Source organism: Macaca thibetana, chromosome X, assembly GCF_024542745.1.
Source record: "Macaca thibetana thibetana isolate TM-01 chromosome X, ASM2454274v1, whole genome shotgun sequence".
In the NCBI taxonomy this organism is placed as follows: Eukaryota; Metazoa; Chordata; class Mammalia; order Primates; family Cercopithecidae; genus Macaca; species Macaca thibetana.
In genome coordinates this window covers 70,786,313-70,930,491 of record NC_065598.1, presented here as the reverse complement: position 1 = coordinate 70,930,491, position 144,179 = coordinate 70,786,313, and the positions used below count along the sequence as shown (strand labels likewise).

General features: G+C 44.1%; 2 protein-coding genes across 2 annotated transcripts; both read right to left on the bottom strand.

Moving 5' to 3' along the window:
• Window positions 1-26,020: 26,020 nt before the first annotated feature.
• On the bottom strand, window positions 26,021-126,263 carry SLC16A2 (solute carrier family 16 member 2). The gene is made up of 6 exons (XM_050776360.1): window positions 125,578-126,263; window positions 39,088-39,232; window positions 35,091-35,541; window positions 34,008-34,151; window positions 30,477-30,705; window positions 26,021-28,591 (listed from the first exon to the last, which is right to left on the bottom strand). The coding sequence occupies exons 1-6, from the start codon at window positions 125,999-126,001 to the stop codon at window positions 28,371-28,373; spliced, it is 1,614 nt and encodes a 537-aa protein (XP_050632317.1). The 5' UTR covers window positions 126,002-126,263; the 3' UTR covers window positions 26,021-28,370.
• A 10,157-nt stretch (window positions 126,264-136,420) lies between these two features.
• On the bottom strand, window positions 136,421-137,057 carry LOC126946298 (40S ribosomal protein S7-like). The gene has a single exon (XM_050776437.1). The coding sequence runs from the start codon at window positions 137,026-137,028 to the stop codon at window positions 136,444-136,446; it is 585 nt and encodes a 194-aa protein (XP_050632394.1). The 5' UTR covers window positions 137,029-137,057; the 3' UTR covers window positions 136,421-136,443.
• Between the last annotated feature and the right edge of the window lie 7,122 nt (window positions 137,058-144,179).

The window sequence follows — 144,179 nt, the reverse complement described above, 5'->3', positions numbered from 1 at the left end:
AATGAAATGAAGGCAGAAATAAAGATGTTCTTTGAAACCAATGAGAACAAACATACAACATACCAGAATCTCTGGGACACATTTAAAGCAGTGGGTAGAGGGAAATTTATAGCACTAAATGCCCACAAGAGAAAGCAGGAAAGATCTAAAATTGACACTCTAACATCACAATTAAAAGAACTAGAGAAGCAAGAGCAAACACATTCAAAAGCTAGCAGAAGGCAAGAAATAACTAAGATCAGAGCAGAACTGAAGGAGATAGAGACACAAAAAACCCTCCAAAAAATCCATGAATCCAGGAGTTGGTTTTTTGAAAAGATCAACAAAATTGACAGACCACTAGCCAGACTAATAAAGAAGAAAAGAGAGAAGAATCAAATAGACGCAATAAAAAATGATAAAGGGGATATCACCACCGACCCCACAGAAATACAAACTACCATCAGAGAATACTATAAACACCTCTACGCAAATAAACTAGAAAATCTAGAAGAAATGGATAATTTCCTGGACACTTACACTCTTCCAAGACTAAACCAGGAAGAACTTGAATCCCTGAATAGACAATAGCAGGCTCTGAAATTGAGGCAATAATTAATACCCTACCAACCAAAAAAAGTCCAGGACCAGATGGATTCACAGCTGAATTCTACCAGAGGTACAAGGAGGAGCTGGTACCATTCCTTCTGAAACTATTCCAATCAATAGAAAAAGAGGGAATCCTCCCTAACTCATTTTTTGAGGCCAACATCATCCTGATACCAAAGCCTGGCAGAGACACAACAAAACAAGAGAATTTTAGACCAATATCCCTGATGAACATCGATGCAAAAATCCTCAATAAAATACTGGCAAACCGGATTCAGCAGCACATCAAAAAGCTTATCCACCATGATCAAGTGGGCTTCATCCCTGGGATGCAAGGCTGGTTCAACATTCGCAAATCAATAAACATAATCCAGCATATAAACAGAACCAAAGACAAGAACCACATGATTATCTCAATAGATGCAGAAAAGGCTTTTGACAAAATTCAACAGCCCTTCATGCTAAAAACGCTCAATAAATTCGGTATTGATGGAACGTACCTCAAAATAATAAGAGCTATTTATGACAAACCCACAGCTAATATCATACTGAATGGGCAAAAACTGGAAAAATTCCCTTTGAAAACTGGCACAAGACAGGGATGCCCTCTCTCACCACTCCTATTCAACATAGTGTTGGAAGTTCTGGCTAGGGCAATCAGGCAAGAGAAAGAAATCAAGGGTATTCAGTTAGGAAAAGAAGAAGTCAAATTGTCCCTGTTTGCAGATGACATGATTGTATATTTAGAAAACCCCATTGTCTCAGCCCAAAATCTCCTTAAGCTGATAAGCAACTTCAGCAAAGTCTCAGGATACAAAATTCATGTGCAAAAATCACAAGCATTCTTATACACCAGTAACAGACAAACAGCGAGCCAAATCATGAATGAACTTCCATTCACAATTGCTTCAAAGAGAATAAAATACCTAGGAATCCAACTTACAAGGGATGTAAAGGACCTCTTCAAGAAGAACTACAAACCACTGCTCAGTGAAATAAAAGAGGACACAAACAAATGGAAGAACATACCATGCTCATGGATAGGAAGAATCAATATCGTGAAAATGGCCATACTGCCCAAGGTAATTTATAGATTCAATGCCATCCCCATCAAGCTACCAATGAGTTTCTTCACAGAATTGGAAAAAACTGCTTTAAAGTTCATATGGAACCAAAAAAGAGCCCGCATCTCCAAGACAATCCTAAGTCAAAAGAACAAAGCTGGAGGCATCATGCTACCTGACTTCAAACTATACTACAAGGCTACAGTAACCAAAACAGCATGGTACTGGTACCAAAACAGAGATATAGACCAATGGAACAGAACAGAGTCCTCAGAAATAATACCACACATCTACAGCCATCTGATCTTTGACAATCCTGAGAAAAACAAGAAATGGGGAAAGGATTCCCTATTTAATAAATGGTGCTGGGAAAATTGGTTAGCCATAAGTAGAAAGCTGAAACTGGATCCTTTCCTTACTCCTTATACAAAAATTAATTCAAGATGGATTAGAGACTTAAATGTTAGACCTAATACCGTAAAAACCCTAGAGGAAAACCTAGGTAGTACCATTCAGGACATAGGCATGGGCAAAGACTTCATGTCTAAAACACCAAAAGCAATGGCAGCAAAAGCCAAAATTGACAAATGGGATCTCATTAAACTAAAGAGCTTCTGCACAGCAAAAGAAACTACCATCAGAGTGAACAGGCAACCTACAGAATGGGAGAAATTTTTGCAATCTACTCATCTGACAAAGGGCTAATATCCAGAACCTACAAAGAACTCAAACAAATTTACAAGAAAAAAACAAACAACCCCATCAAAAAGTGGGCAAAGGATATGAACAGACATTTCTCAAAAGAAGACATTCATACAGCCAACAGACACATGAAAAAATGCTCATCATCACTGGCCATCAGAGAAATGCAAATCAAAACCACAAGGAGATACCATCTCACACCAGTTAGAATGGCGATCATTAAAAAGTCAGGAAACAACAGGTGCTGGAGAGGATGTGGAGAAATAGGAACACTTTTACACTGTTGGTGGGATTGTAAACTAGTTCAACCATTATGGAAAACAGTATGGCGATTCCTCAAGGATCTAGAACTAGATGTACCATATGACCCAGCCATCCCATTCCTGGGTATATACCCAAAGGATTATAAATCATGCTGCTATAAAGACACATGCACACGTATGTTTATTGCGGCACTATTCACAATAGCAAAGACTTGGAATCAACCCAAATGTCCATCAGTGACAGACTGGATTAAGAAAATGTGGCACATATACACCATGGAATACTATGCAGCCATCAAAAAGGATGAGTTTGTGTCCTTTGTAGGGACATGGATGCAGCTGGAAACCATCATTCTTAGCAAACTATCACAAGAACAGAAAACCAAACACCGCATGTTCTCACTCATAGGTGGGAACTGAACAATGAGATCACTTGGACTTGGGAAGGGGAACATCACACACCGGGGCCTATCATGGGGAGGGGGGGAGGAGAAGGGGGGAGGGATTGCATTGGGAGTTATACCTGATGCAAATGACGAGTTGATGGGTGCTTACGAGTTGATGGGTGCAGCACACCAACATGGCACAAGTATACATATGTAACAAACCTGCACGTTATGCACATGTACCCTAGAACTTAAAGTATAATAATAATAAAAAAAATAAAATAAAATAAAATAAAAAATAATAATAATAAAAAATAAAATGTACAATTAAGTTATTATTGACTGTAGTCACTCTATTGTGCTATGAAATAGTAGATCTTATTCATTATTTCTAACTATTTTTTTAGAGTTTGCATAATACCAGTTGAAAAAGGCCTCCCAGGCCAGGTGCAGTGGCTCACACCTGTAATCCCAGCACTTTGGGATGTTGAAGTGGGTGGATCACCTGAGGTCGGGAGTTCGAGACCAGCCTGACCAACATGGAGAAACTCCATCTCCACTAAAAATACAAAATTAGCTGAGCATGGTGGTGCTTGCCTGCAATCCAAGCTACTCGGGAGGCTGAGGCAGGAGATTCGCTTGAACCTGGGAGGCAGAGGTTGCAGTGAGCCAAGATTGCACCATTGCACTCCAGCCTGGGCAACAACAGCCAAACTCCGTCAAAAAAAAAAAAAAAAAAAAGTAAGAAAGAGAAGAGAAGAGAAAAGAAATAAAAGAAGAGAGGCCTCCCATTGCTTTTGAGAGGTCCAGAATCCTCTCTGCTCTAATTGTGCATGTAGATAGACTAACTTAGGCATATCAAAAGTTCCCAATTGTTCCCAACAAAGCTTTGAGTAATCCCGGGTTATTTGCATCCAGGATCCTAAATATTCACAAGAGTTTTTCCCATAGTTTTAAACATATAGGCTGCTGGAGTTCCCAATGGTGACTGGCCAGTGACCATTACTGTAGTGGGTGAACTACTCATAGCACTCACCTAAAGAAGTCAACTTTAGAGTGTGACCTAACGTCAACTTTAGAGCAGGTGTTCCTGCTTAGTACACAAGCATTAAGGTCTACCTGCAAACAAGATGGATCGCCTTATTTAAAGAAAGTAAAACCTCCTAGATCTCAACCTAAAAGGAGAACATCTTGGATTACAAGAATGTTTACCCAACTCTTTCCTACCATGGCCAGAATACAACCGGACCTTACGGCATCCTTGCTGGCACCTAGGCATTGATTGAGGCAGTAGAGGAAAAGAAATTGGGGGCCACTTTGGATCCTATTCTCATCACCAGAAATGTTAACAAAATGATCATGAGATCTACAGAGGAAGAAAAAATGAGAAAACTTTGATTTTCAGAGCAACAGTCTGCAGAATGGAGAACGTAGCCTCCGGGGAAACTGTGAGTATGCATTCTACAGAAGGGAAGGAAACAGCAGCATTTAAGCCTTCCAGGACTTGTCTTACATGTGTATTCATCAGGTTTGGGTAATATCTATAAATTTAGTTTACAGGGAAAGTCAAGCACATGTGCAGTGAGTTAACATATATGTAATATACATATTATGTTCACTTTGGGATGGGGCTTTAACATTAAAATGAGGTTGTTACAGGTAGTTAGGCATAAGCAGGGCAGGAGAGGGCTCTCCCCTCAACCCACCAGGAATGTCAGGCAACCTCCAGATGATGGCTTAGCAGTACCACACTGCCTCTCTAAAAATGACAATTTGGCAGCTGGTGCCAGGGAGAGACAATCTCCTGATGATCCACAGCTGTCACACTAAAGTATTAATTGAACACAAGTGCCAGGGAGAGGCAACTTCCCAAACAGATAAAAACACTTGAGATTGGTAATTGGCTTCCAGTAAAATCTCAGGAGTTGGGTGAGTGAGCCTGGGCATTAAGAGACAAAATGGTGGATTCCACCAGAAAAGGGAAGAAAGCCTCAGATGGGCATGCATACAACTTCCTAAACACACTGTGCATGCTCACTTCCCAAGCATAAGGAGGGCATTGCGCATGCGGGTAGCCCACCCTTAGGGAAGAATCATGGGAAAGGGGTATAAGATGCCAAAGGGGGCCAGCATATAAAGTCCTAGCATCAAGGTCAAACGCTGCATTTGTCCTTCAAGTTGCTTGCTTGGGTCTCTTCCAAGTGTACTTTCTTTCCTGCTCTAAAGCTTTTTTAATAAACTTCCACTTCTGCTCTGAAACTTGCCTCAGTCTCTTTTTCTGCCTTATGCCCCTCAGTTGAATTCTTTCATCTGAAGAGGCAAGAACTGAAGTTGCTGCAGACCTGTACAGATTTGCCACTGATAACTCAGATACCTTCTATCCCAACAAGGTGGAATTTGCCTTTTTAAGTCAACAGGTGAACTATAGGACACAAAGACATTTTGTGCACAGTCTCTGTAAACTGACTGGAACTGGTTTAGGGTCTTTAGCTGTTTATCAGGAAAGAATTTTTGTAAGGTTGATCTGTCCAGTTGGTGCCACTGGCAGGATCCTCAAGGCAGACGTGTCCCAGTTGGCTGGTGTCAGGCAGTCCACAGGGGTCAGTTGGGCAGTGTTTTGTTAGAACTTGTTCCTGCCTACTTGTAGGAAGGAAAACATTATGGCGTTTAACAAACCTTATAGTAATTAACAGTGTAGGAGTACATGACTAAACCCTTTTCCTTGCTATGGTGGCTTACTTTTTTTCTTTTTTAGAGACAGAGTCTTGCTCTGTCATCCAGGCCGGAGTGCTGTGGCATGATCATAACTTACTGCAGCCTTAACTCCTGGGTTCAAGCAATCCTCCTGCAACAGCCTCCTGAGTACATAGCTAGGACTACAGGTGTGTGCCACCATGTCTGGGTAATTTTTTATTTTTGTAGAAACAGGGTGTCACTGTTTTGCCCAGGTTGGTCTTGAACTCGTGGGCTCAAGTCATCCTCCCACCTCAGCCTCCTGTGCTGTTGGGATTATGGGTGTGAGCCACCGTGGCTCACTGTGGCCACTTAATTTTCTCTCAATTCTCTCATCTCAGCCACAGAGTCCATCTCATCTGTAAGCTGGCAGTATAATGATACTTTTATTTTCATTTATTTATTTATTTTTGAGATGGAGTCTCACTCTGTTGCCCAAGCTGGAGTGCAGTGGCGCCATCTCGGCTCACTGCAACCTCTGCCTCCTGGGTTCAGGTGATTCTCATGCCTCAGCATCCCAAGTAGCTGGGATTACAGGCGCGTGCCACCACACCTAGCTAATTGTTGTATTTTTAGTAGAGAGAGGGTTTCACCAGGTTGGCCGGGATGGTCTCAATCTCCTGACCTCATGATTTGCCTGCCTTGGCCTCCCAAAGTGCGGGAATTACAGGCATGAGCCACTGCACCCAGCATGTTGATACCTTTAACCCCTGATTTCCTCTTAGTAATTTTCCATCCTCTGACTTCCATCCTGGTCCTTGGCTATAAAGTTCCACTGGCGCATGCTGTATTTGGAGTTGAGCCCAATCTCTCTCCCCCACTGCAAGACCCCATTGCAGTGGTTCTTGTACCTATCACAATGGTCCTGAATAAAGTCTTCTTTACCATACTTGAATAAGTATAATTGAATACTTTTTTTAAAATACACACATGAAAGCCAGGTGCGGCGGCTCACACCTGTAATCCCAGCACTTTTGGAGGCCGAGGCAGGTGGATCACTTTAGGTCAGGAGTTTGAGACCAGCCTGGTCAACATGGTGAAACCCCAACTCTACTAAAACTACAAAAATGGCTGAGTGTGGCGGCTCATGCCTGTAATCCCAGCACTTTGGGAGGCCGAGGTGGGTGGATCACCTGAGGTCGGGAGTTTGAGACCAACCTGACCAACATGGAGAAACCCCATCTCTACTAAAAAAAAAATATATATATATATATACACACACACACACACACGTATATGTATATGTTTATGTGTATATATATGTATATACACAAAATTAGACGGTCATGGTGGCACATGCCTGTAATCCCAGCTACTCGGGAGACTGAGGAAGGAGAATCACTTGAACCCAGGAGGCAGAGGTTGCGGCGAGCTGAGATGACGCCATTGTACTCCAGCCTGGGCAACAGAGCGAGACTCTGTCTCAAAAAAAAAGAAAAGAAAAGAAAAAGAAAAAGAAAAACCGCATGGGAGACACCCAAGGAAAAATGAGTACAATGAGTAAAAATGAATTTGTTCAACTGAAACAAAGAGAGGTGGGGGTGGGGGGTGGTGCGGTAATGGGGAGGTAACCAGGAAAAGGACAATAAACAAGGGTAATGTTTGTTATGCAGATATAAGTTAATGTCTTCCCTATGGATAAGAATCTCTCATGATTTAGTCATCATTCTTTTTTCTTGGTACTGAGGGAGAGACACCCTTGCAAATGAAGATTTTCTTTATAGATGTAAATTTCCCTTATAAAAGGGTAACTTCTATTCTGTATTCAGAGCTTCTCTTGCATCTGCAGTTTCTCAAAACAGTCGGCTCAAAATAATCCTTATGCCAAAAAAGGCATATTTTTGAGTGGCATATTCTAGTGTTCTACAATCATATTTTGTGGTGGCATATTCTAGTCTCACACTGTCTTCCCAAGTGGCTGTATCGTTATGCATTCCACAAGCAATGAATGAAAATTTATGGTTTGTCATTGTTTTAGTTCAGCAGGTCTAGTAAATAGCAGTTTCAACAGGTGTGCAGTGCTGTCTCATTGTTCGCTTGTTTTTTTGTTTTTCTAGACCGAGTCACACTCTGTTTCCCAGGCTGGAGTGCAGTAGTGTGATCTCGGCTCACTGCAACCTCCACTTCCCGGGTTCAAGCAATTCTCCTGCCTCAGCCTCCCGAGTAGCTGGGATTACATGCAAGTGCCACCGCGCCCGAACAATTTTTGTATTTTTAGTAGAGACGAGGTTTCACCATGTTGGCCAGGCTGGTCTCGAACCCCTGACCTCAAGTTATCTACCCACCTTGGCCTCCCAAAGTGTTAGGATTACAGGCGTGAGCCACTTGCGCCTGGCAGTGCTATCTCATTGTTGTAATTTGCAATTCCCTAATGATATGTGATATTGAGCATCTTTCTGTATGCTTCTTTGCCATCTGCATATCTTCTTTGGCGAGGTATCTATATCTTACCCATTTTTAATTGGGTTGTTTGTCTTATTTTTGAGTTTTGAGAGTTCTGTGAGTATTTTGAATACCAATCCTTTCTCAGATATGTATTTTACAAATATTTTGTCCTGTCTGTGACTTGTGTTTTCATTCTTTGAACATGGTCTATCACAGACATGTATAACATTTTTAATACTATAATATCCATATTATTAACTTTTGTGTGTGGATCAGCTCTTGGCATTGTATGTTAAATCTCATCACCAAACCCAAGGTCACATAGATTTTCTTCTATGTTTTCTTCTAGATTTTTGATACTTTTGCATTTCTAATTTGTCTACGGACTATTCTGAGTAAATTCTTGCATAAATTTTAAAGTTTGTATCTATGTTTATTTCATTCCATATGGTTTCAAATGACTTGTTCCTGCAGCATTTTTGTTAAAAACCAGGATAGTGGGCTCCATTTTAGTTTGCATTTCCAAAATTACGGCACTGAATAATCTGCACATTTACTTTTTTTTTTAATTTGAGATGGAGTCTCACTTTGTTGCCCGGGATGGAGTGCAGTGGCACCATCTCGGCTCACTGCAACCTCCACCTCTCGGGTTCAAGCGATTCTTTTGCCTCAGCCTCCGGGGTAGCTGGGATTACAGGCGCGCACCACCACGGCCAGCTAATTTTGTATTTTTAGTAGAGACGGGATTGCACCATTTTGGCCAGGCTGGTCTCGAACTCCGTACTTCTGGTGATCCACCTGCCTCTGTCTCCCAAAGGGCTGGGATTTAATTGAATTTAATTGATTCAGCAGGACAGCCAGGAGGGGGCGCACGGCTACCGCTACACAGTGAGTGCTGAGACTCACGCACTGTCTCTGGTGGCCAGCAGGGGACGCGCGAACCCGCCTTTTCTGACCCCATGATGCGCCCTGTGTTCCACTTGCGGAGTTCAGCACCAAGCCAACTTCAAACACAAGAGTTTCGTTTTCCTCAGCACAGACCTAATGGGGCACCGTCTCGCTTTGGGACAACTGGAGACAACGTCAATGGTGCGTAAAAACCTTCCTGCTCGCAGCCGTGACTACTGAGGGGCAGTAAGTCTTCAGAGTACCCAGGAGAGGAAGGGCTTCATGTGGAAAATTGGAAATCAAAAATCCTGCTGTTTCCACCACACCTCAAGGTTCTTCTCCACAACCAAGGTATAGTGTCCACTAACATTATGTCCACACAGTGGCCTCTTAATACTAATATAACATTCAGACTCTTACAAGAGCAATTGGTTTCACAGCTTTGGCTGATGTGGATTTGGGTCAGGCTTAGCCTCTATAACAAAGTTTGATATTGTCTCTGCTTTACTGACATGATATTGACGTGGTTGTTTTAAAAAGTAGTTTACTTCCCAATAATTTCATACTTGTAGAAAACCTGCAACAGCAGTACAAAGTACTGTTTATCCTTTCTCTTAGATTCCCCAGTGGTTATTGCTGTATCAGATTCCCAATTTCACACAAAATACTCCAGTATATTTTACCCAAAGCAGGGATACTCTCCTAGGTAACCATCACATAATCCCCAAATCAGGAAGTACCAGATTTCTACCTGACATTCCAATCTGCAGACCCATTTCACCTCACCACCTGCCCCAACTGGGAGAAAAAATGTCTTTTTCCATTCAGCTCCAGTTTTCTTTTTCTGGAACTGTTCCTGAAACTGTCCCTCAGTTTCACAACCTTGGTAGATCTAAAGAGCAGAGATGACTCCAAACTAGATTTGCCCAGTGTTTCCTCCTGAGCAGACACACACCCTGCATTCTTGGCAGAAACACCCTGGCCTGATGCTACGGTCTCCTCAGTGTAGTCCACCGGGAGGAGCACAGATTCACCTGCCCACTATTGGTGAACTCAACTTGATAATGGCAAAATACTGATCCACAAACATAAATCTCATGTCACTTTTTTTTTTTTAACGGAGTTTCGCTCTTGTTGCCCAGGCTGGAGTGCAATGGCGTGATCTTGGCTTACCACAACCTCTGCCTCCCGGGTTCAAGCGAATCTCCTGCCTCAGCCTCCCGAGTAGCTGGGATCACAGGCATGTGCCACCATGCCTGGCTAATTTTTGTATTTTTAGTAGAGACGAGGTTTCTCTATATTGGTCAGGCAGGTCTAGAACTCTCGACCTCAGGTGATCCACCTGCCTTGGCCTCCCAAAGTGCTGGAATTATAGGTGTGAACCACAGTGCCCAGCCCATGTCACTCTTCTGATTTAACTTCGGCAATGGTTTCCCACTGGCCACAGGGCTTGAAAAATACATTCAGCTCTCCATATTAGCAGATTCCACATCCATAACCAAACAAGGATCAAAAACATAGTATTCGTGGGATGTGAAACCCACATATATGGAGGGTCAACTTTTTGTATCCACAGATTTCACAGGGCTCACTATAGGACTTGAGCGCATGTGGATTTTGGTATTGGTAGGGGTCCGGGAACCAATCCCCCATGGATACTGAGGGATGACTGTAGTTTCATATTACTATTATTTTGTTAAGGTTTACTACATCTATGATTAGAAGGGATATTGTTCTGTAGTTTTCTGTTCTTGTGATGTCATCCCTTTGTTTGATATGTTTGGTTTGATCTGGGATTGGGGTTGGATATAGTATTTAGGCTGTTTAGGATTAGAAGGTTAGGATTTAGATTTTAGGGGTTAAGGGATAAACAGGTTTGAGGTTTAGAATTAGGGTTAGGCTTAGGGTTGAGGCTGGGGCTAGGGCTAGGGTCAGGATTTAGGGGTTAAGGGGATAAGGCTAAAGGCCAGGTGCAGTGGCTCAGGTCTGTAATCCTGGCACTTTGGGAAGCTGAGGTGGGTGGATTGCTTGAGTCCAGGAGTTCAAGACCAACCTGGGCAACATGGTAAAACACTATCTGTACCAAAAAAATATTACTTTTAATGGCAAAATCCGCAATTACTTTTGTACCAACCTAAATACAAAAAATTAGCTGGGGCCATGTGAGATAGCTCACACCTGTAATCCCAGCACTTTGGGAGACCAAGGAATTTGAGACTCTTGAGGCCAGGAGTTTGAGACTAGTCTTGCCAACATGGTGAAACCCCGTCTCTACTAAAAATTCAAAAATTAGCCAAGAGTGGTGGTGCACACCTGTAACCCCAGCAACTTGGGAGGCTGAGGCATGAGAATTGCTTGAACCCAGGAGGCGGAGGTTACAGTGAGCCAGGATCGTGCCACTGCACTCCAGCCTGGGTGACAGAGTGAGACTCTGTCTCAAAATAAATAAAATAAAATAAAATAAAAATTAGCCATGCATGGTGGTGTAGACCTGTAGTCTCAGCTACCTGGGGGGCTGAGGCAGGAGGAGGATCACTTGAACCTGGGAGGTCGAGGCTGCAGTGAGCCAAGATCACGACACTGCACTCCAGCCTTGGTGACAAAGTGAGACCTTGTCTCAGAAAAAAACCAAACCAAAACAAAACAAAAAGCTAGGGTTAGGGTTTTGGCTACAGCTACAGTGAGGGTTGGGATTGTTTCACTATTTCCTTCCCTTCTCTCATCATTACCTTGTGGTTAACTAGCATCCCTCCAGGCTAACACCTTGCCTCTCTACTACATTTCCACCTAGTCTTCTCCTTCTTTGGTCCTTCCACTCTTGTCTGGATTGTGGATCACCAAGTATTTACATGTATTTCAGAGGCTGCTCTGTGGAGCTGAAAGTCTCAGGGAGGAGAAAAGTGCACAAATTTGCACTCACTCCAGCTTACTCCTGTCATGCAGGTATCTTTGCCTCTCTCCACTGCCACCTGCTCTGATAGTTGAGTCCACACCCACAGGGCCTATTTCTCCATCTGCAAGAGGAAGTGATCTCTAAGGCCCTTCTGGTATAACCCCACCAGTGAGCTCTCCCGGGTGCACCCTCACCATTCTGCTCTCCTCCATCTACCCCCACAGTGTTGTGCAGCCCCTGAGTCCCAGGAGCTTGGTTGGGCAGGAAGCAGCAGGATCGTGACCAGATACTGCCAGTCAAGGCCAGTCATGCTGGGTCAAATCTGGTAAAAAAAAAAAAAAAAAAAAAAAAGTGAAGACCCATCAAGGTCAGTCTAAGCCAGCCAAAGCCTGTAAAGACTGGTCAACGTCAGTCAAAGGTGTTCAAGACCACTCAAAACTAGTCAAAGCTGGTCATGGCTGGTCTACTCTGGGAAAAGCCAGTCAACTCCAGTCAAGGTTAGTCATGACCATTTAAGACCAGTTGAAGTTTGTGAAAGCTAGTCACAACTGGTTATTGTCAGTCACAGCTGGTGAAGTCTAATTATGGCTGGTCAAGGCCAGTCAAAGCCAGTCATGGCTGGTCAAGACAGGCCAAATCCAGCATGTTTAGTCAAAGCCAGTCATAGCTGGCCAAAGCTGGTCATGGCTAGTCAAGATAGGCCAAAGCCAGTCACAGTTGGTCCAGGCCAGTCATAGCCAATCAAAGCTGGTCACAGGTAGCAAAAGCCAATCACAGTTGGTTAAGACCAGTCATGGCTGGTTAAAACTGGTCCAGGCCAGTCAAAGCCAGTCACAGCCAGTAAATACAGGTCAAAGCTGGACACAGCTGGTCTAAGCCAATCAAAATCAGCCAATTCTGGCCAAAGCCAGTCATGACCAGTCAAACCCAGTCACGTGTGGTCAAGACCAGTCATGGCTGGTAAAAACTGGTCAATTCTAGTCAAAGCCAGTTATGGCTCATGAAGGCCAGTCACGACCAGTCAAAGCTGGTCATGGCCAGTGTAAGCCAGTCAAAACTGGGTAAGCTCTGTCATGACTGGTCAAAGCTGGTCATAGCTGGTCTAAGCTGATCAAAACCAGTCAGTTGTAATCAAAGCTGGTCATAGCCAGTCATGGCTGACCAAGACAAGCCATGGCTGGTTACAACATGTTCAGACTGGTAAAAGCCAGTCACAGTAGTCACAACTGGCAAAGACCAGCCAAAGCTGGTCATGGCTGGTCTAAGCCAGTCAAAACTGGTTAAGGCTGGTCACAGCTGGTTAAAACTGGTCCAGGGCATCAAAGCCAGTCACAGCCAGTGAAGACTGATCAAATCTAGCCACAGCTGGTCAAGACAAGCCAAAGCTAGTCATGGCTGGTCAAGGATGGTCACAGTAGGTCCAAGCCAGTCACAGCTGGTCAGGGCCAGTCAAGACCAGTTAAGGCCAGTCAGAGCTGGTGACAGCCAGTCTACCAGTCATGGATGATCAAGACCAGTCAAAGTCAGTCATGAATGGTCAAGATCAGTAATGGCTGGACATAGCCTGTCATGGCTTGTTACTGGTGGAGTTGGAGTCAGGGTTGTGATCAGAGTCTGGTTTAGGGTTTAGCATTAGGATTAGAGCTGGGGTTGGTGTTGGGGTTAGGCTTAGGGTTAGAACTAGGGTTAGATTTAGGGCTAAGGTTAAGATTAGGGAATTATTTTTTGAAACTTTCTGTCTCATAGTATGATCTGGAATAGATTATATGGTATTAAAATAGACTGCTTCTTGGAAACGTGCAAAAAAAAGTCACCAATAAATAGTTTGATCCCAAATAAATAAAGGAAAAATGTATAAAGATAACTTTCTCTTTTCTTTCAGTTTTTCTACAAAATTGATGGATATATCATGGATTGCCTTAATTGTCCAATAATATAGAGAAAATAAAAGCCTAACAAACTAAGCACAATGCCCATTGCATTATTTATTCATTGATCATTGATTGAATACCTGCAGCAGGTGAATTGATTTGCTGAGTGTTGGGGTTTGTATAACAGATAAAAACAAAAGGTTTTCTTTTCCGCTTATACTACACACACTAAACACATAACACTTCTGGCCACCAATTATGAGGGTTTTCCCACATTGACAAATGTTCTTATTCTCTGCAGACACCAGCTGGATCCATTCCATTCCATCTTATTCCATCTCATTCCATCCCGTCCCATCCCATCCCATCCCATCCCATCCCATCCCATCGCCTCCCATCCCCTCCCATCCCCTCCCATCCCATCCTATCCCATCCCACCCCACCCCTTAACCCCACAGGTTAAGGGCACAGTCCCACAAGAATCCTCCCTGCTTCAGATGCCAATTACAAGTCCCAGGTTGTCACTTGCACTTCTGACTGACTAGCTTTAAATTGGGTATCCTATGACCCCTGACTTGGGTTGGATAATTTGCTAGGAGAGCTCACAGAACTCACAGAAACACTTGCTTACATTTACTGATTTATTATTTAACAAAGGATATAAAACAAGATACAGATGAACAGCCAATGAAAAAATATATAGGGTGGGGTCCGGAAGGGTCCTGAGTGTAGAGCTTCTGTCCTTGTAAATTTGTGATGTGCGGCCGGGCGCGGTGGCTCAAGGCTGTAATCCCAGCACTTTGGGAGGCCGAGATGGGCGGATCACGAGGTCAGGAGATCGAGACCATCCTGGCTGACACGGTGAAACCCCGTCTCTACTAAAAAATACAAAAAACTAGCCGGGCGAGGTGGCAGGCGCCTGTAGTCCCAGCTACTCGGGAGGCTGAGGCAGGAGAATGGCGTGAACCCGGGAGGCAGAGCTTGCAGTGAGCTGAGATCCGGCCACTGAACTCCAGCCTGGGCGACAGAGCGAGACTCCGTCTCAAAAAAAAAAAAAAAAAAAAAAAAAAATTTGTGATGTGCTACCTCCTGGCATGTAGATGCCTCAGAGCTTTCTGAACACTTCAGAAGCTTTGTGAACCTAAGAGCTTTCTGAATACTATAGTTTAAGGACTTTTATAAAAGCTTCATCACAGAGGCATGAAGTTTTCTGAATGCCAACCTAGAAAGCTTTCCGAACACCATAGTTTAGGGACTTGTATGGAAGCTTCGACACATAGCCATGATCTATTATTACCTCATTTTCCAGCCCCTCTCCCCTTCCCAGAGGATAGGAGATAGAGTTGAAAGTTCCAAGCTTTTTATCACAGCTTGGTCTTTCTGGTGACTAGTCCCCATGCAGAAGCCCACCAAAACTTGCCTCATCAAAACAAAAGACATTCTTATTACTCAGAAAATTCCAAGAATTAGGAGCTCTGTGTCAGAAGTCAGGATCAAAAACAAAAACAAAATGTTCTTTTTTTTTCTTTTTTTTGAGATGGAGTCTCTCTCTCTGCCACCAGGCTGGAGTGCAATGGCGCAATCCTGGCTCACTGCCACCTCTGCCTCCCGGGTTCAAGTGATTCCCCTGCCTGGGCCTCCTGAGTAGCTGGGACTACAGGCGCACATCAACACGCCCAGCTAATTTTTGTATTTTTACTAGAGATGGGGTTTCACCATGTTGGCCGGGATGGTCTCGATCTCTTGACTTCATGATTTGCCCGCCTTCGTCTCCCAAAGAGCTGGGATTACAGGCATGAGCCACCACACCTGGCCACAAAATGTTATTTGAACAAAAATGTTCCTAACACTCCTATTACTCAGGGAATTAGAAGAATTTTAGGAACTCTGTGCCAGCAACAGGGACAGGAGACAAAACATATATTCCTTGTTATATCACCATATCACAGAGATATAAGGGTTTCACCAAAAACAAAGGTAGAAAATTATGAACCTGAAATTACTAATAATTGGTTAAAGGGGACAAAGGTGATAGTGTAGGAAGAAGCTGGTTCACAAAAACCCAATGTACAAGTTAATTATACATAAATTTAGTATGTATTTGTGTTAGTGTGTATATGCATGGAAGAAGAGATGTATTAAAGGATTGTCACTTTATTTCTGTCACTATATTGCTGCCATAACATATAAGCATAAATGTAGCATCTTAATACTCATTATCTCACAGTTTTAATGGGTCAGAAGTCCAGGAATATCATGGCTTAACTGGGTTCTCTGCTTAGGGTCTCACAAAGATGCGATCAAATTATAATCTGGGATGCAATTCCTTTCTGCAGGCTCTGGAAAAGAATCTGCTTCCAAGCTCACTCAGGTTGTTGGCAGAATTTAATTTCTTGGCCAGGTGTGGTGATTCACTCCTATAATTCCAGCACTTTGGGAGGCCGAGGCGGTTGGATCACCTGAGGTGGGGAGTTCAAGACCAGCCTAACCAACATGGAGAAACCCCATCTCTACTAAAAATACAAAATTAGCTGGGCATGGTGGTACATGCCTGTAATCCCAGCTACTCGGGAGGCTGAGGTAGGAGAATCGCTTGAACCAAAGAGGCGGAGGTTGCGGTGAGCCGAGATCACACCATTGCACTCCAGCCTGGGCAACAAGAGCGAAACTCCGTCTCAAAAAAAAAAAAAAAAAAAAAAAAAGATTTTAATTTCTTGTAGGACTGAGGTTTCCATTTCTCACCAGCTGTCAGCTAGGGCATTTCTCCTAAGAACTTCAGACTGCATGTATTTCTTTTCCACATGGCACTCACATCTTCAAACCAGCAATGGCATGTCAAGTCCTCACACTTCAAATCTTACTTTTTTTTTTCTTTATTGATAGGGGTCTTGCTATATTGCCCACGCTGGTCTCCTGGGCTCAAGTGATGCTCCTGCCCCGGCCTCCCAAAGTGCTGAAATTACTAGGCCTGAGCTACCACACTCGGCCTAAATCTGACTTTCTTTTCTGTTCCTATTCTCTGCTTTTAAGGGCTCATGTGATCACATGAGGTCCACCTGTATAATCCAGAATAATTGCCGGATCTTAAGGTCAACAGGTTAGTTGCTTTAATCACATCTGCAAGGTCCTTTTTGCCATGTGATGGAACATATTCACGTGAGTAACCCCAGCGAGTGAAGATCATGGGGATCAAAATTCTGCCTACCACAGTCAGCAGAAAATTAATTGCAGTCACCTCAAGGTAGAAAAATTTTAAATGTTCTCTATTTTTATCCACATACATTCCTAAGTTGTTTGAATTTTTAAAATGATTTACATGTACTAGTTATAATCAGGAAAATAACTATTTATTCTACAGTGAAATAAAGCTCACTGGTGTAACAGCCCTGGCTCTTCATTATTGATTAGTGTTGGTGGTGGGGGTGGGAGTTCTGCAGCCCCCCAGTGCCTTCGCATCGAAAGGATATATTATCCCATCCTGTCACTTTTTTCCTTAAGACTATCCAACTGCTCCCCTTGCTTTCACAATCTGGGAACGATAAGATTCATTTTTGGGAACTGAATCCTAGGTGGGGATCTGTGTGTCACTCCATGCCAGTTGCCCAAGATGGTATGCTGAGCCTTTGCAGCAGGTTGCAGGACTTGAATTTTTCAAGCCTCTTCCAGGAGAAGATCGCTTCCAGTAGAGTCCTTTGGATACAAGCAGCCCCAGAAAAGCTCTGATTTTCCACAGTCCTTTGGGAGACAGCAGGAGGACCAGCTCCCAGGTATCATGTGCCAGGTTAACAGGCTAGTAAACTTCATCTCTTGGCCACTCTCAGGCCCAACTAGAGAAGGAGAAGAGCAAACCCACCAGTCTGCTGGCCTTTTCTGGGCTAAGGGTTAATGTTTCTGGGAATCCAGTCTTCTAGGTCAAAATGATTCCTGCTTTCCTTATAAGAGATCAGCACAAATCAGGTTTGTGAGGGATGAAGTGAGTCCTCTATGTCCTTTTCAATGACCGGTAAGGTGACTGACTTGAATATTCTCTGTGGAGGAAGTGGTGAGTCTATGTGCTATCAGGAGCTTCCTAGGGTTGATAGAGTAGATGGTCCCTTCAAGTTCAGAATGTGCATGGATGAGCAGAGCTGCCTGGGCTATGCCTGGCCAAAGCTGAGCAGAGGTCCCACAGAGCAGAGGCCTATGTTTGGGGCAGGAAGAGTCTGTTTGGGGCAGACTTTGCAGAGATACTATGAATGTTCCTAATATGGGAGGAACCTACTACGGGTCTTTCCTTAGGTGCAAGGTAGAATATAACTTCAAATAAGGAAGATGAAAAGAAAAATATGTTTCTATGCATCTATACTTACACATCTAAATATCTATCTCTGCAGGGAGCATGGGCTGGAGTGTTCTTGGCAGTCACCTCTTGCAGGAGTATTAAGGGTCAGGAGCGTATGAAGGAAATACTCTTTATTTTTACCATCTGAAATTTTTAACAAGTGTTTATATTATGGGAGAGAGTGACCATGACATTAATGTCAGGAACTAGCAGCCTGTCCCTCAGTTTTGTCTCTTCCCTGGTCTGTGGCCATGACCAAAGGCTTGGCAGTCTCCCAGCCTGTGGCAGTCCTCTCAGTCCTAGGCTCAGCAGCTTCTGTTGTTCTAAACATATAGTTTGCTCCATCCTATGGGAAAGAGAAAAGGGCCTGAGGGGGTCATGAGGCTCTTTTCTGCCTGACATTGGTCCTTAGCTGGATTCCACAGGTGTTTAGGGCCACTGGTCATTTAAGTTTACATAGCAGTCTTCTCCAAAATCCCTGGCTTTTTTTCGTCATATAATCTGGGAATTATGAGAAAGAAGTGTGATACAGCCAAGAAGGGAAAAGGTATTTAATACCGTGATTGTGAAATATGAGACCTGAGGTGAATGGGAAGGTCAGTAGGATAGAGCATATGAAATTGAGGCTCTTGGTGGAAATGAGGAGGTTGCAATTAAGTGTATGTTTCCTGGAACCTCGGTCCCTCCCTCTCCACACTTTCCAGCTGCTAAAACACTGAGTATGTTCCTTCTCTGTTCCTAAATTAACCCCATGGTTATAGCAGTCTCTTTCTTAGATCATTTTACATTCATTCCAGCCTTGTCAAGACAATGATCCAGACATAAGTACAGTTCTATTGCACAAATGATGCAGATTCATATGGAAAATTAGATTCACCTCTCCTTTCACCCCTACATCCATAGTCCCTGCTCATTTCTGTATTAAACCACTCTAGTCAGAGCAACCCACGATGTAAATTCATTCTGTATTCAACTCAGCATCTCCCAGAAAGCTAATCAGAAGGAAAAAGTACAGCCCTAAGGCATAGGATCACAGAATAAGAGAAACAAGTATGTTCTTAAGCTCTTCCACCCACAACCTGTATACTGCCAGATCACTCATGCCACACCCACCCAATCTCAAGCACACATCCTTCTTTAAAGGTGCAATAAAATGTCGAGCCAAAATAACCAATTATTCAAGCATTTACTTCCAACATATAAAAAAGGAAACTGCAGAGCTGTTGATCAGCTAGGCATAGATGGCTTTATTCCCCTTCAAGTTTCTCTGTTTTACCACTGCCCCCATCTCAAAATTTGAAGTTTTCGAGAGGGCTATATCCCAAAGCAAACGGTGAGCTGGGCCCTAGGGAATCTTGGGTGTGCTCCCAGCTTTAGCAAGAAGGAGAGGTAGGTTGACAGTGAGGCTGAGGATAATGCTCTCACCTCAAGTGCATGGTGAAATGTCAGTAATCTCTGGAACAGTGGTCACTCAAGACACAAGGATGAAACACAGGTAAAGGCTCACCTAACAAAACTCCCTGAAATGGTAAATTCTCCATGGAGCTCACTATACCAACCAAGAACTTAGGGTGATTAGGTGAGATAGCTTCATCCCACAAACAACAGAGCATAAACTCCTTCTATTGATCCTTCATTGGGCGTGTCTAGGAAATTAGACTTACTATATGGGAAGCAGCAATGATATCACCAAGGTCATGTAGGTCATGTTTCCAGGAAAATGTAATGAGCAGGTAGTTCCAGAAAGGAATCCCTGGCAACCATCAGTTGAGCTTCTTACTATGCAGGTTATAGAGTAGTGAACAGACCAGGCTTTTCTTTTTTCTTTTTCTTTTTTGGGACGGAGTCTAGCTCTGTTGCCCAGGCTGGGGTGCAGTGGTGCAGTCTTGGCTCACCTCCTGGGTTCAAGCGATTCTTCTGCCTTAGCCTAGTGAGTAGCTGGGATTACAGGCACGAGCCATCATGCCCATCTAATTTGTGTATTTTTAGTAGAGACAGGGTTTCACCATGTTGGCCAGACTGGTCTCAAACTCCTGACATCAACTGATCCACCTGCCTCGGCCTCCCAAAGTGCTGCAATTACAGGCGTGAGCCACCACGCCCAACCAAGGCTTTTCTATAATGTGTCTTTGCCACCCTTAGACTGCATAAAGGACCTTGATCAAAAGTTGATGCATTGCTGGTTTGTGGTCATGCCTGTGTTCCTGTTTCTGTGAGCTCATCTCCATCTTTCTTTCTCTGGTTTTTCTTTTTTTTGGGCCTCCCAGCTTTGTCTGGAAGTTTCAGACTCAACATCGTGTTTCCATTTGCTGAACAGAATAGAAGCAACAACAAAACCCCAAACTAAAGCAATGATATTGGAAATTCTTCCAATTCATTTTATTGGGGTAAAGCCTATATTGTTTTCCAAACATTTAGCAGCCTCTGATGGTTTGTAGAAGAAAATACATAAGAAACAAACATATTATATGGATATTAACCAAAATCTGTGAAGAAATCAGTTGGATAGACAAAGGTGAATAAGGTATGTTGGTTTGAAGCTCCTGTGCTTTGTCAACATATTAAAAGTGTTTCTGGATTTCATCAGTTACAACTATTTACTGAACTACTGAAAGGAACTAGCTTTGCATGGAACTCGACTTTCCCTGAAACGACTCCTCCTGTTTTCTAGGCCCAACCATTTGTGGATGACAAGTGAGTTGTCATCTTGGAGGGACCAGGCTTGGATGCTTGAAGCTATTCACCCTGAAGGAAAGGCTTAGGCTAGAACTTACTGGGATCTGGAAAGTTAGAGACCACCAAAAATGTGGTACTGAGGGGTAGGGGCTGCTAGAAAACACCAAACTCCCTTGTGGATATGAAGAGTCTCTCAACTGGGACCAGACAAGTTGAGGTGGAGGGTAAAGGCCACATTTGGGAGGCATATACAGAACAAGTCCACCTCACTGAGGTGTGTGGGCAGGTGTTTATTTATTTATTTATTTATTTTGAGATGGAGTTTTGCTCTTGTTGCCCAGGCTGGAGTGCAATGGTGTGATCTCGGCTCACCACAACCTTCGCCTCCCAGGTTCAAGTGATTCTCCTGCCTCAGCCTCCTGAGTAGCTTGGATTACAGGCATGCGCCACCACGCCTGGCTAATTTATTTTTTGTATTTTTAGTAGAGACAGGGTTTCTCCATGTTGGTCAGGCTGGTCTCGAACTCCTGACCTTGGGTGATCTGCCCGCCTCGGCCTCCCAAAGTGCTGGGATTACAGGCGTGAGCCACCATGCCCAGTTGTGGGCAGGGGTTTAGACATGTTCTTCCCCTTTCTTTTCCCAGGGGCTATCTTGGGAGCTCCCTTACCTTTTTGCATAATAGTTGCTGCTCTTTGCCATTTCCTCTCTGTAGCTTGATGCAGGGCTGGAAGTCTGGAAGACAGGAAGCCCTGGACTAACTGTGTTGACCTCTTAGACATGCAAATCCTTTCTCATGAAAACAGAGCCTCCCAGGAGCTGCTCCTCATCCTCCCGTCCCCAAATAACCAGTCCAAAGAATTCTTCCTTTGGTGGCCTGTGGGCATCAAGCAAAGCCCTGGAAATTAGCCCTCAGTGATGATAATTTTATTGAATCATGAGAGAAGGACTGAGGGAGTGGAGCACAAGCAAGCTCATTTTGGAGTTTTTCCTCCATGTTAAGGGGGAGAGGAACCTAGAAGACAATGACCCATACTCCCAGAGAAAGGCAGACTTCCTCTTCCACATGCACTCCTTGGGGAAGTCCAGGGGGTGCACAAGGACTGTGGCTCGGCTTCTGCTGCGCTCCATGCCTCCATCTTGGGGCTGTAGTGCCCCAAATAGCGCCCAAATAGCGCCTTCATTGGGGGATAGAGTGGACAAGGGAGGAGCAGGTGCTGACTCCAGGAGCAGCAAGCAGGTTTTCTGGAGTCACGGAAAATGAGAGATTTGCTTACTTCCTTACTTTCTGTGAAGGAGGGTGGAAAGGGCCTTGCAGAGGCCTTCAAAACCCATATTCAGTTCCTCCCAGGGCCTCAATCCCCCAACTATAACTTGGCATAAGAGCAGTTGCCTCCCATGGTTGCGGGGAGGGTCAATTGTGATGAGGGATATAGGGATGAGGGATATATAACTGTGGACTGTAATTTGTCCACACACAGGTGTTTGGAGGAGATTTCTCAATGTTTTTTGTTTGTTTGTTTGTTTTTTGCGGGGTCGAGGGGTGGTCTATGTCCAGATATGCTGCGGGGAAGGATGAAAGGAGTGTGGGAGGAGGTGGCAAATGCGGCAGGGAGCTGGAAGATCCCAGACTGACTGGAGAAAACTCTGCCTTTGCAAGGCCTTAAGGCAGAAGGATCTGCGAGGCTGCCCACCTCCCAGGAGACTCCACCTTAGGGTACAGAGGGTGTATGTAAAAGTTGGGGGGAGGAGTGAAGGTGGTTGTCCATCCTCTCCTTCACCCCACACTAAGCAAGCGTAGAAGGAAGCAGGTCGGTGGAAACTAGGGTAGAGGAGTGTAGGAGAGGAGCAAACTGAGGAGGGCGGCTTTTCGAGTCAATCTGGTCCTTCTCACCACTCTTGAGGCTCCGTCCAGGATTGGAGGACGGTTCTGAAGCCTAGGAAATCCCGCTTACTCCCCTGTGTGATCAGGAACTGTGAGACTGGGGAGTAGGCCTGAGCTGGGAGCTCCCACCAGCATGGTTGATTCCCCGGAGTTCTGAAAGAGTTTTTATGGAGACTGGGGTAAGGGGCGCTTGAAGGGTGGGCCAAGTCTTTGGCAGAAAGCAGCCCCACTGGGCTGACCCACTGTGTGGAGCGGGAGGCCCCGCAGGGCCTTCCGGGGTTGGAGGTTGCAGAGGAGGGCGGAGGAGGATGGCTGCCCCGGGGGGAGCGCTTCCTGGAGGCCGAACCCGCCCTCAGTCTCTGCATCCTGATGGGCCTCGAGTCTGGGCTCCTGTAGGTCTTTCGCTAGCAGCGGCCTGATCCCGCCCTTGGGACGCTAGGGACGAGGCTGGTCGGGAGAGAATAGGGGGCCGCCGCTTGTAAGGGATACTCGACAGGCCCAGCCTGGATCACCTCGAGGGCTCCGGACCGAGCGCTGGGGGTGGGGCGCCGTCGCCGCTACGGCCCCTGGTGTCGGTGGCGCGAGCAGGGAGGTAGAGGGCGGAGAATCGAGGAGGAGCTGAGCTCGGACACGCGGCAGCTGCTGTCTGTCCGTCTGACTTGCTGGCAGTTGGCAGGGCCCGAAGCTAGGTCTTCCCGCCCCCTTCCCCTAGGCGGGAAGGGCGGTTGTACTGGGCGGGCGGATTCCCGTCTGAGTAGCAGGGGCAGATGCATTTCCGTGGAGGGGCTCCCGCGTTATTACTCCTCCCAAATGGGGAAATGGTTGGAGACCCGCAGAGGGGGAGGAGCCAACCCCATTCTCCGCGTCCCCGCCCAAGGAGGCCGGAGGCCAACGGCAGGACCAGGAGCGACCGCCAGGGCCATCTCCATCCCCAGGCAGTCCCGGAGTGTGGAGTGGGCATGGGTACCTGGCGGGAAATAGTGTCGATTAGCACCCCCAGGCCCTGATGCCAGGGCCCAGTCGTGGCGAGGTCAGTGGAGGGTGGGTGTGTGGTGGGAAAGGAGAGTAGAAGTGCAACCTTCTTTTCCCCTCCCCTGGCATTCAGTGTATTCATATTTTGCATGTGGGCTCCGCGCGGTCTCTGCGGGGACGAGAGTTGGGGAAAGATGCTCCCAAGTGTAGTCCCGCCGGTCTGTAGTCCCCGGCCTCTCCGGCGGGGCCACAGGCTCTGGCAGGAGTGAGGGAACGAGGAGGCCCACGACAGGTGCTGTCTGTCCGCTGGTCTGACAGGCCGGGGCGGGAGTGCGGCCCGGCCCAGTGCTGCTGTCCCCCCCCCTTCAGCTGGACGCGAACTCTGACACTTGTTAGTGTGAGCAATCGACTAATTTTATCCGGCTGGGGCTCAGCAGGAAACCAACACCGAGGCGCGGGTAGTTCTTCCGGGCGACTCTCGCCCCCGGGAGGACAGTCGTGGGGAGAGGAAGGGGGGTTGGGGGTGGGATTCCTGCCGCCTCCATTTCACTGGGGGCGTGGTGGCTCCTGCTCTGCCTCAGAGAGGACCGAATTTTGGCGCTAAGGTCGGTACTCTCTGGGCACTGGCGCCCAGAGAAGAAAAGCGTTTCTTGGAAGTTAGGTAGTACAAACTCTTTGTGTTCTTCTGTTTTTTCTACTTATGTTCCTTTCATTCTGAAGTTCCCGGATTCTAGCAGAGTGTCTGACACGCAGCAGGTCTCTAGAAAAGACTGCTTCAATGGCTTGAAAGCCAGGCATGTAACTTTGCGCTTGGTGACCGCTAGAGAGAGCTGAAAGGCAGGAATCAAAGGGACTTTGAAGCACAGCCTCCTGAACCCCTGCAGGAGTTGGGTATCTAATCCCTTTCCTTGTGCCTCTGCAGTCTCTGCTGCATTTCGGCTTATTAGAATTTCTGAACTTGCTTCAAGGGCTCTTATTCTACCTGTCACCCACCCTATCTAGGCGCCAGCTATGAGACACTAGGGATTTGTAATCCTTGTCAGCTGGCCTGCACTGCTACTGTGGAGAAGTAGCAGGGAGCTGCTGGCTGCCTTTTCAGACATGAAAAGGCCCTGGAGGAGAGCATATGCTCATAAAAATTATGGGATTCCACAGCTTTGAAATCTAATAATCCTGAGTGATCAAACACAGACTGGGCCCTTGGAGTTGCTGGGGAAGGGGCTGGGGGGTGGGGGCGGGGCAGACCTTAGATGGGAGAGCCTGGGGCCCTGCAATGGGACAGAGTAATTAGCCTCAGTGGGAGGAGATCTGGAAACCAGCCTGAGGGTGTCTACACTGAGTCCGAGGAGAAACAATAGCCAAGAGCTGGGTGGTAAACCACCTTCTTCCAACAGGAAACCAGTCACTTCTCTTTGCCCCTGCCCTGCCCAGTGTGTGGCCATTTGGAGATGGACTTTTTTGTACCTCTTGGGTTGCTGGAGGTGGAGGGACAGTAGGTGAAACCAGGTCTCCAAGCCAAGATTGCATGAAGGTCTGGAGTGACTGGGAGACAGAATACCAAAAGCATGTGTCAGTTGCGGGTGAGAGTAATCATGAAGACATGGGGTATGCTAAAAGTTAAACTTTGCTAAACTTTCATTTTTGCTCAGAGCTGGTCCTGCTGACACACTTACGGAAATGGGTTTGGTACACAGTTGTTGAATGAAGTGGGCAAGTAATTTATCCCTCCTAGAGCCAGTTTCTTCATCTGTAAAACCAGGGGTGTAAACTGTATTGGAAGAGTCAATGACATGAGTTCAAGTCTCATCTTGTTGTGTCACTGATGAACTGTGTGAACCTATTGCAGTCTCTTCTACCTCTAGGCCTCAGTCTCTCCACTTAAATTCAATGCAGAGTATGGACAAGGGAGACTTTAAGGTTACTCTCAGCTTTGTCATTCTTACAGGCCTGTCTCCTGCATCATCCTTAATTCCAGGCTCTGTCACTGCCAGGCTGTGTCAGCCAGCCATGTAAGTCCCTTTAGGTTCCCCATAAATAACATAAGGGAGAGGGAAGGAGAACCGAATAGGATTATTGTTAATGCCAGTTTTCAGTATGGCACATTTGTAGCAAGGCTGTGGCCTTGGTGGGGCCTCCAGTCCATCTCAGCAAGTAAGCACATTTTCATTTTGTGAAGTAACCGCTTTTCCACTTCAGAGCTTAAAAATCCAATCTCAAATTGTTGACCAACTCCAAACCCCTATATAGCTCTTTTTCTAATTTCTGCTCTCACAGAGAGCATAGAATCTGGCAGAAATTTGATTTGAAATGAGACTTCAGCTCTGAAGTCAAACTTCCTGCTATTAATCAGGTTAAGACTATTTCTCCCTTGTAGGCAACATACATACCCAAACCGAATTTTTAGATCTGTTTATTTTGTTCCAAACTCCTTGAGGATTTAAATGTCCCATGTCTTGAGCTCTGAAATTTTATTCCTTCTAGATTTAACTGTGGTGCATAAGATGCTGCATCCTACTCTAAATATTAATACTATGCTGCTTTTGCCAATCAACAGTTTCTCCAAAAGCACACAAGCTCACATGTGCACATCCACATGTGTGGAAGAAGTAAATTGATACCCCACCATGTTATGTGACATCTGAATGGGCAGATTTGGGACCTATGAATGTCTTTCCTTCATCTGGAGAGAAGAGGACGACTGCCTGATTCTTAAGAGCTATCTGCACCTTGAGCAACAAAAGAGGTCCTGCAGAATCACCCTCTGGTGACTCAGTGAGAGTGAGGCGGGGAGGAATGGAAGCAGGGGCATTGTTGCTCCAGAATTTTCAGTGGTCTCTCCTGGGAGTTACAGGGCTCCTAGGGCCCAGATTATCCTGTTCCACTACTGTTAGAACTGACAGGATAGGAACTAGGCCCTTTCTAGGGCCCCTTCCTACCCACAGAGCTAAGAACCAGTGAGTTTTCCTTTGGGGAGTTGATAAGAGCTGGACTGGGACCAGCGGAGGGGGCTCAGGACTTTGGCCTTGAATGAAATCATCGGTGGCCAACCATGCCCCAGCTGCCTGTTTGTAACGGAAAATCATGAGTGGGAACTATTGTCTTCTTTGGAGCCCCTCAGGACAACCTCATCCTCCTGGCCCTGGGATGACCCTGGCTTAGGGTGGCAAGTTACTGTTGGCTCCAAGTGACAGCCAGGAATGCTTGGCAAAAATGGTGACAGGGTGGGTGACAGGAACACAATAGACAAAGGCTCAGAGAGGGGAAAAAGAGACACAGAGGCAGAGTGAGGAGAGAGGCTGAGCTCCTAATGAGGTGAGCTGTGCTAACTGAACACAGCCTGGCAGTGCCCTCTGCCCCTAGCCAGGGGCACTGGGAATGTTCTTCAGTAAGATTGTTGCCAGAGCCTGGGCATAAGGAAGCATCAGTCACCTACTTCAGAGGGATCAAAGTGGTTCAGAGTCTACCTTTCATGGCACCTTTAATGCCCTCTAAGCAAAGTGGCGTAGGATGCCTGCCCAGCATGGGAGACACATTGGGTGGTAAAGGCTAGGATGGCTTCACCTTCCCAAAAGAAATTGTCCAACCCTATGTGCAACTGCTGCCTGTACCTTTTTGGGATCCAGGCTGGGAGTTGGGTTTTTTTCTTAAATAGTCCCTTTTCTGGCCTGGCCCAGGTGGAAATATAGACCTGTCATGAAAACTGAGAGATGGGGCTGGTCCACTGCCCCTCCTCCCACCATGGCAGCTCGTGTCATCAGTCCCCCTCCGCCTGCTGAGATGAAAGGAGTTTCTTCACATTTTGCCATGTGTATACAAGAATGGGGAGCTGGGAGGGCATCAAGGTTAATGCCTTGGTCTGTAAAATTTGTAAAAATCAGTGACTGGAACATGGAACACTGTGGTGTTTAAGGTTTCTTCCCTATATATTATTCTACTCTTCCAGTGTGGGATTATATAGCTTGAGCCAAAAAGTGAGATGTGGCTCAGCCTGAGATGAGTGGGACTGATGCTAGTGTTAGGAGTGGACTGGGCCAAGGTAAGGTTGATTGGCCCAAGTTCCAGGTCTCTCCTTTCTCCAAGCACCCATGTGTCTATGACAGTCATACAAAGAAATAGAGGGGAAAGAGTATGGAGAGAAGTCAGTAGAGGAAAAAAAAAGAAGGAAGGGAAGAGGGGAGCAGACTGTTAACCAACCAAACGATAAGGGCGCTGCCTGTACCCAGTTCTTGGAAGCCACAGCCATCAGCAACTCTAAGGCTAACCAAGGCTACTTGTCTCATTTTACCTCCCTGCCCCTCCACCCAGTGGCTCCCAAATATGGATGGCAATGACCTCCTCAGCAAACAGAGACTTGGGCCTACCCTATTAAGCTCCTGGGGACATGGTAGCACCTTTGGCAGTTGATTATAGTGGGTGACTAACAAGCTGGGGCCAGGAGGTCCCATCCTCCTCCTCCTCCAGGGCTTAGAAAGTATATGGAGAGATTCCAAAGGCCAGGGGGTGACCCCAAGCTTTCCCAGATCCTGGGAGGAGAAAAGACCTGTCAAATTTAAAGGCATTCTGGGGAGAATTTAGTTAATGAGTTTGGAACATCTGGAGCTTTGGCTCCAAGGAGATTGTCAGGTGGCTGAAATGCTGTGTGCGCAGGTCTGGGAACAAGTGTGCTGGTGGCAAAAATGTAAATGCTGAGCAGGGTGGGATGAAGGGGAAGAGCTGGGAAAGAGCACACAACGGCAAGAAAGGCATTAGATTGGTTCCTCAGGATTGGGGGAGCCTGGCAGTAGCTCCCCATTGGGGTCTGGATCAGGGGCCAACATCTTATCCTTGCTGGAATCTCTCTGCTCTTTCTTGAACATCCTTTGATGCATCAGAGGGACGAAGAAGAGGATTACAGCCCCGATGATGGGGGGCACACCGGCAAAGTAGAAGGCCACATGGTAGTCCCCAAAACAGTTTCGGAGCAGGCCTGAAACAGTCAAGAGAGACAAGTCAAGCTCAGCTTTGCCCTACTGTCCAAAGGTGCTCTCAGCCCCTTCTAGGGGCCCTCACAGTGCCTATCCAGATAATCTTGGCCTGTATTGCCTTGACTCAGGAGCTCCCTCAACTTCAAGGGCAGGTGACTCCTCCCGAAGGCACTGGGGCTGCAGGCCCTTGAGTGAATGCTCATTATGAAAGGAGCTAATGAAGCTTCTCTTAAAGTTTCTCCATTTATGACTTTCATCAATCTAAGTTCTAGTCACACCTAGTTACAGAGTTAGGAGGAAACCTAGTTTAAAAGAACTCCACAGAAGATGGCCAAGTATTGTCTTGGTCCACAGTGATATTTCCCAGCCCCGTACCCCCGCCCACCCAACAAATGGTTCCTGTGGTACATTTCAGATGAGTTCTTATTTTCCTTTTCTCTGAAGTGACCCTTCTCTGAAGTTCCATTTGTCCTAGCAAGAGGCTATATGTGTTCCTTTCAGTTACATATATGGTTATCCCCTCTGGTTTTCTCCAAGCTGCCAAACCAAGGATATGTTTGACATGAGATGCAAGGCCTTCCCTACTCATTTCCAGAAGCTAATGTGTGGTACCTCATAGTACCTCAGAGCCCAGAAACAGTATTCAGGAAAGGCAAAAAGGCCCTTGGCCTTTTGCTTACTCAGGAGTTAAGCAAATTGGAAAGAAATGTGGATTCTGGGGCACTGTTTGGATCAGGAGGTGAGTAGAGGCCCCCTTCCCCCAACGGGTAGTGTGGCTGTTGCCCGGGAGCCTGAGTGAAAGCTTTTGCCACTGTCACACAGTGCCCTCATATCACCTTGTACATAATTTGTGTTCGAAGAATATTTGTTGAATTAACCCACCTCACCAGCCTAGGAGAAGCTAATGCATGAATCAATGTTTGCAATAAATCCTATAGAAAAGAAACAGAGTTGCCAGGCACAGTGGCTCACACCTGTAATCCCAGCACTTTGGGAGGCCAAGGTGGGTGGATCACGAGGTCAGGAGATCGAGACCATCCTGGCTAACACAGTGAAACCCCGTCTCTACTAAAAATACAAAAAATTAGCTGGGCGTGGTGGCACGCACCTGTACTCCCAGCTACTCGGGAGACTGAGGCAGGAGAATCGCTTGAACCTGGGAGGCGGAGGTTGCAATGAGCCGAGATAGCTGAGATCGCACCACTGCACTCCAGCCTGGTGACAGAGCAAGACTCTGTCTCAAAAAAAAAAAAAAAAAAAAGGAAAAGAAATGGAGTTCCCTTGTCATTGGTTTTCTGTTCCCTGTTCCCTGGGATACCAACAGTGCCCTTCTGGAAAAATGAAGGGAGAAACCAGGAGTGCTGAAAGATGGCAAGTCAACACTTCCTGCTGAAGGTGAGCCTCACTGGCTTAATTCTGGTGTGTTACTTTAATCAAATATCTTCTATAGGCTCAGTTCAGAAGCCAGCAGAGGAGGAGGAGGATGTCCCTAGGTTTTAATAAAACCAGAGATTGCTTTCTCTTCTTTTCCTACCCAACCTTGCAAATAATCACATGCCTGTGGAGAGAGTGAGAGGATACTAGATCAGTGGAATCGTCGGAAGGCCAAACTCATTTTTCTCTCCACCCCCCTGGAAGGATCCATGCTGTCTGAGATAAAACCCTATTGAAACAGATATACCGCCATGGAAAATTCATCCCTCAGAATGGATCCGTGCATGTGTTTAATCTCTTCCACCAGTAGTGATAAGGGGTTTCATGCACTCTGACAAAGATGTTTAAATAGAGGATAAGAGGAAAAGGGGCCTGAAGAGGTGCTCAGGAGAGCCAGTATCCAGGGAAAACAGGACTCCCTAATTCATGCCCTCCCTGGAATATCAGTCTCACCTGCAATGGGGGGCCCAGCAATCATTGGCAGGGCCATCATGCCCAGGAGGTAGCCAATGGCCTGTGAGGCCTGCATTGGGCCCACCAGCTCAAATGCAATGGGGGCCATTATGGTGATGAAGAAGCCATCGCAAAGGCCCAGGAAAAGACAGACGACGATAAGGCCCCCGAAGTCCCGGCACAGGGGAATCATCATGGACATCAGGCCCAGGAGCAGGAAGGAAAGGACCTGGAGAAACAAGGGCCTGAGGTCACGTGCTGGCCAGCCAAGACCACATAGCATCACATCTCCTTTCTCAAGTCTTCATTTCCTCCATCTATACAATGGGGTGATGGGAAGGAGAGGGTGTCAACAGAGAGAGCAGTTGGACTGAATAGTTAGGCCCTTTCTAAGTCTTGCACTGAGGGATTCAAAGTCCAAGAAAGGCCCTACTTAACTGTGATTCTGTCGGGATTAAAAAAAAAAAAAGTTGGGGGATACTTGGCCCCTGGCCTCAAGAAGTTTGTCTTTGCACTAGACCCTAAGATAAAAGGAATTGTTGTTTCTGCTTTCTGAGCCTGTATTTGGCTTACCCAGGGATCAGGGTCTGGGATCAGGCCATACTGGTGTTCTCAGATCCAAGTAAAGTATGGAAAGAGGGAAGGGAGGGCATGAGGATGGCTTGCATGATGATCAGATGGGGTTGTAAGTGGAAGGCACAGCTTCTTGAAATGGGGAAGGAGCCAGTGCCCATTTTTGTGGGGGCTGATTTTATAAAATAGCTTGGCATAAAGGAAACTATTGGGACGTTCACCCAGGTTCCTATGCTTTAGGACATGGACTGCACTGCCTAGCTCAGACATCTCAGACACATGGCTCTGGGGGCCTCTGGGCAACTGGACACCCTGAGAAGGCAAAAAAGGAACCTTTTACGAGAACCAAGCCACTGGGAAGGTGTGTGTCTAGGGAGAATGAAGCCAGCCCAGGAACACTGACTAGCCACTGGGCTTTCTTTGGGCTAAGCAAAATGACTCCAAAATGAAAAAACTGCCTTTCCAGAGGTTTTTTTTTTTTTCCTTCTCCACAGAGAAAAGGGCCACTGCAAACACAGCTGGTCTTCATTTGCAACCTGTGTTGGCCAGCTAGACTGAAGACCTGGGCTGCAGGCAGAGAAAAGAACCCCGCCCCCATCCCGCTGCTGCCAACCCCCTGCAGCCAGTAGAGCTAGGTCAGAGCCAGGTCATCCCAGGGTCAGGGCTAAGATCTGATCTCTTTATCAAGGCCTTAATAGGCCCAAGGATTTTCCAATAGTTCACACCAGCAAGCCAACTTAGCCAAGAACATACGGAAGGAGTGGGGGACATGGCTATTTGGTGCCCTAAAGATTTTCTATGTTGTTGCTGGCAGTGGGTTTGTTAGGTTGATCAGTTGGTTTTTGGAGAGGATAATGCCATCTGAGGACATCTTTTTGTTGGGAGACTTTGAACTTTGCCCAGGCAGTTTTGAGGTAGCTAGGCAGAAGCTAGGAATAAGAACCCCAGTACCTGAGCTTCTCCTTTAAGAGATTCACACACAACAATAAGATAAAACCAGACACACCTATCAATAAAGCCCATTATGGAAATTGAAAGTTAATACCATTATATAACACAAAGAACCCTATTAACTGATTTTAATCAGGTCTAAGTATTACCTATTGTATCTAGCTGTCTGTTAAACATCCTCCACGAGGCTTTGCCAAGGTTCAGAAATTTGAAATCCCTCTTGGACGTGAGAAACAGGCCTCAAGATTCAGAAATTTAAAATCCCTCTTGGACGTGAGAAACAGGCCTCAAGAATTGGCACAAAGTGAGGCTGTCCTGCAGCCTGTCACTATTTCCTTTCCAGCAGACTGTCCAGGGGCTTGATGCCAGAGACATGTGCCTGTCTTTACCAAAAGTAGGAGCCACAGAGTCTAGTAGATAGCTCTTCAGAACCTGAAGGTGTGTACACTCCTTTCCTCCCCCAGGCCTGTACTCCTGCATTACATGCAGGGAGAGAGGGAGGCAAATTCCTGTGATGGAGTATCTTAACAAACTCAAGAGAAAGAAGTTCATCCATTGTCTTGTGCTTTTGGCCCAAGACACTGAATTTGTAAAATGAGGAAGTTGAACTACTAGTTGATGAAGATACGTTTCAGCTATAATGTTCTAAGATTATTTTATATTATTGTAAGTGGTAAAATTCAGTGAAGTAAGAGTAAGGAAAAGGGGCAGGAGCAGTGGGTGGGTGGTCAGCAGAGGCACTGGGTCCTAAGCCTATCTTGGCCTCTAACTGGCTAATGCCTCCCTGTCCCTTGGAACTCCAACTGTGTAACAGAAAGCAAAAGCTGCTGAGGCTCTACCTTTCTCCTAGGGACTGTGATAAGAATCACATGAGTTATATGACTAGGCAAGGGCTGCTGTCTCTTCTCAAGATAAAGCCCTGGACCAATGCCAGATTACCCTGATTTCCAGAACTCTTTGGCATCTTGGAGCTGCTAATACTGGCAGGGAAGACTCACAGGGGTGTCATGTGGGTGAGGCTGGGAAAGCCACACATACTACTATGCAAATAGCTACCCAGATAAAGCACTTGCTGATATTTGCACAGGAATTCAAAATTTCAATTGGTTTATCTCAATCACAAGATTATCTCTTGGTTTGACTTAGTCAAGTCACTTATCTCTGAGACTTGGCTCTGCCATCACTTAGGGCAAGGTAGAATATAAGAAGTGTGTTGCATAGGAGTTCAGCTCTCCTACTACTGTCTGCATGAGCCTTTCCCTCTGTTTCTCCACCATTGTAATGAGGTTGGATTGGATGGACCTTAAAAGCAACCCTGCCTCTGACAAAGCAGATTTACCAACTCTTGCAATCTAACAGCAAAAAAGTTAAGGAAAAGTTAATCATATTTTCATCCAAGATATTTGAGGGTACTTAGGAGAGCACTTGGGGCTATCATAGACAGAGAAATCACCACTGTGAGTGTAGCCAGGACCCCTTGCAAGTGCTTTTAGGGCTTTCCCAGGAGATAAATGAGTCAGAACTCAATCACCTTCCTGATAGATTATTTGTGACTACTTGATTTTGGGGGCTATCTTTGCCCCTTCACAGGGTTCTGCACTTGGGTACGTCTTCATAAACCCACCTGCAGGATCATAAGTCAGGTAAGAAAGGCAATACTGCTGCCAGGTAGACAAAGACTGACAGCCTGAACAGTGGCCTGTATTCAGACCGGACCAGAGCCTAGTTCACACAGAAAATAGCCTTGGAGCATGGAGAGCCATTATTAATAAAATCTTCCTTTACATGTGTTCTAATAGGTTCCATATACACTGCTCTCACAGAATCCTCACTCAATCTTGGTAAAAGAGGCAGAACGAGGATGATTTTCTTTGTTTAAAAGCAGGTGAAATTTGATTGACTTTCCCATGCTACACAACAAGCTACCATTCTATACCAAAGGCTGTGGATAACCTTGCATTTGTGGCAGGCTGTTTCTCCTCACAGTGGACAGGTGGTCACACTCACCTGCAAGTAGATCTTCTTAAGTCCAGGGATGGAGTCACTGATGTGGCCTGACACAAGACGCCCAAGGCCTGAGGTAGCCCCAATACACACCAAGAGCACCCAGGTCTCCTTGATTTCTGAGAACTCCTCTTCCACGTACTTCATCTGAAAAGCATAGCACAAGGACCCCCAGAAACAGGAGGAGAAAGAGGAGCTGACTGGTTAACTGTAAGCGTATCCAGAATCCTCTACTGGTTACTTTCCTGAAGCAGGACAGAAACCCCCTCTCCTGTAGCCCTACCTCCATGACAAGCTCTCTGGCTGCTTATCCCTTGGTTCTCTGGATTCTGGACTTCGGAGCAACAGCTGAAGAGGGTGGGTACATCCACGCCCCTTCTAAGCCCCAGCAGGACAGAAAATAGCCTAAATGATTGAGAAAATCCAAGGGTTTCTCTACTATCTCCCCATTCCCTTACCCCAAACTGACAGCCTAAGGCAACATCAAATCACCAAGGGAGAAGAATCCACCAACTTCCAGGCAACTCTTCCAAAGTGTGTTTTAAGAAACATGAAGCCTGTGGAGGATAACAGCTGGACTACAACCAACAGTTCTGTAGCTGCATAAGTTTGGTGGATGGTTAGTTAAACAAAGCTGAATGGGTTTCTTTCCTACAATTTTTTTTTAGTCCCTTTAAGGGATTACTACACATTATGAAGTTAGAGAGATCCAGTATATGTTACTTCCTAAACAAAATCATTTGACCACAAAGACCAGCATTCCACAGAATCCTGTCTTGGGTCACCCAGGCCGGTCTCCTGCATCCTGGCAATGCGTATCTCCTCAAAATCTATCTAAATTTTTACTGTGGGAGAAGCCATGGTCCATGGGCTTCCCCCTGTGGAATTGCCCCCATTTTCCACTAAGGTCTTCCCTCAGCCTCTCTTTTTCCCTCTCTAGATCTCTCCAACCAATATTTTGTTTCTTTTCCCAAAGGTCCCAGCTCTGCCCTTTCAATGTCTCCCACCCCCACCCTCTGGAATCTAGGCAGGTTGAGGGTAGCTTCTTGGGGCCAGGTGGGGTGGGCCCACCCTGGTATTCCTCACCAGGTGTACATAGGGAACAAAGTAGCCAAGGGCAGCAGCAGCAATCCCGAAGGCCCAGATGCGGTAAGTGCGTTGGCGGAACACTCGCATGTTGAAGTACTTCCTGAGCTGAGCCAGAAAGCGCTGGTGCAGGGTGCGGACACCTCTCTTGCTTGGGGTGTCCTGGGAGCTGGGCAGGAGGGGCCGGTAGGTGAGTGAAAGCAGCATAAGAACAAACATGAAGGTACTCAGCACCTGGAAGGTTTGGGCCAGCTTGATCTTATCCCCCAGCATTCTGATGAGGAAGGGGAAGGACATGGAGAAAATGCTACTCCCAGCAGACACCACACCATTGGCCAGACCCAGCCGGCGTTGAAAGTAGTGGCCCAGGATGACGAGGGATGGCTGAAAGGCGAAGGAACAGCCACAACCAAAGAGAATCCCGTAGGTGAAGTAGCGCAGGCTTAGGGAGCTGTGGGAGAAACACCAAGAGCTGTCCTCAGCAGCCTGACCAGCAATCTACCTGCCCTCCCCTGTCAGCTTCCTGAGACTTCCATTCCTCCACCTTTTTTTTTTTTTTTTTGAGACGGAGTCTCGCTCTGTCGCCCAGGCTGGAGTGCAGTAGCCGGATCTCAGCTCACTGCAAGCTCCGCCTCCCGGGTTTACGCCATTCTCCTGCCTCAGCCTCCCAAGTAGCTGGGACTACAGGCGCCCGCCACATCGCCCAGCTAGTTTTTTTTTTTGTATTTTTTTAGTAGAGACGGGGTTTCACTGTGTTAGCCAGGATGGTCTCGATCTCCTGACCTCGTGATCCGCCCGTCTCGGCCTCCCAAAGTGCTGGGATTACAGGCTTGAGCCACCGCGCCCGGCCTCATTCCTCCACCCTTAACCCACAGCCCCACTTGCCACTGACCCTCAGAGCAGACAAAGAAGAGGGCCTTCTGATCCCTGTGTTGCAGATGGGGAAGCAGAGGCTCAGAGAGGTAAAATAATTGGCCCAAGGTAACGTAACTGGGAATCAGCAAAACTTGGACTTGAATCCAGGTCTGTGTGACTCTAGCATGACTCACAGCACCCCATCAAAGAGGACTGTTCAAAGGAAAGCCAGAACTAGCCCATATAAAAGCTGGATGAGGGGCTACAGGGAGTCATTGTCTTAGAGAGAATAGTCTCACTTTACTATTGGTGGTGGCCAAAGCTTTATCCCAGGTAGCAACAAAGGTCTGCAAGAAGTCAAAATCCCGGAAGATTGAAACCTTCCATGGGACTCTTCAGTGTCTTTCTCCATGCTAAGGCCATTAATATTTCAGAGAATGGCTGATGATCTTCTGAGACATACACTCTCCTCAACCCTGCCGAAGGTCTGCTTATCCCAAGACCCTTTACACTAGGCCCTGGATGATCTCCGTGGGGATCATTCGGTAGGAGTCTCTTTAACTTTTAGAGTCCTGCCTTTGTTTCTGGATATGGTTTAGATTTGTTCCCTAGAGTAGCCTGGCTCCTTGACAGGAAGTGGAGCCTCAAAGAATTTGTGGGCCTGGCCAAGTAAGACAGGTCCTGGCTTAAAACTCATAGGCCCTGCTGTGGCCATACGCCTCTGAAACATAAAGTAAAGGGTCAGAAAGGGAAAGGCAATAGGAAGGTCAGCTTGGCCAGCCATATGCCCCCAGATAATATTGGCACAACTTAGTAAAGAATTTTGTTTTCTTTTTGATGCCTCAATATATTTTGCAATAGTTCTTATCTGGCCACTAAATTACCTAATACTCTTCTTGGTCAGGCGGTTCTCTGGAGATAGACCCAGTCCTCATACTAAAGGACTGGGCCTAAGCTACAGAGAAGATGTGGTGCTAGCACCTATGATTCTAAGATAGCTATCATTATTGCTTTCCATCTGCTGGTATTCACTGGACATGAGCAAGGATTTGGTTTTGAAAGGGTTGTCTCTGCTTGGAACACATAGCTAAGCCAACTGCTCCTCTTCTGTTGGGTTCCTTTGGGCCTGTACCCATTAGATTGTAAGTACCCTATGAGATTGGCCTGGCTTGGGGGCCTTATCCAAGGGGCCTTGTGTTAGACCTTCAGGGAAGGGGCCAGTGGGGGCAAAACATAGGATTTGGTTTAGGGTGCTGTGTGGTGGATCTACTTCTAGCTGGGCCCCAGGACTGGAGACCCATTGTTTGGGTTTTCCAAAGCCCCACCAGCCCTGTCTGCATCCTGCCCCATTCCATGTCATTCGGAGGAACTCAGAGCCCTGAGTGAGACAACAGGAAGGATGATTTGGAGCTCTAACCATGAGCAGAACCATTTTTCCACTGGATGTGAAGCCATCCAGAAAGTTTCTTGGCTCTGAAGATCCTCTTACAGAAAGAACAAAGCGGGTAGAGAAGAAGGTTAGGGGCTGGAGAACAGAACGCCTACTCCAATGTGCCTACAGAAGCATGCCAGAAGAAAACACCACATCTGAGCTCCTTCCCCTCCTGTAATTGAGCCCATGTGGATTGGAAGGGAAATGGGATCCATATGTTGCTAATTCGTTTACACTTTGCTCTGCTTGGTCTTAAAAAACAGACCTTTGCTGTGTAGTGCTGAGACTGGAGCTGCTTCTGAAGCCTAGCTCCTCCCCACAAGGAGCCAGGCACCAGCTTGCTGGGGGTGAATGAGGCTGACCACCAGAGGGGTTCTGAAAAGGTTTGGAGCTGCTGCCCTGGGAGTGCTGAGTAGTTTCCAGGCAGGACATGGATTTTCCCTTTTCTGTCCCAGTTGGATGGGACGAAGCCAAGAAATGACTGCAGACCAAATCCAAGCTCTGCTGGAGGGTAGGCTGGGCAGCTGGAAATGCTCAAGTCATAAAGAAAGTTGGCTTACCTCACAGGGCCCAGTTAAGGCAAAACACAATTATCATTCTCTACTGTGAGTGGAACCTTAGGCCTAGAGAGCCATGGTGCTTTTCTGGGTAACTCAGCTCAGAAAGCACGTCTCTGACAAGTTAGCTCTGACCTCATCCTAGACATGTCACCATGGCCATTTCTCATTTCCATGTTTCCAGGCTGGCATTCCCCTACAATGGCCCAAGCAGATTGGAAGTAGGAGGTGCCATAACTTCCAAAGTGTCTTTAGCAGAAAGTCAACAGAGTTCTTTAGGAATTCCGTATTCCTCAGGCTGTGGTATAGGGTATTTATTTTCCCTTACCCTACACACATTCTTCTTCAGGCTGGCAGAAAAGAAAGCAGAAAATGAACCTAGAGCCTGCTTCTCACCTGACACTGCCAAGTTCTGCCAGTGGAACCAGTGGGACTAGGGTTTCCATTTAGCCCAGGCCTAGCTGGGTAGCTGGGTTCTGGGTTTGTATCTCAGTGAGGGATATTGCTAATCATCCTTCTGATGCCCATGATGTAAATCATTTTCTGTCCCAAATCATCCATATGTCAGCAGCCTGAGCTATCTGGAAAAGAGTCAGAAATGCTAAACATCCTTGGGCCCAGTTGACCTCTTTTTCAGCATAAGATTCCTTTGGGAATCCTGTGCTAGGTGTTCACATGGGCTCACTTGAGAAGCTCAGCCTTGGGATGGAAAGTGAGGTCGTGAGATGTGTGGCACACTGAAGGGGAATCGAATAGCAGAGTTGAAAGAGACGTAAAAAGACCATATGGTCAAATCCCCTCCTGTTACAGATGTAGAAATTGAGGCACAGAGAGAGCAATGGTACTCATCAGTTGTTCTATTGCCATTCAGTGGCCAAAACTGGACTTGGGCCCAGCTCTATGAACTATCAGGCTTAGAGTACTCTTACCACTTTGGAACTCTTGGGTCCTCTCTGGGGATACTTCCTACCAATGTGTCCTGGGGAACCTACCTAAATGAGTTCACTGGATTCTGAATCCAGGGTGCAGGATCTTTTAGGGCCCTACATGGCCACGGCCACGGGATTCTGCAGTGAGAAAAGTAACCCTAGCTAAAGCCCAGAAAAAACCAACCCTCAGCCTTGGGGAAATAACCACCAACTCCTAGCCTTACCTGGTGAAGGAGCTGGTATGGAGGCCAATGAAAGCAACGGCAGCCCCCGCGGTTGCTGTGATTCGGCAGCCCAAACGGTCAGTGAATATACTCACAATGGGAGAACAGAAGAAGATCATACCCATCGCGAGGGCTCCTACCCATGCTGCAGAGAAAACAAGCACAAAGACACTTTAGCTTAGTGTAGTGCCTAGTGGTACTGCTGGTATCTCAGCTCTTCTTCTCTGGCCTTTCACAGGGGGCATTGCATTGGTCTGCATTGCCAGCTTGCTAGTCCCCAATGATCAGAGAGTTTTGCAAGAAGAGACTAGATACGAAACAGGGGATTCTATCACTGGGGTAAGATTTGGACTAGTCGATATTTCAGGCCTTTCCGGGGATGCTAAGCCAGATCTATAGCCTTAGGTTCTAAGCCACTTGGCTTCACGGGCAAAAAACATTGGGGTTAAGCTTTCAGGAGCTAAGGTCAGGCTTGTCTCCCACATTAGAACAACCCTGTGAAGATGATAAGACTAAGGAGCAGAGAAGGCCACAGACAAAAGCCTCCTGGAATTGTACTAGGATACAAGGCAGGTTCATGGGCCACCTAAAGATTTCTAAGGCCAGTGTGCAAGAGAGTCATGTAACCCTCAAGCTGAAATCCGTCATCAGAGCCCATGTTTGGCAAATTCCTGACTTCAAACTCAAGAAGATGTTATCCTGTTTCTAAAGGCTCTTAAGTGTCTATAACAATCCTCACTAAGGAGAAAGGAACTTGCCCTTTTACTTAGATTCTTCCAGTCCGTTTCCCTTTGCTCAGCCCTCAGAAGGAAAGTTCAAGCTTTTTTTTTTTTTTTTTTTTTTTTTTTTTTGTCTGAAGGCTGTTATCAAGTGTCATCTTGAGCCTCTCTTTTCTCCGCCAAATAATCTTAGTTCCCTTAACTTTTCCTCTTAGCTTTAATTTCTAACTCTGAAATTAATTTCAGAACTCTCCTTTGAACACTTCCAACTCTTCATCATCATCCTCAAAGAGCATTCATTGAGTGACACATGAGCTAGGCACTGGGCCAACTTCTGGCTGTCTCCAATTGTGGAGCCCCAGTGGGCCAAAGGAAGTCAGTCTGGGGCTAGTCAACTGGCTGTGTCTCTTACCTCAGTGCCAAATAGGTTGCTCAGCTTCCCATTGGGAATCTTTACTTTGTTGGAGCCCTACCCTGAGCCCTCTCTGCCTGGCTTCAAAAGTACTAGCCTGGGACAGCAGGAGACCTTAACTTTTTATCACAATTTTACCTCTTACCTTGCCATTTCATCTCCTATCAGCTGTGAGATCTTGAGAAGTCACACAGCATTTCTCTAATCCTCAGTTTTCTCATCTGAAATGGAGATTAAAATTTCTGCTTGCACCTGCCTCAAACATTTCTTTTTCTTTTTTTCTTTTTTTGAGACGTTGTCTCGCTTTGTTGCCCAGGCTGGAGTGCAGTGGCCCAATCTCTGCTCACTGCAAGGTCCGCCTCCTGGGTTCTTGCCATTCTCCTGCCTCAGCTTCCTGAGTAGCTGGGGCTACAGGCGCCCGCCACCACCCCCGGCTAATTTTTTTTTTTTTTGTATTTTTAGTAGAGACAGGGTTTCACCGTGTTGGCCAGGATGGTCTCAATATTCTGACCTCGTGATCTGCTGAAGATCAGGGCCGGGTGCAGTGGCTCACGCCTGTAATCCCAGAACTTTGGGAGGCCAGGGCAGGCGGATCACGAGGTCAGGAGATCAAGACCATCCTGGCTAACACAGTGAAACCCCATCTCTACTCAAAATATAAAAAATTAGCTGGGTGTGGTGGCGGGTGCCTGTAGTTCCAGCTACTCAGGAGGCTGAGGCAGGAGAATCGCCTGAACCCAGGAAGCGGAGCTTGCAGTGAGCCGAGATCACGCCACTGCACTCCAGCCTGGGTGATAGAGTGAGACTCTGTCTCAAGAAAAAAAAAAATCAAATATAATTATATGTATAAGAGAACTTTATAAATATCAATAATCACATCATGTTTAAAAATCAATGCAAAATGGATCATAGACTTAATGTAAAACTTAAAACTATAAAACTTCTAGAAGAACATATAGGAAAAAAATCTTCCTGGCCTTTGGTTAGGCAAAGATTTTGTAGATATTCACAAAAAGTATGATCCATAAAAGAAAATATTTGATATATTAGACTTGATCAAAATTGAAAACTTCTGCTTTTCAAAAATAGTTATGAAAATGAAAAGGCAAGCCACAGATGGAAAAATTTTGCAGCACACAAAATCTGACAATAGGCTGGTATCCACCATACAAGAGTGAGTTGAGTCTCACAACTCAATAATAAAGCAAACAATCTAACTTAAAATATGGGCAAAAGAACAGAGATTACACAATTACACATGTGCACATACATTTATGATATGAATAGTAATTAAGCATATAAAAAGATGCTCAACATCACTAATCAGTTGAGAAACACATATTAAAACCACAATGAGACAGCCCTTACCAAGAAAGGGTTTTTTCTTTCTTTTTCTTTTTTTTTTTTTTTTTTTTGAGACAGAGTAAAACTCTGTCTCCAGGCTGAAGTGCAGAGGCACAATCTTGGTTCACTGCCACCTCTGCCTCCCAGGTTCAAGCAATTCTCGTGCCTCAGCCTCCTGGGTAGCTGGAATTACAGACTCACGCCACCATGCCTAACTAATTTTTTGTATTTTTAGTAGAGACGGGGTTTCACCATGATGGCCAAGCTGGTCTCAAACTCCTGGCCTCAAGTGATCCACCTGCCTCAGTCTCTAAAAATGCTGGGATTATAGGCATAAGCCATGGTGCCCAGCAAAGAAAGGCTTTTAAAAAATGATAATACCTAGTACTGGGGAGGATATGGAGGTACTGGAAATGTAATACGCTGCTGGTGGCAATGCAAAACAGTACTCACTTTGGAAAACAGGTTGGCAGCTTCCTGTGAAGTTAGGCATACATTTACCATGATCCTGAAAACCCACTGCCAGATATTAGCTCAAGATGAATGAAAACTTATGTTCACACGAAAACCTGTACCTAGATGGTTACACTAGCTTGTTTTCATAATTGCCCAAATCTGGAAACAACCCAAATGTACTTCAACTGGTGAATGGATAAACAAATGAATACACATTAATACAATGGAATACAACACAGCAATAGACAGGAATGAACTACTGAAACTTGAACAATCTCAAAGGCGTTATGCTAAGTAAACGACTCAAATTATTCCTTCCACTTACAGGAAATTCTGGAAAAGACAAAATTATGGGGACAGAAAAACAAATCAGTAGGTGCCAGGAAGAGGGATGAGGGAGACAATTAACTACAGAAGGGCCAGAAGAAACTTTTTGGGGGTAATGAAAATGTTATCAAGTTTCATCTTGAGTCTCTCTTTCCTAAGCTTTATATGTTATATATCTTGATTATGGTGGTGGTATTCTTTTGTCAAAATTCACAGAACTGAGCATATACAAAGGGTGAATATTACCATATGTAATTATATCTCTATGTTTTGTTTATCTTTTTTTTTTTTTTTTTTTTTTGGAGCGCAGGGGACAGTCTTACTCTGTGTGCAATGGCGTGATCTTGGCTCACTGCAACCTCCGTCTCTTGGTTTCAAGCGGTTCTGCTGCCTCAGCCTCCCAAGTAGTTGGGATTATAAGCACATGCCATCATGCCCAGCTAATTTTTGTATTTTTAGTAGAGACAGAGTTTTGCTGTGTTGACCAGGCTGGTCTTGAACTCCTGACCTCAGGTGATCTGCCTGCCTCGGCCTTCCAAAGTGCTGGGATTACAGGCGTAATTATATCTCAATAAATCTGATGTTATTTTTAAAGGCAGGGAGAAGGCAGGAAAGCAGAAAGTGCCAGTGCAAGATCTCATTTATGATATATGTATCTTTATTCCGGCCAGAGTAAAAAAGTAGCTCAGTTGTATTGTCAAAGAGAAAAAAATAATTAAATTTAGCAAATCATTTTACTGACATTTTATAACTAGAACTCACTATTACTTGGCCCTTCTGAATGTCTATGATATAATGAAAACTGATGATTATTCTTATAAGGAATTTTTTGTACAGTCAAAGAAAGTTTATATTATGTTTGATATAGCTTTTAAAAATTAATCTGTTTGATTTAAAAAAAAAAACATTTTAAGTTGTGAAATAATTATAGATTCACAGGAAATAGCCAAGATAGTCCAGAGCAGTACCTTGAACTCTTCACCGACTTTCCCTTTATGTAACTATAGTATGATATCAAAACCAGAAAATTGGGAGTGGCACAATATGTGCATATAGTTCTATATCATTTAATCATGGGTAGATTCCTGAAACCACCATTGTAATAAAGATACAGAACTATTTCATCACCACAAAGATCTCCTTTGTGTTACAGTCACACTCAGCCCACTTCCCCACCACCCATAACTCCTAGCAATCATGAATTTGAAGAAAGTTATATAAATGGAATCATACAATGTGTAGCCTTTTGAAATTGACTTTCTTTTTTTTACCCAGCATAATTCCCGGGAAATACATATTTGAAGTGAGTTTCTTGTAGACAACATATAGCTGTGTCACGATTTTTTTTTTCTATCCACTCTGCCAATCTCTGTCTTTGAACTGATACATATAGATCATTTACATTTGATGTACTCATTGATACATTAGGGCAATTTTATCTTTGTTTACTGTTTGTTTTCTGTTTTTACTTTCTCTGTTTTCTTTTATCCTGCCTGCCTGTGGGTTACTTTAAAAGTTTTTAGAATTCCACTTTCTTTATTGTGCTTTTAAGTGTATACCTTTTTTAGTGGCCACTGAAAAATGTACTCAAATAAATCACATTATATGTATATAATGGTATCACATCATATGTATCCGTTATTGGTGTCGACATTTTACTAGTTTGAGAGGAGTGTAGAAACCTAACCTCCCTTATGTCTCCTCACCCTCCCCCATTTATAATAAAATTGTCTTAAATATTTCCTCTACATCTATTAGTAATCACATTAGGCATTATTATAATTTTTCTTCAACTGTTAAACCTAATTTAGAAAACACAAAAGGGGCCAGGCACAATGGCTCATGCCTGTAATCTCAGCACTTTGGGAGGCCAAGGTGGGCAGATCACTTGAGTCTAGGAGTTTGAGACCAGCGTGGGTAACATGGCAAAACTCCATCTCTACAAAAAATTAGCTGGGCATGTGGTGCACACCTGTAGTCCCAGCTACTCAGGAGGCTGAGGTGGGAGGATCACCTGAGCCCAGGAAGTTGAGGCTGCTGCAGTGAGCCATGATTGTGCCACTGCACTCCAGCCTGGGTGACAGAAAGAAAAAGAAAACAATGCAAAAGGAGAAGAAATCTATTTTATTATAATAAATCAATTATAATATCTGTTGTATTTACTTATAATTTTACTTTTTCCACTGTTCTTTCTTTCTGATGTTCCAAGATTCCTTCTTCTATTGTTTCTTTTCTGGTTAAATAATTTCCTTTACTATTCTTTTAGGGTAGGTCTGTTGTGACAAATTCTCTTAGTTTTCCTTCATTTGAGAATGTATTGATTTCCTCATTCATTCCTGAAGGACATTTTCACTGGATATACAGTTCTGAGCTAAGAGAGTTTTTATTTCAGCACTTTGCCTTCCATGGTTTCTGATGAGAAATCTTCTGTTATTTTAATTGTTTTTCCCCTAGAGTTAAGGTGTCATTTCTCTCTTACTGTTTTCAAGATGTGTGTGTGTGTGTGCATGCACGTGCATGTGTGTGTGTTTAGTTTTTGAAAGTTTGACTATGATGTGTCATAGAGTTCTTTGAGTTTATTCTCTTTGGGATTTGCTCAGTTTCTTAAATCTACAGTCTTATGTTTTTACCAGATTTGGGAAGTTTTCAGCAATTATTTCTTCAAGTACCTTTTCAGCCCTGCCTTCTTCCTCTTCTGGGACTCCTCTGATGACAGAAATGTTAAATATTTTGTTATAACCTCACAGGCATCTGAAGCTCTTTCCATTTGTTTCAATCTATTTTCTCTCTGTGGTTCAGATTGGATAATTATTTATTGTTCTGCCTTCAAGTTCACTGATTCCTCTTCTGTCTTCTCTCGTCTGCTGTGGGGCCCATCCAGTGGGCTTATTTTATTTTTGGTTCTATATTTTTCAGCTCCAAAATTTTCCATTTATTTCATCTTTATATCTTCTATTTATCTGCTGAGACTTAATATTTTTTTATTTGTTCCAAGTATGCTTGTAATGATTTGTTAAAACATTTTTTGATAGGTGCTTTAAAATCCTTGCCAAATAATTCAATTTCTGTGTCATCTTCATGTTAGTGTCAGTTGATAGTCTTTTCTTGTTGAAGTCAAGATTTCCCTGGTCCTTGGTGTGATTCATGATTTTCTATTGTATTCTGGGAATTTTAGATATGAGACTCTGGATCTTATTTAAATCTTGTGTTTTAGCAGGCCTCTTCTGATACTGTGCCATTGAGGGACCACTTCGTTACTACCAGATGGGGTTGGAAGTCCAGGTTCCATGCTTAGCTTCTATTGACACTCTGAGAAGGAAGGGTACCTTGTTATTGCTGAGCAGGGGTGGGTATTCAAGATCCCTTCTAGGCTTCTTTTGATATCTTCTTGGTTGGGAGGAGTAGGAGTTCCTTGTTACTGTTTCCCATGTGGTCTTACCTCAGTGAGTGATGGTGAAAGTCCCAGTTTCCTACTTGGCTTTCACTGACACCACCTTGGCACCTTGCCAGGAGTGGGAGAGGTGGTTGGAGGTTATACTCTGCAAGGGTGAAAGTCCAGGCTCCCTATGTGGTCTCTACTGACACCATGGGGGAGGGGTAGGCCTTGTTACTGCTGAGAGGGGAAGAAATTCCTGGCTCCCTACTAAGTTTTCTCTGACACCACCTCAGCATGGGAGGGGGGAAGGTTGGAGCACCTCGTTACAGCTGGGTGAGCATAGAAGTCTTGGCTCCCCAGTAGGCCTTTGTTGGCAAAGGTCAAGTGGGGTGCATTTTTCCCCATGGTGTTTGGCTGGAGTAGAGGGGTTATTGTTTAAAGGTTTTTTGTTTTGCTAGGCTGCCCCTTTTCCTGTCTTTTGGCTAGACAAATCAAACTTTTTTTTTTTTTTGTCTGCTTCCATTGGCATTTCTTGGTTGCTGGCTTCTTCAGCTCCAGGTCTAAGATATGTGAAGCAAAAAGAAAACTCAGGTTTTCTGTTACGTTTTTTCCTTAGATCCCAAGTTTCCTAGCCCATCTGGCTTCTTCTCTCCACTTTTCAATCTTGTTACATTTGTTTTAGATATAAAGTCCACCATTTTTAGCTGTACTTCATTGGAATTATAGAGAAAAGTGCCTTAATATAGTTTTTAATACTAAATGTATATATTTAAAAATGAAGTAATTCATATGTTATATTAATTTATTCAACAGTTATTTAACTTTCTCTCTGGCCCATATACATGTCTATCCCATAGGCATTCAAGATGTTAAATGAGTGACATATGGTATTTGACTTCAAGGATCTCACAGTAAAGTAGGGAACACATTTTTTTTAAAAGTAGGGTAATAAAATTTATGAACCTCATGGTTCAAGGCCAGAATGCAATTTTTTATTTAAAGATTTTCAGAGAGGTCAGAAACTCCAAGTGAGAGAAAATTTTCTATAAAGGGAGAGAAAGGTAATCTAATAACTAGATTGTGACTGAAGAAGAATAGCATTATATAAGAGAAGTGACTTAAGGGACTGTTAGTGGGATAGGTTATCAAAAAATTTCAGTAAGAGAAAAATAATCAAGCAATGGCCATATTAAAAAAGAAGAACTAATAGTCATGATAACAATTATGATGACAATTATAACCATATTGATAATAGATAGGTGTTATTGGGTGTTATTGGTTATCCTTTGCCTTTCTTATACTCAGTTTCCCATTTTGGAAAATGCAAAGAGTAGGTAGAGGCTTTCTAGAATTCTAACAATTCTTGGACTCAAAGCTAGGAGTTTCTTTTCTTCCCTATAATTACCCCTGCTCTTACATGGGGAAGACAAAGAGATTTCAGTGAAGCAGCTAGATATGTGGGAGAGTTGGGTGGATTTCAACAGGCAATGTACAGACTTATCTTTCTAAACAGACTTGGTAAAATCAGAGGTGGAACCCTATAACATTCCATCAGGCAGAAAGCATTATTTTTAACCCACAGTGCATAAGTGCTGAGCAAGTATCTGATTCCTGACTAATAAATTTTGTGTTCAACAGATCCTTGGATTTTGAGGATGAACTATTATAATTCATATAATTCAATGATATAATTATTATACCATTCACACTTTTCCTCAGTGGTTCCCAGAGTTATTTTCAACCTTAACCTTCCCCTCTCAGCAGTAACAAGGCCTACCCCTCTCCTATGGTATCATGGAGTGAGACTTGGCCCCAAAAGGCCTGTATCTAAGTGAACATATGTCTGTATTCAGCAGGCACCCCTACTTTCCTCCTCAAAGCACCCATATCTAACTAGATTTCTGTTGGACCTGGGCAGCACAAGGCCAGAACTCTGCTTTTCCAGCACTATCCTGGATCTGTTGGCCCTCGAACTTCCTCATCCTCAAAGTCTTTTTAATCAAATACTCAATTAGTGCCTTGGCTCCTTACCCAGACACTCAGGCTAATGTCTTTGTAGTATAGCAGACTGCTCAGAAAATAATTCAGGTGTGAGACCAGATTCCTCACTCCTTGGCTGCTGAAAGCCAAGCTCTCTGAGCTATCCTCCTCTTAGTTGTAAGAGAGACATGGGGTACTCCAAGAGCCAAACTCTCCAAATACATTACAAGCTTTCATAAATTCCTGTTATTGTGGGGAACTAACAAAAGCTCAAATGAGGGAATGATGGTGCAAAGTCAAATAAGGGTCAAAGCTAGGTCAAGGGTAGATAGGAAGAGAGATAAGGTGAGTGACACAGGGGCAGAGATGGCTCTATTCAAGAGCCTCTACTTCCTGACAAGATGCACAGTACAGTGAAAGAATAGCAAATAGGATTAAGAGGCCAGGTTCTAAGGCTAAGCTATCCAACTGCTATACCCAGTGCTGAGTGGAGAGAATGGCACCATGAGTTGGATTCTGTGTTGCCAGAAATATTCATCTGCTTCTGCCCCATCATCATACCTCTTCAGAGTTCCCAGAACATGGTGATGTGTCTACATCTAGTTTGGAGAAATGGGATAGTTGGAATGGTGTTGGTACGGCATGGGGACAGTGTGCAGTAGGTAGCAGGCAGCTCTGGACTGTGATGACTTATGCTGGCACATCCAGCCAGGTGGTGAGCACACATTAGTCAGATGACTGAAAGAATTGGTGAAACATATTTAAAAGGAGGATGTAGGTGAAGGCACTTCAGGGATCAGCTGGGGAGCTCCAGAGGGAAGAAACCCAACACTCTGTTCTTCTTTGGGGACTGAGATAACAGGAGCCCTTATCTCTGTGGCTCACCAGAAGAGTGACCTCCAGCTGAGCTTCATTTATTAATTATTTCCCTGGCCTTGGGCAGGGCCCAGAGTTAAGTGCTACATAACTGTCTGTCCAGTGAATAGATGAAACACTCTTGCTCAGGGAAGCTTCTTCCAAACCTTTTTCCATTTTCTGACAAACACTGTGTTGAAAAGCTCTTTCTTCCAGCACTCAGACACTCTAAGCCCATTTACTTTGGTAACTACATGGCTCTAAAGAGGGTGGGGAGAGATTAGGAGTACAGGAAAGGTTACAAACACATTTCCACCCAGGTCCTCAGCTCTGAAATCAACACTAAGAACCTGCCAGGATTTGGGGCTAGTGCAGGGGTTATAGTGACTATGGAGTAATGTAATCCAAAGATCTGGCCAGTCCAAGCAGAAGGCTAACACACATGTAAAGGAAGCCTGTTTGGTGATCCCAAATGCCAGCCCGTGGACCATGCTTGACTAGCTGCATCTGCACCATGTGGGTAATACGAGGGCACTGCCAGGTTTGAGAGGCAATGGATTGGATCAACTATTATTGTCGATTGTCAGGGTCCATTGTGGGGAATGAGAAGAGTAGCAGAAGAAGGTTAGAGGGACCATCTGGCTAGAGTTCTCATTCACAAAAGATCTCTAGTATAGACTTTATCCTGTAATTATCCTGTGAATGCCATCTATTGCATTGTATTTCCATGATATGTGTTACAATGTTTAGTTGTTAAAAGTAAGTATTTCAAAAGTACCACAATTTTTGAGACTGTATTTTGGCATTTCTTCATTTACATATATCCAGAGAACCTCACAAAATAAACATGTTGTGAGCCTTCCACCAACTCCTGAGTGTAGAGATCTTTGAATGACAAGGTCAAGAAATGCACTTGGACCTTTAGGTACTGGAGAACCCACACAAGTCCTAGTGGAATGTAAAACTATGACTGTGGTTATTATATCCACAAGGGTATGGAGGCAGGACTGGAAGCTGCCACTGACGAGGCTGGTGTCTGAATTTTTTAGGGAGGGTAGGAAGGAGCCTGGTCTGGGGACCTACTGCATGGTAGCAGAGGTAAGACTGAATCACATACACAAGAGTTTGCAGTAACAACACAGTGCACGTCTAGACTAACCTCCTCATTTTACATGTGGAGGAACTGAGGCCCAGGAAGATTAAATGATATCACCCAAAGTCACAAATCTGTTAGTACCAGAACCTAAAGTAACACACTGTATTTTTCTACTACACAAAGATTTAAGATATCAAAAGAGACAAGAGTCTGTCTGCAGAGGGGAGAGGTGATAGCTGAGAAGGACTACAAGGTTTTTTTTTTATGCTCAAGTTAATATATTCTTTATTATTATTATTATACTTTAAGTTCCAAGGTACATGTGCACAATGTGCAGGTTTGTTAATATGTACACATGTGCCATGTTGGTGTACTGCACCCATTAATTCATCATTTACATTAAGTATATCTCCTAATGCTTAAGCCTATACCTAGATCCCAGATAGTGCTTGAACACAGGACCCCAAAAATGTTTTCTGTACCCTCCCGTCCCTGTGGCGGGCAGACAGGATTTGGGGGAACACTTTGAAGAGAGTTGCTGAGGCCGTACCCTTAGGCCTGAGGCATGGAATACCCCAGAGGCACTTTCCATGCAGTGGGCCAGGGGTTGGTCTGGGCTCTGGCTAATGGTGTCCACGTGGTAACTTTTGCTGGCGCAGAGGTGGGGCCCATCAGAAACAGCAGTGGCAGCACTGGGTTCTTGTTCCATGCCCTACCTGCTCCAGGGTTATAGTTACATCTTCTACAACCTCCCCATGAAACTGGCTAGTGTTTTGTCATCAGTTGCCTCTGAAAAGTCTTTTCATCACCAGGCCTGGGGATTGTAAGCCTTCTGCCCTCCTCCCACCTTAGGCTCTTTGTTCTCTGTACTGTCTGCCAATCTCAGGTAAATATCATGTCCACTGGGGCACAAGTAGAGGCCAAACTGTTCTGGTCATACTACAGGTCTCTCTGGGGAGAGTTTGGTCGACACTAAAGAATAATATGGCAACTGAGTGCCCAGTTCTAGAACCACAAAACCTGAATCAGAAGCCTGGCTCACCATTTACCATTTATATTACCATTTATATTTCTTCAGGTAGGTAACTAAAATGTTTCAAATGTAATTTCCTACTCTGTAAAATGGGAGAAATTGGGCCGGGCGTGGTGGCTCATGCCTGTAATCCCAGCACTTTGGGAGGCCGAGGTGGGTGGATCACGAGGTCAGGAGATTGAGACCATCCTGGCTAACACGGTGAAATTCCATCTCTACTAAAAATACAAAAAAATTAGCCGAGCGTGGTGGTGGGCGCCTGTAGCCCAGCTACTCGGGAGGCTGAGGCAGGAGAATGGCGTGAACTCGGGAGGCGGAGCTTGCAGTAAGCCGAGATTGCGCCACTGCACTCCCCCCGGGCGACAGAGCAAGACTCCGTCACAAAAAAAAAAAAAAAAAAAAAAAAAGAGAGAGAGAAATTGTCACATTGTAGGGTTATCATAAAGACTATATGAAGCAGTATAGGTTGGTGCAAAAGTAATTGCAGTTTTGCCATTACTCACAATGGCGAAAACTGCAATTACTTTTGCACCAATCTAATATATGAAGAAAAATTAATGACATATAAATAGGGGGGAAACATATTTTATTAATGTACCATGCTAATTTTGAGAAGGACTTTTAATTTTAATAATTAGAATGGGACAATATTTATAAACTGGAATATCCAGTCATTCTATTTATAAAGGAAACCTATTATTAAGAGAACCTTACTTTAAGTTCTGCAATTGATTGCTGTAGAACTTTGTGCAAATGACCTTTGTTCTCTAGAACTCATTTTGTCCAATTGTGAAACAAAGTAAACAGGGTGCAAGGGGGAAGCTCAGAATTACATTGAGGTTGATAATTGCCTCTGAGAGATTCATAAAAACTTGTACCTTTTGGAAAACTAAACATCGTATGTTCTCACTGATATGTGCGAGCTAAGCGATAAGGATACAAAGGCATAAGAATGACACAATGGACTTTGGGGACTTCGGGGGAAGGAGGGGAGCGAGGAATAAAAGACTATATATATGGTGCAGTGTATACTGCTTGGGTGATGGGTGCACCAAAATCTCACAAATCACCACTAAAGAAATTACTCAGGTAACCAAATATCACCTGTACCCCAATAACTCATGGAAAAATTTTTAAAAATGTACATTCTATTCCAGATAATAGCCCTGCAATAAGCACTGTTTTAAATTACTAGCAACTGAGTAATACAGGAGTTTCCAGCTTTCTGGTTCCTGGAAGAGGGTCAAGTGCCCTGTGTTCCCTGGACCTCAATTATCAGCTCTGAGAAATAAGGGACAGGATGTCACCATACCCGTGTTTCCTCCCTCATCCAAAGTCTGATGGGGGTGGGGCAGACCTTACGCCAGTTTTAGCCAGTTTATGGAGAATGTGCACAAACTGTCTTGTGTCCCATAATTTAAATTTTGACATAAAAAGCCAAATTCTACCTCATTTTAATGCCAAAACCTCACCCCACATTGAACACGGGATGTATGTTACATATATGTTTAGCCAATGTGCATGCGCTTGGCTCCTCTCATAAATATGTATAGCTTTCCCCTCAAACCTACTGAATATGTAAAATACCAGTCCTGTGAGGCATAAGACCCAATCTGTCCTTCCGTTCTTTGGAGAGAGAGTGCCTTTGAGCTCTCTCTTTGCTGGAGACTTTCTCTTCCCAGCTTGCAGACTGATATTGCTAATAAAGTTGTCCTTTCCACTATGTAGCCATCCTGGTGGTTTTTTGGATAATACCAGCGAAAAATATTTTATTCAAAAACTATTACAAGAGACGATGGGGTGTGGCGGCTCACACCTGTAATCCCAGCACTTTGGGAGGCCAAGGTGGGCAGATCACTTGAGGCCCAGAGGTTGAGACTAGCCCGGCCAACATGGCAAAACCCCATCTCTACGAAAAGTACAAAACTTAGCCAGATGTGGTGGCGCATGCTTGCAATCCCAGCTACTTGGGTGGCTGAGGCACAATCATTGCTTTAACCTGGGAAGTGGAGGTTGCAGTGAGCTGAGATTGGGCCACTGAACTCCAGCCTGGGTGACAGAGTGAAACTCTATCTGGAAAAAAAAAAAAAAAAAACAAAGAAAGAAAGAAAAGAAAAAAGAAACTATTACAAGAGAAGAAAACCTCAGTATGGAACTGGGCCCAATTCTGAATATTGAGGAAGAGCTGAATATTGAATTCTGTGGGGCTGGGAATGCTTGGTCAAGGAGAAGAGTAGTGACGGGTGCAGCCAGGGGGTGCAATTGATAAGAGACATCAAGGATAGGGAGGATTCTTGTTAGATTGACCAAACAGGACTCTTTCTGAGAGCAGGCTAGAGTAATTAGATATTAAGAATGAGGGGATTCTCTCTGAACTGACTTTGCCGGATTACTGCAAATTGGGGCTATGCAGGTGTGGCAAGGATGAGGGCAAGGTCCAGATACAGTCAAGAAGAGGACTTAGAAGAGCCTGACTAAAATTTGATTCCAAAGAGATTTGTTGCCAATGCCACCATGCTTGTGCCTTCTCCCTCATCCAAAGTCTGACTGGGGTGGAGTCTGGCTTAGGAGAGAGAAGGGAGGTGGAACCCTGAACCCCAAAGGACTGGAGACCCACTGTTTTCCATGGGCACAGGCCTCTTACCTGACCCAGTAGCCAAGAGCAAAAACCCCCAGGTGGATGAAGAGTCAGTGAAGGAGGGGGTCATGCCGGGGACCAGAGGGCCCATCTGCTCTTTTGAGAAAACATACAGCCCCTCAATAGCTCAGGATTTACAAACCAGCCTTGAAAAGAGGAAGACCCAGAAACCCAAACAATGGGACTCACCAGGCAGCTAAAATAAGGCATTTCCTTAGTATTTCCTTGAAAGTGCACTCAACCAGTGGGTTCTTCCTGCCCATTACACAGACAAAACCAGTTCACTGAGACCATGCTATTGCAGTAGAGAAATAAGCTTTATTAACACAAGGTCAGCCATGCAGAAGACAGAGTTATTACTCAAATCAGTCTCCCCAAAGGCTCAGAGGTTAGAGTTTTTCCAAGGATGGTTTGGTGGACAGGGGACTAGAGAATGCATGCTGCTGACTGATTTGGGATCCAATCATAGAGGTGTGGAAAACTATGGTCATGTGCTGAGACTGCCTCTGGTTGAGGGGGTTGCACAGGATCAGTTAGGTCATGAGCCTCGAGTCCACTTCTGGTGGAGTCGGTTGGTTGTCAGAATGTAAAAGTCTGAAAAATATCTCAGAAGACCAATCTTAGGTTCTACAATAGTGATGTTATCCACAGGAATAATTGGAGAAGTTACAAATCTTGTGACCTCCAGAACAATGGTTGGTTATTGTCTAACTATACTCTACATCTTAGCAGAAGTCAGGCTCCTCATAATCCTAACCTTGTGGCCTTTCATTAGTTTTACAAAGGCTGCTTAGTTTTGGGAAAGGCTATTATCATCCTTGCTTTAAGGTTAAACCATAAACTAAATTCCTCCCAAAGTTAGCTTGGCCTATACCCAGGAGTGACCAAGGACTGCTTGGAGGTTAGAAGCAAGATGGACTCAGCTATGTCAGATTTCTCTTACTGTCATCATTTTGCAAAGGTGGTTACAAAAATCCCACTTAAACATCTCTGCACGTCACTGAACACATTAAATATAGAATCCACAGGACATTTTCTCATTCATTCCCCCTTCCTTCCAGTGTCTTTCCACCCCCCACCCCCATACATAGGAGAAGAGCAGCAAGGATGTACAAAAGGGGCAGCCTTGCTCAGGGACCTTTATGTTCATTATCAATGTCAATGAAAGCTAAATCACAGACACTGGTTTGAAGAAGGTAACATTTTGGCCCTCTGCATCAGCAGGGAGGAGAAGAAAATATTTTACATAACAATTGACAGAAATTGTGCCATTATCTGAGGCCCTACAGCCCATACTTTACATCCCCACAGCCAGCAAGAGAAAGGGCATCCAGTTTCAATATGCAATTTCTGCTTGGAAAAACTACTGAAGCTTTAACCATGAGCTTTGGGGTACCAACCCCAAAAAGTTGAGAACCAAAACCAAAAAACTTTGAGAACCCCTAGTCTAAAGAAGGGTAGCTTCAGCTCTACTCCAAGCCCCAGAAACTGCCCAATTCTCGCTGAGATGACAAAAAGCGCTGGAAGGTCATCCACATCCTCAACCTTCTTTGTCCTGAAGAGGGGAGACCAATTGCTCCCTAAGGCTACCATCTCTAAGCAACCAGAACTGACTCCCCCAGAAATGAGCACAGCCAGTGATATGGAAGTGCTGAGAAGGAAAGAGTGTGGACCCTTTAAATGATACAAGGGGTTAAGGGCCTCGTCCCTGGCTAAGGCTCCACCCCGGACCTGTGCCTATGGACCTAAGAGAGGATAGGCATTTTTGTTTACCTGCCCAAATGTTGCATTTCCCAAGACCGCCCCTGGCCTGCCATGCCCCTATCCTGTGCCTATAAGAACCCTGAGACCCTAGCAGGCACAAGCTGCGGGACGTCAGAGGAGCAGATCAGCAGAAAAAGACACAGGCAGCTAAACACAGAGAGGAGCACATCAGCAGAGGAACACATCGGTAGCTGGAAGTCCAGAGGAATGCACTGACAGGCAGTGGCATACCGGCAGGCCCTGACCAGCCCTGACCAGCAGAACAACACGGAGTTTGGCTGGGACACTCAGAGGAGAGCCCAGGCCACTGAGCGGCCCAACTCCAGGGGAAAACCCTCCCATTCTAGCTCCTTCTGGCTTCCCCCATCTGCTGAGAGCCACCTCCACTCACTAAAACCTTGCATTCATTCTCCAAGCCCAGGTGTGATCCGATTCTTTTGGTATACCAAGGCAAGAACCCAGGACACAGATAGTTCTCTGTCCTTGTGACAAAGCAGAGGGTCTAATTGAGCTTCACCAGGACACAGCCTGCAGCACAGGATGGTTCTTGAGCACCTGAGATGGGCTGTTCTGGGTTCCCACAGTGCCCTGGCTTACTTCAGCCTGGGGTAGCTCCCTGGGTCAGAATCCTCTCTTGAGCACCTGCCCCCTGCCAAGCTAGGCTGCAAGTTCCTGAGAGAGAGGGCTGAGACCATGTCCCTCTTGTTTACTGTTTGATGTCCAGTAATTCAGTCACCATTTGTCGAATACATGAAGCTGCTGGGAGACTCATGGCCCCTGGGTGGGATGGTCAAGTAAGAGTCCCATCTCAGGTACCTGGTAGTCAGATATGCTTGTAATCTCTTCTCCTGTGGGGTGGGTGTGTGTGTGTTTTCTCTTTTCCCTGAGGAGGCCCCAGGAGCTCCCTGAGGATGTGTTTGATAAACTGGTTTTAGTTAATGCCCCAACTCTGCTCCTTAGGTGACTGACTCTTCTCTTCACCATCTCCACCCTTGCCCAGGAAAGATCCCTCCTGAGGGGTCCCCAGCTATTCCCTTCTCCGGCTCTGTGTTTCCTGGGGAAAGTTCCTGCTTCCTTATCTGGAAGATCGGGGAGTTGGGCTCCTTGAAGAGCAAGGAGCCAGTCGGTTCCATGATCTCTCATTTACCTGTGGCCTGAACACTGCCCCCTCCTGAACAGCTTGGGGATCGGGAGCAGGGACTTGGCGGGGTCTAGACCCCACTCTCCCTCCATGGTGACTTGAGTTGTGGGGAGGAAAATGTCTGTTGCCCCCCCAGGCACTTCTGGGACAATAAACATACTTATCTAGACAAGGGCCTTGGCCAAAGGAAAGAAGGCTCAGAGACAGAAGGAAACAGGCAGGAAGACCTTCCTGACAGTAAATGTAATTAAGACCAGAAACCATTTACCAAGGAAAGTATGGGTCTCCTTTTCCTGGAGATTATAGAAACCTGGAAGCTAGTGGGCCCCCAGAGAGCAGCTGGTCCAGCCCCTTCATTGTATAGATAAGAAAACTGAGACCCACAAAAGAAGGTCCCTGCCCGGGGTCACGGAGCTGCATAATGTAAGAGCAGAGACCAAGACCTGATGCTAGGACTCTCTGGCCAGATCAGTTTCCATTACTCCAAGCTGAGAGGCTTCCTTCAACCACAGGACAGCCCGGCTGATTTTCTCAAGTGTCTTTGCTGTACAGATAAGAACTTCTTGTGGTCCCCAGAGGGTAAAAGGCCTATGGGAGGGAGAGGTGAGGCCAAAGACCCTATCCTCAGGATGCTCAGGCCCAGGATGTTGCCTGGACCCTCCCTTGCCCCTGCTGAGGACAAGAAGGACACGTCACTCTGGGGTGTCTGATGGCTGGCTCCCTGACTGGGGTCTGGGATCTCTCCCCAAAGACTTTCCTGTACTTGCAGTGCACACTCCCCTGCCACACACACACACAGAAGGCCCCTCACTCGTGCAGTCAGCACATCTTTGAGGAGCTGCTTCCAAAGGGCTCACCTGGGGTGTGGGGCACAGATATTTAGGAATCAAGGCTTCTTCTGGGTGAGGGGGAGACTGAGGTACACACACCCAAGGGCAGTCACCTGAGAGGAGAGAAATGGGCCAGGGAGATCACAGAAGGTGGGATTGCACTGGTCTTGACAGATCCCGGGTAGGACCTGGACTAGTATGAGGGTGGGGGCAGGAGTGGTGGAGGCCTTTACTGCCCCCTTCCTAAAGGCTTCCCTCACCTTTCTGGAGGTAGGGCAGGTAGGGGTGTCAGAGTGTGGTCATCACGGCACACATAGGAGTTTGGACTCCTGATATGAGTTAACAACCTGACCCAGTCCCTCAGTAGCTGGGTGACACTGAGCTCCTCATTTCACTGTCTTGAATCTCAGTCTCATCTCAAAATTTGGGAACTAACGATACCTTCTGTAACTCAAAGTGGAGCTCACAGGGGTCTCAGGAAGAGCCTGCAGATCAATGGTTTCCAGGACAATCCTAGTTCCTTGTAATTTCAGGATATTCCTGAGGAGGAACTCGTAGATTAATGTGTGGACTTTATTTACATCCTGACTACAATAAAGTGGAAAAAACACAATAACATAAACCCTCATCATAACATTGATGAGACATGAAACATTTAAAGTTTAGACATTCCCTGGGTATTTGATGATATTATGAAATGATTACTAATTACTTTAGGTGTTGTAGCGACACTGTAGTTATGCTGAAAGGGGTCCTTATCTTTTAGAGCTCCATACTGAAATACTTATGGATCCAATGATGTGTGACTGGCCAGGCGCTGATAATTGCTGAAGCTGGATGCTGTGTATAGAAGGGCTCACTATGCCCTTCCACTTGTGTATAGGCTTGAAATTTTCCATAACGATATGTTTTAAATATGAAATAGCGAATGGTGGAGCAGTTTACCCAACTGTGGCATGACTGTCCTTTGGAAGACTTTTCAAATACACATAACACTGGCAAATATAAGAAAAGCCTTGTATCCAATTTGTGAGCACCAGCGCCATTGCCGATGGGTGCTTGTGACTGGAGACAGCAACTGTGCCCCCTCATTTCAGCCCCTCATTGAGCAGCATCTGTGCTGCTCCTCTCAGCCTGTGGCAGCTGGTTTGGTTGCCAGGCAATGGAAGGCAGAGACCAGAAGCCCTTTTCTTGGGAGGAAGAAAGGGGAGAGGGAGGGGAGAAGCAAGAAAGAAGCTCACAGTCGGAAGGCTTGTTCCCGCCTGAGAGTCTGGCCCAGGGGTGAGGGGAAGGGAATGGGGGTAAGGTCCTCACAACCCCCACTTTCCGTGGTTTACTCCTAGGGAACAGCCCCACTTTCAGAGCTTGAAGCCCCAGAGAGACGGAGAGGGAATGCACGCACCTGCACCTCCTGTGAAGGTCAGGGAGATCTGTGACTAAGGAAGATGCCAATTAGCACCAGTCCACAGAGAGCTCTGGACAGACCTCTCCTGGGTACTTCTAAACTCTTATTATTTCAACAATTCTAGGAAAGCAGCTCGTCAAATGGAAAAATCTGCATTGGTGATCACCCTGAACTGGGGCCATCCCAGAAGGCAAGAGGGCAGGGGTCTTCTTAGGCAGTGGAGAAACGTGTTCTTCCTGTCCTTCGGGGACGGGAAGTAGAAGCCTCTGGCGCTGCACAGTGGGCTGGCAGTCTCATGGGTGCTGACTAGGTTGGGGAGCCCCACGTTCTGGCATTGCTTCAGATCCGGCTGTCACCGAAGGGCTGTGTGGGCCCGAGCCTGTCCTGACTCTCAGTTTCCTGATCTCTAGGAGGGAATTATCTTATATGGTCTCTTGCCTCTCTTCACGCTCAAATGGACTGGATTACAACATGCTTCCCAGCCACCACCCTGGGCAGGAACTGCTCTCACCCAGGGTTATAGGAGACTGTGTGGCACACCCTACTCTCACCCACCAGGCCAGACTTAAGAAACCAACACAGTTGGTTACCTCTGTCCCTGTTCAGTGAGGGCACGTCCCAGAGCCACCCTGTTGTGATCATGAGCTGCCTCCTGGTGGCCTGGGAGGTGGGATTCAGAGGGACTCCAGGCAGTCTGGTTGTGGGGTGAGGTCAGCAGCTGCCCCAGAGATCAGCTTTTCAAGAACAGGCATCTGAGACAGAGTGTCTGTGCTGAATGAGGAAAACATCGGGGAGGCCAGCTGTCTATAGCTGAGCAAGAGCAGGGCCCAGACAGCCCCCTCTTTCTGCAGCATCTTTGAGGCTCCTGGTTGCTAGGAGCAGGCGCTTCTGTTACTAAGCAACGGGAGCCTGTTGGATTAAAACCAATTTCCTGAGCTCTCTAAAAGCAGGAGGGAGAGAAGGTGGAATGCAGATGGTCTAGGGAATCTCATGTTTGCCCCCAAGCTTAGCTGAATGTCGTGGGTGGGGAGTGAATATGCACCAAGTACTCAGTATAAAGACTGAGAGTAAGACTGGCAATTAAGATGCTGATTAGAGCAGTAATGAATGAGTAATGAATGCTAATTCTGCTCTTTTGCAAAACCCCAGGAAAGGCCTGTGGTCCCTGGGGTGTTTCTGAACTCTTATTATGTCAAAAATCCTGGGAATCACCTGACTTGGCTAGACTAAGCTGGGCAGAGTTCCTTCTCCAAACACAGGATCAATGCATTTTAGGGTCAATGGTCTCCCAAGGGTCCTCGGATTCTAACTCTAGATGAATGATAGAGGGTCCTGGACATGTGGCCCTCTACCTTTTACTTAGATAACCTCAGTGATGACAGGGAGTTCACTTCTTCCTGAGGCAGCCCTTTATGTACTTTACCCTTAGAATGCACTTTTGATTGTGAAACCCAAGTCAGCCTCCCTGAGGCTCCTTGCCTAGGGGACAAACGGAGCTACTCCAGTCTGCTTTGCTATAGAGAGCTGTAGCCTCTCTCTTCTATGAGTCCCCCTCCCACCACCTCTATTCATCTCTAAGGGGAGAGACTCAGGTTAGGGAGTAAGGGGTGGGCGGGGGTGGCCTCACTTGCTCCCTTCTGATCCCCTGTGTCCCACCTTGTGTTTAGCCTTTTTAAATGGCAAGTCACTAGGATAGATACATTTGCCAAGAATGTGTAGACCCAATTTGGGCCTTAAATATTCCAGGCTTCTGCCACTGTCCTGTTTATGTAGGGACATCCTGTCCCAGGGCAGTGTTTTTGGGTTAGAGAGATTGAAGAAATCTGTGTTTGGGGGGGAGGAAGTGTTTACAAACTTAACAGAGAGGCTTCCAGTTCCAGAATAGGAGTATGAGGAGCCCTGTGGACCCAAAAGGAAAAACTGCAACTGGCAAAATTCATTTAAATATCAACTACTCAAACTTTCTGGAAATTGTCCTAATTGTCTACAGCAAATGAAGGAACATTTATTCAAGAAACTCTAATAAGTCTCGGTAAGAATAGCAAGAGTCTCTGGTATTTGAGCCATAACCTGCTCCCATCTGTAAACCAAAAATAAAATTCTAACGCTCCCCAACCATCTGAATGGACTTCCTCCTCAGTCAGGGCTCTTTTAGAATTTAATCTGAGAGACTGTTTCAGGTCACCATGGGAAGTGGGAGTCGAACATGCCTCATTATACCTATCTGGTATTAACATCAACACAGACTTTAAGTCTGATAAGAAACATTTACAATGTATTCTCTCTGAAGCCTGCTAGCTAAAAGCTTCCTCTGCACAATTAAACTTTGGTCTCCACAATCCTTTATCTTAGCCCAAACATTTCCTTTCTATTGATCACAAGTCCTTAAGCACAATTGCCAACCAGGAAATTTAAAAATTTACCTATAGCCTGAAAGCCCTAGCTTCAAGTTGTTTCACCTTTCTGAACCAAACCAATGTATATCTTAAATGTATTTGATTGATGTTTCATGCCCCTCTAAAATGTACAAAACCAAACTGCACCCAGACCATCTTGGACAAATGTTCTCAAGACCTTCTGAGGGCTGTGTCACGGGCCCTGGTCATTTATATTTGGCTCAGAATAAGTCTCTTCAAATATTTTACAGTTTGACTCTTTTCATTGACAATAATTTGGCACCCAACGTGGGACCTCAGAGAAGACTCAGGACCATGAAGGAAGTTGCCCAAACCCAGAGCTAAGGTACCAGCAGAGGCCCATTGAAGCCTCCCTGACTTCAAGCTTCTCCTCTGGTGGAACTGGTAAGTCCTCCTGAGCCTTGACCCTCCCTTTGGTTAACGGTACTTGATTTATTCAGAGCTTTTTAATTTTTCTCCTAGGAAGTTGTTTAAAGATCCTACTTCCAGTTCAGAGGTGCATTCTAAATAATCTTCTCCATTGCATTTTCTCCCAAAATTAATCTTAATTTGGCTTGTCTGTGTGCATTTGCATGATAAATTATACTGTTGTTTTTATAGGTAAATGAGAAACTGTTGAAGAGAAAATACTTTTGCTTCTCCCAGGTAAAAGGTGCCCCTGGGTGACCAGGGGCCTCATGGGAGTGTCTGGTGGGGGTTAACCCCCATGATGTGCAGTGGTCCTACAGGGAATCCCCAACAAAATTAGTTTTAAAAAAGGCTTATTCAGGAAACACCTATAGGAGCTGGTCACTCCACGATTTGAGCCCTCCTGGAGGGGCTTAGACCTCCAGAGAGGAAAACTGAGATAAGTAAGAGGGCACAATGACTCAGTGGTGACACACTGTGAAGTCCTGCCTGCAAGCAGCCCACTTCAACCCACTCCACACAAGCCCCAGGCCACAGCTCAGTTCCTCCTTTCTTTTTAAAAAAAAGAAAAAAAAAAGTGTGGGAAACAAATAATCTAAGAATGAGAAGAAAGCAAGAATTACCCCCTTTGGGGCACTCCATTGGTTTTATGGCACCTCTACTTGCTAAAGTTTATGTAAAATGAAAATAGTATGGTCGTTGTGCACATTTATGTTAAGGAAAAAGAATCCTAAGGTCAATCTGCAAACTGTAAAGTTCCTAAGTTCTCTTTTCCTCTATTTTCTTTTCTGCCTGCTTTAAATCTGCTGTTACCTTTCTACTGAGATAACAACCACTACTTGGATCTAACTATTTTTTTTTTCATTGCAATCCAGAGAATTTGTATTTATTTCATGGCTAAAGTTCTGAAGTAAAAGCCATAGGATCTTTGTGTGTGTGTGTGTGTGTGTGTGTGTGTGTGTGTGTGTATGTATGTGAATATGTATTTTAAAAGACCTTTATAATAGACTTCTATAATTTTATGTTTAATTGGCAAATTAAATCTGTTTTAATTTTCCTCTAGCACATCAGGCTTTCTCTCTTGGTACCTTGAGATGTAAATTTTGCTATTTGATTTTTCACCTAAGAGTTGTTTCCTTTAATAGGCAAATGTAGGGCTATTTAGCTGACAACTGTCTAGGTTGATGAAACAGGTTATCAAGAATTTAAAAGTCTAAGTTAGGAAACAGTGAGGTCTTATGAATCTATAAGATGTACTTCTATTGGCATGCCTAATACATCTATGTATTTATATGTTGTGTAAACAATGTTCCACTACTAAAAATATATAAAAGTGCTCTAATTAATTGGCTTAAAGAAAAACAAATGCTTAAATAAAATATTTTATCAAAAAAGACTAGTCAAATGCTTTTTGAAGTTCATATCACTTGAGTAAAATCTTTAATAAATAAGTTGGCTTTAAAATTATTGGTAAAATAACATTAGAAATGTTTTAAGAATTGTTAGCAATTTTGTTTGTGTTTATTGATCAAGTGCTTTCATGCTTATTCCTCCAGAATACACGATTAGTTATAAGCGTTATAAAACTATAAAACCCAGTCAAAGACAGAATGATCTTTGCTTGTATAATTTTTGATAAGTAAGATGGAATATTGCTGGTTTAATGAAAACAGCTAAATCCTGAGTTATTGGTAAAAATACCCTTATATTTAACCCTAAGGTTGTTACTTAAGGAAACACCTGAAATTCACAGCTATCAAAAAGGTTAACTGGGAAGTAACTTAAGGAATGACTGTCACAGTTTTTGTAAATAATCTAGGTAAACTATTAAATCAATCAACCAATCAGGTAAAGATAATGAAAGAAATGCTTGTAAACAAACGTCATATAATTTAGGATCTAAGGTTATTAATAAATATTAAGTATCTGAGTCATTTCCAATTTAAAAACTATAGTAAAACATTTTTTAAAGTGTTCTTTTTTTTTTTTTTTGAGGCGGAGTCTCCCTCTGTCGCCCAGGCTGGAGTGCAGTGGCCAGATCTCAGCTCACTGCAAGCTCCGCCTCCCAGGTTTACGCCATTCTCCTGCCTCAGCCTCCCCAGTAGCTGGGACTACAGGCGCCCGCCACCTCGCCCGGCTAGATTTTTGTATTTTTTAGTAGAGACGGGGTTTCATCGTGTTAGCCAGGATGGTCTTGATCTCCTGACCTTGTGATCCGCCCATCTCGGCCTCCCAAAGTGCTGGGATTACAGGCTTGAGCCACCGCGCCCGGCCTAAAGTGTTCTTATATAAAGGTAAATATCTTCATCTAATTCTAAGTTTATTTAAGGGTTATGTATAAAACAAGGTAAAAGGAACCAGAAAATAACAGATGGAAAGAAAGTTAAAGATATAAAGAGGTATTTTTCAGTAAAGAAGGTAAAAATGAAAGTAATTTTACATAAGAATCTTGCGTGGTGAGACCGGGTGTGGTGGTTCACGCCTGTAAACCCAGCACTTCGGGAGGCCGAGACAGGTAGATCACAAGGTCAGGAGATCGAGAGCGTCCTGGCTAACATGGTGAAACGCCATCTCTACTAAAAATACAAAAACTAGCTGGGCATGGTGGCAGGCACCTGTAGTCCCAGCTACTTGGGAGGCTGAGGCAAGAGAATGGCGTGAACCCGGCAGGCGGAACTTGCAGTGAGCCGAGATCACGCCACTGCACTCCCGCCTGGGGGACAGAGAGAGACTCCGTCTCAAAAAAAAAAAAAAAAAAAAAAAAAAAAAAAAAAAGATTGTGTGGTGAATTTTTGTCCTAAAATAAAATTACTGGGTTGTTCAAGAAAGAGGCCAGGCGAGGTGGCTCAAGCCTGTAATCCCAGCACTTTGGGAGGCCGAGACGGGCGGATCACGAGGTCAGGAGATCGAGACCATCCTGGCTAACACAGTGAAACCCCGTCTCTACTAAAAATACAAAAACTTAGCCGGGCGAGGTGGCAGGCGCCTGTAGTCCCAGCTACTCGGGAGGCTGAGGCAGGAGAATGGCATGAACCCGGGAGGCGGAGCTTGCAGTGAGCTGAGCTCTGGCCACTGCACTCCAGCCTGGGTGACAGAGCGAGACGCCGTCTCAAAAAAAAAAAAAAAAAAAAAAAAAAAAAGAAAGAGAGACATGTAGGACAAAACAGAAAATCCAAACATGTTGTGAATAGTCTATGCAAGTCGTAATAATGTTAGTAAAAAGGAATTTTGTTTAAAGAAAAGGGTTGTATAATTTAGTTGACTACGATTAAGAAGAAATTATAATAGTCTTTCTAGAGATGAGTCTTTGGTATTAAAAATATATACACTAATATACACTAATGCAAAACTAAATAATTGGTTAAAACAAGATTTTATTTAAAATATTGACTTATTCTTAATGCAAGAAGTTTTTAGTTCTTAAGTTCTATAATCTGTCTGTTTAAAAGTCTTCAGAAAACATCTCAAAGGTTCAACTCTTTCTCTTTTAAAAAGGCCTTAGATAATAGCTCTCTCCCTCACCTTTTGTTGGCTCCTGTAACTTTTATTAATTACCTAAAGTAAGGGAGATAATTTTTTTAAAAACAGGCAAATAAGGCTGGGCGCGGTGGCTCAAGCCTGTAATCCCAGCACTTTGGGAGGCCGAGACGGGCGGATCACGAGGTCAGGAGATCGAGACCATCCTGGCTAACACGGTGAAACCCCGTCTCTATTAAGAAATACAAAAAACTAGCCGGGCGAGGTGGCGGGCGCCTGTAGTCCCAGCTACTCGGGAGGCTGAGGCCGGAGAATGGCGTAAACCCGGGAGGCAGAGCTTGCAGTGAGCTGAGATCTGGCCACTGCACTCCAGCCTGGGTGACAGAGCGAGACTCCGTCTCAAAAAAAAAAAAAAAAAAAAAAAAAAAAAAACAGGCAAATAAAATATATTTTGGACCTGTCTTTTTATTCCGCATGCCTGTTATATCTCTATCTTTATATGTGTCATACAGAAGTAACATTTCACTACCAAACTACACGGAAGAGCTCTAATCAAGTCATTTTTTTGAAAGTAAGTGCTTATTAGACTGGTAGAGGCTAGCTCAGATGCCTTTTAATTCACATGACTTTGGTAATCTTTGGTAAAATTATTTTGGTAAATTTAATCTCAACTCTCTCCAGTAATTTAAAATCTGAAAGTCATGTTATGTTAAAACATAACTGAGAATTTTCACTGGGAATTTTGGTTACTACAAGTTAAAATAGTAAATGCATAAAATATGTTTTTGGTGAAGTTTATAAAACACAAGGATGTTGATTTTTCTTTAAAAAATGTGTTTGTTTCTAAACTATTTAAGAGTTGCTTTAAAATGAAGGAAAAATTATACAGATAAAACTGAACGGAAAAAAACCCCCAACAATTATGCCAGGGCAACAAAAGTTAACTCTGAGACCTGTGGCTACCAAAAAGTCGATGTGGAGGAAGGGCAAAACCAAGTCACTTTTAAAATCAGAGAGTATAATGTAAAGGGACTGTTCCATTTTGTAAATTGGTATCATCTACTTCTTAAAAAAAATCTTTACTATAGTGGATTGTAAAAATAACCACTTTAAGGACAAAATCCTTAATTTTAAATGCTGCAGAAACTAAGGGCTTGTTTGGGTTAATGCAGGACCCACAACTCACTATTAAACAATCACTGATAAGTATATGTGATCCGAATGCACAGGGGGTTATTTCTGAGAGAATGATCAGTGTAGTGGGCCAGATAAATGCCACTGTAAGGTCTGTTTGCCCTGTAAAGGGGACTACCCAGCTCTCCCTATAAAACACCAAGTAGAGCACCCCAGATGAATCAGTTAATATGTTTCATATGGTAGCCATGTGGAACTAGCTTTATAATGACTGGGATATCCTCCCACCGAACAGGCCTGTTACCCAGGTCATGGTAAATTTCGGGGTTAAGGGACCCCTTTTTACATGGGTGCCCCTCCCACCGAATCATAGAACAGTTTGAGAAGCCTTATAGAATTTGTTGTCCCTCAATGGGTCTTACAAATGCAACTCTCTGCTGGGAACAATGATCTCAGGGTAAAAAAAATAAAATAAAATAAAATAAAGTTCCTGGGACCAGAACATAAAAACCTACAGGTTAATAGAATTACAAAATTTAAGATGTTTAAACAAGCTTTATGTAACGTAGTTGCAACCCCTTTACCTAAATGGGTACTGCATCTGACTGGGGGATGTTTCCCGTTTTCTACTATAAACTGAAGGCATGTAAATCTCCTCTTTTGAGAAATGGTAATTGGACACACTAAATGGGAACTAGTAAAATTGCCTAAGTCCACAAAGTATAGAAGTTGGAGTGCTAGTCCAGACAAATCCTCCACTTTAAAGCCCTTCGTGGAGCATTTCCTGGGGGTAATGGCAAAAGACTGTGAGTACTTCCCAATGACAATGACTAAACTAGAGAATTTCCATTAGAGGGGCATTTACTGTCTGAATCTGGAATGTTAACTGAAGCTATCCCTATTTTAATGGAGATAATGTTGCCCAAACGAGTTCCATAATAAAATAAAAATGGTTTACATAGAATCTTGCTACCTGGGAATATAAAGAGGTGTTACTGATAAGAAGGGAGCCTCTTTCCTAGGACTACTAATTCTAACTCTGTGAGGAGTTGTTAGATTTTACAGTTCTTGATAGACAGCTCTCATGAACTATTTGGCTTCTGAATGGCATTTCCAAGATAAACAAACATCTTGTTTGAAAGCTGCTGCTCTGATTAAAGAAGAGTCAAAAATTTTTTTTCTTTTGAGTTATCTGGGTGAAGTATGTTTTTGTAACCAGATGTACCTTTCTAAGTTTCCCAAAATTCAGATTGTGATTTTATAACAATATACTTATTTGCATACATTCAATAAAAGTCCTTTAAAACAGAACAATTGGAGACACCTGTTATTTTACCAAAACTTTAACTAAAATAGTATATTTTTAGGTAAAGTTCCAGCAAAGCCAACCTAAAACCTATATGGACAATAAATTCTTGCTGCATTTTATGTAAATAATTAGGCCAAGTATAATAAGCCTAAAACTTACTTTGCACACAAATTGGTCTTACTACAATTTATCTTTAATAGACAAAAAAGAGTAGGGGGGCTAGGAAAATTGTTTCAAAGGAAAGTGTAAAACTTTCAACCCTAACTTTTTTTTAAAGTGCAGATTGAATCATGGATTATTTCTTGGCTACAATAATCCTAGAGAGTACCAGATTATAATTTTTCTTCATATTTTTAGTTGGTACCCTGATATAATAGGTCCCTTTTTCTGTTCTGACACACAAATACTCTTTTAATTGTCAAACTATAAATGTTACTTATCTCTCCTTGTTTTATTTCCAAGGAAACCAAAATCATTGTATTCTAAAGACCAGAGATGCTTCTCCCTCATTTGGTATTCCACTGGGCCCGGATCTGTTATTCACTGCAAATGTCCAGCTGCTAACACTATACAAGCACCCTCCCTCTAGGCCCAGGAACTGTCATGGAAGAGGTGGGCACATGAAATTTTTTTTTAGTGTAATTTATTATTATTATTATTGTACTTTAAGTTCTAGGGTACACGTGCACAACGTGCAGTTTGTTACATATGTATACATGTGCCATGTTGGTGTGCTGCACCCATTAACTCATCATTTACATTAGGTATATCTCCTAATACTATCCCTCCCCCTCCTCCTCACCCTACAACAGGCCCCGGTGTGTGGTGTTCCCCACCCTGTGTCCAAGTGTTCTCATTGTTCAATGCCTACCTATGAGTGAGAACATGTGGTGTTTGGTTTTCTGTCCTTGTGATAGTTTGGTCAGAATGATGGCTTCCAGCTTCATCCATGTCCCTACAAAGGACATGAACTCATCCTTTTTTATGGCTGCATAGTATTTCATGGTGTATATGTGCCACATTTTCTTAATCCAGTCTGTCATTGATGGACATTCGGGTTGTTTCCAAGTCTTTGCTATTGTGAATAGTGCAGCAATAAACATACGTGTGCATGTGTCTTTACAGCAGCATGATCTGTAATCCTTTGGGTATATCCCCAGTAATGGGATGACTGGGTCAAATGGTATTTCTAGTTCTAGATCCTTGAGGAATTGCCACACTGTCTTCCACAATGGTTGAACTAGTTTATAGTCCCACCAACAGTGTAAAAGTGTTCCTATTTCTCCACATCCTCTCCAGCACTTGTGGTTTCCTGACTTTTTAATGATTGCCATTCTAACTGGTGTGAGATGGTATCTCATTGTGGTTTTGATTTGCATTTCTCTGATGGCCAGTGATGATAAGCACATGGAATTTTAAGGGCCAGTTTTGAGGGATAAAATTAGGTCAAGGTCACACCCTCCAAATCAAAGAGGATACAAGGATGCCTAAACAGCTGATAAAACAAGCCTTCTAAACTATTATGTGTCACATTTGCATCCACCCCAACCATAAATAATTTTCTGCTTCCTACAGAATTAAAGAAAAATATTTACTGACAGTGAGAGACAGGACTAGCTGGATTTCCTAGGCTGACTAAGAATTCCTAAGCCTAGCTGGGGAAGGTGACTGCACTCACTTTTAAACAAGGGGCTTGTAACTCAGCTCACACCTGACCAATCAGGTAGTAAAGAGGGCTCACTAAAATACCAATTAGGCCAAAAGCAGGAGGTAAAGAAATAGTCAAATCATCTATCATCTGAGAGCACAGCAGGAGGGACAATGATTGGGATATAAACCCCAGGCATTCGAGCTGGGAGTGGGCAACCCCTTTTGGGTCCCCACCCATTGTATGGGAGCTCTGTTTTCACTCTATTAAATCTTGCAACTGCACACTCTTCTGGTCTGTGTTTGTTACGGCTCAAGCTGAGCTTTTGCTCCTCGTCCACCAATGCTGTTTGCCACCATTGCAGACCCACCACTGACTTCCACCCCTCCAGATCTGGCAGGATGTCTGCTGTGCTTCTGATCCAGCCAGGCGCCCACTGTTGCTCCCGATCGGGCTAGAGGCTCGCCATTGTTCCTGCATGGCTAAGTGCCCGGTTTCGTCCTAATCGAGGTGAACACTACTCGCTGGGTTCCACAGTTCTTTTCCACGACCCATGGCTTCTAATAGAGCTATAACACTCACCGCATGGCCCAAGGTTCCATTCTTTGGAATCCATGAGGCCAAGAACCCCAGGTCATAGAACAAAAGGCTTGCTGCCATCTTGGGAGCGGCGCCCCATCTTGGGAGCAGCCCGCCACCATCTTGGGAGCTCTAAGAACAAAGATCCCCTGGTAACATTAGGATAAAGATACCTTGTGACAGGGCCTCCTGGGTATAATACTCCCAGTTACAAGTTGCAAAGATAGATATAGATACAGATATAGATGTAGATATAGATATCCATCTATGTTTTTCTAGAACAATGCTTATGTTTTCTTTAGCGAATTACTAAAAGTCTGTAACTAAAACTAAGCTTACTGTAGCTCAACACATAGAAGTTAAAAATAAGTCAGTTTTGTAACTTTGCCTTTTTTTGTTTGTTGGCTTTTTCCTTAAAAAAAAAAAAATATATATATATATATATTTATTTGAGATGGTGTTTCACTCTCGTTGCTCAGGCTGGAGTGCAATGGCCCGATCTCGGCTCACTGCAACCTCCGCTTTCCAGGTTCAAGCAATTCTCCTGCCTAAGCCCCCTGAGTAGCTGGGATTACAGGCATGCGCCACTGCACCCGGATAATTTTGTATTTTTAGTAGAGACGAGGTTTCTCCATGTTGGTCAGGCTGGACTCAAACTCTCAACCTCAGGTGATCTGCCTGCCTCGGCCTCCCAAATTGCTGGGATTATAGGTCTGAGCTACTGCACCCGGCCAAAATAAGAATTTTAAGAGGTAATAAATGCCTGTCCACATCCATTCCTATCTGGCCTAGAACAATTAATCGGCTATAAGTCTTTTGACTCTTAAGGCCCTGGGCCATAAGGAGCCCCACAAAGGGACAGGATGGACCTGGTGCCGGCAGCCATGCCACCCTGACAACGCTATGGGATAAAATAAAGATTTGCTGGTCTTTAATGTTTCCTCTGCCAAATCTTGACCAAAAAGGGGAAAATGTAAACCAAAAATAAAATTCTAAGCTCCCCAACCATCTGAACGGACTTCCTCCTCAGCCAGGACTCTTTTAAAATTTAACCTAAGAGACTGTTTCAGGCCATAATGGGAAATGGGAGTCGAACATGCCTCATTATATCTCTCTGGTATTAATATCAACACAGACTTTAAGTCCGATAAGAAACATTTTACAACCTATTCTCTCTGAAGCCTGCTAGCTAAAAGCTTCCTCTGCACAATAAAACTTTGGTCTCCACAATCCTTTATCTTAACCCAAATATTTCCTTTCTGTTGATCCCAGGTTCTTAAACAAACTCAACCAATTGTCAACTAGGAAATTTAAAAATTTGCCTATAGCCTGGAAGCCCCAACTTCAAGTTGTTTCGCCTTTCTGAACCAAACCAAGGTATATCCTAAATGTATTTGATTGATGTTTTATGTCCCTCCACAATGAATAAAACTAAACAGCACTTTCACCATCTTGGGCACATGTTCTCAAGACCTTCTGAGGGCTGTGTCACAGGTTGTGGTCACTCATATTTGGCTCAGAATAAATATCTTCAAATATTTTACAGAGTTTGACTCTTTTCATCAACACACCCCTACCCCCTAGTTTAGCATGATGGAAATTCTATTCTAGTTGGGTGTAGTCAGTAACATGGAGCTCTCTCTTCCTCTAGCTCCTAGTACAGGGCAACAGTTTGACTTTAGGAGGGTAGTCTGCTGGAATCTCTCATCGTCTAATACCGAGCTCCATGTTGCAGAAGTTTTATTCCACTTAGGTGAGGCCAAGAGGAGTGGGAAGCCCTTCCCCCAGTCAGTTCCCATTGGTAAAATGGAATCTCTACCTCAAGCATGGTGGGCCAATAATATTGTGTCTCTGATCACTCTGCCCCAGCTCACTCATGGGGTGCATGTTCAATGCTAGAAAAAACAAGTTGAGAAAAGCCATAGCTACCATTCCTGCCCAGCACCCTGCTCATACAGCAGGGGTGTCATTCTGGAAGAAAGAAGCTGCTCTTCCTACCTCTAATGTCTAGTGTAGTACAGCAGAGATTCTGTCCATGAGGTGAGATGAGTTTTAAGAATGGAGAGCTCCTTAGCTCTCCCCAAGGAGTCTATCTTTATTTGGAAAAGAGAGTGAAGAAGTTTTTGTCTATGGTATTATCAGGAACAACAACAATCTTGGTGGTGAGCAATCAAGAGGGCACCAGAAGTTCTACGATTCTAGTAGTAGCTGCAGAATGGTTCACCAGCTAGAAGTTTAACAGAGAGAACCAGAGAAAAAACTAAGAAAAACCCTTTTAGGGTCTGGGCAAGCCTTGAAGACTTGAAAAGACGCAATTTTAATGTGGAAACATTTGTATCCCACGGCATTGTTTAAAAACACTAATGGAATTAAGAAGTGGAGGCTAATAGTCTGGTTGTGATATTATTAGAGATAGATCATCCAGAAACTCAAAGAGGATCTTAGGTAAGGAGACAGAGAGCCCAGTTAAAATCACAGTATCACTGGTGGTAGATACTGTGTACATGCCCAAGACTGTGACCTCTGAGGAGTGACACAGAGGCTGTATGCTGCAGGGAAATAGACTTCACTGAACTACGCCAGATGCTGAACTTAGAGGACAAAGCAGCTACTATAAATATGTTCAAAGACCTAAAGGAAGCTATGCTTAAAGAACTGAAAGAGTCAGGCAGGGTGGCTCATGCCTGTAATTCCAGCACTTTTCAGAGGCCAAAGCAGGAGGATCACTTGAGTCCAGGAGTTCAAGACCAGCCTGGGCAACACAGTGCCCATCTCTACAAAAAATAAAATTAGCTAAAATTAACTGTTTGTGGAGGCAGATGGCTGTGGTCCCAGCTACTTGGGAGGCTGAGATGGGAGAATCAGTTGAGCCCAGGAAGTCAAGACTGCAGTGAGGCAAGACTGTACCACTGCACTCCACCCTGCGTGACCCAGGGAGACCCTGTCTAAGAAAAAAAAAAAAAAAAAAAAACTAAAAGAATTTGTGAGAAATTCTTTTCATCAAATAGAAAATCAATAAAGAGATCAAAATTAAGAAAGTCTAGTGTTAAAAAATACAATAACTGAAACAAAAAGTTTCATAGAAGAGATCAACAGTAGACAGGAAATAAAGTTAGCAAACTTGAAGATAGATCAATACGTATTGTGCAAATTGAAGAAGATTGAGGACACAGAATGGTGAATAATGAACAGAGACTCAGAGAAATGTGGGGCATTATTAAGCACACCAATATACATGCGATGGAATTCCAAAAGAGAAGAGAGAGAAATAAACAGAAGAAAATATTCAAAAATAAGAAAAACTTTCAAAATTTGAAGAAAGTTATTAATCTACACCTCTAAGAAGCTCTACAAATAACAAATAGGATAAACATAAGGAGAAACACTTCAGAAACACCATATCAAAATGTCAGAAGCCAAAAACCAAGAGAAACTTTAAAAGCAGCAAGAGAAAATTAGTTATCATGTATAAGAGGAATTCCAATAAGATTTATGGCTGACTTCTACCAGAAAGAATAGAAGCTAAAAGGCATAGAGGGATGACATATTCAAAATGATGAAAGGAAAAAACTGTCAACCAAAAATATTTTATATGAAATATCCAGAATAGGAAAATTCAGAGATACAGAGAGTAGATATTGGTCATTAGGAGCTAGGGTCTGGGGCACTAAGGGAGAAACGGCTATTAGTTACAGGGTTTATTTTGGCGGTTTTGAAATGTTGTGGAATTAGATCATGGTAATGGTTGCAAGATATTGAAAATACATTTAAAACACTGAATTGTACACTTTTAAAGGGTGAATTTTATGGTCTATGAATTTTATCTCAATAAAAAAAATTAAAAACATCTCAAATCAGTAACCTAATATTCCAACTAAAGAAACTAGAAAAAGAAGAGCAGACTAAACCCAAAGCAAGCAGAAGGAAGGCAATAATAAAAACTTCACAGGAACAAATAAAATAGAGCAAAAAACAACGGAGAAAATCAAATGAAATCATAAGTTGGTTTTGTGAAAAGATCCACAGAACTGGCAAACCTTTAATTAGACTTAACGAGAAAAATAATGAGAAGATGCAAATTAGTAAAATTAAGAATGAAGAGGAGACATCAGTACTAACTTTACAGAAATAAAAGGAACATAAAGAAATACTATGAACAATTGTGTGCTACTGAATTAAATTACTTAAATGAAATGGAAAAATTTCTATAAAGACAGAAACTGCCAAAATCCATGCAAGAAACAGAAAATCTGAATTTAACTGTAACAAGTAAAAAGATAGAATTAGTAATTAAAATACTCTGCTCCCCTTAAATAAACCCCCAACTCAAATGTCTTCACTGGTGAATTTTACCGAATATTTAGAAAATAATTATACCAATTCTTCACAAACTCTTCTAGAACAGGAGGGAACATTTCCCAACTCATCCTGTGAAGTCAGCCAAAGATATCACAAGAAGAGAATACTACAGACCGATATCTTTTAAGAAAATCCATGCAAAAATAAAATCATTGACAAAATCTAGGAAATTAACTCCAGTTACATATAGAAAAAATTATAAATCATGACCAAATGGGGTTTATCCCAGGAATGTAAAGTTGAGTTAACATTTGATAATCCACCAATGTAATACACTATCTCAATAGAATAAAAGACAAAGAAGATCACATGATTATTTCAAGAGATGTAGAGAAAGTATTTGACAAAATATAACATTCTTTCACAATAAAAACATTCAACAAACTAGGAATAGAAGGGAATTTTTTCAATATGATAAAGGTCATCTATGAAAATCTCAAGGCTAATATCATACTTACTGCTGAAAGACTGCTTCCCCCGTAAGATCAACAACAAGACAAGAATGTTTGCTGTCATCATATCTATTATTCAGCACTGTACTTGAGGTTTCAACCAGGACATTTAGACAAGAAAAAGAAATAAAAGTCATCTAGATTGGAAAAGGAAAAAAATAAAACTACCTCTGTTTGCAGATGACATGATCTTTTATATAGAAAAGACTAAGGAATCTGCAAAAACACCTACTAGAACTAATAACTTAGTTTAGCAAAGTTACAAGATAGAAAATCAATATACAAAGATGAATTATATTTCTATATACCAGCAATAAACAATTTTCAAATAAAATTAAAACAAGTCCATTTACAAAAGCATCAAAAAGTATACACTACTTAGGAATAAATTTAACAAAAGAAGTATAAAACTTATACTCTGAAAGCTACAAAATATTGTTGGAGGAAATTTAAAAATATCTAAATAAGTGGAAACATTACATTTTCATGGATCAGAAGACTTAATATTATTAAGATGGCAATCTCTGTAAATTTACCTAAAGATTCAACAATATCCCTGTAAAAACCCTGGCTGCATTTTCTTTGCAGAAATTGACAAACTGATCCTAAGATTTGTATGAAAGTGCAAGAGAACTAGAATAGCAAAAACAATCTTGAAAAATGAACAACGGCTTTCTGCCCATGGACGCCGCTGAGGAAGCATCATTATAGTCTGTCTTCTCCCTGCCATCATGTCTAAGTCAGTGTCTCCTAAAGAGCCCGAACAGCTGAGGAAGCTCTTCATTGGAGGGTTGAGCTTTGAAACAACCTGAAAATGGCTCAAAATGGTTGAGCCATTTTGAACAATGGGGAATGCTCACAGACTGTGTGGTAATGAGTGATCCAAACACCAAGCCCTCCAGGGGCTTTGGGTTTGTCACATATGACACCATGGGGGAGATGGATGCAGCCATGAATGCAAGGCCACACAAGGTGGATGGAAGAGTCGTGGAACCAAAAAGAGCTGTCTCAAGAGAAGATTCTCAAAGACCAGGTGCCCACTTAACTTTGAAAAAGATATTTGTTGGTGGCATTAAAGAAGACACTGAAGAACATCAACTAAGAGATTATTTTGAATAGTATGGATAAATTGAAGTGATTGAAATCATGACTGACCGAGGCAGTGGTAAGAAAAGGGGTTTTGCCTTTGTAACATTTGACAACAATGACTCCGTGGATAAGATTGTCATTCATAAATACCATAGTGTGAATGGCCACAACTGTGAAGTTAGGAAAGTCCTGTCAAAGCAAGAGATGGCTAGTGCTTCATCCAGCCAGAGGTGGAAGTGGTTCTGGAAACTTTGGTCACAGTCATGAAGGTGGTGGTCGTGGAGAAAACTTCAGTGGTGGTGGTGGCTTTGGTGGCAGCCGTGGTGGTGGTGGTTATGGTGGCAGTGGGGATGGCTATAATGGATTTGGTAATGATGGAAGCAATTTTGGAGGTGGTGGAAGCTACAATGATTTTGGCAATTACAACAATCAGTCTTCAAATTTTGGACCCATGAAACTTTGGAGGCAGAAGCTCTGGCCCCTATGGTGGTGGAGGCCAATACTTTGCCAAACCACAAAACCAAGGTGGCTATGGTGGTTCCAGTAGTAGCCGTAGCTGTGGCAGTGGCAGATTTTAATTAGGACACAAAGCTTAGCAGGAGAGGAGAGCCAGAGAAGTGGCAGGGAAGCTACAGGTTACAACGGATTTGTGAATTTAGCCAAGCACAGTGGTGGCAGGGCCTAACTGCTACAAAGCAGACATGTTTTAGACAAATACTCAATGTATGGGAAAAAAACTCAAGGATTGTATTTGTGACTAATTGTATAACAGGTTATTTTAGTTTCTGTTCCGTGGAAAGTGAGAAGCATTCCAACCAAGGGTTTTAATGTAGTTTTTTTTTTTTTGCACCCATGCTGTTAATTGCTAAATGTAATAGTCTGATTATGATGCTGAATAAATGTCTTTTTAATAAAAAAAAAGAAAGAAGAAAAATGAACAACAAAGTTGGAAGATTCACACTTCCTAATTTCACATCTACTACAAAGGTACAGTAATGAAAACCATGTGGTACTTGCATAAGAATGAACATACAGATTAATGAAACAAAATTGAGAGTCCATTAAAAAATCCCTTTATGTTTACTGTGAATTGATTATTAGCAAGGGTGCCAAGATAATTCAATACAGATAAAACAGTCTTTTCAGCAAATGGTGATGGGTCAACTAGATATTCACATACAAAAGAATGAAGTTGAATTCCTGCGTGACACCATATATAGAAATTAGCTCAAAATGAAGTACATACCTACATATAAGAATTAAAAATATAGAAGTCCTAGAAGAAAGCATAGAAGTAAATAGAATAGGCAGTAGTCTTTTAGAAATAATTTAAAAGCACAACCAACAAAAAAAAACTAGATAAATTGGAGTTCATAAAAATTAAAAACATATTTCTGGGTATATACCCAAAATAATTGAAATCAGGGACTCAAACAGACATTTGTCCACTAAAGTTCAGAGCGGCATCATTCACAATAGCCAAAAGGTGGGAACAACCCAAATGTCCACTGATGGATGATTGGATAAACAAAATGTATATGTATACATATGTATGCATCTATGTGTGTATATACAATGAAATATTATTCACCCTTAAAAAGGAAGGAAATTCTGACACATGCTACAACATAGGTGAACCTGGAAGACATTATGCTAAGTGAAATAAGCCAGTTACAAAAAGACAAGTAAGTACTGTCTGATTCCATTTACATGATGTACCTAGAGTCATCAAATCCATAGGGACAGAAAGTAGAATGGTGGTTGCCAAGGACTGAGAAGAAGAGAAAATGGAGAGTAATTGTTTAAAAGATACAGAGTTTCAGTTTGGGAAGATGAAAAAGTACTGGAGATGGATGGTGGTGATACCTGCACAAGAACGTAAATGTACTTAGTGCCACTGAAATGTACAATTAAAATGGTTAAAATTATAAATTTTGTGTTCTGTATATTTCACCACAATAAAACAATGAAAAACTTGTACTTCAAGCAATACCAGTAAGAAAGTGAAAAGACAACACACAGAATGAGAGAAAATATTTTCAAATCATTTATCTGATAAGGGTTGAGTATCCAGAATATATATTTAAAACTCGAATAATTCAACAATAAAAAGACAAATAACATTTACAAATGGGCAAAGGTTTTCCAGTCTGGCATGTAAAGAGCTTGGAAGTTACCATTCTGTCTTAACAACAAATAAAAAGCTAAACAAACTGAAAAATAAACCACTGTTCTTAGAGCCATCAGAGAAATGAGGTCACAGGATTATAACTGTCATTCATTCCTAATCCTAAAATAACAGTAACAACACAGAGCTTACACCCTTCACAAAAATTCACACAAAACTAATCATAGACCTAAATGTAAAATGCAAAACTCTGAAATTCCTAGAAGATAATATAAAAGAAAATTTCAGTGACCTTGGGTGGTAATTTTTTATATATAACAACAAAGGCGCAATTCATAAAAGTTACAATTTGTAAACTGGACTTCATTAAAATTAAGAATTTCTGCTCTGTGAAAGACACTATCAAGTGAATGAGAAGATTGGGAGAAAATATTTGCAAATGACATATCTGATAAAGAATTGTTAATAATATATACAAAGAACTCTTAAAATTCAACAAAAAGAAAATACATAACTTGATATTTTAAAAGGCAAATCTAAATGAACACTTCACCAGAAAATATATATGGATGGTGAATATGCATATGAAAAGATGCTCAGTATCATATGTCATGAGGGAATTGCAGATGGAAACAACGAGATACCACTACACACGTATTAGAATAACCAAAATCCAAAACACTGACAACACCAAATGCTGGTGATGATGTGAAGCAACAGGAACTCTCATTTAGTGCTGGTGGGAATGCAAAATGGTACACCCACTTTGGAGGACAGTCTGGCAGTTTCTTACAAAGCTAAACATGCTCTTATGATACAATCCAGCAATTGTGCTCCTTGGTATTTACCCAAGTGGGTCAAAAACCTATGTCCACACACACACACAAAAACCTGCACATTATTGTTTATAGCAGTTTTATTCATAATTGCCAAAACTTGGAAGCAACCAAGATTTCTTTTGGTAGGTGAATGAATAAACTCTGGTACATCTAGACAGTGGAGTATTGTTCAGCACTCAAAAGAAATTGGCTATCAGGTCATGAAAACACATAGAGGAATCTTAAGTGCATATTATTAAGTGAAAGACACCAATCTGAAAAACCTCCATACTGTCTGATTCCAATCAGATGATATTCTGGAAAAAGCAAAACTATGGAGACAGTAAAAGGATCAGTGGTTGCCAGGGGATGGTGAGATGAATAGGTAAAGCACAGGGACTTTTCAGAGCAGTGGAACTAGTCTGTATGATACTAAAATGTTAGACACATGTTATTATATATTTGACAAAACTTACAGAATGTACACCAAGAGTGAACCTAATGTAAATTATGAACTTTGGGTAACAGTGATGTGTCAATGTAGGTTCATCAATTGTAACAAAAGTACTATTCTGGTGAAGGAGTTAATAGTGGGGGTGCTGTGCGTGCTGGGGGGTAGCGGGTATACAGGAAATGTCTGCACCTTCTGCTCAATTTTGCTACAAACCTAAAACTGCCCTAAAATCGTCTTTAAAAACAAAAAACAGGCCAAGGGTTTCAATAGACATTTCTTTAAAGAAGATATACAAATGGCCAATGAGCACGTGAAAAGATACCTAACATCTTATTCACCAAGGAACTGCAAATCAAAACCAAAATGAGATACCACTTCACAACCACTAGGATAGCTATAAAAAAAAAATACAAAAAATAAGTGTTGGTGAAGATGTACAGAAATTGAAATCTTCATGTGTTGTTTGTAGGAATGTAAAATGGGTTAGCTGTTTTGCAAAACATTTTGGCAGTTCCTTAAAATATTAAACATAAGGTTACCACCATATGATCCAGCATTCCCACTGCTGGGTATATATCCAAAAGAAGAAAAATCAGTATATCCAAGAGATGTCTGCACTCCCATGTTTGTTGCAGCACTATATGCAATAGCTAAGACATCGAATCAACCTAAGTACCCATCAACAGGTGAATGGATAAAGAAAATGTGATAACATATACACAATGGAATATTACTCAGGCATAAAAAAGAATGAAATCCTGTCACTTGCAGCAACATGAATAGAACTGGAAGTCATTCTATTAAGTGTAATAAGCCAAGCACAGAAAGACAAATGTTGCATGTTCTTATTCATATATAGGAGTTAAAAAGGTTGATTGGTTTCACGAAAGTAAAGGGTAGAGTGATGGTTACCAGAGGCTGGGAAGGGTAATGGGGAGTGGGGGTAAAGAAGGGTTGGCTAATGGTTACAAAAATATAGTTAGATAGAAGGAGTAAGATCTAGTGTTTGGTAGCACAATAGGGTGCCTATAGTTAAAAAAAAATATTGTGTATTTCCAAATAACTAGAAGAATGGAATTAGAATGTTCTTAACACAAATAAATGATAAATGTTTAAGGTGATGGATTTCCCAGTTACCTTGATTTGCTCATTATAGATTGTATGCTTGTATCAAAATATCACGTGTACCCCATAAATAGTGCAACTACTATGTATACATAAAAATTAAACTGAAAATTTAAAAAAATTGAGGTACCATATCATCCAACAATTCTGCTGTTAGGTATATAACCAAGACAAATAAAAATGTTCATCTAATTTAAAAACTTGTACAGGACTTCTCCTAGCAGCATTAGTCATAATAGCCAAAAAGTAGAAACAACCGAAATGTCCATGAATTTGTAAGTGCATAAACAAAATGTGGTACAGTTTATCCATACAATAGCTATTATTCAGCCATAAAAAGAAATTTGTTGCCAATACATGCTATGATATAGAAGAACCTTGAAAACGTTATGCTAAGTGAAAAAAAGTCAGTCAAAAGACCATTTATTATATAATTCCACTTATATGAAATGTCTAGAACATGCACATTTATAGAAACAGAAAGTGGATTAGTATTTGCCAAGGTCTGTGAGGGGGTGATGGGGAGATTGTGGTGGTAGGGATGCCTAAAGGGTACCTGTTTCTTTGCGGGTGATGACAATGTTCTAAAATTGATTGTGGTAATGGTTATAAAGTCTGTGAATTTACTAAAGACCACTGAATTGTATACTTTAGTTGGGTTAATTGTGTGGCAAATAAATTTTGCCTCAATAAAGCTATTTTTTTAAAAGTTTAACAGAATAGAGGGTGATCTTTGAGTTGAGCCCTGAAGGATAATCTAATAATCAAAAAGTAGAGAAAGGCATTTCAAGCTGATGGAACAGCATGAACAGTGGTTTGGAGACTTGAAATGTGAATGATATGGTGTGAATGAAGAAGGTATGTGTGGGTGGTTTAGGTAAGAGTTGGGTGGGAAAAGATGATCCTGGGAAAGTTGCCCAGGAACTTGAATGGCATGGCCAGGAGTTTGAATCTAATCTCACCAGGACTATGGGATTCATGACTGGTTTCTGGGCTGGGCATTGACAAAGTCAGATTTCTATGTCATGGAGCATGCCTGACAACAATCAGTCTGTAGAATATATGGAAGGAGGCAAGAATACCTTTTTCAAACTGGTAGAATTTTGTGTACTATGTAGTTACAAAGGCTCTCCCTGGGGGTTTTCTTAATTGTCTTTTCTGAGCTGCCTCCCTCAGGGCTTTGTTCCTACAAGGCTTTGCCTATACTAGGATTTTATTTTTTGAAAACTAAATGTGCACAGCCTTCAAGCTCCAAAAGAATTACCCAGAGGTACCATTTCTGTTTCTGAGACGTACTTTGGGCGGGAGTGCTAGGACCCTACAAAGTAACCTTCAAACCAACCCTAGATTGGCCACAAAGTCTAGGTTATGGGTCTTGACCTGCTTTTCACATGTTCCCACATCCACCCCAATGCACATACTAACTTGGGAGATTCTCTTTGTTTTAGAAGCCCCCCTTAGCCTTAGACCCCCAACTCCAAGCTCTACCGCTAATCTGCTGTGTAGCCTAGGTCAAATTTCTTACTCTTCTGGGTCTTGCTTTCTCTGTCTATATCATGAGGGGTTCTGAAAAGATTATATCTAAGGCCCCTTACCACTTTCCAGCTTAGCTTTCTCTAGATAGAGCTGAGCCTCTGTGGGCAGAAGAAGAGCAGAAAGGCAGGAAAAGGCAGGAAGATGGAGGAGAGGGGTGGGCCCTTAAAGGGCTTTATACCTCTCTCTCTGGCTGAGAGCTATCTGGGTATATGGTGACATGGTGCTCAAGAAAGGTTTGTTGAATTGAACAAAACTCACCAGTTGTGCCAGAAAAGTGTCTAGCTCCATTTGGTTCTGTGGCCATAAAATGATCTGGGTAGGTAGAATCAGATCAAAAATACCAGAACCTTGACTGAAGGTCTAAAACCTCTCTAGGGCCGCATCACTAAGTATTGAATATTGTGACAAAGCCATGGGCTTCTGGACCAAGGTTGGTAAATTAATTCAGGGAAGGGCAACGTTGTTTTTACCAGACACAAAAGGGCAACTTTAAGATGAGGAAAGTCACAGAGACTGAGAGCCCTGGAAGAAGCATGGGTCTGCAGCAGACCCCAGACAGAATCTTTTGCCTCCTTATCAGTGGGTTTAACCAACAGCAGATCGAAAATGTTTGACAAAAAATGGATGACTGTGTCTGTGCTAAACATGTACAGATTTTGTCATTACTCTTTAAATAATATAGTATAACAACTATTTGCATAGCATTTACATTGTATTAGGTATCATAAGTAATCTAGAGTGATATAAAGTTTATGAGAGGATGTGTATAGGTTATATGCAAATACTACACCATTTTTTATAAAGGACATGAGACATGAGCATCTATGGATTTTGATGTTTGCAAGGGGTCCTGAAACTAATCTCCCACATATACCGAGGGATGGCTATTCTCCCACAGTAAAGCAGGTGCTCAAGGAAGATCAGAGGAATGGCAAATAGGGAGTCAGGAAAGGGGGTGGAGAATGCTGTAGCCTGAGCAGCTGTTTGGCTTTCATAGCTTTTTAGAAGCCAGGTCTAGAAAAAGCTCATAAACACAATAAAAGCAAAAAATTCATACCAGCCACAAGCACCAGGGCTTTGAAGCATTGGTGGGAGAGTATGGAGTCTGAATCCACCGCCCATCCGGACTCCTGAAACCCTGGGGGCCTGGGATGGAGCCTGCCTGCTTCTTTCTAGGCTTTCCCCAAGAATGATGCCTCCTGCTGGGCTTGCAGTTCTCTTGGTTCCCTTCTCTTCTCTCCTTGGAGGTGGTATTGACCAGCCCTCTCCCACCAGATAAGGACATCTTGTTCCTTCTGATCTAGGAGAGCAAAACAGTTCTCATTCCCTGGGGGCTGGGAGGGTCACAGAGGGGAAGTTCTGATGTTTGTAAGCAGATCAGTCAGCCCCAGGGGCTCCTGGTCCCCATATCCTCCACCACCTCCCCCTTGTGTCCCCTCCCTCACAGGGCCAATTTACTACTTTGTTCATCGCCCAGAGGCTAGCAGCAAGTAGAGAACAATGCATCCCATTTCCCTGGAATTGTCACCCCAATTTGGGGGTTGGTTGTGGAAGAAAATTGCAGCATGCTTCTTACTGGGCCTCTCTCCAACCCTCTCCAGCTCTTTCCTGCCTTCTAGTGGGGACTACCCTGGTGCACACACACTGTCTCCAAGCCACAAAATGGGCTCAGCACCACCCCCAACTCCCTGGGCAGCCCAGAAGAGCCCAGAAGAGCGAAATATTGCTCAAGCTGGCCTTGAGGCTCAGGTAAAGAGTGTGAAGGGTGGACAAGAGCTGCAAGAACCTGATTGGCTCATCAGGTTGTAGCAGCTGATGAGCCAATGCTCTCTGAAGGGTTCTGCCCCTGCTTTTCTCTGCAGTAGTTCATTCTCAAGGACACTTGCAGGAACTCCAGATCCCAGGACAAAGCTTTTGTGCTTGGTTCCTCATTCCAGGCTTCTCCTTTCCATACTGTGGCAAAATCTCATGCCACACTCTCCTCATGGCCTAAAGAGTCATCCTTGGTTTCCAAATAGCCCCATGAAACCTTTTAAAATTTTATTAAGGAAATATAAAATAAAATAAGAGTGAAATACAAGTATGGCCATTTCTTTGGGCATTACTGGAAGAAAGACATGAGATGGACCTCATATCCTGTTTCATTAACAGTTTTTCACACCATGCAATTTCTCTCTGAACCCCTTTCCTGAAACAACAGCTGTTTGCTGGCCATAGGCCAGCCCAGTACTAGAGATGGGAATCCTCTGTGTTGCCATGTTCCCTGGCTCCATGGAGGAGCAATAGGTCTGTTTGTTGCTGTTGTTGAGATGGGATCTTGCTATGTTGCCCAGACTGGTCTCAAACTCCTGGCCTCAAGTGATCCTCCCACCTCAGCTTCCTCCCAAAGTGCTGGTATTACAGGCCACCACACCTAGCCTAGGTCTGAAACAGAATATTTTAGAGTTGTGTCTTTTGTCCACTTATGGACTTCCAGTCACCCCTAGCTGGGTGAAGACTCTAGCCTTTGTCTAGGCCAGTGGGTTTAAAAGGAAATTAATACCATCTTTATTTGGTATTATATTTAGTGGTTTGTTTTAGTAAATATAAAATATTTACAAGGGCTTTTGCCTTTCAGTCCCCCTCAAGAAAACTCCTTATACAAGTCTTACATTATTCAACTGAAATTCTTCTTACACAGGCTTTCAGAAACCTATTCACAATGCTTGGGGAGGTGCAACTGTAGGATCAACAGTGTGTAATAACATCAAAGGATATAAAATAACAACAACAAAAACTGCCAAAAAATAGCTTGAGTACAAAGAGACACACAAATGCAACATTTCCCAAGTCAGTTTCTGCTGGAAACATTTTGAAAATGGAAGTCATTAGTTAAATTTTAAAAGTACTTGTAAACAACTTGTACATAAATGTTCAGAACAGCTTTATTTGTAACAGCCCCAAACTGTAAACAACCCAACTGCCCATCAACAGGTAATTAGATAAGACAAACTGTGTTATCAACATAATGTAATACTACTTAGCAATACAAAGAATTAAAATGTTGATACACACCTTATTCTGAATCTCAAAATAATTATGCTAAGTGGAAAATCTCTAGACAAAAAGAGTAAATACTGTATAATTCCACATATAAATAATTCTAAAAATGCCAATTAATCTACAGTTACAGAAAGCAGATCAGTAATTGCCGGAGGATGGTGGTAGAGGGAGGGATGAACTAAAAAAGGACATGAAGAAACTTTTGAGGATGATGTACATGCTCATTATCTAGATTACTGCAATGATTTCATGAATGTACACATTTGTCAAAATTGACCAAATAATGTACTTTAAATATGTGCAGTTTATTGTACATCAGTTACGCCTTAATAAGCTCTAAAAAGTAATCAGATTTAGAGCAAAAAATATTAATTGCAGTGGATCCTGTTGAACTAACTCAATATTCTTATTTTCAACCCTCTTCTCTATTTCTATCATCATTACAAAAGCTATAAAAACTACACTCTTACTTTTTCAGATTCACTTGCAGCTAGAAGTTAGAAAGTTAAAACCTTTCTAAATCCATGGAACCCCCTTTCCTTTCCAATTGCAATTTTATACTGAAGTCCATTGCATAAAGAATATAAAAGCAGGAATGCTCTGATGTGATGGAGGCACTTGTCAGCCTACTGAAAACTCCACTGATTTTTTTTTCTCACTTATTTTGTCCCTCCCATCCTCTCCCTCTGCAGTAGTCCTTGGAAAAATCTGAAGAATCTCTAGAGTTGTGCATATCTCTTCTTTCCCAGGTAAGCTACCTTTTCACTATCCCAAAAGATGATAGAGTCCAGGCTCCTCATTTTATAAGTGGGTAAATTGAACCATAAAGAGATGAAGAGACCTGCATGTGGTCTCACAAGAAAGAAGCAGAAGTTGGTGGCCCAAGTGTTTTGGGCTTCTCAGGCCAGATTCGTTTGTTGAGTCTGTGGGCAGTGTTTCTGAAGGGCTTTTATTTTGATGGGATTTTTGCTTCAGTTTTTTCACAGATGTCTTGAGCCCCCTAATGAATTTCTGCTACACTAGTCCTAAGCACAATTACTCTTCTGTCCCGTTCAATCCTGTTTCCCTTTGGTCACGGTCTCCCAGGGCTGTGAACCTTCCCCCTACCTTCTGGAGAAGCCCATTTTTCAAAGATCTATAGAAGGCTCAGTACAGAAGTTGTGAGATGCTGGGTAAGAACACCAAACCTGCTGGGCGCGGTGGCTCACGCCTGTAATCCCAGCACTTTGGGAGGCCGAGATGGGCGGATCACGAGGTCAGGAGTTCGAGACCAGTCTGGCCAACATGGTGAAACCCCATCTCTACTGAAAATACAAAAATTAGCTGGGCATGGTGGCAGGTGCCTGTAATCCCAGCTACTCGGGAGGCTGAGGCAGGAGAATCGTTTGAACCCAGGAGGCGGAGGTTGCAGTGAGCCATGATCGTGCCATTGCACTCCAGCCTGGGTGACAAGGCGAGACTCCATCTCAAAAACAAACAAACAAACAAACAAACAAACAAACAAACACCAAACTATAACCAAAAACTCTAGGTGAAACACTAGCAGTCAGGCTACTCGAGAAACAAATACTTCAGATCCACTGCTAATGAAGAGAACCTCAAGCCCCAAAGGAGCTTGGGAACCAGAAAGCACAAAGGGCCTTGATTCCAGTTGTTCTCTGGATGCCTGCAAGGGCTCTACCCAAACTCCGAGGGGCATCTCAGGACCCTCTTCAAAGACGCTGGGCCAACAGAGGTGGGATTTCTGCCACTGGAGGGAAGAGGAGGCAGGAAGAAGGAGTTCACAGGGAGGGGCAGTTATTAAGGAGCTGGCCTGGACTGGGCTGAAAGGCTCAGGAGACACTCCAAAGAAATAGGAGAGAGTGGTGGCCACAGCAGGGGACAAGGTTAGATTTGAGGGATTCAGGGGCTTGGAACAAAGCATCCTGGCCTCTCTAGATGGGGATGGAGATGGGATTAAGCCTGAATTCCTCCTAGGAGGAGTCGTAAGTGATTAAGTTTCAAATCTCTGGAGTGGTTTCTGGTAACACAAAGCTAAGAGCTGGAATGCTTTTCATCCTTACAATTTTTAAAATTTGGTGATGATACCAGAGCCACCAATCCTCTGTTCCTTACATCTATAGCTGCTGTTTAGTGGCAGACCCATCCCAGGCAAAGGAGGAAGGTAAAGAAGACTGTAACTCCAAAAAAGAACCTTCTTGCAAAAGTAGGTCACCATGTGTGTTGCCTAGCACTGCGTGTGAGGGAACCGCCAAGCAGAGCTGGGAATAAGCTGCACAGACATGTCTTTCACCCTCTCTCTCCCTCCGCTTCTTTCCTTCTCTCCAATTCTTCCTCTCCCTCTCCCCCTTTCCCTCTTTTTCACAGACAGACAGACACACACGCACACACACTCTCACTCTCTCTCTCTCTCTCTCCTTTGCTAACATACCAATGTCCTTTAGGAAAACTTGAACACTGGTTCTGAGGAATGGTACTGAGGAAACAGAAAAAGTGGTAGTCACAAAAAAATAAGAGCTGAGGTTCAGAAAGGGAAGGTTACAGAGAGTACAGGGACTTGTCCAATATGACACGGTTTGCCACTGGCAAACCTGGAGCTAGATTTCTCTGACTCTCAGTCCAAAATGGAGAACAGGAGAAAATGAGTGCTTCCTGGGAAATACTATAGTTAGATTAAAGAAATATCTTCCATAAGAAGGCATATAAGACACTGAGTTGGTACATTAAATAAAAGAAACTTATTTGTCTGAGATATTCATTCAGAGTAAAGCAGGGCAATACATTTACACCACTCACGAAGTCTTTCCAAACTTTAGGGATATTTCTCCAATGTTTAGAAACCTGCTGAATGTTGGCCGGGTACAGTGGCTCATGCCTGTAATCCCAGCATTTTGGAAGGCAGAGGCAGGTGGATCACGAGGTCAGGAGATCGAGACCATCCTGGCTAACACGGTGAAACCCCGTCTCTACTAAAAATACAAAAGACCTAGTTGGGTGTGGTGGCGGGCGCCTGTAGTCCCAGCTACTCAGGAGGCTGAGGCAGGAGAATGGTGTGAACCTGAGAGATGGAGCTTGCAGTGAGCCGAGATCGCACCACTGCACTCCAGCCTGGAAGACAGAGTGAGACTCTCCGTCTCAAAAAACAAACAAACAAACAAACAAAAACCTGTTGAATGTTTTCTAAAAGTGGGCCCAAGTCTAGACCCTGGGTACAGGCCAGGCTCTAGGCCAATACATTTGATTTCATGTTGGTCAGAATTTGTGTTAGTCTGGGACCTCAGAGAAGTAGATAATAAAATGGGATTGCATATGCAGGGATTTATTAAGAGAAATGACAGCAGATAGAGAGGAAGTCTGCGAAAGCTAGGAAAGACGTGAGACTGCAATGTAAGTCTGACCCTGAGTGAAAGAGAGGATCAGGGAAGGTTGGATGGAAGCTTCCTAGTCTGCCCTGCACTCTAAGGAAAGTTTGGCAACACCATCATTCATTCATGAAACCAAGGTCAGTTGGCATTCAGAGGAGTTCTGTGTCTCCCAAGAACAGGCCCACCTTAGTATCTTAGTATCTTGGCCATGTAGCAGGTGTGACCTCAGTACAATGCTGGGATGATTTCAGAGTGCAGCAGCCAAGACCCCTGGTCAATTATGCTCCCTGTAGTTGGGAGTCTTCCAGGAACATTCTCATGGGTGCCACAGAACTCCATCTTTAGCTTCTACTATATTACTTCTTTTCTCAGATGCAGCTGCCTTCCCCATACCCACAGGGACCTTTAGTCTTTAAAAAGGAGAACAGGAGAGGACAGGGACCAGTAAGCCTCTGCTTGATGCATTGAAGTCAGACCACCTTGAGTCTTGGTTCTTTCCTTCCACGGCCCTGACATCCCAGTACTTGTTCTGTTATGGGCTAACATGCTCATGCCACCCATGCTAGTTGTTGACCAAAGTCATTATACTCCAGAAGCCCTTACAGGTACCCTGAATGTATGGACCCTTATGTGCTCCAGATATTCCTTATCTTTTCTATCTTCTTAATCACCCGATTCTGGAGAAAGGCCAAGGAGGTGGGGTAGGAGTTGGAGAGAGTGTCAGATGCAATCATTTTCTTCCCACAGTGGGTGTGACTATTGGGACTAGGATAGGGAAGGGTTAGGAAACTAACATTTTCTTGAGCACCTCCCCTTTATATATTTAACCTGCGTTACTACACACAACTGTACTGATAGGTATTAAGTGTACCTGCTTGATGACTGAGAAAACAGAGTGTATCTAAGCCACTTGCCCACAGTCACACAGTTCTAAGTGGCAGAGCCCCAGTGGGGAGGGGGAAATCAAACTCTGTCCTTCAATGAGTGTTTTCTCTTCCAAAACTCCAGGGACTGGCAGGGGTACAGCCTCTCCCTGCAAGAGGAGGCCTGCACTGGAGGCCACCACTAGTTGGCATTTCTGTCTGCTGACAGCCATGACTTCAGCTCAACTCCAGCCCTGAGGCGGCACTGGTCTCAGCCTCTTCTTCCCAGGATACCTCTCAGTTTCTAGACTTGATAGGAGGCAGGGAACACTCTTGAGATACACACACACACACACACACACACACATGTACATATGCATGCTGAGGGCCACCACACCCTGCTAAATAACACAGTTGATCAAGACCAGAGTCATGGCTCAGTTACAGGTAAAGGCCAGAGCAGAGGTCTATAACTGGCTTAAGGGGATCCAGCTGGGCTTTCTGGGCACTCCAGTCCGTCCACCACCCACTGCACTGAACAGAATAAGTTATTCTTTCACAACACTGGCCCAAAGGGATTTCTTTATTCCTCTAGTTTTGATTTTACATTTTAAAGCCCATAGAACACCAGTCCAGGAGATTTAACAAGGAAATTCCTGAACACTGAGTCATAGATGGAAAGAGGTAGAGGGAAGATTAAAAATCTTACCAAGGGAGGGCATCAAACGACCACAAATACTGTATGATCTCACTTATGTGTGAAATCTAAAAAAGTTAAACTAATAGAAGCAGAGTTTAGAATGGTGGTTACTGAAGGCTGGTGGTTGTGGGGAATGGGGAAATATTGGCTAAAGGGTACAAAATTTCAGTTATAAAACAAGTTCTGGAGGTCTAATGTACAGCATGGTGACTGTAGTTAATAGTACTGTATTGTGTACTTGAAATTTGTTAAGTGTAAATCTTGCCAGGTATGGTGGCTCATGCCTGTAATCCCAGCACTTTGGGAGGCTGAGGCGGGTGGATCATCTGAGGTCGGGAGTTCAAGACCAGCCTGACCAACATGGAGTAACCCTGTCTCTACTAAAAATACAAAATTAGCCAGGTGTGGTGGTGCATGCCTGTAATCCCAGCTACTTGGGAGGCTGAGGAAGGAGAATCGCTTGAACTCAGGAGGTGGAGGTTGCAGTGAGCTGAGATAGCGCCATTGCACTCCAGCCTGGGCAACAAGAGCGAAACTCCGTCTCAAAAAAAAAAAAAAAAAAAAAAAAAAAAACCAATGTAAATCTTAAGTGTTTGCACCACACCAGAACAATACTATTTGAGGTGATGGATGTGTTAATTAACTTGGCTGTGGTAAATTTCAGACTGTATATGTATATAAAATCATGACTTTGTATAACTTAAATATATACAATTTTAATTGTCAATTATGCGCCAATAAAGCTAGGATGAGGGGGAGGCCACTTAAAAAAACAAAGTGACTATATATTGCCAAACATTATTGATAATCCCCTCTAGCCTGATTATTTGAGGGCAGGTTTATGTAATGCGTTGAAGAGGATGTTTTGTTTCTTTAGTACGACTAATGTTTAGTTTTGTGGAATATTTCAGTGAATCCTATATTCTGAAAAAAGAAAGACCACTGGTGGTGTGGAAAAAGGTACACACCTGTACTTACTCATCCTTGGGCAAGTCAAGTTTATACATAACTATGGGCCCATAGCTAGCAAGACAAGAGGCAAAATGCTGAACAGCATTAGGCGTCCCAGTGCCCAGTGCCTCCCTTCTCTCTGCTTTGTGCTGGCTGTCTCTCAAAGACTGGTTCTTAGGAGGCAAGCTTTATGTGTGGGAATGGCAGGCAGATGGAATGGGGACTGGCAGGTGGTTCTAGATACTCAGTACAAGCCCCCTGGAAGAAGCCAAAGAAGAGACATTCCTTGTGTATGTGTCTGTGTGTGTGTGTGTGTCTCCCAAAAAAGGCAGAAGCTGGGGCAAATTGTTTGTGCCTACTGGAGGCAGGCAGTCTCCTCAGAGGCCTTTGTGATGGGTAAAGAAAAAGTAAAAAGTCTGGAAATAAAATACTGCTGAGCTAGCATGAGGGGAAAGGCAATGACAAGAGGGTCAATGGAGCTCAAGGACAGCATTGGTGACCCTGAAATTCATACTTTCAGAATCCTACGTCCTCCACATACCAGAGTTTGGGGACCTACTGAGGTGCAGAGTGGCCCAAAGTAAATGGAGGCTGGGAAGTCTGCTTCATTGGGAGTCTGTCCTTTATGTCTCCTCATAGACATGATGCTAATTTTCTCCTGAACGGTGATCCTTGATCTTGACTGTACATTAGAATCACCTAGGGAGCTTTTAAAAATATCACTCCATCATTGATGGACATGTATACATATGTAACAAACCTGCATGTTGTGCACATGTACCCTAGAACTTAAAATATAATAAAAAAAAATCACTCAATCTCTCAGAGACAATGATTCGGTTGGTCTGGGGCAGGGCCAGGACATCAGTATTTTTTTAAGCTCCCCAGAGGATTTTGATGGGCTACTGGGGCTGAGAACCACCAGTAACAACTCAAGTGACTGAAATTGGTGGAGATAGAGGGATGGGAAGTAGAGAGAAATGGATACTGTGGAAAGTGCATGCTGGCTTGTCAGCTGGGAGACCTGGATTAGGGCCGTTTCTGCCACTGGATTACTGTGTGACCCTAGTCACGTCCCTGTTTCTCTCTGAACCCTCAGATCTCTATCAGTATAATAAAGGAGTCAGACTTGATGGCCTCTAAGGGTCCTTCTAAGTACTTTAACATTCTAGAAATTTATCAGACAGAAGGGACCCGGTGGCTTTGCACAGACAAGGCTTGGCTTGCAGGGGGTTGCAAAAGAGCACTTCTAACCCAGCTCACTAGGAAGGGCTAGTCCTAAGGAATTGCCTATGCAGATCCATGATTGAAAGGCATGGAAACAGTCTTCAGGTTCTCCTCAATTTTGAGCCCATGAAGCAGGGGCAGTGCCCAAAGGTAGGCTCTTTAGAATGCTGGCAGCATCACATGAGTTTATTATTATTCTTAGTAGTAGTAGTAGTAGTAGTAGTAGTAATAGTAGTTGCACAGTGATAATAATTTTAATTTGACATCCAGTTTTCTCATCCCATAATAATGACAGCTCAAGTGTGTCTGCAGCAGCATCCCACGGAGTTGAAATCACCTCAACTGCTCTCTTATTCATTCTTTTTATCTCCTCTGGGCAGATGAAGACCCAGGGAACTAAGGTAGAAAGGTACATGGAAATTCATATTTCAATTCACCATTTTCCAAGCTCGGGCCTGGTCAAGAATCTTGGCCCACACACTGGACTCTAAGGATGGCTAGCTGCCCAGTTGGGAAGGAAGCAAAATGTCTTCTCTCACCTTCAATCCAACTCTTAACCTCCCTTCTCTGCACTTTCTTTTCCCTAGCCAGTGCCCTCCTGCCACCTGGCAGTTTCTTTATCTACTTCTTGTCTCTCCCTGATAGCCCTACTTATGAATTAGAACACAGTCCATGAAATATTAATTTCTCCATGCAACAACCATAACTCACACATAATCAACTATAGTCAATTACCTAGACTGGGACTTCCTTGGGAAAGAGACCTTGCTTCTTCCTTCTCTTCAGTTCCCCACAGCCTAACACAACTGAGTGAACAGTGGGTGCCATTCAAAGAGGTCAGCTGGTTCATCTGATAAAGTTGCCAGAGCGAATCAACCAAGGATTCTAAGGGCCCAGAGCAGTAGCCAAATATTCATGGATTTTGTGAATAGGTATTTTGGAACACAGGCCCAAAGCCTTGTCTTGCCACTGCAGGCTCTCCTCTGTCTCCCACACACTATACTCCTGCACATACCACAAAACTACTACTTACTACTCCACATGGCTGCCATGCCCAGATGTCTCCTCTTCAGATTTTTTCTCCTCTTGCCTCTGACCATGCCCTCTATACTGGAAGCGAAATGTAGGAGGATCCACACCCTACCTCCTCCACTACACCTTACTCCACTTGAGCCCTCTCTGACTAAAATTTCTGGATGGGCACTTACCAAGGCTGACCCTATCCTGCCCCTTCTTCATTGCTTCTTCATCGACATCAGCAAGCCTTCCCTACCCTCCCCAGCCAGAAGAGCTTCTAAATTCCTAGGGGTCTTTTGCCTTTAGTATTTTCTACTTTATAGTTACATAACCCTGAGACAGCTCACTTATGTGACCTTACACTGTCACTTAACCTTTCAAACTTTAGTTACTCATCTGTAAAACAGGGATGACAATCCCTGCTCTAACATCCCTCGAGATAAAATATATGAAAGTATATAGTATATAATCATAATCATAGTTAATATTTATTGAGTGTTTATATGTGTCAGGCACTGTTTGAAGTACTTCAGATATATCAATTCCCTTAAACACCAAGCAAACCTATGCAACACATACTATTGCTATCCTGATTTTGAAGAAACTGAGACATACAGAGATTAAGTAATTTGCACAAGTACACGCAACTACTAAATTATAGAATTGTACATCTGAATTCAAACCCAGGCGTTCTGGTTTTTGAGTGCCCACTTGTGTGACTCAGCCATGCACTTACAATGCAGATAATAAGACATTTATATGTATTTTTTATAAGAATATATATATATATTCTTATACAAAACTAAATGTGATGCAATATACAAGAAATACAGTTGAAATTTACAAATCCAGAGGATAGATCAATATGATCTAGAGCTACTGAATAAAGAATCATGGAGGATATAATGACTTAAGTTGGGTCATGAAAGACAGATTATGGCAAAGAGGGTATCATAAGTGAAGGCTTAGTGTAGTCAAAAGCCCAGTGGTAGAATTGTGTCTCGGGTACAGGAAAGAAAACAGAGAGGACACTGGCTTAGCTTGAATGGGGGCATCGTGGTAGTCAGAAAAATAGTAGATAAGCAATAAAAGGAATGGTCTGTCCCCAATAGGAAGAAATGATAAATGTCTTAGGTGACCTAATTACCCTGATTTGATCATTACACATTGTATGCATATATCAAAATATCACAAGTACCCCATAAATATGTACAATTATTATGTATCAATAAAAAAATAGTTAAAAGCCAGGCACAGTGGCACATGCCTATGGTCCCAGTTACTTGGGAGGCATGTGAAGATCACTTGGTGCCGATTGGGTGTCTGCATTAAGTTTGGAATCGTTATGGTGACCTCCCAGGAGCGGGGAACCACTGGGTTGCCTAAGGTGGGGTGAACCTGCCCAGGTCAGAAATGGAGCAGGTCAAAACTCCCATGCTAATCAATAGTGGGATTGTGCCTATAAATAGCCACTGCACTCCAAGCTGGGAAACGTAGTGAGACCCTATTTCTAAATAAATAAATAGAAAAAAACCAGTTTTTTTTTTTAAAGGGAATGGTCTGAAAAAAATAAATATGACCTTCTGAGAGAGAGCTATGTGGGGTTTAAATGCAGCTCCCTCTGAGCCAATGAAACCAGATTTACATAAGCATAGAGGTGGTCATGGATGGGATGTGTAAATGGATTTTAAAAAGGTGAGTCAAGGTGAAAGGTAAACTCTAACAAAGATAAATGACAATTTCTGTACTAGGATTAAAAAGCAACCTGCCACCGGGCATGGTGACTCATGCTTGTAATCCCAGCACTTTGGGAGGCTGAGGTGAGTGGATCACTTGAGGTCAGGAATTCGAGACCAACCTGGCCAACATAGTGACACCCCTTCTCTACCAAAAATTAAAAAATTAGCCAGGCATGGCACCTGTTATCCCAGCTACTCAGGAGGCTGAGGCATGAGAATCGCTTGAACCCAGGAGGCGGAAGTAAGCCAAGATCGTACCACTGCACTCCAGCCTGGGCGGCAGAGAGAGACCCTGTCTCAAAACAAAATAAAACAAAACAAAACAAAACAAACAAACAAAAAAACAAAAGCAACCTGCACAGCAGTAGGATAAGGGAGCTCGGGCTTAGCAGTGACATGTGTGAGAGATACCTAGGAGTTTTAGGCAACTGTAAGTTCAATGAGTATCAAGTTGTGAGATTCTATCTTATTGGAAATCTTGAACTGACTTGTTCAAAATGTACTTGGTCAGAACAAATGAGGAGATAGTCATGTTTTCCTCTGCTCTGAGTAGACTATACCTTGAAGGGCTACTGAGGTTCTGGGACCCCATACTTTAGAATCAACTTGACTGTGTCCAGAGGAGAGTGAACTGTAAACTGAGGACACTTGAAACTATGTCAGTGACCATTAGTGAAGGAAGACCTGTGTATATTTATATATCTGTGTATAGTTATATATGCAATAATGTATATGTCATGTATGTGTCATGATGTAAAATGTACACATATATAACTGATATATATTTAAAACTATATATATAATCTTCATATATACCTCAAGCAAATTTCACAAAACTAATTATCCCTACTCTGCGTGACAAACTCTGAAATTTTCTAATGCATATTATTTTTAAAATGCCTATTGTGACCTTCTAAATTAATTTCATGGGTTATAATGGACATTTTTGAAAACATTTTACCAGATAACCTTTGAAGTCCCCACATGCTCTAGGCCTTCACTCTTCTGTGTTGCTCACTGCTCACCCTCCGATTCAACAGGGTACCTGAGCCATGGGCATCTCTCTGCTTCTCTTTCCTAGAATGGACACGGACAAGACTATTCCCAGCAGGATGAGAGGGAAGGCCTGCTATCCTCCAGGCCACTTCCCAAATCCACCCTGCTGAGAGTGTAGTGGTAATGCTTCAAGGAGGAGAGTACACTGGCAATTGGAAGTGTGGTGGAAACTGGCTGACCCAACCTCAATGCAAGTCCAGTCTGGAGGGCGCCTTGGGGGCTTGCCAACTCTATTATCATCATTTCACTATAATCCAAAGGGGTTAAGGACCAACCCACTGCTAGTAATTTAGCTCGTATTGTGCTCTGATAGTGGACAGGGTCATTGAACTTTTCCCTTCTCGAAATAGAGGGCCTCTTTGGTTCTTAACTATAGGATCCTCTAAGCCCCTTACTAATGGTAGTATATCCCTTCTCTTTCTGAAAGCATGACATATTTAAATCCAGGCTCATTCCCTCCTATTTATAACACCAGGAAGGCTCAAGTATGCCAAAAGCATTTGATCAGTGTGGCACATTTGCTGTCACATTCTCCTATAAGACATTTGTCCCATGACAGGTGGGGGGACCCCCCCAGGGGATGACATTTCAATGCAAATAGGCACATCACTATAAGCAATTTTCCCTCATGTTCACACTTCCTTCTTGATCTATTTTTGAGCTATTGGGTCTTGAGGATCCAAAGGGTTCTCCCTACTTCATAGTTCATGGCCCATCACTAACTATCAATTTTCCATATTACTTTATGGCCAAGCCTACTGAGGTTTAGCCACTTTACAGTCATTTGTTCCTTGCCTGGAATAAAACATTGAAAGTAACCACAGGGGATTCATTGGAAAAGTGCACTTGCAAGTCTGAATAATCGCACACAGTCAGAGAAAAAACATCAGAACTGGAACAAACCTCAAAGATTATCTAGCCTAAATCTGATGTTTGATCATGAAGCCTAACTGTATGTGTCAAGGAGGAGGGAGGTATGAGTGACCAATTTCTCAAATTATTGAACACATGTTTTAGGCTTCATACATTCTTTGTCTGATAAATATGCTTGCCTTTCCTGAAATAGCACTTGCCCTCTGAAATTTACCACATACTCACATAGTCACTGCCCAATCCCAGCTTCAGCCTGACTCATCACACTAAAAGAACACATACAAAACAAACCACCTGTCTACTGATTACATATTTTGAATCAGAGAATAAAAGATTTCCAATATTGGAGGTCTCTTAAATGTCGTTTTAAGTTTTTTAAAAAAGTATTTAAAGTTCATATGCTTTACCCATAGGGCCCCATGGAAACCCAATTCAGAGAGACGAGAAGGGAAAGGCCAACTAAGAGAGATTGTTACCTTTTCTGGTTTTCTGCCTAGTTCCCTTTAATCCCAGGCAGGTTGGTCTGTGTATATTTTTATGATTGCATAAGACTTTTAAAATCAAGACCTATGTGCTTATAACAGTGGACAAGAATTTTGTTCTGCAATGACTAGGACTCCCAGATCTCCAACAGCCTACTGACTCCAACCACTACCAGAGCCCAGGGGACATTGTTTGGTCAACATACTTCTCATGGGACATCAAAGACAAGGCAGAGGAGGCAAGAAGCGGAGGACTTTAAATGTTGTGCCTTTAAGTCATAGGAATGAGACCTAATCAGCAATCCCCATTGGCATAATGAGAAGCGGTGGCTTCTCTGATATTGGCTTGTTCCAAAACCCCAAGTTATATTCTTTTCCCTATCAACATGATCCCAATACTATCTGATGACTAGATGGAAGTTTCTTTTACTTCTTTGGGTGGGGGTGGTGGCGCCAAGTGATATTTGGTACAAGAGTATGGATCACAGAATTATGAACTGCCAGAAATGGAAGACCCCTAAAGGATCACTGAGTTCAGTGCAAAATCCTACAGAGGAAGAGACTTAGACCCAAAGAGAGGAACATACTCAAGGTTACAAGATGGATTAGTGGCTGATCCAGGTCTCCTGACTCAGCTAGCATTATTTCCTTTAGCTTTTAGGTATGTTTAGTCTTCATCTGTTCAGCCATTATTCATTCAACAAGTATTTATTGAGCATCTATTATGTGCCTACCAGCCCTTGTGCTAGGCCCTGGGGCATATAATGGGGGTGGAGGGTCCATAATTTATCAATAGAAAGGGCTTAGGGAAAGCAATTTGGTTGGAAGGAGGTGACTAAAGGACTTGTCTTGATGCTTGCTAGCATAGCAAGTGCATGAGTTTTGCTTAAATTATCTATTTATTAGTCATGGCTTTGAGCGTTGCTAAAATTCCCCAAGTTAGCCTTGTTGCTGTCAGTAGTGGTGAAGGAAGGATGGATCTTCCTGGTAGTCTGTGGTGCCCTGTTTCAAGACAAAGATCATCCCATTATCCCTAGGGGATTTTGAGGGAGGTGGGAAGGAAGAAGGGAAGGAAGGTTGTTGAGGGGAGAAGGGTTAGGCAGAGGAGAAATTCCCAGAGTAAAACAGCTGCCAAACTTAAAAGAGTTCCGCATAACAAGGATGAATCAAGGCCTTTCCAGTCAGAGAAACCACAGCCTGCTGGCACTGAGCCAGTGCCAGTAGGTAACCTACTTAGAGGGGTATGTGGCTAAAGGAGTCAATGCACTGAGAAGCCCCACAGATGCTGCAGAGCTGAACAAGAGAGGACCAGGGAGGAGACCCTGAAAAGCAGAGTTAGTTACATTGTCAGGCTCCCACATCCAGTGGGAAAAGCAGTCTTCAATTGCATCTGACTGCCTTTGAGAAGTTGACATAACCAGAGTGCAGTGGAGCCAGGCTGTGTTGAGACATTGTCGGCACAAAGCCAGCACAGCAGGGTGCAAATATACTATGCAAGTTGCTTTGGAGGTTATATCTTGAGACTTTGGGGCTAACAACATATCTTTTCCAAGACTGGATTCAAGATATGCGATGAATGAGGGCAGGGAATGAGCATCACTCATTAGGTACCCACCCCTGACCCTCCAGCTTGGCCTTAAATAAGCATCACTCAATTAGAACAGAAAGGTTGTGAGTCCAAGCTACTCATTGCACAGGTGCAGAAATGGAGGCTTAGAGGAGTAAGGGCCTAGTCCACAGCCATACAGCAAATGAACATGACAGGTAAGAACCCAGGTCTAATGACAGTCAATGCTTCTTTCATACTTCCCTCCCCAGTTTGGCACAAGCTCATCTCAACGCACAAAAATGCAAACTACTGAACAGTTAGTCCTGCCTTGCCACCCACAGGCATCTTTTTATTCTACTTCCTATCCTGGCTCCAAGAACAGAAGACCAAGGCTCCGGACAGGCCTGCACAATTAGGCAGGGTGAAACACAGTGCTATGAGAGTGATAAGCACAGCTAAAGATGTGGGCATGAAAGAACAACTCCTAGGGGCTGTCTCAATGCTGGGTAATTGACATTTGCGGCATTCTTCAAAGCATGCCATTATCCTTGCCCGTAAGGCTGCTGCCAGCGATAGTAATGGGAATGACGCCAAAATTCCCCTGAGATCAACACTCAGCCCCAGCCCAAGCTTCAGGTAACCTGGTGCCACTGGACATTCCAGCTCCCTCGGCACAAAAACTGGCCTCCCACACAGCTCCCACACAGCTCTGGACAGATCTGTCAGCACACATACTTCAAACTTTGCAGCCTGCCTTGCTTTTTGAAGGAAAGGGGACACTATGGCTCCTGCCCCAACCCATAGTCCCTGGAAACAGAGGCATAGGGTCTAAGAATGTATACCTGCCTAGTAAGTTGGGAGCCTAGCTTTAAGGATCAAGCTCAAGGACTGAGTCTTCAGAGATGGATCTGACATGGTCCTACCATCAAAGTACTCACAGTTCTAGAGACATGGAAGGACAAGTAATTGATCAGAAAGGGTGAGAGAACATAATATAGGTGTTCTATGCAAAGAGGAGATGATGAGAAGCAAGGCAGACGTGCTCTGCCCTTACTTTCCCGTCTGGCCACTTTGCTGTAGGCTCCTGCCCCTTTGAGGCTGCTTTCCTCATTTAAAAAAAAAAAAAAAATCCAAAGGATTCAACCAGACAAATAGTTCCCAAATCTGTCCTATTATCAGAATCACCTGATGAGATTGTTTGAAATACAGACTTTGGGGCCTTAACTCAGAAATTCTGATTCAGTAGGTTTCATGAGTCCCAGGGAAGCTGTATGTTCAACATACTCCTTACATGATTTTGATAGTCAGCTAGGGTTGGGAACTGTTGGGGTGGATGACTGCTGAGAACTTTCTAGCCCTGTATGGCAGGTTTGGACCAAGTACTTTATCATATCAATGTCACTGTCACTGTCCAAAAGGTTTTTTTGTGTGTTTGTTTGTTTGTTTGAGACAGAGTCTCACTCTGTCGCCCAGGCTGGAGTGCAGTGGTGGGATCTCAGCTCACTGCAACCTCCGCCTCCCAGGTTCAAGTGATTCTCCCACCTCAGCCTCCCAAGTAGCTGAAATTACAGGCATGCACCATCATGCCTGGCTCATTTTTGTATTTTTAGTAGAGACGGGGTTTTGTCATGTTGGCTAGGCTGTTCTTGAACTTCTGGCCTCAAGAAATCCACCCACCTCAGCTTCCCAAAGTGCTGGGATTGCAGGCATGAGCCACTGTGCTTGGCCTTTTTTTTTTTTTTTTAAAATACACAGAAACAGGTTCTCACTCTGTTGCCCAGGCTGGAGTGCAATGGTGCCTTCATAGCTCACTACAGCCTTGAATTCCTGGGCTCAAGTAATGCTCCCACCCCAGCCTCCTGTGTAGCTAGGACTACGGTGTGTGAGCCACCATGCCTGGCTACTTTTTAAATTTTTTTGTAGAGACAGGGTCTCGCTATGTTGCCCAGGCTGCTCTTGAACTCCTGGCCTCAAGTGATCCTCCCACCTCAGCTTCCCAAAGTATTGGGATTACAGGCATGAGCCACTACACCAGGCCTCCAAAAAGCTTTTTATCATGCGACTCCCTTCATATGACTTACGTCTGGGTACTTTTTTCACACAGGGAGTTAGTGGGCCTCTGTGAAAACTCACAAAGATTGAAATTGACCACGTGTTCAGACTCAAAGAACATACTTAATGTCTCTTTAATATTGGACAATCTTTTATTTGAATAAGTCAATAACTTAATAACCTTATTTAGGAAGAGAAGGGCAAAAGCCTGTTGAGGGGTGGCAAAAGGAAAGATATTCAATTACATGTTGGGGCAGGACAGGGTGGGGAGGAATGCATTCTCTGTTGCAAACAGGTAACTCCGTCATTCTGTCATCCTCATCTTCACCCAGGCCTTAGGCCAAAATTTGAACTTCCCACAGAGAACTTCATCTCTCTGGCGTGGCCAGAGGCAGAAGGTTGAACCCAAAGGCTTAAGGAGCACTGTATCTGTCACAGTGCTTTAGAATCCTAAGTTGAGAAGTTCTTTCTTTTTCTTAATTTTCTTCTGCTGCAAGTTTACTTCATCAGTACCCTGGTCTTTGCATAAGAGGTAGGTAAGCTTAAATTATTGAATCCTGGATAATTATGTGGCAGAATCTACTGGAACTCAAGATTCTATCTGCCTGACCTATCCAAAGATGGCAGTGGGCTAGCAAGAGAGAAGTCTGTTCACCTTGCCAGCTTTTCTCATGAAGGGGAATAAAGCAGAGAATTTTGGTTTGTTTATTTGGTTGTTTTTTTGTTTTGTTTGTTTGTTTGTTTGTTTGTTTTGAAACAGGGTCTTACTCTGTCACCCAGGCTAGAGTGCAGTGGTACGATCATGGCTCACTGCAGCCTCGATCTCCCAGCTCAAGAGATCTTTCCACCTCAGCCTCCTAAGTAGGTGGAACTACAGGCATGTGCTGATACCTGGCTAATTTTTGTATTTTTTTTGCAGAGATGGGGTTTCACCATGTTGCCCAGGCTGTTCTCAAACTCCTGGGCTCAACCCTCAGCCTCCCAAAGTCCTAGGATTACACATGTGAGCAACTGTGCCCAGGCTTAAAGCAGAGAATTGACTTAGCTAAGTGGTAGTTGGAAGGCCAGGCTTCCCAGGGAAGGACAGGACCAATGTGTGAGAAATTTATCCTGCCCAGTTGCACCTGGAGCACAGATGAGGCAGACCATGCTTTGGGAATTCTAGAATTGGACAGAGGATCAGTGAGAGTGTGGCTCTACCCTGGAGTTCAGAAACCTGATTGGTCCCAGGGGAAGAGGAGGGGGCAAAAAAATCTTGGCCCCCACAACTAAAATCAGAGTCTGTAGACAGGGCAAGGAAGTAGGAGAGTCATTTGCCAGGTGTCTAGGAGCAAAGTGAAGCTTGGAGGTTTCCTGTGGGATTTCTTAGGCAGAGGGGCATGGTTAGCAGTCAAAGGAAAAGCTAAAAATCTGACCTTGGTTGCTAAGAACAATGATGTCAGAAAACAAACCCAAACACAAAACACCGTTAAAGCAGCCTTGCAAATAAGGTCTGAGAAGTCAGCAGTGGATCCTGGCTTCGCCCAGCATGCCTGGAGTGAGAGGCATGAACCACTTGGCCCCTCTCGCCCACAATGCCTTTCCCGAAACATGCCCATGTTCTCCCACTCCTGGCCCTCATTTCATTTCAATACAAATTTATCAAGCACTGATGATGTATAGTGTATTGTGTTAGGTGCTAGAACCACTATATCTCTCCTTATAAAGCATTATACTCAATTGTTAGCTCTAACAGTAAGAGCTAACAACTGAGTATAACATAAGACATACAGACATGAGACATCGTTCTCTATCTCCCCTTAACCCACTCCTATCATAGCATCTAGCAAAATGTGCTATATATAGTGAAATGAAATAAATCTTCTTGCAGGAACACAAGTCGAATAGAGGAGGCAGAAAGGTAGTGCACAGTCAGTATCTTTTTGATCCATTGCCTAATTTTTATTAGGCTTGCTGCCTGGTTTTATTTGATTCGTGGAGACTGATGGTTATCTTAATAGCGAATCCAGATCCCTTGCCTCTCATATGCTTCCAGAAAAACTTCCTACCCACCTCAATGCATGCACACATGTGCACGCACTCACACACACACACGCAACTTAGAACTTGCCACTTATTATCTATGTGCCCTTTACTTCACTTCTCTTCGCTTCAATTTCCTTATCTGAAATAATAGGCTAATAATAATATCCAGAGACAAGTTGCATCTTCCCAAATAGATCTCTCTTACTGGTTTGCATAGATTTGAGGTTGTCACTGCTCCTGTGGGTGTGATGACAAGGCCTTTCTGTGCAGAAAAGCCCAGCTATGTTTGTCCATGGAAGAGGAAAGAGGACTCTGTGAGAATCCTGTGTGATTCTCTGTCATGGACATAGACATTACAGAAGCAAATGATCACCTCGTCCTTACAGCAAACAGTGGAGGCGGACAGGACATTAACCAGGTTGAGTAAATTTGCATTATTGTGTATATGGAAGGGCAGTCAGGTAGTAGGGAATATTTACAATAACAACTCCTCCTTTTTGAACAGTACTTTAGGGCTCACCAAGTATTTCAAGGTCATTCTCTCATCTGATCTTCAAAACAAGCAACAGAAATCTCCTAGATGTTTTTTCCATATATTTTCCCCATTTAACCCTGTGTCAAACTTTAAAAACCAGGCTGGTCTTTACAAATGAGAGAACTGAGGTTCAGGGCAGTAAAGCACCTTTCCCAAAGTCAGGGTGGGAGATAGTGGTAAAATTTGCAGATAGTGGTAGAACCCAAGCTTTCTGATTCCTGGTGGTGTGCTCCTTCCCCTGTAACAAATAACAGGGGTAGAGGAGTCAGGGGCAGGATCTGGTGCCAGGACAGCCAGGATTGAAGAGGGAGGCAGTATGGAGAGGGAATACAGAGAGCATGAGGATGAGGGAAGATGAAGAAGGAGTGGTTTTTGTATCTGAACCACAGCCCCTTCCCCATATTAATTTTCTAAGTGCTACTCAGGGGTCTCCCAGGGAAACTCCTTTCCCTCAGATGTTGCCTCCACAAGCAACTTAGCTTATTCCAGACCCTAAGCAGTGCTCTGCTGGAGCCAGCCTAATACCACCACCTCCTCCTGCCCCTGCCCCCAGACACACATGCACACACATACACACCTGGTACCAGACTCTGGTCAGTATTACTTTGTGAGCCAAGCTGCCTTCCTCTTCTGCTCAAGATGCAGAAAGGGATAGAAAATCCATCAGCAGCTTCCAAGAGGAAAAGGTATGATGGGATGGGCAGGGGAAGAAATATTCATCTCAGCCCACCCAGGAGGGCCGTGGACAATGCAGAATCAAGGTTAGCCTCTGTCTGCAAGTCCTCCTAGCTGTATAATGCACTCACAGAAGGATGCACACAAACACAGGCACAATCACACAAGGAATGGAGTGGTTTCTCTGGGCCCATTTTGCAGGAATTTCTCATTTGCCAATTTAAGGAGATATTTCCTGTTTTTCTCAGGAAGGAGATAGTTACAGGGCCCAGGCCTAGAACCCAGAGCAACTTCTGGATACTGTTACAGAAGTACTTCACCTGGGTCCTGGGGCCAGGAGTGAGGCAGCTGAGTCAGATCCCCAGGCCAACTCAGCCCAAGCTGACTGGGAGCCACTCGCCCACTCTTCTTCTACACCACACATGGAGAGAGCCTAGTGGGAAGGAGAGAATGGCAGATTACAGCCAAGGGACCCAAGGCTGCTTGAGTTCATGGGGAAGGATTACCATAGAGTTGCTGACCTCTGGAATGTCAAAGCTGGAAGGGGCCTTAGGAATCATCTAGATATGGAATCAGATATTCAGAGGAGCAAGGAAGAGATGACCCTAGGCTTGAGAGTCACAGGTCTGTATTTGAATCCTGGATCTACTGTGAATACTAGCATTTGACCTTGAATGAGTCACTTAACATTTCTGTTCCTCAATATTCTAATGTGTGGAAAAAAAAAAAAAGGGAGGAATATCCCCTCATAAAGCTATTTTGAGGCCTAAGTGAGATAACCCATGGAAACATTTTAGCATAATGTCTAGCAAGCAGTAGGCTCTCAGTAATTTCTTTTAGTCAAGCAGAGTTAAGACTGAATTCTCAATTCCCCACTCCCAGCTGTTTTACTTTGAGCAAGCCACTTCACCTCTTGGAGTGTCTTTTCTTTTTTTTCTTTTTTCTTTTTTTTTTTTTTTTGACGAAGTCTCCCTCTATTGCCCATGCTGGAGTGCAGTAGCACAATCTCAGCTCACTGCAACCTCCACCTCCTGGGTTCAAGTGATTCTCCTGCTTCAGCCTCCCGAGTAGCTGGGACTACAGGCGCGTGCCACCGCGCCTGGCTAATTTTTTTGTATTTTTAGTAGAGACGGGCTTTCACCATATTGGCCAGGCTGGTCTTGAACTCCTGACCTCATGATCCACCCGCCTTGGCCTCCCAAAGTGCTGGGATTACAGGAGTGAGCCACCGTGTCCGGCTGTCTTGGAGTGTCTTAATGGGACTAATCCTACTTCACAGGGCTATTGTAAGGATTCAATGAAATAATACATGTAAAAGTCTAACATCATGTTAGGTACATAGTAAATGCTCAATAAATATTGGCTGAACCTGAACTGGTGTATCACTAGGGCATGAGACCTGGACTATTTTCTCAGAGTTATGCTGCAGTACCCCACACTCCTTTGTCTCATCTTTTGCGTGACTGGTCAGACAAATGGGTACATCCCAAACAGAGGTTCAAGCAAGATGAATTTGTTCAGATGAGAAATGAACAGTGGTTTTGGATTTCAGCTTCATTAGCAATGGGCTACTCTAACTTGCATGACCAATTCCTCGGCCAACACTAATGAGGCTAATGGCTGCCACCTACCCTTCTCCTGGGGGCACAAATTCCCATTTCTTTTATTTATTTTTTCTTTTTTGGGGGGGATGGAATTTCACTCTTGTTGCCCAGGCTGGAGTGCAATGGCGTGATCTCGGCTCACCATAACTTCTGACTCCTGGGTTCAAGCGATTCTCTTGCCTCAGCCTCCTGAGTAGCTGGGATTACAGGCATGCGCCACTACGCCCGGCTAATTTTGTATTTTTAGTAGAGATGGGGTTTCTCCATGTTGGTCAGGCTGGTCTTGAACTCTCGACCTCAGGTGATCCACCCACCTCGGCCTCCCAAAGTGCTGGGATTACAGGCATGCCCACGCCCAGCTGCAAATTCCCATTTCAACAGCCAACCCTGACACTCCTGGGGCATCTCTAGCCATTTCCCCTGCCCCAGAACCTGAAGTGATGAGGACAGGTACAGGAAGGTCAGAGACTGGAGGTGAGGGGAGGCTTTCCTGTCTCTTATTGCCCAGTCTGGGGACACTTTCAGCTTATGTCTGGCCTGCATCCTGTGAAGGCCTCTAGTGGATCTCTAATAGAGATCAAGGTTTGTCTCCAAGGCAAACCACATCTCTAGGTGGTGGTGTTGGTGAGGTGGAGAGTTGAATATATTCAAAGCCCTGGAAAGTTTCCACTGCTGGACATGGTCCTTCAGGGAGACAGGCCTGGTGGATCAGCCATTTGTCAAATCTCCTTCTGCTCAAGTCTAGGCCTATAGACACCTCAAGCTTACTCTTAGGCAGCTCCCTCACTCCACCTTGACAAGCACCCATTGTTTGCAGAAACCTTAAATAAATATTGGGCTTTTATTCCAATGCATGGATTAGCAGCTGGTTCCCAATCAGGATTATTGTGACTGCTGCTAGTATACTCTCAATCACTGCCAAGCAAATTGTAAAAGTGTGTAGCTCTCTGCCTGGTGTGGTGGCTCATGCCTGTAATCCCAGCACTTTGGAAGGCCAAGGCAGGTGGATTACCTGAGGTCAGGAGTTCGAGACCAGCCTGGCCAACATGGTGAAACCCCGTCTCTACTAAAAATACAAAAATTAGCCAGGCGTGGTGGCGAACACCTGTAATCCCAGCTACTCCGGAGGCTGAGGCAGGAGAATGGTATGAACTGGGGAGGCGGAGCTTGCAGTGAGCCGAGACCATGCCACTGCACTCTAGCCTGGTCGACAGAGACAGACTCCGTCTCAAAAAAAAAAAAAACAAACCCAGGAGGTGGAGCTTGCAGTGAGCTGAGATCGTGCCACTGCACTGCAGCCTGGGCAACAAAGACAGACTCCGTCTCAAAAAAAAAAAAAAAAAACTAAGTGTGTAGGTCTCGTTACACATGCCTTTTACCTCACGTGTAAAATGAAGTGGTCGTCTATGTGATTGCTCTTTGAAAGTTAAGGAGTCCACAACTCAGTGAACCAGGGGTCAGACCTGACTCTACCCTATCCATGCTCATGCAGGTGCACACACACACACACAAACACACACACACACCCTCATTTATTCTTACCACATCCATGTTCACGTCCACACACATCCACATCTACATGCATGCCCATAGTTACACACAGTTGGATATACTTATAATCCCATTCATATACATACATACTTTCACAGCTTTGACACAAACACATACACACAATACACAAAACCACACACCACAGTTGACTCTCTCTCTCTTCTCTTCTCTTCTGAAGTTGACCAGGAAATAAACACACTTGGCTAAAAGCTCCATTACATATTTATGTACAGCAGTAAAAAAAAAAAAAGAAGAAAGAAAAAGAAATTTATATTCAGAGTAAACAATCTCCAGTCCCAAGGCTGAAAAAGCTGAATAATCTCCCTGCCCTACTCTCTACTGCCCAAACCAACACACACACACATATACACACAAACAAAACAAAACAAAACACATACGCACCTTTTTAAAAGACGTCTTGCGAGGAGCCCTTATAGTTTGCCCTTTCCTGGCAAGCTGGAGCAATTTGTTCTAAACTTACAGTGAACACACATCTTGGTTTTCCTGGGACAATTCTAGTTTATGCCTGTGGTTCCAACAAAAATATTAATAGTGTTCTCTTTTACCCTCAAAAGTGTCCCAATTTGGACAATAAATGATATGATAATCCTACTCCCTCTCTAAAACCCTCCTCACCCTGGTCATGGCTGGGCCATCTAAGATGAGCCTATTACATGAAGCCCAGGCCTCTCTCTTCCTGAGAAACCATCTTGCTCTCTAACCATGCTTAACTTTTCAGCTCTATCACTAAGAATTCTTTTTTGTTCCAACCTTGCAAATAAGCAAAACAATTTTCTAGCCCACATTCTAGTGATTGAGGGGAGGCTGAAGGACTCTGCCATTTGGTTTGAGAAGTTATCCAGCCACCAAAATTCTAGTTGGCCTCAAAGTGGGTGTAACTTTTCTCCTTTTTGTCTCACCTCATTTAATGCCCCAACTATGTTCCTCTTGTTTATAATCCTCAATACCCTTACTTTTCCCTCTTTTTTCCCTCTTCCTCCTCCCTGTCTCTCCAAAACATTAGGCTCTAATGACCCCAGCACCTCTTTGAAGCAAATATACTTCATGGTACCACCCCCACTCCGCTACCACACACACCCTAGGCTTAGAGATCCTTAGAATAAACAGCAGTGGCAAAGAGAGGGCAGGAAGGGAAAAGAGAGAGAGAGCGCAAGAGTGAGGCTGGGTGTGGTGGGTGACACCTGTAATCCCAACACTTTGGGAGGCTGAGGCAGGAGGATCACTTGAACCTAAGAGTTTGAGACCAGTGAGACCTCATCTCTACAAAAAAAAAAAAGAAAAAAAAAAAAAAGAAAAAAAGAAAATTAGCCAGGCATGGTGGTGTATGTCTGTAGTCCCAGCTACACAAGGAGGCTGAGGTGGAAGGATCACCTGAGCCCAGGTGATCAAGGCTGCAGTAAACCATGATCACACCACTGCACTCCAGCCTGGGGGACAGAGTGAGCCCTGTCTCAAAAAAAAGGAAGGAAGGAAGGAAGGAAGGAAGGAAGGAAGGAAGGAAGGAAGGAAGGAAGGAAGGAAGGAAGGAAGGAAGGAAAATAAAAGAAAGAGCTAGCCAGATAGAGAGAGAGAGAGAGAGCTTGATTCAACTTCAACTTCATTGAGGCTCTGTGACTAATTTTCATTAGGCATGCTGCCCAATTTCTTTTAGCTTTGGGGCATGTGGGCCAGTGACTATTTTTGTGGCTGGATTAACAACGTTTTGAAAAAAGTCTGAAAATGCTGTCAGCTCTTTGCAAACATGGCTATAAATATGTTGTGCAGGCTAGAATCGTAGTGCTATTCAAAGAGCAACTGGACAAGGATCCATGTTCTCCAGACATGTGTATGTCACATACTACAGCTTGAATTTTTGCAGCAGCTGTGCTACTCTGCAAACAAAGTGGAGGCAGAGAAGAAGCGTCAGCAAGGGCAAAAGGGATATTATCAGTATCAAGTGGAGGAATTTACAAACAGGGCCTTTGTCAGACCCCCAGAAAACTGGATTGTCTAGGGAGAAGCTGAAGGGTATGGTACACTCACGTGTATAGCTATGAGGCTGTAGATGTATGCACATATGCACGCACACACTTACAGAGATACATATACATTTGTCTGTGTGAGTATATGTGTGTGAGAGAAGGAGAAAGGATATCCACGTGGATAAATGTGTATGTGTATGCACTTTTAATTGTCTATGTCATGAGTTCAGGCTTAAGATCAGATGTATGTGTAGTTTTGTACATATAAGTGGTTGCTTATGCATGTGTGTGTCATGGGTGGTATATCAATCTGGCTATACATGCATAAGCACATGTGCAAGTCTACAGATAAACTTATGTATGTGGTAATCATGATGATAATTCAAAGCTGTTTTCAAAGGGCTTTCACATCCATCTTTTCATTTGAACCTCATCATAAGACTGTGAGGTAGGGATTATGATGCTCCCGTTGTCCCTTTTTCACAGATAGGGAGTGAGGCTCAGACTTGGTCAAGATTGCAGATCAGGTAAACGGCAAATCCAGGACTCTAACACTGGTCTGTCTGTTATAAGATCTTGTGCCTTACCCTATACCACAAAGCATGTGGAAAAGTGAGGCAAAGGAGAGTTGAACATTGGGGTCTTCTTTATGACTTCCCACTCCAAGGCCAACTTTTCCGTTAGTGCTAAAAACAGATTCCATTTTTAAAAAGAGAGCCTCAAGGCAAATGTTAGTCTCTGTTGAGCCATGGCCTGGAAAGTAGCCTTTAGGTTGGGTGGTCTCACCTGAAGATAATAACCAGATGTACTCATGGGACACAGATGAGCCATTGCCTTCTTAAGCAAGTGATATGCTGGAGCCCATAGGTGTGTGATGGGGGTGGGGGTCCTGTGATTAGGAGCTGGAACACTAGGTTTTTTACCTCCCTATTCTCTCTTCTGGCTGCCTGTGGATCTATCTATCTTCTCTTCCTAAAAGCTGCAGGCTGTCAACATCTGGTCTGACCGGTTTCACTTGAGCTTTCCATGTTTGAGATATTCTGTGAGGAAGGCAGGCCTGAATGTAAGTGGCGACATCCCTGGGCAAGGCAGCATAAACCTGTCTGGAGTCCTGCTGACCTCCCTTATCCAGGCCACCAGGTCCCTGCAGCTATTTGGTCAGTGGATCTAAGGAAACCTTGCTTTTGACTAGTTTTTCCATAGGCAAAATATCTAGGTTAAGGCAAAAAACACTGGCTCTTGGAACATAAAACTGTGCTCTTCACCATTTGGATGGTTAGAACCTGGCCAAGATGTGTAGGGTAATGAAGATACTGATAGTGACTCCAAGTTTTCCAGGAACACTGATCTGAAATCCTTGAACAAGTTAGGGTTCAGGGGAGAAGCTTGATCTCCTTGTCATGTGGAGGCAAAAGAGCCTCACACATTCCTCTTTTGTATCATGACCATGTTCAGTCATCTGAACTTGTCACTAGAACTTTAACTTGCTAATATTTAGAGCTTCCTGCAGGGGACCTTATTTGGACTTCCAGGCATTTGTCCTTCTCTTCCCCTGGCCCCAGAAGATAAACCATCCTTCCAAGTAACAGGATGGGAGGTCCCAACCGGCAAGAAGGTCACGAGGCTTGGCAGGTTAAGCTCTCAGAAGCTGGGATGCAGGGCACCCCGCTGTGGATGGAGCTGCTTGGGTTCAAAACTGTTCTTTGTGAATGTGTAGGCCCCTCTTAGTCATTGGTTCCCTCCAGAGCATAGGGAGGAGCATACAGGCTGGCGTGGCCAGTACAGGATTATCCAATAGATGGATGAGCATGAGCTTAGGGCACCAGTGAAGCAGGACCACCATCAAATGAGAAAAACATAGATTTAATTATTTCAGAATTTGGCCGTCAGTAAAACAGTATTTAGAACCTCTAAAGATCTTAATCTGGTCCTAGGTGTGGCCAACATCAGAACAGCCCAGAAGGTACCTTGATAAGCAAGCCCCAACCCCCTAAATTTCTGACTGGGTAATACTGAGCTCCTTTGGGCTCACTTGGGGGTCATACTTGCTCTGTGAAACCCAGCTGTATAGATGCATGAGGTGTAGTCTACTCAGTAGATAATAAGAATAGGAAACATTTACATAGTACTTTGCATATGCCGGGCACTGTTCTAAGCTAGCTAGCTGAAGATACATATATAGATACAGATATCAACTCATTTAACAACTCTACACGGTAAGTACTCTTGCTATCTTCCTGTTACAGATGAGGAAATAGAGGCACAGAGAGTTTAAGTGCCTTACCACAACATACAGCTAATGAATGGTGGAGCCAGGATTAATCCAGACAGCATGGCTCACTCAAGTGGGCTCCATGAAAGGGGGACTTTCAATAGTATCTTACCCATAAGACACAAACCCCTTTCTAAAAGTAAAACCAACATCTTAGAAAAGTGATCTTAAAGAGAGATTTCCAGAGATATTGACTCAGCATATCACAATCTGTCCCACCAAATATCAGCTTCGCATTGAGATTCTTGCTCACTTGCACATGCGCACGCACGCGCACACACACACACACACACACACTTTCTTTTTCCCCTCTCTTGGATAGAATTCTCCAAGGATATAGGATAGAGACTATGAGATAGATACCCTTTCCAAAACTCACCTTTGCTCAAATTTGAGAGGATCTGTTTTCCATTTTCATCAGAGAAGTTCTCTTCCACTCACGACCTCACCACTCTCCATCACCCTCAGCCCCTTGTCAGGAAGCTCCCAAGGCCTCCTTGGTTTACAGGTACCATTGGTTCTAAGTGTCACGAAGTCTCTGGGAAGTTCAACTTTCCCAATTCATAAGTGGAGAAATTTGAAATTGAGAAAGGAGAAGGGACTTGGCAGGGTCAGAAAAATAACCAGTAACAGAGCCAGAACAAGAACCCAGGTCTCCTGACTCTTAGTCCAGTGCTCTTTCTTGATCCCAGCCAGCAGGCATTATTTATGCCCAGATCTTTCCGTTCACGAGCCCCTGAACTTTTAGACTCTCAGTTCTTTGTTTCATCATACTATACTGCTTCTTACCCATACACTTAAACTTTAAGCTACTACTAAGTTTAGGAAAAATTTTATTACACCTTTCAGGTAGCTTCTACATTTCTTCCCCCAATAGAACATGGAATTGGGAAGCCTGGGTTGTAGTCCCAGATCCAATATTAGAGATGGGATCTTGCTCTTTTGTCCAGGCTAGGGTGCAGTGGCATCATTAGAGCTCACTGCAGCCTCAAACTCCTGGGCTCAATCTGTTAAATATTAAATGTATTACCTCAGGGCACTCACTTGCCCTCAATGAAAATGCTATCCACTTTCTGCAACCGTAAAGTGGGAATATGAATCTCTATACAGTCCTTCACTGCAGTGAACTTTTCCCTAACTAATACAAACCACATTGACTTTTCATTTTCCAGAAACTCCCAACATAGCACTTGATGTGACCAAAGATGTTGGCACATAATGAAATTCAATTGGGTATTTTATTTCATAACTGTCTCTGTTGCAAGTATCAATGCAAACTAAGATGTAAACTACAATATCCCACACACAGAGGGGATTATTATCATTCAATATTCTTTCCTCTCCTAGGGCTTACGGGTCTGGGGACCTGTTTGGGACACAGAGTGAGGGGTTGAGAGCTGCTGCTACTTATGCTCTTCTTTTCCTTGGACCTCTTAGAAATGCACTTGGGTGGCTGACATGGAAGAGCAGGTGGTGTGGGCTGAGTGGGCTGTGCCACAAACCATCTGTAGGCACCTCATTCTGTGGCCCAGTGCCCAAACATTCCCCCTCCCCATGTCCTTCTCCCCAAATGTCCTCAGTATTTTCCTCTCCTCATGCCACTCCACCCCACCTGCTGGGTAAGGCCTAATGGGGAACAGTGACTCACTAGGCTGCCAGAGGGCAAAGACCCAGAATCCAAGCAACAGCCGAACTGTCCAATTCTCAGCCCCGACTCTGCCACTGCCCAATTCTCCACTTAGCTAAATCCTATTTCAAATTCCAACTCTACCAGGGCCTTGATGCCTCATGCCCTCACAATCATTTCTCTTTTTCCAGATCACCACATGAAAATTGCATTCAGTGTAATATACACACTTTTTTTTTAACTACTTAGCACAACTGTAGTTGTTTGGTGTGTTATGTCTTCTCAAAGGAATCATACACTTCTTGAGGGACCCTTTTCCTTCTCTGGTGCATCCAAGGTCCAGCCTAACATAGAACAAAGACCTATTGACTTGAATTGAACCAATATTAATTGAATTGGAGGTGGAAGGTATAGGGAGGGCTTGTGAGCAGGGAGAGCACAAACACTTAGTGAACACCTAGTACATGCCAGGCTGTATGCTAGATGTTTTACATGCCTCATCTCATTTAATCTCCACACCAGCAATGACAGATGGTATTATTATACTTATTTTATGTATGAGAAAGCTTAGACTCCAAGAAGTTTAAAAACTTTGTCAAGGCAAGTCATTCGGAAAGTAAGCAGAATCTAGCACTGTTTGACACTAAAGCCCCATAGTCAAAGGTTAGTAACAGCCTGAATGTAAGGTGTTTATTAAATAAATTGTGATATGGCCATAAAATGGAATATGGTACAATCATTAAAAAAGTGAAAACTTTATGAACTTAATGTACCAAAATATAGTTCGAAGTATGAAAAGCAAGCTGGAGGATAAGGTGGATGGTAGCCTACCATTTGTACTTTAAAAGTAGGGCACACCACATGTTCTTATAAGTGTGAGCTAAACATTGAATACACATGATTGTAAAGATGGGAACAATCGACAGTGGGGATCACTAGACAGGGGAGGGAGGGGTGCATGGGCTGAAGGACCACTTGTTGTGTACTATGCTTATGGCTTGGATGATAGGATCATTAAGACCCCAAGCCTCAGCATCACATAATTTACCCACGTAAGAAATCTGCACGGGTACTTTTTTTTTTTTTTTGAGACAGAGTCTCGCTGTGTTGCCAAGGCTGGAGTGCAGTGGCACAATCTCAGCTCATTGCAACCTCCGCTTCCTGGGTTCAAGCAATTCTCCTGCCTCAGCCTCCCAAGTAGCTGGGATTACAGGTGCACACCATCGTGCCCAGCTAGTTTCTATATTTTTTAGTAGAGACAGGATTTCACCATTTTGGCTAGGCTGGTCTTGAACCTCCTGACCTCAAGTGATCCACCCACCTCGGCCTCTCAAAGTTCTGGGATTACAGGTGTGAGCTACCACGTCTGGCCTGTGTGCTCTTTATAGTAAAAGTTGAAAGTATTAAGGGTAGAGTATACACACACATGTGTGCACACACACAATTACTTGTACGTATACAGAGTATCTCTGAAGGGACACACCAGATAACACTGGTGGCCTTTAGGGAGGGAAACAGGGTGGCTGGGAGATAGGACTGGGAAAGAGACTTTTCACCATCATACCTTTTGAATTTTGTCTCCATCTCTTTCCACAAAGTAGTGCCTGGGGATTGACTTTGAAAAGTTCAGGGAGAGAGAAAGGGAAGAAGAATGCCAGTGATTGAGTTGGGGAACTCCTAATGTGACAGCAGCCTACCCCTTATTCCCCAGTCCTCTGACAAACCAACCTCTATTACAAGCGTCTACCCACAGTGCTGATTAAAGTCACGTATTTCCAGGTCTGTTTTCCACCTTTAAGATGGGAACCAGAGGGAGTAAGATTATGTGATCTCTAAAATGCCTTCCAGATCAGAAGGCATTTAAATTACTGAAAATCAATATGGTGAGTCCTAGTATACTTGAAATCTTAGTCTTAAAGACGGGTTTAGGAATTTTGTTTTGTTGTTTGCAACAAAAAAGCAAAACATTTTTGTTCTGATTTGCCTACTAGCTTGTCTTAATGAAAACTCCCTTAGTGGCCATTGAAATGCTTAATCAAAACTGCTTTTGCAGTCCTTCTTTGTGAAGGCCACAATTCTGTGGCCTCTGTTCTCTGGGGCTATCCTGTTTAGAACTCAAGGAAACTGGCCCACTCCAAAGCTGAATACAAAGGAGCAAAGCTCCTTCTATGCTTGATGTCCCCTGGCCCAGACCTTCTGACCCTAAATATCCCTTTCCTTATTCTTCATTACCTGCAGGAGAACAGAGGCTCTGTGAGAGATCCTCGGGAGGAAGTGACACCCTAACTCCACCCCACCATCTGCCCCCAACCCCTAGCAACTCCTACTAAAAAAACTCAGTCCTTGACTTGTAGGGAGGTTTGTGAGCTCCTGCCAAGTGCTGTAAATATTTCAACATGCCTTGCTTCCTTGAATGTATATGACCTAGGATCTGGCCCCTCCTCTCCCTGGGCTCTCAGAGAACTGAGGAACAAAGAAAACAGCTAGTATTTAGCTACAGGACACAGGGGTCAAATTGCAGAAGAATACAGTGGGGAGATGGAAAATATGGAGTGGGAAGGTGGGAGATGGGGAGGAAATACTTAGAGAAACATTTAGAGAAATGTATAGGGACTCTGTTTTTAGAGGCTGGAAAAGGATAATAATAATAATAATAACCACTTCATAATTTACAAAGATCTTTCACATACTCACACTTTCATTTGACCCTTCATAGTCTTATTAAAGTAGATACTGTTTGTCTTATTTTGTAGATAAGAATACTGAAGCCCAGAAAGTTATGTGACTTGTTCAGGGCTAAACAAGAAGAGACAGTTTCTTTTTCCACTTTTATTTTAGGTTCAGGTGTACATTTGCAGGTTTGTTACATGGGTAAATTGCACGTTGCTGAGGTTTGGCGTATGAATGATCATGTCACCCAGGTAGCGAGCATGGTACCTGATAGGTAGTTTTTAAACTCTCATCCCCTTCCCAACCTTCCCCATCTAGTAGTCTCCAGTGTCTATTGTTCCCATCTTTATGTCCATGTATACTCAATGTTTTGCTCTCACTTATAAGTGAGAACATGCAGTATTTGGTTTTCTGTTTGTTAATTCACTTAAGATAATGGTCTCTGGCTGCATCCATGTTGTTGCAAATGACATAATTTCATTCTTTTTATGACTGCATAATATTTCATGTTGTATATCTACCACAATTGGTTTATCTGATCCACCATTGATGAGCACCTAGGTTGATTCCATGTCTTTGCTACTGTAAATAGTGCTGCAAAGAACATACATAGGGATGTGTCATTTTTGGTAGAATGATTTGTTTTCCTTTGGCTATGAACCCAGTAATGGGATTTCTGGGTCAAACGGTAGTTCTGTTTTAAACTGAGGCTGGGTGCAGTGGCACACACCTGTAATCTCAGCACTTTGGGAGGCCAAGGAGGGTGGATGGCTTGAGTCCAAGAGTTTGAGATCAGCCTGGGCAACATGAAGAAACCCTATCTCTACAAAAAATACAAAAATTAGCTGGGTATGGTCATGTGCACCTGTAGTCCCAGCTACTTGGGAGGCCGATGTGGGAAGATCCCTTGAGTCTGGGAGGTCAAGGCTGCAATGAGCTGAGATCGCGCCACTGCACTCTAGCCTGGGCGACAGTGAGACACTGTCTCAAAACAACAACAACAACAACAACAACAACAACAACAACAACAACAGCAAACTCCAAACTGTTTCCAGCTGAACTAATTCACATTTCCACCAACAGTGTATAAATGTTCCTTTTTCTACACAACCTTACCAGTATCTGTTATTTTTTGACTTTTTAATAATAGTCACTCTGACTGGTGTGAGATGGTATCTCATTGCGGTTTTGATTTGCATTTTGAAGAGAGTTTCTATGGACTTTTTGGACTCAAGAATTATGACCCTTTGCGTACAAATCTGGGTAGAGTAAACTGGGTAGTTAGAGGAGTATGCCATGTATCATGAAACTATCAATCTTTTGATTTATTAACCCCTTCTTGGTCATCTCTTTTTATCCTTGAGTCATAAGGATGCCGGAAGGTAGAGGAATGAAAAACTGCAACTCCCTTGGTAGTTGCCCCCTACATCTTCACTATGTCTTAGGTGAGGTCTAAAAGCAAGAGTTCTAAACTCAGACTGTTTGGGTCCAAATCCTGGCTCAGCCATTATCTGCTATGAGTTTGAGCAAGTTACTTAATTTGTGTGCTTCTCTTTATCTGTGAAATAGAGGAAATAATGGTACCTACCTCATAAGGTTGTTAAGAACTAAAATGAGTTGGTACATGTAAAGTGCTTAGTATAGTGCCTTGCACAGACTTAATTGCTAAATGTAAAATAAATGTTAGCAATTATTATTACTATTACTACCACCACTATTATTATACTTATTAGAGTGAATATTAGGCAGATGTAAGGAGGTAAATGTCAGCAAAATTCCACCGTGGAATGCAGCAGAGCAGCCATCATTAGGCTGTGTGCTTCACATTTTTTTCCCAGTAGCAGGGAAGGCTTATAAGAAGTCATCTCTATTCTTCTACCTGGTCTCCCCTGGCATTAGTGACAGCTCCACACAAGTGACATGGGCCATGAACAAAGGAATAGCTCTTTTCTTTGTATGAAGCTCAGTTACTTGAACAAGTGACTGAACCTGTGACCTCAGTCTCATAGGCACCATATTCTAAGTAACTGTGCTAATTGGCTTGGACAGACATCGCACACCCTGCTGTACACATACACACATAGGTCTGGACACATGAGTGCATGCATATATCCTTCCAGTCTGGATAAGCGGGTGGGTGAGCAGATCCATGGGTTAAGTTGAGGAAAAAGATGGTGTGGGCACTGCTTGTTTGGCAACATTTCCCTTTCTTTTCCCCTTCAGCTGTGTAAAAGCAGAACAGCAACTAAACTGGGAGCTTCGCTCCTCCAGCTCCACCCTCCCTGAAGGCACTTTTTTTTTTTTTTTTTTGGACAGGGTCTCACTTGTCACCCAGGCTGGAGTGCAGTGGTGTGATCATGGCTCATTGCAACCTCAACTACCTGGGCTCAAGTGATCCTAGTATCTCAGCCTTCCAAATACCTGGGACTACAGGCATGTGCCACTATGCCAGGCTAGATTTAAAAAAAAAAAATTTGTAGAGACAGGGTATCCCTTTGTTGCCCAGGCTGGCCTCAAACTCCTGGACTCAAGTGATCTTCCTGCCTCAGCCTCCCAAAATGCTGGGATTGCAGGCTTGAGTCACTGGGCCCGGCTTATTTTTTTCTTTTTCTTTCTTTTTGTTTTTGAGACAAGTGCAGTGGTGTGATCATGGCTCACTGTAGCCTCAACCTCCTGGGCTGGAGCAGTCTTCCTGTAAAGGCACTTTTGACTCTAGTTAGGACTTAAATGTCTGTCTTCTCCCTTCTCTGACCCCTCTACAACCAATTGTGCAGCAGTTTTGGCAAGAAAATAGATGTCGGGGGCTCGAAACAGAATGAACCAGAAACACTGAAGCTACCAAAAACCAGTATGAAATCTCTGGAAGTTCAGTTGGCCCAGGAGATGGGGGACAATGATAGTCAGGATTTGAAAAGAAAGGAACACAAGTAATGAGGACATTTGTTGAATATTATTGAGTAAGACTTTCTACAATACTATCTCCTGAGCTGGGTTACTAGGGCTGTGGAAAGAGGTGTGGAAGTGACAAAGAGGGTGTCATAGCAGCTATCTTAATGCAAAAAATCCAGAGGTGATGGCTTCCACACTCTTGAGTGCTCCATCAAAAGTCACCCTTCACCCAGAAAATGGAAAGTAAGAGAGGAAAGGAAGGGGAAAGGGGGAAGGGAGGCCTCTGTAGGATGTGTAGGAGTGGGCCTGTGACTCTGGCAGGAGTTGGGCCTATACAACATCCCAAACCCCAATTGTTCCTGTAACTGAGCAGTAGGAAGAAAAAGAAGAGAGAGAACAATACTGGGAGAAAAGGGTATGGCACATATAGCAAACATGATAAAAAATGCATTGTGGAAGTAGGAGAAGCTGAGAAAATATGTGATTGGGACAGCCAATTTCATCCCTTCTCCCACCAATGCTGGAAACTGGAGCGAAGCAGAGGATAAAAGAGGGTGAGACTCCTAGGGTGAAGAGGCTGCACTTCCTCAAGCCACCCAAACAGGCCACATTCCCCACCCACAAGGAGGTGTCAAGCGATTTCACATTATCTACCGTAGCACCCAACTTCAGGCAGGTGATGAAATCTCCCTAGGTTTAGTCTTCTGTCACCCCTAAAGCCAGAGAGAGCTGGGGTTGCCTAAACCCGCTTCCCAGTAATCTTTGAATACTGGGAGAGATACAGGAGGATGAAGGCAGAAAAAAACTTGCAATAAAGTTTCCCAGTCCCACTGCTGGGGAGTTGCAAATGGGTCCAACTCAAGAGGTACAACCCAGGCTGGCCATACTCTTCATCACCCTCACCTAGCAAGCTTCTTAGTCTGGTTCCTTTGCACTAGTACAGCATAATCTTTTTTTTTTTTTTTTTTGAGACGGAGTCTCACGCTGTCACCCAGGCTGGAGTGCAGTGGCGCGATCTCGGCTCACTGCAAGCTCCGCCTCCCAGGTTCACGCCATTCTCCTGCCTCAGCCTCCTGAGTAGCTGGGACTACAGGCGCCCGCCACCGCGCCCGGCTAATTTTTTGTATTTTTAGTAGAGACGGGGTTTCACCATGGTCTCGATCTCCTGACCTTGTGATCCGCCCGCCTCGGCCTCCCAAAGTGCTGGGATTACAGGCGTGAGCCACTGCGCCCGGCCTTTTTTTTTTAAATTTATTTATTATTTTTTATTTTTTTTTGAGACGGAGTCTTGCTCTGTCACCCGGGCTGGAGTGCAGTGACCAGATCTCAGCTCACTGCAAGCTCCATCTCCCGGGTTTACGCCATTCTCCTGCCTCAGCCCCCCAAGTAGCTGGGACTACAGGCGCCCGCCACCTCGCCCGGCTAGTTTTTTTGTATTTTTTAGTAGAGACGGGGTTTCACTGTGTTAGCCAGGATGGTCTCGATCTCCTGACCTCCTGATCTACCTGCCTCGGCCTCCCAGAGTGCTGGGATTACAGGCTTGAGCCACCGTGCCCGGCCCCAGCATAATCTTTATAGAAGCCTCTGGTACACCTAATTCCATGAACAGATGATAAATGACTTATTTCAGATAGAATATTCATAATCTATGGCTTAGGGTGTAGGGCTTAGGATGTGTATGTATGTGTGTGCACGTGCACACATGTGTGTATGTGTAGAACAAAGCCTTTTCTCTAGGGTTCAATCATTCAATCTCAGGTGAGACAACTCCTTTCAAGACAGGACGTCCCACTCCATAGTTCACACAATCTGAAAAGAATAGTTTTTACCTTTTCAAAATGCAACAAAACCATAAAATGAGGCTGGTGGGAAAAGCAGTGCATCTTCCTGGGAAACTGCTCTGCTCGAAAGGTTGAGATGGCATGCTTTATGTAATTCTACAAATGTTGACAGTCCAGCTGCTTGTTTACTCTTCATGGGCTTGAGGCAATACTGCCAATGACATCCAAGGAAAAGGAAAGAGACTTCTGTGCCTACTACTTCCCTAAGCACACTCTCAGTTAAGCCCTGATGCTGCAATTGACCAGGGATTGTGGACATCTAATGGGGCCTTCTCCAGGGTCACAGTAGCAACCTTTCCCAACCCCACCACAGCAGGATCCAGGCAGTGGCCCTGAGCCAGCTAACAAAATGCCCTGTTTGAAGACCTCTGAAGGGAACCCCATCTAGGAATCCGTTTCCTCTGCTAGCTGGAAGTAACAGCAAATCAAGGTCACACTGACTATGCATTTCTGAGAAATAAGACTGTGCTGTGAGAAATTAAATTTCAGAAGAGGGGTCCAAACTGAGGCTTGAGGAAATGTTTATAATTTAATGCTTTTGAGGAACAGGTTCAAATGCTGGAAAACAGCAGCATACAGACCCACCCTGCTTGCCTGTAGCAGGCCAAATTGAGGGAGTTCTCTTGGAGACCCAGCTCCATACCAACCAGGACACTCTAGAAGAAGCAGCTCCACATGCAGGGTTGCCTTTACATACTGAGTAAAAAGGAATGGGTAAATTTTAAACACATCTATACCCATGGGCAGCTCCATAGTCTTTAAATACAAATGACGTGGGGAAATGATGGCTTTTCCTTGCTTTCCCAATCTTCTCCCAACCCATCCTCACTGTCATTCAGGCAGCTTAACAAACTTTTATTTGCTTAAATGAGTCAAAATGTATGACATATGAATAGTAAAGAATAAGATATCACGTAATTTTAGAAGGATAGAAAGTTTATTTAGTCAAACCCTCTCATTTTATAGATAGATAAACTGAGATACAGAGAGGTGAAGTGCCTGTCCAAAGTCACAGAACAAGTTAGGGGCACAAGTTGTGTAAGTCATAGTTACTGCCTAGTTGGTATCACTGAGACCGCCAGCTTTGGGGAGTCCAGATTTGGCCCTGGGTCTTACTTTTTTAGACTTAGAATGAGCATTTGAGGCCACTGGACAGTGAGCCAGGCATCCAGCCTCAACCAGCTACCCCAACTCAAACAAGCATCCTCCTGGTTGGCCTCCAAATGACCCAATCTCTTATTCTCATCCCTTTCAGTATGAGTCATGGTCATAGTTCAAGATCCCGTTTGGTTGGAAAGGAGGCAGGGGAACAACTTGAGAGATGCCTGGCCAAGGGCTGTGTGGCTTGAAGCACCACAGCAGGTGCTAAGCCAACCTGATCTAGCTCTGCTGGACAGTAGTCAAGAGCCTTCAGCTGAAGTCAAGAGATGGGCAGATTTGCTCAAAATATACTTTGCTCCCAAAGTCAGCAATTTAGTGTTACAGTCCAGTGAGACACTGAGCAATGAATCCCTAAGGTGGGAAGGAGAAAGACAGCCTGCTCTACCTGGCCCCACCCATCCTTGGGACCCTTGGTTCACCCAAAGGCAGTGTGTATCATTCTTCCCTATGCCTAGAAAATTCTGTTTCCATCAGAGTGGAGCATCAGCCTGAACTATCTTGTGCCTAGTAGTGAACCTTCCTGACCATTGTCCCTTTCTCTGGTAATGAAAGCCTCAGCCTTGACCCCCCTTGGGAGCTTACAAGGACCATGCTTATAAACTGCCCAACAACAACAAAAAAATGCCTTCCATATTTTATGGCTCAATGGTGGACTGGCAGTCAAGTTTTACTCTGGAGTACTTTTAAAAAGACTTAAGCATAGAGCCAATGTTAGCAACTCTGGCTTGTTCTTCCTTGTCTTCTGAACTCCCAATCCTAACCCTATTGCAGCTCCAACTCACTTAGGCTCCCAATATTGAGCTGGGGCCTACAACCAATGGCATCTTGCTTCTCTTTCCCCTCTTTTCTCCAAAAAGGCCCCCCTACCACCCTAGGAAGCTATGCTTGGGCCTCTACTTTCCACAGAATTGCCTGGTTGTCTCCTGTCCTGTCTGCTATTTGGTCTGGGTTGGGGAACTCCCAAATTTCCCATGATCTTGGCAAGAAATACAGGCTCATTTCCCTCCTGATCTTTTCTCTTTTTTCACTAAACCAGACTTTGATTACTTGCCTCCCTCTCAGGAACCTTTTGCCTGCCAATCCACCCAAGCCTAGGACCCAGGGAAAGTTGGCTTTCCTCCAAAACTGGTGAAGAGAGGGGACAAGATATACAGCTGGTGACACCACAAAACTGCATACATCAAAGGATCCACAAAAACTGCACATTGTATGCTCTAGTAAGGCCTGAATCCCATTTCCCTTCTAATTTCTGTGGCTTTTTCCCATGCCCAGAGGCACTCTGATGTGGAGCTGTTCCTCAAACATCAAAACTACCTTTCTTCCCAGCTACTTGGGAGGCTGAGGCAGTAGGATTGCTCGAGGCCAGGAGTTTGAGACCAGCCTGAGCAACACAGCAAGAGTCTGTTTTTTTAAAAAATAATAACAAATAAAAATTAGCCGGGGGTGGTGGTGCATGCCTGTAGTTCTAGCTACTTGAGAGGCTGATGTGGGAGGATTGCTTGCGCCCAGGAATTTGAGGGTGTAGTGAAATATGACTGTGCCACTGCACTCCAGCCTGGGCAACAGAGCAAGATCCCATCTCTAAAAATAAAGTACAAAAAACTACCTTTCTGTGGGGCTTCCTCACAACAATCCCAATCATCTGCAGGACCTTCCGCCCATTAAGCCAATCAACACAGCTTTAGGTCTGTGAAGATATTAGGCCTAGTCAAAGAGAAATTGGGTTACGAGGTGCCTCCAAACACTAAATTCATAGACTTTTAGAGATGGAAGTCATGTCAAACATTAATAAAAATGGACTACACACCAAATTCTTTGAGTGTGGGGGTGTACATTCTGTTTCTCCCAGAATGGCTATTGGACAAATACTGGCTGATAAAAATGATACAAACTTCGATTAGCTTCTTCTATCCCTTTGAGACACCAGTGCTGTGGCACAGATGGCTGGGAAAATTTTGAGTAAACAGCAGAAAGTGTCTTCAGGCAAAGACACATTCAGAATCTCAGGATCTGAATGGTTGCTTGGGAAAGTTGAAGGGCTCAAGAAAGGTAGTACTGAGGATGAGATTTTCTAGGAGCTCCATAATGTGGTAGAGTGTTCCTGACTTTTCCGAAATAAAAACTGTGGTATCCCTGAGAGCCTCTAGTATCAAAAATAATGTCAGTGAGTTCAAGATACACTACAGCAAGGACCCAAGTCAAAGTATTTTGAGACCCTAGGGACATACCAAATTCCTTTCTGTTTCTTCCTGACCTATACTCACTATACTTTAAACCAGTGACCTCAGCCCCTCAGTGGACCTGGTCTGTGTCAGAGTATGCACTAGCCACACCTCTGCATATCCCACTGCACCCCCACTACCACCCCCACCCTCTAGCTGCACTGTGAGGTCTTGACCGGAAAGTCCCAGCCAGCCCTCCCCCTGAGTCCCCTATGATCACCTACTTTGAAGTCTGTTCCCCAGCAGTGAGCCTCTTCCTGGTAAAATAGTGGTTTTTCCAAGTTTTATTATACACTCCTAAGATCACAGATCTAGGCCTCCTCACACCATATAAATGCCAGGGCCTAGCTTCAGCCTAGCCTCTACTGCTTCTCATCAAGTTTCACTCAGACTTTGCCACTCACTGATCCTGAAGGCCAACAGCCTGCCTTCAACCACAGGGCAATGCTCAGCAGGTGCCCTTGGCGGTAACCTAGGCAACAGCATGAGTCCCTACACTGCCTGCTTTCCCAAGGGCCCCTGAACTGCATCAAAGCAGGAAAAAAGGTGATCCCAGGGGTGAGTGTGGCAGCCATCTTCCCTGCAGAAGTTGCTCTACACTGGCCCAGGACCCCTCCACTCCAGCATCACAGTGGGCCTGGGTAGTCAAGAGACTTCCTTTGACAGCCACTGATGCACACTTGAACTATCTTCAGCGGGGCCTGCACACTGCTGCTGTGCCAATGAATCAACAAGGTCTGAGGCACCAAGATCCCCAAAGCCCCTTCCGCCAGGGAAGTCCAGCAAAGCTGCAAACTAAAACCACAAGTCCTCAGTTGAAATTGGTGGGAGAAGGCCCAGGGAATCCACAGGTGGACACTACAGAATTCAAGGTTTCTATGTTCACTTAGTAATTCCCATGTCCCCTCAAACGGCAGGAGAAATACGTGGAGGTTGGAGGTTGGCGAGAGGAAGGAACCCCTCAGTCCTAGGGCAACACTACGAAAAGCCACATATTCTGAGTTGTGAAGTTGGAGCTGGTGGCAAGAGTCGAGCTGTCCTGAGGAGCCACGAGAGGGAGCAAGCCTTGCCAGAGAGGGCATCCCAATCCCCCGTCTTCGTCTGAGTCCCTCACCAGAACTGCTGAGGGATTTCGCCAGCGGCTTTGCTGGGAAAGTGAGATGGTTCCTCTGACTTCTCCCAGCTCACAGGCGGCCTCAATGCGAAGAGCGCGCACGCCTGGGGTCTTGCGTCCACTGGCCTGGAGAGCGAGGGCTATGCCCCCCAACTCTGAGATCAAGTCAGCCCCAGGCGAAAGCTGGAGTGGCGGGTCTGGCATTCAGGCTGTAGGCCGAACGAGGCACCCCACCGGTAGCAGAGAGGCGCGGGGTGCGGGGAAAGGCAGGGCTGAGGTTGGGGGCGGTGCGGAGTGAGCAGCAGGGCCCAGTCTGCCTGCCGCCTCATGCCTCTCTGGCAGGAGACTGCGGAGACCGCCTCCCCACCCGCTTTGGGGCTCGGCTCATAGGGCACGGAGATCCGTTCACTCCCGCCGGGCGGCAGAGGACTGCCGGGCACGGCTGGGCCGTAACTGCAGCAGCCAGAGAAGCACGCACACCCCCACTCTAACTCCCTCCCTCCCTTTCTCTCCTACAGACACGCACGCCTGCCATGTGTTTGACTCTTCGCTCATAGTCATCAGGATTCCTAAAGTGTTTTTAACAGAAAACACCTCCGCTTCCCCAAAGGAACCGGGGGGTGGGGGTGGGGGGCTGCTGCGGAGATCCGCGTTACAGTGCTTCTCTCAGACCCCGCCCCGCCTCTCAACTTTCTCTTCTCCTCATGACTTCTCCCCACCTCCAAAAAAAAAAAAGTCCTGCAAATATTTTCCCCCAGCACACACGGGCAAAGGTACCTTAAACAAACCCGAAAGGTGCATCTGGATTTGTCCCAGGGCCAAAAAAGTCCATTGCTTGCCAATGATCAATGAATGTCCCAGTTCGTACCCCCGGGAAGCCTTGCACCTAGTCTCCCCAGTCGAGGCTGCCCAGAGCCCCGCAACCCGCACCCTAGCAGAGTCATGGGAAAGGGGAAAGGGGCAAGGGGCAAGGGGTAAGGGGAGGAGTCGGAGAAGTGCATTGGAGGGGCGCCTTGGACCGGGAGGTATGGGGTCGGTGGCAGCGGGAGCAGCCACCTTTGCCCAAAATGCCAAGTGGGGTGTGCGGGGCCACTCACCTGCTTGGAACTCCACTTGGCGATTTTTTTCCTTTTCCTCCTCTAGCAGCATGGAGTAGAGGATCCCGACAGAGTTATGGATGCCGAAGATGGAGCCGTTGCACCAGGTGGCAGCGAACACCACCACCCAGCCGAAGCCACCTTCGGGAGGCTGGAAGCCGCGCGCGGTGCCGCGGGTCTCCACCGTAGGCGTGGGCTCGGGTTCGTGCACCCGCTCGGACTCAAACTCCAGCTCCGGCAGAGGTGCGGGGTCCGGTAGGGGCTGGGGCTCCGGCTGGGGCTCGGGCGGGGGCACCGGCACGGGCTCGGGCTCAGGCTCGGGCTCAGGCTCCGGTTCTGGGCTACCCACCGGCTCCGGCCGTTCCTGGTCTGCCTCCTGCCAGGGCCCCTTTGCTTCCTCGCTCGCCTGGCTTTGCAGCGCCATCGCGGCCGGGGGACTGTGACTGCTTGGGCCAGAGGAGCCGCTGTGTGGCTGGTACTTGTTTCTGCTGCTGCAACTGCTGCTGCTCGGAGGGCTGCTGCTGCCGCTGGCGCTGCCTCCTCCTCCAGGCTCCGCGCCCCAGCTGGCCAGCCCGTCCCGCGACAGACGGTCCCTCGAGCCCTCTCCTCCTCCTCCCACGTCCAACCCCCTCCTCCTCTCCCCATGTCATCTCTCTCTCCTCCCCCTCCTCCACACCCCCCACCTCTTCCTCCCTCAACAGGCAGCCGCTAGAGCCTCGCTCTTCTCCCCAGCCCTTCCTCCTCCTTTTACTCGCCTACCTACTCCAGCCGCCACTGCCTCTCCGAGCTCCCTTCCCAAACTACTGAACCCTGTTCTTGCCCGGACGCCCGTTAGAGGAAAAGTTAAAATGGAAAGAAAGAGCACAAACTATCCTGTTCTCCTGTCCTCTTTTTCCCCGCAAGCTCTAGAACCGACATTGATCAACCCCTAGCCTCGGGGAGACCCCTCCTGTTCTTTGCTCCCATTCCCTCCTTCCTCACAAGCAGCCCGCAACTGAGGTGGCCCCGGGGACCCTAGGACGACAGCTGGCCTGCGAGGAACCCCACCCTGCCCTCAGGAGCTCCCATGTCCCTCCTTGGACTTGAGGAGGACGACCTGAGGGGACAGCCTGGGCCTCGGACAGCGGGTGAACACAATCTTCTTGAGCCAGAGGACTCGGCCCCCTGCGGTCCTGCGCACCCCCGGGAGTCTACCCCTGCCCCCGCCCTTCCCGGCAAATCCCTGGCGGCCTGGGAGGGGAGGAGGCGGCCATGCAGCGAGGCCCGCCCCTCCGGGCAGTCAATCAGGGCTTTGTTTGCGCCAACCTGGAGCCCAGAGGAGCCGCAGAGGGCCGGGTCTGGGCCGGGCCAGGGCCGAGTGTGGGCCAGGAGCTGGGCCAGGAAGGGAGGGAGGTGCAGTGGCACCAGTGGGAGCCGGGCCCAGGCCCAGTCGGGAGCCGAAGCTCAGTTCAAGCTCCTCCCGACTCTCTGTCCCGGACTGGGGAGGGACGAGTTGGAGCCGGGTCCAGCCGCCAGTTTGGGTTTGGGCTGCCCCGCCCCCAATATCTCGGCTGGGCTGGTCCCTCGGGCCTTGGCCGCGGCTTTTCAGGTGCTGGAGACTCAGCGGAGCTGCAAGCGGACGGATGTCTTCCCAGCACCCACCGCCCCCTTCCGCCCACCTCAGGCTTGCAGACATAGGAGTCCCACTGTATGTCGCAGACTGAGGCCCCAGCCCCGCTGAGGGTAAGGGAGAGTTTGTTCCCCAGGAAGCGCGCCGGGTCAGGAAGAAGGAAAGGTGGGGGATCTGTCTTTCGGGTGGCCAGGCTCTCAGCAGGGGTGTGCAGGGGCGCCCAGCCTCTGCACTCAGGGCCCGCTCGGCGATACCGGGAAGCCCTGCCTCCCCTAAGGGTCTGCGCGTCTAATGCAGTAAACGTGAAGTCGTGGTGTGGTTACCAATCTACTCGGCTTCCACGAGCGGGCGGGCGAGTGGCAAGACCTTTCTACCCTGCATCTCATTAACACTCCTGATAAGTGAAAGACTGCATAGCCAGAGGTGATGCAGCTCCGGGGATGCGTGGCTGAGCTAGATGCCTGTAAATACAGTCATTAAGCACCTGAGGGCTGGCCCAGCTGGGAGGAAGGATATAGATGTCCTGAGGGACTTGCGGCGCCATATAAGAGGAATCAGTCAAATTCACAAATCACAGGGCCACACTACTCAGCAGGGAAGGCATCGCCCAAATAGAGCACGTCCCTTATTGCCCTAAGGTTTATTATTGCCTGCTTTTTTTTGCACGAAAACTGAGGCTCAACGAGGTCAAGGCATTTATTAGCCTAAGATAATGGGCCAAGTCAAGGACAAGCTAGAATTCAAGGCAGGTCTCCATATAACGAAACTTCATGCTCCCTGTTTCACCAAAGGACTCTAAGATTTCAGGCTCCCTGGGAGGAGACAAAGGAGGGAAGGCAGAATCTGGCTGAACTATCACAGAGGAAGGAAGGCAGGATCTGGCAGAACTATCACGGTGGGCTTCTGGAGGAGGTGATGTTCAAGATGGGCTTGGAAATTTTTTTTCTTTTTGAGACAGAGTCTCGCTCTGTAGCCCAGGCTGGAGTGCAGTGGCATGATCTCGACTCACTGCCACCGCCGCTCCCTGGTTCAAGCGATTCTTCTGCCTCAGCCTCCCAAGTAGCTGGGATTACAGTCGTGCTCCACCACGCCCGCTAATTTTTGTATTTTTAGTAGAGACGGGGTTTCACCATGTTGGTCAGGCTGGTCTCAAACTCCTGACCTCAAGTGATCCACCTGCTTCGGCCTCCCAAAGTGTTGGGATTACAGGTGTGAGCCACCGTTCCAGCAAGGCCTGGAATGCTGAGTAGGATTTTAAAAGGCCAAGGGTGGGGGAAGGTGGTCCCCTACATCAGAGCATGCCTTGAGCTCAAAGCACAGAGCCATAGACTCTACTCACAGAAAGAGGGAAGTGAAGGCTAATCAGGCCAGAAAGTTAATATGTATGGCGTCTGCCTCTCCTAGGAAACATTTGCATTTTAATAAAAATCCATAATGCTTCAGCTATGAGAAGTGACAAGCACCAGGGCTTAAGGTTTGCTTTTTGATCAGGGGTCTCACCATACATATGACCACCTGTTGCCCCAGGAGAGCACTAGTTTGGTATCCACTTGCAGAGAACCTGATTGAGACCCTAAAAATAGTTATTTCCAACCCCAGAACTAGGAATAGACCCTGGAATCTTGCACCCATCTAGATTCCTACTATCTTAATTCTACTTCCCTCACTATTTAAACTGGTTTTTAGATCACTGGAATGGGAGTATGGGTGGGTGATGACCCTCACTGAGAATCTCCTATGAATCTAGCACTGTGGTAGGCCCTTTATATATGAGATCTTATATAATCTTCATAACATTACTATAAGATTGGGATGGTTTGTTCCCATTTTATAAATGAGGAAACAGGCTCCAAGAGACTAAGTTACTTGTTTTAAGTCTACAAAGCTAGTAAGAGGTAGAACAGGGATCTTTGCTCATTTGTGTGAGTTTCAAAGTATGTGCCCCACCCAGAAGACAGAATTATGTAACTGCCATTTCACCATTCTAGTAACATATGCAATACCTGCCATTTCTCCCCTCTTTAGAAGGTGCTTTATAATGGCTAAATCACTGGCATCAGGAGACCAGGGTTTTAACCTTGGTTCTACCACTGCATGCCTGTATGATCCTAAGCAATTTGTTTTCCCTTTCTGAGCCTCAGTTTATCTACAAACTACTTTGCAGAGTTATTAAATGCCATGCTAAGAGGTAAAGGCTTTATTATTGATATATAATGCAAGATCACCACTGAAGATTTTTGAGTAGGAGAATAACATCAGAACTGCATCTCAGAAAGAACATTGTGGTGATAGTTTAGATCAGGGGTCCCCAACCCCCGGGCCACAGACTGATACCAGGTCCATGGCCTGTTAGGAACCAGGTGAGCGGCAGGCAAGCAAGCATTACCACCTGAGCTCTGCCTCCTGTCAGATCTGCCTCAGCATTAGATTCTCATAGGAGTGCGTACCCTATTGTGAATTACACATGCAAGGGATCTACGTTGCGCATTCCTTATGAGAATCTAACTAATGCTTGATGATCTGAGGTGGAATGGTTTCATCCTGAAACCATCCCCCTCAACCCCTGGGACAATTTTCGTGGAAAAATTGTCTCCCACGAAACCAGTCCCTGATGCCAAAAACGTTGGCGACTGCTGGTTTAGATGATGGCATGGAAAGACAAGATGTAAGGAAATGAACCAATAGACTAAGTAAAAAAAAAAAAAAAAGTTGATGATCTGGAGTGGGCACAGTGGCTCATGCCTATAATCCCAGCACTTTGGGAGACCGAGGTGGGTAGATCACTTGAGGTCAGGAGTTCGAGACCAGCCTGGCCAACATGGTGAAACCCCGTCTCTACTAAAAATACAAAAACTAGCAGGGCATGGTGGAGGCTGAGGCTGGAGAATGGCTTAAACCCAGGAGGGAGAGGTTGCAGTGAGCCGAGATCAAGCCACTGCACCCCAGCCTGAATGACAGAGTAAGACTCTGTCTCAAAAAAAGAAAAAAAAATGCTGATCATCTGAAATAGGGCACTGACTATGGAAATGGAGACAAAGGAATATCTCTGTCCATTATTGTTATGGTAGAGTTGACAGAAAAGATTTGTGTAATGAGAGAAAGGGAAGAAACTGACGTTTTTTGCTTGAGTAAAGGAAAGGATGGTATAGTGTTAATGGAGATTGGAAATTAGGAGCTGAATTAGTTCTGAAGTGCCTGAGGCCTCCTGTCTCTTTCCCCCTGGCCCCCAAACAATCCTGTCAATTATAACTCTAAAATACTATTTTAATCATGACACTCCTCTACTTTACAAATCTTCAATGATTCTCCGTTTGACTTTCAAGTTTAAATTCCTCAGCCAGGCATGAAAGGTCCTTTGTGCTTTGGGACCAACCTCATTTGTTCATTTATTCATTCATTCATTCATTCATCATTTACTGAGAACCTCTATGTGTCAGGCTCTGTACTGTATACTAAACACAAACATAAAAGACGTTGTGCCTGTTTCTGATAGGCTCATATTCAACCACTCTAGCATTACTCCCTGTCATTTTCTTCCCATCCTTTTCTCCCTTTCATACCATGCTACAACACACTGGTTAGCCACCATTTCATGACTTATGGGCACCTGCTGGTCTCTCAGCCTTCACCAACCATTCCCTTAATTATCTTCCAGTTGAGATTCTATACCTTTCTTGACTCTCCAGAGTAGGTTAAACAAAACAGATAGCAGAGTTAGTCTTGAACTGAGGAAGCATGTCACTTGCCTTTCTCATACCACTCAGCCATTCATTTCCCAAATAGTTATCAAGCAACTATGTGTACCATTCACTATATTAGGCACTGGGGACGTACAATGGTTCTTGTCCTCATGGAGCTTACATTGTAGTAGAAACTACTAATAATTATAACTGCCATTTATTGAATGTAACTCTACTAAATTGGGTGAAGACATTTTGAGATAGAAGTATATAAAAGATGAGACAAGGTTGAGAGTAAAGTTGTAGAAATAGGGCTAGTGTCTTAAGATGCATGAAGTTTCCTCTATAAATCTCTAAATCATGCTTGGTCAATAAACATCATCAACAACAGATCTTTAGAGAATACTACTACCATGTGTAGATTAATCAGCTTGGCTCATGCTCACAAGTAAGTAAGGCATGGTTTCTGTAGCCCTTTACATTATTTTACTTGTCTGACTGTGGACCTTGGAAAAACCCTAGCAGATGTCTCTCATTCATATTGCAGGTTACAGAATGTGCTTTCCTTCTGTTTCTAACAGAAATGAGCCCGCAATGGAATCATTCCAATTACTTATGCCCTTGATTATTCACTTTAGAGGGTAAAGCAGAGCAGTGGTTCCCTAACCTGGTTGCACATAAAAATCCCCTAGAGACTTTTCTAAAAGCACCAGCTACTAGGTCCTACTCTACCCTTGCTGAATTGGAATATCTTGGGGTGAGACCCAGGAATACATAGTTTGGACAAGGCCCCTAGTAATATTAATGCACTGCCAGGTTTGGAAACCAGAAAACCAAAACAATGCTTCCCCAAAATTTCAATCTGAAAGATCAGTAAAATTTCTCTAAAGTTTCTCCAGAAACTTTGGGGACCAACGTAATGCCAACTTTCTGGCATGTAAAGACATGTTTCTTCACTATCATGTTATTACTGAAATGATATTTTAACATCAAAATCTAGAAAGTGTGGAAAGAACAGTCTTTTACTCAGAAAAGCCTTTCTCAAGATATGTCAGTTGATAACAATTTTTCTCGTGGGTGTCAGCACACTGATGAAAATGTCACAGACTGTCATGGGTATGCAGATTAGTGCTTGGGATTCCATGGACCAGATGACCTCTGAAAGTCCTTTCTATCCCTGAAGTTCTCTATTTTAGGCAAAAGGCACATCTTTGCTTTGGGCGTCTCCTATTCTCCAATAGGATTTTCTGGCTGGAATGGAATTCACTAGATCATTCACATCATCTCCCTGCCCTGTCCCTAAATCATTCTAACTGCTTGAGAAGGGATGATGAGAGCATTCTCAAGAAGGTGAGTACATAATCTTTCTATGCTTTACTCCTTTTATTGATTCATCTTTATAAGAGTAACTTAAGAGTTCTGATGACACAGCATCACCTTGGATTCAAGAGCCAAGTGGGATGGATTGTGAGAAGGAGCCAGGATGCTCTGATAGTGGCAAAAGAAGTCCAAAGACAGAGAAGGCTTTGGTTTTGTTACCTGTAATCAGGAAGAGTACTGATAGGAACCCACGTTACTGGGAAATGGATTCGAATGTCAACACCTTTAGATGGCCAAAGTGGAAGCATGGAGGGTAAAGGATATTGGACATAGCCGGATTTCAGCTTGAGCCAGAAGCCTATTCATAATAATAGGTACATTAAAAACAAATCAATTGGCTATGTGCATGGAGCCTGCTTCCTGAATGCCAAGGAAGCAGTCTGCTTAATAGTTTGTCTATTATTAGAGCAGGCATAGAGGGGGAAAGATGACGGAAGCAGCAGGAGCATTATGGAAAAGAAAGAGATAGAAAATACTTAACCCTCTGAGGGTAGTATAGAACAGCAGAGCTTGAAGTGAGAGAAAATGTGTGATGTATTGGTTTCTTGACCCTATCCAAGGGAGAAATTTAATGAATATTATTTTAGCCTTTTATTAATTCATTTCAAAAAATAATTTCAGCCGGGCGCGGTGGCTCAGGCCTGTAATCCCAGCACTTTGGGAGGCCGAGGCGGGCGGATCACGAGGTCAGGAGATCGAGATCATCCTCGGTAACATGGTGAAACCACATCTCTACTAAAAAAATCCAAAAAATTAGCTGGGCGTGGTGGTGGGCACCTGTAGTCACAGCCACTCAGGAGGCTGAGGCAGGAGAATGGCGTGAACCCGGGAGGCAGAGCTTGCAGTGAGCCGAGATCGCACCACTGCACCTCCAGCCTGGGTGGCAGAGTGAGACTCCATCTCAAAAAAATAAAAATAAAAATAAAAAATAAAAAATAATTTAAGAGATATTTATTGAAAGCTGATTATGTGCTAAATATTGTGCTAAGAATTTCCCCATTCTGAAAAGTGGAACCCTTGTAGGACTGGAACAGAGGTGTCTTGGGTACATGGTTACGATGCAGTATAAAGATGGGCTTTGCCCTTGCTACATCTCAATCTCTTCTGATAGACTGACCTTGGGCATAGAATCAGCATTATTTGCTTTTGTATCCTTAGCATTTAACATGATGCCTTATACAAAGGAGGTGTTCAATATGTAGATAAATAAATTGATGTCGCTACTTGATGTAATAAAGCCCTGGTTTCTTCATCGAGAAACAATAGAGATGAGGCCTATCTTTTAGGTTTGTTGTGAGGATTAGAAGTAAAGTATGGAAAGCACCTAGTACAGCACCCATCATGTAGTAGGTGCTCAATAAATGTTAGCAATAAGATAGTTTGAAGATAGCTTTTATTGAAAAGAGAAAAGAAAACCTGGTATGTTCTTTGGCATTGGTCCAATTCCAAAATCTAAAATAGTGCATCAGAGCTGGAAGGGACCTTCTACAAAGTCCAAACTCCTCATTTTACAGATGGGAAAACTGAAGCCTAAAGAGGGAAAAGGATTTACTTAACGTTACATCTAAATTATCTACACTTTTCCTTGTAATTACCTCAAATCATTGTGGAAAGTGATACAACATACAGACATATATATGAGCTAGGGACATCATTTTATAAATGAGGAAATTGACAAGGAAAAAAGTTAAATAATTTTCCCAAGGACCTACGATTCACACTATAGCAGTCTGGCTTCAGAGTCTGTGATTTTAACCATTATACTTCTCTATTACAGCACTTATACAATTATATTAAAAGCCCCTTTTGACACGTCTCCCCACTAGAACTTAAGCTCCTTGAGGGCAGGAAGTGTGTGATTTCCACTGTGGATAGTTATTTATTTATTTAACAAATATGTATTCGGCACCTATTATACACCAGGACTTGCTAGCCCCAGAGAGCAGGCCTTATCTTTGAAGCCAGGTTATCTAGCTCTGTAATGCTATTAGTGTTCATTTGCCTTCTGTTATCGCCTTCTCTTTACTAATGTCTTATTTAGTGTTTCAGCTTAGTCTTTTCTTTTTTTCTTTTTCTTTCCTGAGACAGAGTTTCGCTCTGTCTCCCAGACTGGAGTGCAGTGGTGCAATCTCGGCTCACTGCAAGCTCCACGTCCCAGGTTCACACCATTCTCCTGCTTCCACCTCCTGAGTGGCTGGGACTACAGGTGACCACCACCACACCCAGCTAATTTTTTGTATTTTTAGTAGAGACGGGGTTTCACCATGTTAGCCAGGATGGTCTCGATCTCCTGACCTCGTGATCCGCCCGCCTCGGCCTCCCAAAATGCTGGGATTACAGGCGTGAGTCGCTGCGCCCGGCCTCAGCTTAGTCTTATCTGTTCTAAGGAGCACGAGGTTCTGTGCCCATGCCGGGGCCAGGCAGTTAAAGGAGAATAGCCAGTGAGAAACTTCATGGGGAAAGTGAAGTGCCAGAGATATGATAAAATCTGGAGTCCCTCACCATCTGGAGAGGTTTCTTTTAGTAAAAGCTTTGGGGTATTGCATTTGGCAGGATTTTTTTTTTTTTTTTCAATTTAGGAAGTATCCTGGCCTTACAATACCCTTTTGCCTATTTCCCACTCATTTGGCCTTCTAAGAAGTCACAGTCTAAATAAAAAGACCAGTCATTATATACATCCAGAAAGATAACTCCCCTGGTACCAGGTCTTCGGTAGACACTAACTGCTAAACAGGCCATAGGAGGGAACGATGAGGGGAGACCTGGGGATGGGGCACGGTGGGGCTCAGGATAGCTGAGGAAAGGCTAGTAGTGTATGTACTTTGTGTGCCTGCATTCTCAGACCCTGGCCCACCTCTTTAAGGGTGACTTCTCTGGCTCTAAGACAGCCACAGACCTAGGGCCTGAGGAACCCCAAGACCCTTGCACAGTAAGTTTCTAGACAGCAAGAGCTAGAAGAATGAAACATTGCTGGGCCTTAAATCTAGAATCAGGTATCAGTAGCTGAGCTGGAGTAGAGTAACTAGTATGCTCTGTCCCAAGGGCCATGTTTCAAGTCCAACTTGCTGATCCTGCAGATGAGGAAAGCCAGTTAAAGGGCAAGAAAAATCATTCAAATGGATCGGGGCAAGGGGGCAAGGGGCAGGGGCAAGAGAGTCGCGTGGAGCGGAGGGACAAGGAGGAGGTAGTTTATTTTTCTCCTTCGGTATATATTTACAAAGTTCCTTCTGTGCCTAATTAAACTTAGTTTTTCCAGGGCCTCTTTTTGGATGGAGGAGGGGACAAAGGAAGAAGAGTACATTTTGTTGAAACCTAGAGATATTAATTGACTCACCCAAGGACATACTGTGAATGGGACCAGAACCTTTGTCTCCTTAGCTCCTAACTGCCTACATTTCTCCATGCCATACTGCCTCCTATTATGTCATACACAGCTTAAAAATCTAAGATGATTTTTCACTGTTGAGAGGGTAAAGTACGAACTCTTGTGCCACCTTGGGACCCTAATTATCCTGACACTGTTAAACTCTCCAACTGGTTCCTAGACTACCTCCCATAATGAGATTTAAGCCCAAGTCTCCCAGAGCTCTCTCCCACGTCACTGTCCCCAAGTCTACTTGGTCTTCTTTTTCTTAACTGCTCCCTCTGCCTCTGCAACAAATTAAAAGAAATTTACAGTGATCACTCATATACTCACCACTGGATTCTACCATTAACAATTTCCTGGCTGGGCGCGGTGGCTTACGCCTGTAATCCCAGCACCGTGGGAGGCCGAAGTGGGCAGATCATCTGAGGTCAGGCATTCGAGACCAGCCTGGCCAAGATGGTGAAACCCCTCCTCTACTAAAAAATACAAAAATTAGCAGAGCATGGTGGCACATGCCTGTAATCCCAGCTTCTTGGGAGGCTGAGGCAGGAGAATTGCTTGAACCTAGGAGGCGGAGGTTGCAGTGAGCCGAGATCGTGTCATTGCACTCCAGCCTGGGTGACGGAGCAAGACTCCTTCTCAATTAAAAAAAAAAAAATTCCCATATTTGCTTCATCACATATCTGTCCATCTATCCACCTTTCCATTGATCCAGCCACTTATTTTTTATACATTTCAAAGTAAGTTGAAGATATCAGCACACATCCCTCCCCCAATACTTATGTATTTTTTTTTACTGTGAATATATATTTTATTTAATCATTTTTTGTTTACAATTGAAACTCTGGGAATTCAAAATTAACATCCTTGCCAATGAGCTTCTTATAGACACCAGAAAAGGTTTCAGCCTTGTGTTCCACATTGTTCTGCTGTGCTTTGTCCCAGTGAACCTTTATGAGGTGGCTGCCATCCAGTTTCACACGGATTCTCTTGCCCACAATTTCGCTTGGGAAGACCAAGTCCTCAAGGATGGCATCATGCACAGCTGTCAGAGTACAACTCCTGGGATGCTTTTGCTTATTTTTTGTACAGCTTTTTTGAGTTGGCTTAGGCAGAATTCTCCTCTGAGCGATAAAGAAAATATGCTTCCCATTGAACTTTTTCTTCAATTCGTGTACTAGCCAGACTTGGATTTTCTGGAAAGATTTCAGCTGAGGAACGGGAACAAAGATTATGATAGCTTTCCAACCAACACCAACTTCAATTTCCTTGACTGCAGTAATATTCAGCTTCCTTAGCTGAGCCTTGAGGTCCAAGTTCATCTCCAGCTCCAGAAGAGCCTGGGAGATGCCGGATTCCAACTCGTCCGGCTTCTCGCCATTGGGCTTCACGATCTTGGCCCTTGAACTGAACATAGTCTTCTCCTTGCTGAGCGCTGGCTTAGGAAGAGTGTATGTATATTGTTAACTAGAGTTCCATTTTTTGCATTTGTTTTCTTTTGAGCTAAAATTTACATACACTGAAATACAATTTATTTATTTATTTATTTATTTTGAGACCGAGTTTTGCTCTGTTGCCCAGGCTGGAGTGCAGTGGCACTATCTCTGCTCACTGCAACCTCCACCTTCCGGTTTCAAGCAATTCTCCTCCTTCAACCTCCTGAGTAGCTGGGATTACAGGTGCACGCTGCCACGCCTGGCTAATTTTTGTATTTTCAGTAGAGATGGGTTTTTGCCATGTTGGCCAGGCTGGTCTGGAACTGCTGACCTCAGGTGATCTGCCTGCCTTGGCCTCCCAAAGTGCTGGGTTTACAGGCATAAGCCACCGCGTCCAGCCTGAAATACACAATCTTAAGGGAATATTTGCTGAATTTTGACAAATGCATACACCTATATAACCCAAACCCCTGTCAAGGTATTAAACATTACCATCATCCTCAGAAACTTCTCTCATGCCCTTTCTCAGTCAAATTCACCCTCACCTCATCCTACAGAGAGAACCACTATGTATTAGTTGTGTGTGTTCCATATAAATGGAATTATACAGTAGGTAGGTAGCATTTTGAGTCTGAGATCCTTCACAGCATAATGTTTTTGAGGTTAATCCATGTTGTGCTGAATACAATTCCATTGTATTTGTTTATCCATTCACCAATTGATGGACGTTTGAGTTGTTTCTAGTTTGGGCCTATTAAAAATAAAGCTGCTAAGAACATTTATATGCAAGTCTTTTAATGGACATATTTTCATTTCTTTTGCATTTGTTTTCTTTTGAGCTGGAACCATCAGGTCATAGGTTAAGGTGTATGTTTAACTATGTAAGAAACTGCCAGAACCAATTAAAAAGATGTTCCACTTCACACTCCCACCAGCAATACATAAGTGTTCTAGTTACTCCACATCCTCACTAATGCATAGTATTTTCATTTTTAAAACTAAATGTAGTCATTCTAGTGGGGTGTAGTGATTTTAACTTGCAGTTCCCTGATGACTTATAACGTTAAGTATTTTTTTTCATATCCTTATTGGCCCGCCATTCATACATCTTTTTTGAAGCATCTGTTCAAATATTTTGTGCATTTTAAAATTGGGTTGTTTGTTTTATATTATTGAGTTGTACATATACTTGATACCATTCCTTTGTCAGATATGTTTTACAAAAATTTTCTCTCAGTCTATTGTTTGTCTATTTTAGAAGAAATATATTTAATATTAAAATACAAGGGCTGGGTGCGGTGGCTCACACCTGTAATCCCAGCACTTTGGGAGGCCGAGGCGGGCAGATCACCTGAGGTCAGGAGTTCAAGACCAGCCTGACCAACATGGGGAAACCCTGTCTCTACTGAAAATACAAAAATTAGCTGGGCATGATGGCAGGTGCCTGTAATCCCAGCTACTCGGGAATCTGAGGCAGGAGAATTGCTTGAACCCAGGAAGCAGAGCTTGCGGTGAGCAGAGATTGCACCAGTGCACTCCAGCCTGGGCAACAGAGCGAGACTCTGTCTCAAAAAAAATTAAAATACAGGATAGAAAGTGACATAGAGCACACAAATACATGAGTAAAATTATGTGAGGAGACAATACAGTATTTACAAACCATATATCAGACAAATAATTTGTATATAAAGAACTCTCAAACTCAATAGTAATTTTCTTGACAATGTCTTCTGATGAGCAGACATTTTAAATTTTAAAGAAGTCTAATTTAGTCTTTTAATTTTTCTTGTTTGGGTGTGACTTGTTTAAGAAATCTTCGGCCAGGTGTGGTGGTTCACACCTGTAATCCCAGAAATTTGGGAGGCCAAGGAGGGAGGATCACCTGAGCCCAGGAGTTTGAGACCAGCCTGGGCAACATAGCAAGACTGTCTCTACTAAACATAAAATAACATAAAATAAAATAAAATACAGAAATCTGCCTATTCCCAAGTCATATGCTCCTATGTTTTCCTCTCAAAGCTTTATGACTTCAGATTTTATGTCTGGGCTTTTATGTTGGGCTTATGTTCCATCTCAAATTAATTTTCCTATATGGTTTAAGGTAACAGTTGAGGTTCATTTTGTTCATATGGATAGCCTGTTATTCTTGTACCATTTGCTGAAAAGACTTACATTTCCCCATTTGATTGTTTTCGCTCCTTACTTTTTTATTTCTAGCTCTTTTATTTAGAAAAGTGGATATGGGCCGGGCGCGGTGGCTCAGGCCGGGCGCGGTGGCTCAAGCCTGTAATCCCAGCACTTTGGGAGGCCGAGACGGGCGAATCACGAGGTCAGGAGATCGAGACCATCCTGGCTAACACGGTGAAACCCCGTCTCTACTAAAAAATACAAAAAACTAGCCGGGCGAGGTGGCGGGCGCCTCTAGTCCCAGCTACTCGGGAGGCTGAGGCAGGAGAATGGCGTGAACCCGGGAGGCGGAGCTTGCAGTGAGCTGAGATCTGGCCACTGCACTCCAGCCTGGGTGACAGAGCAAGACTCCGTCTCAAAAAAAAAAAAAAAAAAAAAAAATAGAAAAGTGGATATGTAAGCTCACTCAATTTTCATAAATGGAACACTCCCATTTAATCAATCCCTATATCCCAGCAAACATATCAAGAAATGTAGCATTACCAGCATCCTAGAAGCCGCCTTCCTGCCTACTTACAGTTACAACCTCTTCTGTTGCAACAGTAACCATCCTCCTTATACTAATAGCATAGATTAGTTGTATCAATTTTTATGCTTTATATATGGAATCAAACATTGTGTAATCTTTTGTGTCTGGCTTCTTTCCCTCAATATTAAGTTTATGAGAGTCATCCATGTCGTGTCTAGCAGTAGTTCATACATTTTGATTGCTGCATATTTTTCATTGAAGGAATGTACTACATGGACACGGACATTTGTGTTGTTTCCAGTGTTTGACTGTAATGAATGGTGCAGCTATAAACACGTCTTTTGTTGTACATATGTATGCATTTGTACAACAATGCATGTATGTTGTACACATGTATGCATAAATATACATATGGATGTATATTTAGGAGTAGAACAACTAAGTCATAAGGCATGCATATCTGCATTTTAGTAGATGTTGACAGTTTTCTAAAGTGATTAGTTCAATATGTACCCTCACTAGTAGTTGCTTCGCATCCTTGGTAATACTTGGTATTGTCTTTTTCATTTTATCTATGCTGGTAGCAGATGACAGTGTGGCATTTCCCTGATTAAAAGGTTGAGTATCTTTTCATGTATTTATCAAACATTTAGTTATCCTCTTGGAATTGTCATTTTTTTACTTTTTTACCGTTCTGGTAGGTGATTCACCTCCCTTTTTATTTACTAAAAATCTATTCTACTTTCAAGGTCCTACACAAATGTCACCTTATCATTGAAGCTTTCTCCATATCCTAGGCCATATAAGTATCTCCTCAGAGCTCACATAAGCACTTCTCACTAATTGTAATATTTCACTTACTAGGCATCTATTTTCACCCATTACTGGGTTAGAATATTTGTTAGAGCAACCCCCGCTTTGTGTCATGGGGCCGATCTCTTTGTAATTATTTCTTTCTGGTATGGGAGCTCTTTAAGGGCTGAAACTCGACCTTGTTTAATTCTGTATACCTTTTCTATTCATTATCCCCACATTTACAGAGTGATAAGCGCATAGTAGGTACTCAATAAACATTTGTTGAATGAAGGCCAGGCGTGGTGGCTCATGCCTGTAATCCCAGCACTTTGGGAGGCCAAGGCAGGCGGATCACCTAAGGTCAGGAGTTTGAGAGCAGCCTGACCAACATGGAGAAACCCCGTGTCTACTAAAAACACAAAATTAGCCGGATGTGGTGGCACATGCCTGTAATCCCAGCTACTAGGGAGGCTGAGGCAGGAGAATCACTTGAACCCAAGAGGTGGAGGTTGTGGTAAGCCAAGATCACGCCATTGCACTCCAGCCTGGGCAACAAAAGTGAAACTCCATCTCAAAAAAAAAGAAAGAAAGAAAGAAAGAAGCAAGAAATTTGTTGAATGAAATGCTTGTTGTTGAATACATGCCATACATTACTTTGGATCTGCAAAGGGCCTCAGCAAATTGTTCATATTGTCAAATTAATGCTGAAACAGATTTTGTGCAAAAGGGAAAAATCAAGTCACTGAAGGCTTTTCTGTAGCCCTGAGGCTCTGAACTGGACATTAGACTGTTTCTTAGGCTGGAGGGACAGGGACTGTTTTTCTTAGGCCCCTGCCATGCTCTTAGAATGTCAGCTCCATGAGGGCAGGGATTTTTATCCCCAGTATCTATAAGAGTGCCTAACACCTAGTAGATGTTTAATAATTGGTTTATTAAGTGAATAAGAAAGTTGACAAAGTGGCCCAAGCCTCCACCATAGATCTTATTCTTACCCTGTATTTAAAATGCTGCATTAATGGCTTCTTCCTCAAGTTATTCTCTTTCAAAATACCACTCTTCAAATGTGGGTCACTCACTGAGTCTTTCACATGTGCATTGTGATTGTTTCTTCATAAAGCAATTTCATAGCCAGTATCCTTTGGATCTGTATAGCAATTTTCCGAGGTAAGCAGGTCAGGGATTACCATGCCTATTCACAGAGGGGAAATTGAGGCTCAGAGAGGTGAGATTATTTTGTTCCACATTACTTGGCTAGTAGGTGGAAAAGCTAATACTTGAACCCAGGTTTTCTTATCTCCATCCAGAACTTTTTCTACCACAAATGAATTTTTCAGGTTGTTTAGGGTACGGGGTACTTGAGGGCTCCGTGGATGGGGACGGAGTGGGAAGGAACAAGGGAGAAAACTACAAACTTGTAGGAGGATGTTAAAAGGGAGAGGTAGGCACAGTTGAAGATTAATCTTGTGCTGATGTGGCTTGTCTGCCTCTTCCCCTGCTCATTGCCTCATGAGTACCAGTTTTGTCATGGGGGCAAAGACAAACCTGTTATCTCAATCAGTAAAACTCCCTCTGGGAGAACACTTGCCAGGCTGGGAGGGGTCAAATCCAGCAGGTACTCGGGAAAGAAACAATATTTCCAGCCTTCTTTGCATTAGAAGATTTAACTTTAGGGGCTTCTGGGTTTCTGTTTCGTAGGTGTGGGGCAGAGATGGTGGTAAAAATAGCCCTCGGGGCCCTACTAGAAGCAACCAACCAGCAACAAAGTTCATGTGTCCAGATACCTGGGGAAGCACCACATGTGTGAAGCAGGTGGCAATGGGTCTCCTGTTCCTCACCCAACTAGGGGAAGTCAAATAGAGCTACCACAATCAGACAACACTGTCCGGGCATGGTGGCTCACGCCTGTAATCCCAGCACTTTGGGAAGCCAAGGCAGGCAGATCACTCGGGGTCAGGAGTTTGAGACCAGCCTGGCCAACATGGTGAAACCCCATCTCTACTAAAAGTACAAAAATTAGCTGGGTCTGGTGGTGTGCGCCTGTAATCCCAGCTATTTGGGGGGCAGAGGCAAGAGAATCGCTTGAACCCAGGAGGCAGAGGTTGCAATGAGCTGAGATCGCACCACTGCACTCCAGCCTGGGCAACAGAGCGAGATCCTATCTCAAAAAAAAAAAAAAAAAAAGAATCAGACAACACTAAGTGGTTACAAACCTATTTCCAACACTTTCTATTTGAAGTGCTTCATAAACAAGTCTGGGAAGAAGAGGAGGTCAGGAGGAACCACAGCCCAAAGCTCAGTACTGTTGGGGTTAAGTTTCTGGCCATATTCAATTTGCCCATTCCCCTTTGGAGGGTGGGTTCTGTGTTTGCATATGAGATGATGGACCAGGATGGGGGCATTGGTGACAATTGTCAGTAGTTAAAAAAAAATAAAGCAAAGGACTTCATGGCCACGACCTCTGGCTGGCAGTGGGTTGCCACCCCCAGACTCTGAAGGGTATTTAACACCTGTCAGTTCCCATACTTGAGAGAAGAGAAAATCGAGCCTTTGGACTAGGGCTGCTGAACTTGTGTAGGGTAGGGCTTATGCCTACTGTCCTTCCCTCCTCCACTACAAGCTAATCAGCTATTTGCTGAGCTGTTTTACCACTGGATTGTGAGCTCCTTTCTGTGTGCCCAGGCACATGATGGGTGCTCTAATAAGTTCATGTTGTGTGTATAAGCAAATGAGCCTAGGCTTTGAAAGATGGAGCCTTATAAGTACTTTGGTCCAAAGAGACATGGGAAATCATTCTACCCCACATCTTACCTTGGCCGTCCTAAGCTACAGCTTCTGTACCAGCTTCAATTCACTAAGCAAATAGTTCTTTTCTCCCTCCCCTCCCTTCCTTTCTTCTTTCCTTCCTTCCAATTGTAGTCTGGGTGGTGAAGGAGCTTCCTAAGGCCCTTAGAATTTAATACAGCGAAAGGATTAAAGAGCTAGGAGTCAGTAGACTTGGATTTAAATCCCAGTACTGCCACTGTCATTAACTGAGTGACCTTGAGTGAGTCCCTTACTCTTTCTGGATCTCTTGGTGTCTTCACCTGAAAATAAAGTGAACTCGGTTAAGTACTTTTCCAACTGTGCTCTTTGGTACCATAGAGTATCATTTCTCAAAGTGTGACACAAGGACATTAGACAACTTCTTGCCAGAAGCAAATTTTAAATTACAATAGCTGTGGATATATTTTTAATATGAATTAGAAAAAAATATACCAAAAACATTAAGTCTGTGATGTTACATAGGATGAGGCTGAATTTATTTAAGAAAAAAATGAGTCAATTTAAAGAAACATATTAAATATGAACACTGAAGGAACTAAAAATATTTTACCCCAAAATATATTTCTTTGACACATTTTGAGATGGCCGTCAGGGGGCCAGCAAATAGAAGTAGCCCCGCAAAGCTGTCTTTTGTGGGGGAGATTTGCACTTGTAGAGAATCTACATTGATGCAGCCAGGCCTTCCCTTGTCCAGATCTAGGAAAGACTGAGAGTCTGACACCTTAAAGATCCGAAAGAAACATTTACCATCTATTCTCTCTGGAGGTTGCTACCTGTTAGGTTTCATCTACATAATGAGAACACTTTTGCTAGACAGGCTTCCTCTTCTCTCCCTCCGATAACCTATTTCGCCATT

Coding starts and splice junctions, on each gene's coding strand:
- SLC16A2 (XM_050776360.1), bottom strand. CDS start 126,001: ATGGCGCTGCAAAGCCAGGCGAGCGAGGAAGCAAAGGGGCCCTGGCAG. Junction 34,152..35,090: donor TTGTTCCCTATGTACACCTG/GTGAGGAATACC, acceptor TATGCTTTTCAG/ATGAAGTACGTGGAAGAGGA. Junction 28,592..30,476: donor TGCTGGGCCCCCCATTGCAG/GTGAGACTGATA, acceptor TGACTGTTTCAG/GCCTGCTCCGAAACTGTTTT.
- LOC126946298 (XM_050776437.1), bottom strand. CDS start 137,028: ATGTTCAGTTCAAGGGCCAAGATCGTGAAGCCCAATGGCGAGAAGCCG.